Consider the following 144,132-nt stretch of genomic DNA (forward strand, 5'->3'; position numbering starts at 1 on the left):
GGTCTTTGGTTCTGTTTGTGTGGTCAATTACGTTTATAGACTTGAGTACGTTCAACAAACCTTGCATCCCTGGGATGAAGTCTATTGGATCATGGTGGATAAGCTTTTTGATGTGCTGTTGCGATCGGTTTGCCAGTATTTTATTGAAAGTTTTTGCATCTATGATCATCGTGGATATTGGCCTGAAGTTTTCTTTTCTTATTGAGTCTCTGCCCGGTTTTGGTATCAGGATCATGTTGGTTTCATAAAATGTTTTGGGAAGAATTCTCTTTTCGGATTGTTTGGAAAAGTTTCAGAAGGAATGGTACCAGCTCTTCTTTGTATGTCTGGGAGAATTCGGCTGTGAACCCTTCTGGACCTGGGTTCTTTTTGGTTGGTAGGCTATCAACTGCTGCCTCTACTTCAGCCCTTGTTATTGGTCTGTTCAGGGTTGTGACTTCTTCCTGGTTTACGCTTGGGAGGATGCAAGTGTCTAGGAATTTATCAATTTCTTCCAGATTTACTAGTTTATGTACATAGACTTGTTTGTAATAATCTCTGATGATGGTTTGTATTTCTGTGGAATCTGTGGTGATATCCCCTTTGTTTTTTAATTGCATCTATTTGATTTTTCTCTCTTTTCTTTTTTATTAATCTGGCTAGTCATTGTCTATTTTGTTGATCTTTTTGAAAAATCAGCTCCTGGATTTATTGATTTTTTTCAAGGCTTTTTTTGTGTCTCTATGTCCTTCAGTTCGTCTCTGATCTTAGTTATTTCTTGTCTTCTGCTAGCTTTTGAGTTTTTTTGATCTTGCTCCTCTAGGTCTTTCAATTTTGACAATAGACTGTCAATTTTAGATCTATTCTTGCTTCTCATCTGGTTATTTATTTCTATAAATTTTCCTCTAGACACTGCTTTAAATGTGTCCCAGAGATTCTGGTATGTTGTGTCTTTGTTCTCGCTGGTTTTGAAGAACATATTTATTTCTGCCTTCATGTCATTGTTTATCCAGTCAACATTCAAGAGCCAGTTGTTCAGTTTCCATGAAGCTGTGCGTTTCTGAGTTAGTTTCTGAATCCTGAGTTCTAATTTGATTGCACTGTGGTCTGATGAACTGTTTGCTATGATTTCCATTCTTTTGCATTTTCTGAGGAGTGATTTAACTTCCAATTATGTGGTCAGTTTTAGAGTAGGCGTGATGTGGTGCTGAGAACAATGTATATTCTGCGGATTTGGGATGGAGAGTTCTGTGAATGTCTATTAGGTTTGCTTGGTCCAGATCTGAGTTTGAGTCCTGGATACCTTTATTAATTTTCTTTCTCGTTGATCTGTCTAATGTTGACAGTGGAGTGTTAAAGTCTCCCACTATTATTGTATGGGAGTCTTAAGTCTCCTTGTAAATCATTAAGAACTTGCTTTATGTATCTGGATGCTCCTGTTTTGGGTGCATGTATATTTAGGATTGTTAGCTCTTCTTGTTGCATTGATCGTTTTACCATTATGTAATGTTCTTCTTTGACTCTTTTGATCTTTGTTGGTTTAAAGTATATTTTATCAGAGAGTAGAATTGCAACTTCTGCTTTTTTTTTTTTGCTCTCCATTTGCTTGGTAAATCTTTCTCCATCCCTTTATTTTGAGCCTTTATGTATCCTTGCATGTTAGATTGGTTTCCCGGATACAGCACGCTGATGGGTTTTGGCTTTTTATTCAATTTGCCAGTCTATGTCTTTCAATTGGGACATTTAGGCCATTTACATTTAGGGTTCATATTGTTATGTGTGAATTTGATCCTGCCATTTTGATGCTAGCTGGCTGTTCTGCCCGATAGTTGATGCAGTTTCTTCATTGTGTCGATGCTTTGCACCATTTGGTATGTTTTTGGAGTGGCTGTTACTGATTGTTCCTTTCTATGTTTAGTGCGTCTTTCAGGAGCTCCTGTAAAGCACAGGCCTGGTGGTGATGAAATCTCTGACTAATTGCTGGTTCGCAAGGGATTTTATTTCTCCTTTGTTTATGGAGCTTAGTTTGGCTGGATATGAAATTCTGGGTTGATAGTTCTTTTTTTTTTTTAAGGATGTTGAATATTGACCTCCACTATCTTCTGGTTTGTAGGGTTTCTGCTGAGAGATCTGCTGTGAGTCTGATGGGCTTCCCTTTGTGGGTAACCCAACGTTTCTCTGACTGCCCTTAGCATTTTCTCCTTCATTTCAACCCTGGTGAATCTGACGATTATGTGCCTTGGGGTTGCCTTCCTTGAGGAATATCTTTGTGGTGTTCTCTGTATTTCTTGGACTTCAATATTGGCCTGACTTTCTAGGTTGGGGAAGTTTCCCTGGATAATATCCTGAAGAGTATTTTTCAGCTTGGATTCATTCTCTCTGTCACATTTAGGTACACCTATCAAATGTAGATTAGGTCTTTTCACATTGTCCCATATTTCTTGGAAACGTTGTTCTTTCTTTTTACCCTTTTTTCTCTAATATTGCCTTCTCATTTTATTTTATTGAGTTGATCTTCGACTTCTGATATCCTTTCTTCTGCTTAGCCAATTTGGCTATAGAAACTTGTGTATGATTCACGAAGCTCTTGTTTGTTTTTCAGCTCCATCAATTCATTGATATTCCTCTCTAAAGTTGTTTATTCTCATTAGCATTTCATCAGACATTTTTTCAGCATTCTTAGTCTCTTTGCATTGGGTTAGAACGTGTTCTTTTAGCTCAGGGAAATGTCTTATTACTCACCTTCTGAAGCCAGTTTCTGTCAATTCATCAGACTCATTTTCCATCCCGCCTTGTTCCCTTGCTGGTGAGGAGTTGTGATCTCTTGGAAGAGGAGAGGCATTCCAGTTTTGGGTGTTGTCATCCTTTTTGCACTGGTTTCTTCCCATCTTTGTGGATTTATCTACCTGTGTTCTTTGAAGTTGTTGACTTTCAGATAGGGTCTCTGAGTGGATGTCCAGTTTGTTGATGATCAAGTTATTTCTTTCTGTTTCTTAGTTTTCCTTCTAATAGTCAGGCCCCTCTGCTGTAGGACTGCTGAGGTCCACTCCAGGCCCTGCTTGCCTGGGTATCCTGCAGTGGCTACAGAACAGTAAGGGTTGCTGCCAGTTTCTTCTTCTGCTATCTTTGTCCCAGAAGGATACCAGCCAGATGTCAGTCTGAGCTCTCCTTTATGAGGTAACTTTTTGGATATATGGGGGTCAGGGAGCTGCTTGAGGAGACAGTCTGTCCTTTATAGGAGCTCAAGTGCTGAGCTGTGAGGTCCATTGTTCCATTCAGAGCTGCTGGGCAGGTACGTTTAAGTCTGCTGCAGCAGAACTCATACATGCCTTTTTTCCCCCTGCCAGGTGCTCTGTTCCAGGGAGGTAGGGCTTTATTTATAAGTTTCTGTTGTGCTGTTGCCTTTTTTCAGGGCTGCCCTGCCCAGTGAGGAGGTAGCCTAGTCACAGTGTGCCAGCAGAGGCTTTGCTGACCTGCTGTGGGCTCCACCCAGGTGCCACATGAACTTCCCTGTAGTCCTGTTTATAGGGGTATAGTTATAACTGCTTTGGCATTGGTGGCCCACCTCTGTAATGGCAGACTTTCTCTGTAATGGTGGACTGCCTTGGCAATGGTGGGCTGCCTCAGGAAGGGCAGACTTCCTTGGTAGTGGTGGACTGCCTCTGTAAGGCAGACTCCCCTCCCACATAGCCAGACCATCCCAGGTTCAGCTGTGCTTGCTGTGAAACTCTCAATCCAGAGCATTTCAGATTGCTGTTTTTTGTCAGGTTGGGACTGGCCGAGCTTGATCACCTGACTCCCTGCCTCAGAGCCCCTCCTGCCTTTTTTTTTTTCCTTCAGTTGAATGAGTGACTCTGTCTCTGAGGCTTCCCAGTCACCAGTTTAAATGGCACCCATATATGTGTGATTTCTTGTGCGTAGACCCACTGCACCAGCTGAAACAGCTGCTGGAGACACGTCGTGCTTTTTTGCCCGTGAATCTCCTGGCCTCACTCCCTGTTTCAGTCCCATTTTATTCAGTTGAATGGGCAATTCTGTCTCCCAGGCATTCCAGTCCCCATTTGAAAAGGCACCCAGATTTGTGTGAGACTCGCTGCGCCAGCTGAAACAGCCACACTGGTGGCTCATGGTGCTTTTTTGCCCAGGAATCTCCTTGCCTGGCTCCCTGTTTCAGTCTCCTTTTTTTTCCGGTTGAACGGGAGATTCTGTCTCCCAGGTGTTCCAATTGCCCGCTAAAATGATGCCCAGACCCATCTATTTTGTGTGGAGACCCGCCACGCAGGCCACAACGGCTGCACTGGTGACCCATAGGGCTCCTCTGCCTGGGAATTTCCTGGTCTGTGGGCAATAAAAAATGCAATGTCCACTTACCCTCTGCACTCTCATTGGGAGCTGTAATCCAGAGCTGCTCCTATTCGGCCATCTTGGATCTCATTATCTTTTTTTTTTTTTTTAATTGCCCAATAATTTGCCAACTAAAGACCTAGCAGCAAAATTCATGCAAATTTTTTTTTCAGTAATGTGGTAATGAAATATTAACCACATTGTTGGACTGATTTTATTTAACTTAACTGTGGTAACTGATATTTATGTATATTGGAACTGTGCAAAGCAAGGACTGCCTATTTTTAAAAAAGAAAAAAACTCCTTATTAGTTCACAAAACAGTTAACTTTTAATACAATTTCGCTAACTACTATCTAAGCCTAATCCTGAATCAAACAAAAACTGTACTTCTCACTGGGGTTAGAATAATGTTTGGAGAGAATTTCATGCAGAATTCTTCAAATTAGGATTTGCATAGCACAAAGACATTCTAGTTTTTTTTAGAGACAGGATTTTGCTCTGTTGCTCAGGCTGTAAGTGTGGTGGCAATGATCACAGCTCACTGCAGCTTCAATATCTGGGGTGCATGTGATCCTCCCACCTCAGCCTCCCAAGAAGCTAGGGCCACAAGCACACATCACCATGCCCAGTTAATTATTTTATTTTTTGTAGAGACAGGATCTCATTTTGTTACCCAGACTGGTCTGGAACTCCTGCCCTCAAGGGATCCTTCTGCTTTGGCCACTCAAAGTGCAAGGATCACAGGCATGAGCCTCCATGCCCAATTGACACTCTTTTGGGAATTTAGATCCCCTCTCCTCATTTCAGTAGTATTGAGGTCTACAAAGAGTAAAGTTGTAGACAAAACAATCATCACAAGGCACATGACTGTTTATGTAACTTTTTCCGTAGCAGCCAGAACAATGTTTACACCTCAGTAAAATGGTAGCATCTATTCCACTAAGGTTGTTTTAGTTTATTTCCTAATGCATTTATTTCACAAATTTGTTTGGTAAGGGCTATAAACAAAATTTCTATCAGCTTTTATGTTTGTTTGTATTTATAAAATAAAAGATTAGGTCAGCATTAATTTAAGTTAACATGAATAGTCACACAAATTTTTCCCCTCTATAAAGGGTGCGTATTCAAGGAGACTTCAAAAAGTTTGTGGGAAATGGAATTAAAAGATAAAAATATAAACTATATTTCTGAACAGTAGCTTTATCAAGTTCGAGACACTTTTGTAAGTGATGATACCAGCTCTCCATCCCTACAGAACAGAGAGTTCTGGGCATTTAACCATGGCAATGTAGTTTTTTTGTTTGTTTGTTTGTTTGTTTTAGCATTGTTAACTGAATAAAAATGTACTGCTTTAATTTTTTTTTTTTTTTTTTTTTAGATTAGGAAACAAAAAGTCAGAAAGTACCAAACTAGGACTGTAGGTTGGTTGCCTAGTGATTTCCATCAAAACTCTTGCAAAATTGCCCTTGTTTGTTGAGAGGGATGAGCAGGAACATGGTTGTGGTAAATAATTCTCTTGTGAAGCTGTCTCAGGCATTGTTCAGCTAACGCTTTGGCTAAGTTTTTCAAAACATTCTCATAATAAGCAGATATTACCATTCTCTGGCCCTACAGAAAGTCAACAAGGAAAATGCTTTGAGCATCCAAAAGCTGTTGTCGTGGCTTCTGCTCTCAACTAGTCCACTTGTGCTTTGACTGAACTGCTTCTGTATCTTGGTAACTGTTGCTTTAATTGTGCATCATCATCTTCAGGATTGCACTGAAAAAGCCATGTTTCATCTCCTGTTACAGTTTTTTCGATCAAGTGCTTCAAGATCATGATCCCACTTATTTAACATTTCCATTGAAAGCTCAGCTCTTGTCTGTAGCTAATCTGGGTGCAATGGTTTTGGTACCTATCAGGTGTAAAGTTTGCTGAACTTTTCCGGTCGGATTGTGTAAGGTGAACCAACTGAGATGTCTATGGTGTTTGCTGTCATTTCTGCTGTTAATTTTTGGTTTTCTTCATGTTAGGCCATGGACTAAATTAATTTTTTTCTCACAAACTGATGTGGATGATCTGCCACTGTGGGCTTCTTATTCAACATTACCTTATCCCTTCTTAAAACAAGTTATCCATTTGCAAACTGATTTCTTGGAGCATTGTCCCCATAAACTTTTCATAAAGCATCAATTATTTCACCATTCTTCCACCTCAGCATCAACATAAATTTGATATTTTTTCTTGCTTCCATTTTAGCAGAATTCATGTTGCTCTGAGAGCCTCTTTTCAGACTGGTGACTTACTCTTCTTAGTGCTTCAAACTAGATCCTTATTATACAAATCTTGAACTTCTTGATCAAATAAGTATGCCAAATGATATTCTCTAAGAAAAATGCCCTTCAATTTAATTCCTTCCCTGCATATTGTGAGTAATTATCTTCCAAGATCCATGTATCTTTTCCCAACATCTCTGAGAGTACAATTCCTTATTTCCTTCATTGTGGCAAAGTGTTTCAGAAATGAGTAGCTTGAATTAAAAGTCAGCATATCCTATTTGACTCCCACTCCTCTGGTATCACATACCTACAGCCAACCATGCAAAGAGCTGCTCCATTATCTCCACATGGAAGAGCCCTTCCTCCTGATATCCTCCAGTTTCAGAGATGGCACCTGGAGACCCATTGGCAGGCTCCCGGATTCACCTCAGTTTTGGTCCTGCCTCTCTGCTTTGCATTTTTAGGCTCGGCGTCACAACAAGGACAGTGGTGCTAGACTGTGCCAGAATAGGTGAAAACAGGAGGAAAATAAACCAGTTGCAGCAAAACCCACCATCCTACTACTTTTTTTTTTAATTGAGCTAGTTTCTCATTGTTCCTGAACCAGAAGATTTCATTAAAGTTTATTTATTAACCTTTTATTGTAAGATTGCTAAAGAAACTAATCTCTGATTTATAATGTGTACAAAACTGCTATAAATATTTCAGTAGTAGGCTGGGCGCGGTGGCTTAAGCCTGTAATCCCAGCACTTTGGGAGGCCAAGGCGGGTGGATCACGAGGTCAAGAGATCGAGACCATCCTGGTCAACATGGTGAAACCCCGTCTCTACTAAAAATACAAAAAATTAGCTGGGCATGGTGGTGTGTGCCTGTAATCCCAGCTACTCAGGAGGCTGAGGCAGGAGAATTGCCTGAACCCGGGAGGCGGAGGTTACGGTCAGCCGAGATGGCACCATTGCACTCCAGTCTGGGTAACAAGAGGGAAACTCCGTCTCAAAAAAAAAAAAAAAAAAAAAAAATTTCAGTAGCAACCCAAGAGCCAATAACTGCTAGCAATGTTTATTAAGTTTCTAAGGAGGTGAGAATGAGATACATCATAGGAGAGGTAAGACAGCAACCCAGTAGATTAACAATTACACTGATTCTGTGTGCTAATAAGTGTGAGGAAGGATTTTAAAACTCATGGAAAGAGAAAATAAGTAGTGAAACAATAGGTCATTGTTCTCAATTTTAAGAAATCATATCACATTAAAGTTCTATAAATGAGATATTTTGTTGCCTTCAGTAACAACATATTTTTTACAGCATTTTTGAACCTGCACTTGAAAGATTTTCCAATTCCTCTGTCTGTGATATTATTTTTACTTGGATGCAGTTTTGAAGTACTAAGCTTTACATCTTATGAGGTGTGTATTGTAAATGAGTATTTTACACTATTTATTTGAGAATTATATAAATTCAGGGATGCCATTTAAAATTTGCAAAACTATTCATTCCTTCACTATTCTGCCAGTGGATAGATGATTGTGATGTGGATAGCATTAGATCAGATGTAGAAAAAGGAGCCAGGCCTGTGAAAGCTGAGACCCAGTTAAACATAGTGAAGACAAAGCCTAGGTCTAAAACTACATAGCCAATTCAGAATGAGTACACACACAGCTACTGAAAGTATTAGTAGCCAATGAATGTTAAACAGATTTTTAAAACTTGGAAAAAATAGGCTAATGACATAGTAGCTCAGGGAGACTTTGTATTGCTGGTACAGGACTTGAGTAGCAAAAGAATTATAATATTGAACTAATCTATTTCCTCAATTAAGACTGTCTTATAGGTTCCTGTTAGAAGAGAAACTAATCTAAGTGTGCAGATTTGGCCCAGGGACCATAATTTGCCAATGTCTGCCCTAGTGGATCAGAATGGATGTGAGAACTTGTCTGAAATTATTGATTTTCCCAACCAAATTTAGCCGATCATGTTAAAAATTTTTATCCAAAACCTGTATTCATGTAAGAACCAGAAGCAGTTTACTACTTTACATGTCATAAACAGATTTTATCATCATATGATTTTGACACAAATGCAATTTGAGGTACTGCTGTAAGTTTTATTATTTGTCAGCAACTCCTTCAAAGGAAGATACCAATGTTAAGACCCATGAAGTTTCTAGGATTTTTCTCTGCTTGCCAGCTAATAAGCTAGCCTGCCAGTTTCATGATCCCAGCAAAAGATACGGGACTCTTGGACCAGAGGAAAAAGGTTTTATTATCCGCAGCAATAGCAGTAACCAGAGTATGAGCATTTTTTTTGTGCCTGTTTCCTGAACCCTGATCCCAAAGAGAGAAGCAAAGAGGGCTAGGTGAAATCTGCACCTTCAGTGGGTTATGTATCCAACTACAGGAGAAGAAATCTAAGCTTAGAGAACCTGAATCCTCTATAATGGGTAGTAAGCTCATTTGCATTCTTGTCTGTTCTTCCACGCACATCTTCTATATAAGCCATTGCCAATTATTTGTAGTTTTTACAATTTGATACAATCACTTATTCCTTTGTGAATGTTGTGCATGATTATCCACCTACTTGAAATCTCTTTCTTCATCTTATATGCCTGAAAATCTGCTGCATATTCTCCCCCATGTCCGTGTACTTACTATACCTGTTCTTTAAATAAAATAAATGTCTCCAAGGGAGATATTATCTGTATTCCACTGGACAGTAAAGTAAACCTGCCCTTTTCTCTTGAGGAAGACACTTGCTCTGCCTTCTAAGCCATACCAACATTCATGAAAAGATAGTCTGGAAGAAAAACAATGCCTGCATTCATAAACCATGGAGAAACACAAGAGACACATGGAGAATTATCTCCCAAATGCAAACTATCACTAACACAGTAGGTACTCATTGTTTCCATAATAAATGAATGTTCAATGGATACCTGCAATAGGATTTACGCATTTCAACTAAATATCTCATGTTAAACATTGTTAATTAGTTATTGCATGAATTGCATTAACTTTCCAGTCTATCCCTTCTATTCTGCCACGTCTTCTGTATAATACATGGCCAATCATTTGTAGTTTCTAGAATTTGATATCACTTACTCCTTTGTGTGATGCATCATTTAAAAATTGTCTTTTTCTGCTGTTAGATTTAGGAGTGCCTAGCATGTATCTATTCTAATAGATGAATAAATAAAGATGATATATTTGTATAATATTAGGTCCAAAGATATGCAAAAGACATACAGTGGATGAGTCCAGACTTATTTTTTCGTCTATTTGTACCAGTAATTTTCTTTACTGCTGCATTTAACATGGATATATACACATTTCAAAAGTTACTTTGGCAGGTAAGCATTCTTTTTTGGTAATGTCATTCATTCATGAACCACATATTATCTATGTTCAAATTAAATTTTTTTTCCAAAATAGGAAACAAAGGATAAAGGGTATAGAATTAATAAATTCAGCTTCATAATTTAGTGAATAAATCATATTTTGAAAATTATCTAGCATATCAGAGACCCAGGGGGAAAATGAAAGAAAACAGTAATTCTGAAAATCTGACTCACATAATTTCATACCAGATGTAATTTTAACCCTGAAATGCTACAGGAGTGCTATGAGAAAGTGTTTTAGCTCCAGTAAGAGGAAATTGTTAAGAAAAGTCTTGTTTCAAATACCTATGTTTGAAAGCTTCCTACATTCATATCTAAGAGAATAAAAGAGAAGAAAACAGAGAAGCAGCTAAACTCTAATTCAAAAACTATAACAAATTTTTTAATATGTGAGATTTGAACTATATCAGGGAAAGGCCTTAAGAAAAAATACTCCAAATCATAAGTAGGTGTACATTTCTTTCAAAGTAATCAAAATAGTTTTGTAAATACAGGCCATTACCTAAACTGCATTAGAAGCAAATAATTTATTAGAAAAATTCATACTTTTAAACCAAATCCAGACACATGGAGTTCAGACAAATGACAAAATGAAGGAATCACAAAGAATAGACTTAAAAGTGGTTTGGGTTGCCTCAGCTAAGCTCTGCCAAGCCATCTGCTGCATCTTTGGTCAAGTGGAAGTCAGCTGACACAGAATGAGCTAGATGGTCTCACTCCTGTGTCTGCTGGTGGGTACTGTTGGTGCTGGCTAATTCTCTGTTTCCAATAATCCTGAGTATCTTTTTCTTAAAATGGACTACAAAAGCAGTCTGATTTTTCTAATTGTAAAATTTCTTTGCAGGTACTTTTAATTACAGTTCCTGGCTTTTTGGTTAATTATATCCTAGTTCTTTGGTATCTGGCATCTGTAAATAAATTATTTTTGGAGCCCACTCCAAGGTTACTATTTTCAGCTATCCTTGTGAGTTCAGATCCCATGCTAACTGCAGCTTCTATAAGAGACCTTGGTAGGTATATTCTCTTTTTCTATATTTATAATATATTTCATAATGAATTTGTATTTTTTTTAATTAGCAGAAATTTATTTTAAATTGAAATTCTTTTTAATTTTAATTTTTTTTAATTGCATTTTAGGTTTTGGGGTACATGTGATGAACGTGCAAGATTGTTGCATAGGTACACACATGGCAGTGTGGTTTGCTGCCTTCCGTCCCCTCACCTGTATCTGTCATTTCTCCCCATGCTATCTCTTCCCACCTCCCCACCCACCCGTCCCTCCCCCATTTCCCCCTAACGGACCCCAGTGTGTAGTGCTCCCCTCCCTGTGTCCATGTGTTCTCATTGTTCAACACCCGCCTATGAGTGAGAATATACGGTGTTTGATTTTCTGCTCTTGTGTCAGTTTGCTGAGAATGATGGTTTCCAGGTTCATCCATGTCCCTACAAAGGACGTACACATCTTTTGTTTTCAGTAGCTTTTCACTATGAGAAGTCAGGTAATGAGGGATTGGGGATTGAGGATTAAGCAGTGATTCTGGAGGTGATGTTTAGGGCAGAAGAAATGCCAGTAATGTGCTTACTTAGTGTCCAAAAAAGTATTATACCCGACTGTGGAATAGGGGAGGGGATTAGTTAACTTTTGACTGTATACATGCTTCTGCCTTGACCCAATAGAACAGTTCTTAGACATTGCAATATTGCATATACACTATGGTGGCATATCTGTTACCCAGTATTTCTTTTCCTTTGAAAAGAATCATTAGGACAATGCCATTTTAAAAATATTTTGCCTTTGGAGTCATTGTCATCTTTACATCTGAAAGTCTAAAAAGTCAAAAAATGGTAAAATCACCAATCATATAGTGTTCTGATTGTATACTACTTTAAGAAAAATAAGTCTGTATTTAAAAGTAAAATACCACTTCCATTTAGCCCAGAAAAGCAAAAGAATGCAACAGTCTCATATAAGAAAAACAATAACTTAGTTGTCCCCCTCCATCGTTTTTTAATGAGAACTAGAAAAATTGCTTTAAAATAGAATATTAATATGGAACACCCATATTTGCACATATTTGCACACACACAACACACATACCCTTTTCCATTTTAATTTCACTTTGTAGCCAGCTAAAGGGGAAATAGCTATCTGGGGCAAGTAGAAATGGAGTCAGAGAGACACATCAAGTGTAAATATGTTGATAAATGAGAGCTGAGCCTTCAAGACAAAGGACATTAAGAGAGTGAGATGACACTTTAGAAGAAGATGCCAACATCTGCCACCCAACCCTGGGTTCTTGTCTTCCTCCCCATACTCTCAGCCCATATCCCTGCCTCCTTGTGACTGTCAGTGCCAGCCTTTTCTCTATATTTGAGAGACTCTTATGATACCTGAGAGCTGATTTCACTCTTGTTTACAAGAGTGCTATGAGAAAGTATTTTAGCTCCAATAAGAGGAAATTGTTAAGAAAAGTGATGTTTTAAATACCTATGTTCTAAAGCATAGGTTTTTAACTTGTCTAACTTTGTTATCTTGTAATCTAGTATACCACTGATTTTCTACCTTGGGATTGTTGAACTTAATTTATGCAGAGTATCTTGCAAGTCTATTTTCTTTTTTTTTTAATTGTATTTTTCTTTTTGGGATACATGTGAAGAACATGAAAGATTGTTGTATAGGTACACACATGGCAGTGTGATTTGCTCCCTTCCTCCCCATCACCTATATCTGGCATTTCTCCCCATGTTATCCCTCCCCAAACCCCCACCCTCCCCTCTCCCTCTCCTGTTTCCCCCTGACAGACCCCAGTGTGTGATGCTCCCCTCCCTGTGTCCATGTGTTCTCATTGTTCAACACCTGTCTATGAGTGAGAACATACAGTGTTTGATTTTCTGTTCTTGTGTCAGTTTGCAGAGAATCATGTTTTCCAGGTTCATCCATGTTCTTAAAAAGGGCACAAACTCATCATTTTTTATGGCTGCATAGTATTCCATGGTGTATATGTGCCACATTTTCCCTGTCCAGTCTATCTTTGATGGGCATTTGGCTTAGTTCCAGGTCTTTGCTATTGTAAACTGTGCTGCAATGAACATTCATGTGCATGTGTCCTTATAGTAGAACGATTTATAATCCTTTGGATATATACCCAGTAACGGGATTGCTGGATCAAATGGAATTTCTATTTCTAGGTCCTTGAGGAATTGCCACCCTGTCTTCCACAATGGTTGAATGACTCCCACCAACAGTGTAAAAGTGTTCCTATTTCTCCACATCCTCTCCAGCATCTGTTGTTTCCAGATTTTTTAATGATCGCCATTCTAACTGATGTGAGACAGTCTCTCAGTGTAGTCTTGATTTGCATTTCTCTAATGGCCGATAATGATGAGCATTTTTTCATGTGTTTCTTGGCCTCATATATGTCTTCTTTCATAAAGCATCTGTCCATATCCTTCGCCCACTTTTGAATAGGCTTGTTTTTTTCTTGTAAATCTGTTTTAGTTCTCTGTAGATTCTGGATATTAGCCCTTTGTCAGATGGGTAGACTGCAAAAATTTTTCCCATTCTGTTGGTCGCCAATTCACTCTAATGACTGTTTCTTTTGCGGTGCAGAAGCTGTGGAGTTTGATTAGGTCTCATTTGTCTATTTTGGCTTTTGTTGCTAATGCTTTTGGTGTTTTGGTCATGAAGTCCTTGCCTATGCCTATGTCCTGAATGGTTTTGCCTAGATTTTCTTCTAGGGTTTTTATGGTGTTTGGTCTTATGTTTAAGTCTTTATTCCATCTGAAGTTAATTTTAGTGTAAGGTGTCAGGAAGGGGTCCTGTTTCTGCTTTCTGCACATGGCTAGCCAGTTTTCCCAACACCATTTACTAAACAGGGAATCCTTTCCCCATTGCTTATTTTTGTGAGGTTTGTGAAAGATCAGATGGTTGTAGATGTGTGGTGTTGGCTCTGAGGCCTCTGTTCTGTTTCATGGTTCTGTATCTCTGTTTTGGTACCAATATCATGCGGTTTTGATTAATGTAGTGTTGTAGTATAGTTTGAAGTCAGGTAGCATGATGCATCGAGCTTTGTTCTTTTTGCTTAGAATTGACTTAGCTATGGGGGCTGTCTTTTGGTTTCATATGAAGTTTAAGGTGTTTTTTTCCAGTTCTGTGAAGAAGGTCATTGGTAGCTTGATGGGGATAGCGTTGAATCTGTAAATTACTTTGGGCAGCATGACCATTTTCACAATGTTGATTCTTCCTAACCATGAGCATGGAATATTTCTCGATCTGTTAGTGTCGTCTCTTATTTCATAGAGCAGTGGTTTGTAGTTCTCCTTGAAGAGGTCTTTCACATTCTTAGTTGTATTCCTAAGTATTTTATTCTCTGTAGCAACTGTGAATGGCAGTTCATTCTTGATTTGGCTCTCTTTAAGTCTGTTATTGGTATATAGGAATGCCTGTGATTTTTGCACATTGATTTTGTATCCTGAGACTTTGCTGAAGTTGCTTATCAGGTTCAGGAGATTTTGGGCTGAGACAATGGGGTCTTCTAAATATACAATCATGTCATCTGCAAATAGAGACAATTTGACTTTCTCCTTTCCTAATTGAATACCCTTCCTGTCTTTTTCTTGCCTGATTGCTCTGGCTAGAACTTCTAATACTATATTGAATAGGAGTGGTGAGAGAGGGCATCCTTGTCTAGTGCCAGATTTCAAAGGGAATGTTTCCAGTTTTTGCCCACTCAGTATGCTATTGGCTGTGGGTTTGTCATAAATAGCTTTTATTATTTTGAGATACATTCCATCAATACATAGTTCATTGAGGGTTTTTAGCATAAAGGCTGTTGAATTTTGTCAAAGACCTTCTCTGTGTCTATTGAGATAATCATGTGGTTTTGGTCTTTGGTTCTGTTTATGTGGTGAATTACGTTTATAGACTTGCGTATGTTGAACCAGCCTTGCATCCCTGGGATGAAGACTACTTGATCATGGTGGATAAGCTTTTTGATGTACTGATGCACTCGGTTTGCCAGTATTTTATTGAAGATTTTTGCATCTATGTTCATCATGGATATTGGCCTGAAGTTTTCTTTTCTTGTTGAGTCTCTGCCCGGTTTTGGTATCAGGATGATGTTGGTCTCATAAAATGATTTGGGAAGGAGTCTCTCTTTTTGGATTGTTTGGAATAGTTTCAGAAGGAATGGTACCAGCTCCTCTTTGTGTGTCTAGGAGAATTCGGCTGTGAACCCCTCTGGACCTGGGTTCTTTTTGGTTGGTAGGCTATGAATTGCTGCCTCAACTTCAGACCTTGTTATTGGTCTATTCAGGGTTTCAACTTCTTCCTGATTTAGGCTTGGGAGGATGTAAGTGTCCGGGAGTTTATCCATTTCTTCCAGATTGACTAGTTTATGTGCATAGACTTGTTTGTAATAATCTCTGATGATGGTTTGTATTTCTGTGGAATCTGTGGTGATATCCCCTTTATCGTTTTTTATTGCATCTGTTTGATTTTTCTCTCTCTTCTTTTTTATTAATCTGGATAGTGGTCTGTGTATTTTGTTGATATTTTGAAAAACCAGCTCCTTGATTTACTAATTTTTTGAAGAGTTTTTTATGTCTCTATCTCCTTGATTTCTGCTCTGATCTTAGTTATTTCTTGTCTTCTACTAGCTTTTGAGTTTTTTTGATCTTGCTTCTCCAGCTCTTTCAATTTTGATGATAGGGTGTCAATTTTAGATCTTTTCTTGTTTCTCATGTGGGTATTTATTGCTATAAATTTTCCTCTAGACACTGCTTTAAATGTGTCCCAGAGATTCTGGTATGTTGTGTCTTCATTCTCATTGGTTTCTAAGAACATGTTTATTTCTGCCTTCATTTTATTGTTTTCTCAGTCAACATTCAAGAGCCAGTTGTTCAGTTTCCATGAAGCCATGTGGTTCTGAGTTAGTTTCTGAATCCCGAGTTCTAACTTGATTGCACTGTGGTCTTAGAGACTGTTTGTTATGATTTCTGTTCTTTTGCATTTGCTGAGGAGTGATTTACTTCCAATTATGTGGTTAGTTTTAGAGTAGGTGTGATGTGGTGCTGAGATAAATACATATTCTGTGTATTTGGGGTGGAGAGTTTTGTAAATGTCTGTTAGGTATGCTTGGTCCAGGTCTGAGTTCAAGTGCTGGCTATCCTTGTTAATTTTCTTTTTCATTGATCTGTCTAGTATTGACAGTGGGGTGTTAAAGTCTCCCACTCTTATTGTATGGGAGTCTAAGTCTCCTTGTAAATCCTTAAGAACTTGCTTTATGTATCTGGATGCTCCTGTATTGGGTGCATATATATTTAGGATCCTTAGCTCTTTTTGTTTCATTGATCCTTTACCATTATGTAATGTCCTTCTTTGTCTCTTTTGATCTTTGTTGATTTAAAGTCTATTTTATCAGAGACTAGAATTGCAACTCCTGCTTCTTTTTGCTCTCAATTTGTTTGGTAAATCTTTCTCCATCCCTTTATTTTGAGCCTTTGTGTATCCTTGCATGTAAGATGGGTTTCCTGGATACAGCACACTGATGAATTTTGGTTTTTTGTCCAATTTGCCAGTCTGTGTCTTTTGATTGGAGCATTTAGCCCACTTACCTTTAGAGTTCATATTGTTATGTGTGAATTTGATCCTGCCATTTTGATGCTAGCTGGCTGTTCTGCCCATTAGTTGATGCAGTTTCTTCATTGTGTCAATGCTCTTGACCATTTGGTATGTTTTTGGAGTGGCTGTTACTGGTTGTTCCTTTCTATGTTTAGTGCTTCTTTCAGGAGCTCTTGTAAAGCAGGCCTGGTGGTGATGAAATCTCTGAGTAATTTCTTGTTTGCAAAGGATTTTATTTCTCCTTCACTTATGAAGTTTACTTTGGCTGGATATAAAATTCTGGGTTGAATGTTCTTTGTTTTAAGGATATTGAATATTGACCCTCACTCTCTTCTGGCTTGTAGGGTTTCTTCTGAGTGATCCACTGTCAGTCTGATGGGCTTCCCTTTGTGGGTAACCCAACCTTTCTCTCTGGCTGCCCTTAGCATTTTCTCCTTCATTTTAACCCTGGTGAATCTGACGATTATGTGCCTTGGGGTTACCCTCCTTGAGGAATATCTTTGTGGTGTTCTCTGTATTCCTGCACTTGATTATTGGCCTACCTTGGTAGGTTGGCAAAGTTTCCCTGGATAGTATCCTGAAGAGTATTTTCCGGCTTGGATTCATTCTCTCCATCACATTCAGGTACACCTATCAAACATAGATTCGGTCTTTTCACATAGTCCCATATTTCTTGGACACTTTGTTCATTTCTTTTTACCCTTTTTTTCTCTAATATTACCTTCTCATTTTATTTCATTGAGTTGATCTTCAATCTCTGATATCCTTTCTTCTGCTTGGTCAATTCGGTTGTTATATATGCTTCATGAAGTTCTTGTGCTGTGTTTTTCAGCTCCATCAATTCACTGATATTCCTCTCCAAGCTGTTTATTCTTGTTAGCATTTCATCAAACCTTTTTTCAAGGTTCTTAGTTTCTTTGCATTGGGTTAGAACATGTTCTTTTAGCTCTTAGAAGTTTCTTATTACCCAACTTATGAAGCCTGTTTCTGTCAATTCATCAGACTCATTCTCCATCCAGCCTTGTTCCCTTGCTGGTGAGGAGTTGTGATCCCTTGGAGGAGGAGAGGCATTTCAGTTTTGGGTATTGTCATTCTTTATGCACTGGTTTCTTCCCGTCTTTGTGGATTTATCTTCCTGTGTTCTTTGTAGTTGTTGACTTTCAGATGGGGTCTCTGAGTGGATGTTCTGTTATTTCTTTCTCTTTCCTAGTTTTCCTTCTAACAGTCATGCCCCTCTGCTATAGGACTGCTGAGGTCCACTCCAGGCCCTGCTTGCCTGGCTATCACCTGCAGTCACCGCAGAACAGTAAGGGTTACTGCCAGTTTCTTCCTCTGCTATCTTTTTTCCAGAAGGATACCTGTCAGATGTCAGTCTGAGCTCTCCTTTATGAGGTAACTCTTTGGATATATGGGGGTTGGGGAGCTGCTTGAGGAGACAGTCTGTCCTTTATAGGAGCTCAAGTGCTGAGCTGTGAAGTCCGTTGTTCCATTCAGAGCTGCTGGGCAGGTACATTTATTCTGCTGCAGCAGAACTCATACACTTTTTCCCCCCCAGGTGCTCTGTTCCAGGGAGGTAGGGCTTTATTTATAAGTTTCTGTTGTGCTGTTGCCTTTTTTCAGAGCTGCCCTGCCCTGTGAGGAGGCAGCCTAGTCACAGTCTGCCTGCAGAGGCTTTGCTCAGCTGCTGTGGGCTTTGCCCAGCTGCCTTATAAACTTCCCTGCAGTCCTGTTTATCGGGGTATTGTTAGAACTGCCTCAGCAATGTTGGCCCACCTCTGTAATGGCAGACTCTCTGTGTAATGGAGGACTACCTCAGTAGTGGTGGACTGCCTCAGTAATGGCGGATGCCCCTCTCCCACAAGCTGGACCATCCCAAGTTCAGCTGTGCTTGCTGTGAAACTCTCAATCCAGAGCATTTAAGATTGCTGTTTTTTGTGGGGGTGGGACTGGCCAAGCCTCATCACCTGGCTCCCTGCCTCAGACCCCCTTTTTATTCAGTTGAATAGGTGACTCTTGTCTCCCAGGTGTCCCAGTCTCCAGTTGAAATAGCACCCGGATTTGTTTGATTTCTTATGCATAGACCTGCTGCACCAGTTGAAACAGCCAGTGGAGGCTCATGGCGCTTTTTTGCTGGGGAATTTCCTGGTCTAGCTCCCTGTTTCAGTCCCCTTTTTTTCAGTTGAATGGGCAACTCTGTCTCCCAGGCGTTCCAGTCCCCAGTTGAAAAGGTGCCCGGATTTGTGTGATATTTGTGCAGAGACCCACTGAGCTGGCTAAAACAGCTGCACTGGGGGCTCGTCGTGCTTTTTCACCGGGGATTTTCCTGGCCTGCCTCCCTGTTTCAGTCCCCTTTTTGTCAGTTGAATGGGTGACTCTGTCTCCCAAGTATTCCAGTTACCTGTTCAAAAGGCACCAGGATCTGTGTTAATTCCCATGCCGCAACCCACTACACCAGCTGAAACAGCCGCATGGAGATTCGTGGCACTTTTTTGCTCGGGAATCTCCTGGCCTGGCTCCCTGTTTCATTCCCCTTTTTATCAGCTGAATGGCTAAAATGGTGCCTGGACCCTTGTATTTTGTGAAGAGACCCACCGTGCCAGCCAAAATAGCCGTGCTGGTGACCCATGGTGCTCCTCTGCCTGGGAATCTCCTGGTCTGTGGGCAGTAAAAGTCCATCTGGAAATGCGGCATCCACTCACCCTCCATTCTTTTGCTGGGAGCTGCAATTCTGGGCTGCTCCTAATTGTTCATCTTGAATCCTCTGCAAGTGTGTTTTCATAAAATTTGTCCATCTTGCCATTACTTTGAGAATTTTGTTTCTCTCCTCACTTGGTATCTTTCAAAAAGACTTTTTAAAAAGTAATTTCTTTTTGACAGCATTGATCCTGAGTTTACAAAGCATTATTTATAAGATTTAGAAATGTGTGTGCGTGCACGTGTATATATATATATATATTTGTTTGTTTGTTTGTTTCAATAAAAATTTTCTTGGGATTATCAGTAGAATCCATAAGTACATTCACATTGTCTTGAGCTTTTTGTGGTCCTTTGACTCCTCCTATGCCATGTATTTCTGAATATTTACATTTTGCCATAATTCTATTTTCTAAAATGAAATAATTATACAATATCAGTTAGGTTTTGCTGAGTAATAACTCCAAATGTGGTGGCTTAAAACAACAATTATTTATTATTTCTCATGAATCCAGCAGTTCTGATGATATGGGCTGGGTTCTGCTGATGTTGCTAGATTCACTAGTGAATCTGTAATCAGCTGGTGGACATCTGGGGACTAAGTGATCCAGAATGGCCTTAGTTTGGAAGATGTACCTTTCCTTCATGTATCTCTTACATTCCTACAGAGGAGTGCTGTCATGGTGATGACAGGAGTCAGGGAAGAGGCAGAAATCTTTCTGCTCTCATCAAATTTCATAACAAAACAAAGTGGATCTTTTTGGTGAATTTTACAGCACAGGGCGTAAATACAGGAAGAGGTGAAGAATGGGATGACCCAGGCAATTGAGCCACACAGGAACAGCCTTGGTGTTTCTTCTCTTCTGTTGGCATACTAATTGTAGTTAGGTTGTGATTACAGTTATAGAGTGCTTGATTCACACAAAGCATTTTAATCTATGATAACATTTCCTCCTATGGCTTTTAGAAAATCACTATAGATGCTCAAAGTTGTAGTTTTATCACTACATGCACATTTAATGGCAGAGGAAAAGGACAACTGATAGATACTTAAACTTAGAATATCATTATAAATAGAGGAAAATTTGAATGGAAGTGAGTAATGTCAGAAACTCTCCATTCATGGTGATTGATTTCTAAAGCCATTGGACAGAATGAATGAGAAAGTCCGATAATTTCTAAGTCTAGCTAGATTATGTGAACAATTGCCTTAATACTTTGTTTGGTTGTAATGTTATAAAGCTTTGGTTTGTAAATTTACTTTATCCCTCAATCGCTTTTTGTCTTGCCTTAAATATATCTGATTTATTATGCAGTATTTATACAGAAAAACTCACTGAATTTAAAAAAAAAAAAGAAATTTCATGTTTTCCTTTGTGCTTTGAAGCAAGGAATGAGAACTTTATCTCACTTACATAAACATAATGGGCCATAATTAATGTAGTGCCAATTATAATGGTCTAAACTTACAGTAAATCCATAGGACCATACTTAAAGTTGCTAAGAAAATTTTATTCTTTAATATGTAATATTTAATGTTTTTCTCACTTTAAAAAACATCTTTCCCCCCTCAACATACATAGGGCTTTCTAGAAGCCTCACCAATTTAATTAATGGAGAAAGTCTGATGACCTCTGTTCTATCATCAATTACATTTACTAGCATTATGGATTTTAATAAAGGACTATACAGTGAAAGGAACCAAACCTTAGGTAAGGATCTTTTTTTTTTTAGCTAAATTTTTTAACATCAGAATCCTGTATTTTCTGAAAGCTGGCATGTATTTTGTAATATCCTACCGTAAGTTATATTTGTAGGAATATAATGGTGAGTATTGGTTTAATGACTTACTCTTTACAAAGCACTATTACACATTACTTATTTAATGTTAGTTACATATTTGTCGTGAGGCTGGGTTGAGACTCTTCATGAAGTTGCTTATGGGAGCACCATTCCACATTCCTGGAATTCTGGCTGAACCAGAATGCCAGACAACCAGGATGAGAAATTTCTTATGTGATGAAGATGAGCTTAGAAGATAAGCCAAGTAGTGCATCTACTAGTAGTGAGAGGAGGCATCTTCTCTTCCCTTTGCTCTGGGACTGTATCATCTCATGCAGGCAACGTAGAAAGCTGTCAGTAAGGGAGGAAGTGTGAGTTACTAGCCATCTACAGTGGCAAAGAATACTGCTTGTAAGCAGAGGAATTGCAGAGTGCCAGCTATTATGGAAAACAATGTGGAAGTTACTCAAAAACCTAAAAGTAGAACTCTACTGTATGATCTAATAATCCCACTTTTGGGTATATATCCAAAGGAATTGAAATCAATATGTCGCCCCTGGGATATCTGCACTCTCATGTTCATTGTGGCAATTAAAGATAATGACCAAAAGAAAAATTAACCCAGAATATCAATTAAAATTAAGGGCATATTCTATTAACTATTTCTTATTTACTCCTCTTTCTTGTAGCTCAAAGCATTGTGAGTGCAGTTTGTTCATATATTATAGCAAGTTTCTGGTTCGGAATTCTAAGTTCAAAGCTGATTCAATGGTGGATGTCAACTGTTTTTGGTGATGATATCAGTCATATGAGTCTCATCTTTTCAACTCTGTATCTCATCTTTTATATTTGTAAGTGAGGGGCCTATGCCTAAAGTAAAATGACATAGAAAACTTTAAAATAAATATATGTGAATATACATACCAGGCAAAAGTTAGTAAAAATATTCAATTGATCTGTAAAGAATATTTTTATTAAAATCTATCCAGAGAAAAATATGAATATACAACAGAAAATAATGTACCAGTATTAGCAAATACCATTATAAAAGAAAGGATTTGACAACACTGTCATTACAGAAAGATAATTTACTGTGCCTTTCCCAGAGAATTTCATGACTAATTGAACAAAAAATTATGGCTATAAAAATATTTAAATATCTTATAAGTTTGGGTTATAAGACATATAGAGTTTTACCCCTCAAAACAGAATGTGTATCCTTTACATATACCTCTAGACAATTTGTAGAAATTAAGTTGAAGAACATTTCAATAAGATTTCAAACATTGTTCAACTATGATACAATTAAATTAAATATGAACTACAAAAAGAGGGCTCTTGCCAGGTGGCATGGCTCATGCCTGTAATCCTAGCACCTTGGGAGGCTGAGGCAGGAAGATCACTTGAGCCCAAGATTTCACGAGTCTGGGCAAGATAGTGAGACCCCCATCTCTACAAAAAATTTTAAAACTAGCTATATGTGGTGGTACATGTCCGTAGTCCCAGCTACTCAGGAGGGTGAGGTGGGAGGATTACTTGAGCCCAGGAATTTGAAGTTGCAGTGACCTATGATCACAATCCAGCCTGGGCAACAAAGAGAGAAGCCATCTGTCTAACAAAAAGGCAGAGGTGGGCAGTTTCAACCTGTAAATTAGATATTTTGTCTTGGTAATTCTTGGATCAAAAAGGCAATCAAAATAAAAGTTACATATCAAGTAAAGCTAAATGTTAGAAAATCTGTCATTATTATTAATCCATGTCCCACAATCACCTCCTCACAGGAGTATGGTAGATATTAATAATTAACCATACCACTGTTTCCTGATACAGCCTCAGAATCACATTTAATTAAGCTCTTCTGACAGCCCTTCATATGATTTGGAGTTGACATACCAGATAATACCTACTTACCACACCTGTACTATGTCTTTCTGTTAAATTTAGGGATAAGACAATGGTGCATAGTCTCACATTCATGATAAAAATAATTATGAAAGCTCTAGCTAATGCAGTAAGGAGGGAAATTTATACATATTTTAAAAGAAAAAAAAAATGGTTACATTAAAGCAAAAGTGGCTGGAAACAAACCTCTTGAACACCGAACTGAGGAAGGAAATGGCTTTTTATTCAGCCAGGAGCTGTGGGACCTAAAGCCTTACTCACCGAGCTCCCCTAGAAGCAGCTTCTTTCCTCTTTTATAGGCTTACAACACTAAAGGGAAAACTGAGGCAAAACTGTGCCATTGTCCATTGGCTGGACTTTGACCTTACAATCTTTTGGCTTCATTGATTTGCTAGTTCATATGCAGCAAGAGCAGGGGCAGACAGGGGAGGGGCTTACAGAGACAAGACAAAGGCAGTAAATTATTAGTCAGCAGAGGTGTTTCCAGGAGGGAGCCTGGGTCGTACAAATGTGGGGGACGTGACCCAGTGTCTGGCCAGTAGTGATAACATTCATTTGCAACTCTTTCAAGGCTTATAGATAGTAGAGACACTAGGAACCAAAAAGGGAGTCTTCTTCTCAGTCCTTGGGCCTCTTTATGGCCTGATCAGTGGCATCAGCAAGTCACCTGACCACAGATTCAAGCTCTTTGGTATTTTACTTCTTTTTTTTTTCACCCTTCTCATCCAGAGGGGAGGAGTGGGAGGAGGTGGAGACGGGAAGTAGAAGGAGGCAGGGGCATCTCCCTTCTCACCATTAATCACAGTATTTTATATCGTATAGAAAATTCAACAAAATTAATTGGTAAACAAAGTCAGCAAGACCCTTTAATAGTTTAATATGAGATAAAGTTATCCAAAACCATTGATGGTATCTTCATCAGCCAGCAGTAACTAGCTAGAAAATAGGAAAATTTGATTTTTTTATATTGATATAAAGTTATAAAATATCAATAAATTTAACAAGTAGTTTTGAACTATACACAGAAAATTATAAAAGTCACTAAGAAATACATAATTTGAATAAATTGAAGCACAGAAAAACTTCTCTTCAGAAATGCTAGAGTAATGGGAATGTATTATTTTCCCTCTGAGGAGGAAAAGGCAGAACAGAGGATCTCGAGGGTTCCTAATGAATTAATCAGTTGATTAAATCCAATTATAATATACTGAGGGTTACAGAATCAAGCTAATGAATTAACAGGCAGTGAGAGAATGATCAGTTAATTCAGGTAGGTTCCTCATATACTAGTATTCATGTGTATACTTAAATTCCTAAATAATATTCCAACAAATATAATTTCCTCTAACATTGTTTTTTTTTTCTGTTTCGTTGATATGTCTAATATTGACAAAGGGGTATTAAAGTCTCCCACTATTATTGTGTGGGAGTCTAAGTCTCTTTGTAAGTCATTACTCTAACATTGTTTTTAATAAGTAACCCTAGTTTCACAATTAAAGATTACACCCAAGGAAATAATTTTAAACTTTTAGAGTCAAGATGTCTCAATAAACATTTTAGGAAGAAACCTGCCAGGACATAATTCCATGAAATCAAGATAAAGAATAAATATAAATTTAATGTAAAAAGATTTTCCTGTGACCTGGCTTCATGTTTGTATAATTAGTATCTTCAAGATACTCATTGTAAATATTTCACCATCACCTAACAAGATATAATACCTCATCCGGGGCTTGATCATTTCAAAGAATCTATGTCTATGATTTCTTCTTTGTTCATGATTCAATAATGATTCTGCTTTTGTTACCATTTTTAGCCAGGACTATAATAAAAAATAGAAAACTTGTAATTTTCCGCCTCTAGAAGGGAAAACTCAAAAATATAATAATAGTATTAATTTCACTAAATTAAAATGTATTACAGTCCAAATCAAACAATCATATAATTTTGGGGGGTTTTAAAATTTCTTTCTCTCTTCCTCTTTCCTCTCTCCTCTCTCTCTCTTTTTCTCTCTCAGAAACAGACTCTTGCTCCGTTGCCCAGGCTCTGGAATACCATGGTATGATCATGGCTTACTGCAGCCTCAACCTACCAGGTTTAAGCAATTTTCCCACCTCAGCCTCCAGAGTAGCTGGTACTATAGGCAAGTGCTACCAAACCCAGCCAATATTTTAAATATTTTGTAGACACAGGGTCACACTAAGTTGCCTAAGCCAGTCTTGAACTCCTGGGCTCAAGCAATGGTCCCACCTACTGTCCAAAGTGCTGGAATTATAGGTATGAGCCACTGTGCCCATCTACAATTTCACGAAAACAGTTTCAAAAGTTCATCTAGAAAAATTAATGTGTGAAAATAGACAAGACAATTTTTTTTTAAAGTAGAGAACTTTCCCTACCAGAAAGGTATTAAAACATTTAATGGGCCTATAGTAATTAAAATAAAACTATTGTTAACTTAGAAATACAAAGTAAGTCAAAGAAACACAGTTAGTCAAAGTATGGATGACAATTTCATGATAAAAGTAGCATGTCTACAATATTCTTTAGTATTAAGAACAAATATTTCAATATTTACTTAATAGCTAGAACTACGTCTGCTAAGAAAGAGACGTAAGTTGTAGGCAAGTTCATAAAGATATCATCAGCTGATTTTTACTTCAATCCTCCAGAACCCATCTGAAACAATCAGACCTCTAAAGGGTGCTCTAACTTCAGTGAGGTATGTGAAGCAGTGCAAAGGTGTCCATTGTAGACTTTATAATACAATTGGGTATAAGTTGGAGGAAGAAAAAGGACATGGAGTGGTGGTAATAATTTGCAATATTTTTCAGCTGAAATCAAGTGAAGTTGCCTCTCTCTAAAGTCATGGTACTGTCACAACATCTGATACTTGTAACTCTGGTAAAATTTGTGCTGCTGTTGATGTTAAATTAATACTTTATTTCTTTTTAAAAAAATAGGTGAGTTAGTTGGAATGTCAGGAATATTTACTCTGGCCATTGTGGGACTTCTTCTAAATTCTACAAGTTTTAAAGCAGGAGCTGAAGCATTTCTTCTTGAGTAAGTGGCTAGTACTTTTTCATTTTATTTCATACACTGGAAGCAATAATATTATAATAGTAACCATATCTACATCTACATGGTCAAAGTAAGATTTTCAAAGACTTAAAAACTACCCAACTAAAAACCTTTCCTAGATTTTATTTTTTCTCACCAGTTCCTTTGAATCTTCCAGTTGAAAGCAAATCCATAACCTTACCTTGAGTGCATGCTGATTCTGTTTCCCTGCTAATTCCTTAAGTCTCTGATTATCTGCTCAATAATTTCCTATATAAAATCTTGTACCCACTACTAAGAGGGTATCAAAAGTACAGTAATTGAGGAATAATATTTTAATATTTTAATGCAATATTTTAAAATTACGTTTAATTCAGCTGAACTTAATGCAAAAAAAAAAAAAAAAGAAAAAACTTAAGTATTTTAAGGACAATAAGATGCTGTGTAAAGCAAATCCAAAGAGTTAGCCAGGGCATTTGAAGAGGATTAGCAGTGTTCTAAAAGAAAATATGGCCAATCTAAATGTAAGCAAGACTATGGGTGGAAAAGTGCAAATTGTGCCTTGCTCAAGGGAACTCAGCTGAGGGGTGAGTAGTTATCAGCCTAGAGGAAGAGCACTCCGTAATGCTTCAGTACCTAGGGTGGGAACTGGACCTGAACCAGATAATGACAAAATATGTGTTAACAAACATTCTAAAAGTAAACCATGGTTTTTGGAGTTATGGGACAACGTTATAGAAGATAGAATTAATTCTGAAGTAATAAGCTTAAAAGATAAAGGGTCTTGTAGGATTCTGGAGCACTTCTGTGAAATTCCATGCCAATTACAATGGAAGTCAATTGTACTTGTACTTAGGCAAGATTAAATGGACCACAGTTGTGGGAAGAATTTAAAATGTATTAATTATATATATGGGCAGTGATTCTGAAGGCTTTCCTCATCTTCTTGCTCCAACTGTAAGCTGGATCTTCAAATATATTACTTCTCTTCATTCTTCATTCCTTATAAGTTGTGATGTCTCTCTCACTTGCATTCCTAGTACAGAAACTACAATTGAAGTAGGTGATCTCTCTGAACCTCAGAGTGATTTCTAAATCATTCTAGTTCCTACCTTCTTAGGAGAATCCGATTTTGAAGCTCGTGCCGTCAGAATATATCATCTACCTGTTGGTTGTGGTTATTTATAGAACTCTAAGTCACACTCCATTTTGTGAAGATTTTAGTTCCTGTCTTACTCTCCATTATTACTCTATCACCATTCTTTGTGATGTCAATATTCATACAGTTAATCCTTCTACTCCCTCATCTTTGAATTCCTGGATCTTCTCTCCTTGTTTAAGTATGTCCACCACCCCTCTTCAGCCACCCACTCCTATAGTTGTACAAATAACTACTTGTACAAATAAACTCAATTGCAAGAATCTTACTAAAATATGGTATATACCAACTTCTACTCTTGAAGAAAGTGGAAATCTAAGATAATAATGTTAAATCCTAACATCTCAAAACAACCACTAACAGGTCCATGTTAACTCTTTAATAGAGAAGGTGTACTATTTCCTATCTTTTCACTGTATGCCCTCTAGTGCCTAAATTCTAACAATTCTTCAGCCACGGAGACTAAAATTCATTAATTCTATGATCTTTTACTGACCCTCACCCATCTCATATTTGCAGTTCCTCTTTACCCAGGTCATTTCTTTTGTATAAAATCATTTAATAACTTTTCATCTTTTTCAGCTATAAGTCAAAGTTGTTTGTAAATGTTTTATTCATTTTTTGAAAATGATTAGCACAATGATTCACATAGATAAGCCTTGTAATAAGTATGTCTAATTATAAATATTTTTATTTTTTCTGAAAAATGCAGATTCTGGAATTGTCTGTCATTTGTTGCTTTTCTTATGGTGTTTACTTTCTCTGGACTTCTAATTCCTGCACATGTATATTTGTATATAAAATTTTCTGATATATACTATACATTAAATATCTACTTCACACTGATTGTTTTAAGGTAAGAACACCACTAACATTTTTCCATTTATAGATAATTAAGTTTGAAGATCATCTTTTAGATTGAAAAATTGACTAAAATTTTCCAAGGGTCATCAGAAAATAAATGCTTAGTATTTTTTTTTTTTTTTTTTGGCTTTTAACTAAATTTCAAAGCAATGCAAACGCTGTATATTTTTTAATTAGAAAAAAACACAATTAACATTTTACTATTTTGTCCAGTGTTTTTGTATGGCATTTCATGGTTAAGTAACTATTATAAATAAAAATACTGTTTTTGTTCAATATTATATAATTTTCTATTAAAAATTATAGTTAGAAATTGCTTTTTAAAAATCATAGGGAAGCCCGCTTTGCAAAAATCTTTTTTTTCTCAAGTAACTTTTGTAGTTTATTTTTCCACTGTTAAGAGGTAGAAAAAGTCTGTCCATGTACCTGAAAAGGAGAGATAGCATAGAGTGGGAAAAACCACCATAACTAGAGTCTCATAGTTCTTTAATCTCCATCAGTCAAATGGTTGACATTCTACTTCCATCTAGTTGAATTCTTGAAGGCAAGGCAGCTAGTGTCAAGTAAAAGGAAATTATTTCCCAAATTATCAGATAAAATTAGTATAAAACATAGGAACATAGGAAGGTGAAGGAAAAAACAATTTTAAAAGACCTGGCCAATATTGGACCAATTCATCAAGATTAAAATCTATAAAGAAAAAGAAACAGAGAAGATTTTCTCATTTCTTATTTATTAGATTCATTTTTATTTGGGGAGGGGATTCAGAATTCATGCACAACACATCTCGAACTTTTTTTTTTCCTCCCGAAGGAGCACTGCTCAAAGATGATGTAGAGTTACTCTGCTACTCACCTAGTAGAAAGAAGCAAAGAATAATGCCATTCTCTTGGCATGTCTCTCTATGGAATACCTGCTGCCTTTCTTTGGTGCCATGTCAACAGTGTGTGAAAGATGTCTCATTTGCTTGAGAGTTAGAAATTTTACAGGGAGTAGATTAGAATAGAGTGAAATGGAAAGAAATTCCTATGAAAGTATAACATTCTAAAAATTGTTTTGTCTTATAGACTTGTGATCCTTCTGTTAATGAGCCCTGTTTTTTCTCGGGTTGGTCATGAGTTCAGCTGGCGCTGGGTATTCATCATGGTCTGGAGTGAAATGAAAGGGACGCCTAATATAAGCATGGCCCTTCTGCTTGCCTACTCTGATCTTTATTTTGCATCTGACAGAGAAAAATCTCAAGTAAAGAAAGCTGTATTTTTTTATTTGAATATTGTATAAAACTGTTGCTGTATATTCAAATTATATTTTTTGTAGTGAGATAGCTTAACTCCACTTGGGATGTAGGAGTGATTTAGCTATTATGGCAAGATTGAGGAGAGGAGGAACAACTGGCAACTTTCCTTCTCCCCATTCTAGCTTAGGAATTCCTAACTAAGTTCTTTTATACTCTAAAAATAAGTTTATTACAAAGATCAAAGTGATTAAAATATCAATCATTTAAAATATTACCAGATACAAAATGTACACTCAATAATGTTTTAATTATTTATTGCACTCAAGAGAAGTAGAATTCTTTTATGACTGGTCCTATTGCCTTCTATAACTTTATGAGGCCTCATTTAGTAATGCTGTAAGTCGAAACATTTTAATTGTTAGGTAAAGTACTCTAAACAGTGCCCCCAAACTCTGCTTAGCAGAAAATACTGGGCATAATTCTCCTTCTGCAATGTGTCTGGGCAAGATAATTACAAGGATCTCTATAAGAAATTTTCTATGCAGATATCACAGAGCACAGAGCATCTGATGCTTTTATCATCAGGTTTTTTTTTTTTTTTTTTTTTTTTTTTTAACGTAAATCCCAAGCATAAAACAAGGAGTGGCAAGGTAATTATTATGTGTCTACTTAAATAACACTCAGTCCAGGTATTTAAAATCTAATCCTTAAACTGCCTTTAAAAACCAAAATTATCCAATATTGCATGACCTCTCTCTTCTTTTTAATCTATTTCTACATGCCCAAATAATCAAGATCAGTGTAATCACCATATACCAGATCAATGTGGTGGCTAACCTTGCACACATATCTAGGTGCTGAAATTCTTAGCTTAGCTACCATTTACTGTGTGGACCTCAGCAGGTTTTTAATTCCAACCTCACCTCAAGTATCCGTTTCTTTACTCCAAGACAGAGTTAATAGTATCAGTGGTTTATGGTAAATATTTAACAAGTAACTTATGTGTTGAGGTGGGAGGAAGCCCTAATTAATAATATTTGCCCATTTCTGTTGTGTAATCACTTCCACCAACAGAACATCAATCAGGTCATAAACTCCTGATTGAATTGAATTGAAATTGAATGATGAGCTCTCATGAGCTGGTAAGAGCAAGTCTAGTATACAACTCTCACAAAGCATTATTATTATTATTTTTACTATTTTTTTAAATTGCATTTTAGGTTTTGGGGTACATGTGAAGAACATGTAAGATTGTTGCATAGGTACACACATAGCAGTGTGGTTTGCTGCCTTCCTCCCCATCACCTATATCTGGCATTTCTCCCTGTGTTATCCCTCCCCAACTCCTCAGGCCCCACTGTCCCTCCCTTAGTTCCCCCACATAGACCCCAGTGTGTGATGCTCTCCTCCCTGTGTCCATGTGTTCTCATTGTTCAACACCTGCCTATGAGTGAGAACATGTGGGGCTTGATTTTCTGTTTTTGTGTCAGTTGGCTGAGAATGATGGTTTCCAGGTTCATCCAAGTCCCTAAAAAGGACATGAACTCTTTTTTTATGACTGCATAGTATTCCATGGTATATATGTGCCACATTTTCCCTGTCCAGTCTATCATCGATGGGCATTTGGGTTGGTTCCAAGTCTTTGCTATTGTAAACAGTGCTGAACATTTGTGTGCATGTGTCCTTATAATAGAAAAATTTATAATCCTTTGGATATATACCCAGTAATGGGATTGCTGGGTCAAATGGAATTTCTATTTCTAGGTCCTTGAGGAATCGCCACACTGTCTTCCACAATGGTTGAACTAATTTACTCCCACCAACAGTGTAAAAGTGTTCCTATTTCTCCACATCCTCTCCAGCATCTGTTGTCTCCAGAATTTTTAATGATTGCCATTCTAACTGGCGTGAGATGGTATCTCAGTGTAGTTTTGATTTGCATTTCTCTAATAAGCAGTGATGATGAGTTTTTTTTCATGTGTTTGTTGGCCTCATATATGTCTTCTTTCATAAAGCGTCTGTTCATATCCTTCACCCACTTTTGAATGGCCTTGTTTGTTTGTTTTTTTTCTTGTAAATTTGTTTTAGTTCTCTGTAGATTCTGGATATTAGCCCTTTGTCAGATGGGTAGATTGCAAAAATTTTAATTAATTAATTAATTATTATTATTTTTTTTTTGAGACGGAGTTTTGCTCTTGTTACCCAGGCTGGAGTACAATGGTGCGATCTCGGCTCACTGCAACGTCCGCCTCCTGGGTTCAGGCAATTCTCCTGCCTCAGCCTCCTGAGTAGCTGGGATTATAGGCACGCGCCACTATGCCCAGCCAATTTTTTGTATTTTTAGTAGAGACGGGGTTTCACCATGTTGACCAGGTTGGTCTCTCTCTGTCGACCTTGTCCACCCGCTTCAGCCTCCCAAAGTGCTGGGATTACAGGCTTGAGCCACCGCGCCCGGCCAATTGCAAAAATTTTTTCCCATTCTGTTGGTTGCCAATTCACTCTAATGAATGTTTCTTTACCTGTGCAGAAGCTCTGGAGTTTAATTAGGTCCCATTTGTCTATTTTCTGATTACTGTAGCCTTGTAGTATAGTTTGAAGTCAGGTAGTGTGATGCCTCCAGCTTCATTCTTTTTGCTTAGAATTGACTTGGCTATGTAGACTCCCTTTTGGTTCCATATAAAGTTTAAGGTGGTTTTTTCCAGTTCTGTGAAGAAGGTCATTTGTAGATTGATGGGGATAGCATTGAATCTATAAATTACTTTGGGCAGTATGGCCATTTCCACAATATTGATTCTTCCTAACCATGAGCATGGAATGTTTCTCCATCTGTTTCCTTTTTTAATTCATTGAGCAGTGGTATGTATTTCTCCTTGAAGAGATCCTTTATATTCTTTGTTAGTTGCTTTCTTAGGTATTTTATTCTCTTTGTAGCAATTGTGAATGGCAGTTCATTCTTGATTTGGCTCTCTTTAGATCTGTTATTGGTATATAGGAATGCTTGTGATTTTAATACATTGATTTTGTATCCTGAGACTTTGCTGAAGTTGCTTATCAGGTTCAGGAGATTTTGGGCTGAGACAATGGGATCTTCTAAATACACAATCACGTCCTCTGCAAATAGAGACAATTTGACTTCCTCCTTTCCTAATCAAATACCCTTTCTTTCTTTTTCTTACCTGATTGCTCTGGCTAGAACTTCCAATACTATATTGAATAGGAGTGGTGAGAGAGGGCATCTGAAGCCAGACTTCAAAGGGAATACTTCCAGTTTTTGCCCATTCAGTATGATTATAGGCTGTGGGTTTGTCGTAAATAGCTTTTATTATTTTGAGATACATTCCATCAATACCTAGTTTATTGAGGTTTTTTAGCATAAAGGGCTGTTGAATTTTGTCAAAGACCTTCTCTGTGTCTATTGAGATAATCATGTGGTTTTTGTCTTCGGTTCTGTTTATGTGGTCAATTACGTTTATAAACTTGCGTATGTTGAACCAGCCTTGCATCCCGGGGATGAATCCTACTTGATCATGGTGGATAAGCTTTTTGATGTACTGATGCAATCGGTTTGCCAGTATTTTATTGAAGATTTTTGCATCTATATTCATCATGGATATTGGCCTGAAGTTTTCTTTTCTTATTGAGTCTCTGCTAGGTTTTGGTATCAGGATGATGTTGGTCTTATAAAATGATTTGGGAAGGATTCCCTTTTTTTGGATTGTTTGGAATAGTTTCAGAAGGAATGGTACCAGTTCCTCTTTGTATGTCTGGGAGAATTTGGCTGTAAACCCATCTGGACCTGGGCTTTTTTTGGTTGGTAGGCTATGAATTGCTGCCTCAACTTTAGCCCTTGTTATTGGTCTATTCAGGGTTTCGACTTCTTCCTGTTTTAGGCTTGGGAGGAAGCAAGTGTCCAGGAGTTTATCCATTTTTTCCAGGTTTACTGGTTTATGTGCATAGAGCTGTTTGTTTAATCTCTGGTGGTGGTTTGTATTTCTGTGGAATCTGTGGTGATATCTCTTTTATCATTTTTTTTATTGCATCTATTTGATTCTTCTCTCTTTTCTTTTTTACTAATCTGGATAGTGGTCTATTTTGTTGATCTTTTTAAAAACAAGCTCCTAGATTTACTGATTTTTTTGTAGGTTTTTTTGTGTCTCTATCTTCTTCAGTTCTGCTCTGATCTTAGTTATTTCTTGTCTTCTGCTAGCTTTTGAGTTTTTTTGATCTTGCTCCTCTGGCTCTTTCAATTTTGATGATAGGGTGTAGATTTTAGATCTTTCCTTGCTTCTCATATGGGCATTTGTTGCTATATATTTTCCTCTAGACACTGCTTTAAATGTGTCCCACAGATCTGGTACATTGTGTCTTCGTTCTTGTTGATTTAAAAGAACATCTTAATTTCTGCCTTCATTTCATTGTTCTTTCAGTCAACATTCAAGAGCCAGTTGTTCAGTTTTCATGAAGGTGTGCATTTCTGAGTTACTTTCTGAATACTGAGTTCTAATTGATTATACTGTGGTCTGAGCGACTATTTGTTATGATTTCCATTCTTCTGCATTTGCTGAGGAGTGATTTACTTCCAATTCTGTGGTCAATTTGAGTAGGTGTGATGTGGTGCTGAGAAGAATGTATATTCTGCAGATTTGGGATGGAGAGTTCTGTAAATGTCTATTAGGTTTGCTTGGTCCAGGTCTGAGTTCAAGTCCTGGATATCCTTGTTAATTTTCTGTCTGGTTGATCTGTCTAATATTGACAGTGGAGTGTTAACATTCTCCCACTATTATTGTAGGGGAGTCTAAGTCTCTGTGTAAGTCATTAAGAACTTGCTTTATGTATCTGGGTGCTCCTGTACTGGGTGCATATATATTTAGGATCATTAGCTCTTCTTGTTGCATTGTTTTTTACTCTCCATTTGCTTGGTAAATCTTCCTTCATCCCTTTATGTTGAGCCTTTATGTATCTTTGCATGTGAGATGTGTTTCCTAGATACAGCACACATAAGGGTTTTGGCTTTTTATCCAATTTGCCAGTCTGTGTCTTTTGATTGGGGCATTTAGTCCATTTACATTTAGGGTTCATATTGTTATGTGTGAATTTGATACTGCCATTTTGATGCTAGCTGGTTGTTTTGCTGGTTAGTTGATGCAGTTTCTTCATTATGTTGATGCTCTTTACCATTTGGTATGTTTTTGGAGTGGCTGTTACTGGTTGTTCCTTTCTATGTTTAGTGCTTCTTTCAGGAGCTCTTGTAAAGCAGGCCTGGTGGTGATGAAATCTCTGACTAATTTCTTGTTCGCAAGGGATTTTATTTCTCCTTTGTTTATGAAGCTTAGTTTTGCTGGATATGAAATTCTGGGTTGATAGTTCTTTTATTTAAGGATGTTGAATATTGACCCCCACTCTCTTCTGGCTTGTAGGGTTTCTGCTGAGAGATCTGCTGTGAGTCTGATTGGCTTCACTTTGTGGGTGTCTCAACCTTTCTCTCTGGCTGCCTTTAGCATTTTCTCCTTCATTTCAACCCTGGTCAATCTGTGGATTATGTTCCTTGGAGTTGCTCTTCTTGAGGAATATCTTTGTGGTGTTCTCTGTATTCCTGTACTTGAATATTGACCTGCCTTTCTAGGTTGGGGAAGTTTTCCTGGATAATATCCTGAAGAGTGTTTTCTAGATTGGATTCATTCTCGCTGTCACATTCAGGTTCACCTATCAAATGCAGATTAAGTCTTTTCACAGAATTCCATATTTCTTGGAGGCTTTGTTAGTTACTTTTTACTCTTTTTTCTCTAATCTTGCCTTCTCATTTTATTTCATTGAGTTGATCTTCAGCCTCTAATATCCTTTCTTCTGCTTGGTTAATTTGGTTATTGAAACTTGTATTGTATGCTTCATGAAGTTCTTGTGTTGTGTTTTTCAGCTCCATCAATTCATTGATATTCCTCTCTAAACTGTTTATTCTCATTAGCATTTCATCAAGCCTTTTTTCAAGGTTCTTAGTTTCCTTGCATTGGGTTATAACATGTTCTTTTAGCTCTTAGAAGTTTCCTGTTACCCAACTTCTGAAGCCTGATTCTGTCTATTCATCAGACTCATTCTCCATACAGCCTTGTTCCCTTGCTGGTGAGGAGTTGTGATCCCTTGGAGGAGGAGAGACATTTTGGTTTTGGGTGTTTTCATCTTTTTTGGCCTGGTTTTTTCCCATCTTTGTGGATTTATCTACCTGTGTTCTTTGTAGTTGTTGACTTTCAGATTGTGCCTCTGAGTGGATGTCCAGTTTGTTGATGATGAAGTTATTTCTTTCTATTTCTTAGTTTTCCTTCTAACAGTCAGGCTCCTCTGCTGTAGGACTGCTGGAGGTTCATTCCTGGCCCTGCTTGCCTGGGGATCATCTGCAGTGGCTGCAGAACAATAAGGGTTGTTGCCAGTTTCTTCTGCTATCTTTGTCCCAGAAGAATACCTGCCATATGTCAGTCTGAGCTCTCCTTTATGAGGTGATTCTTTGGATATATGGGAGTCAGGGAGTGGCTTGAGGAGACAGTCTGTCCTTTATAGGAGCTCAAGTGCTGAGCTGTGAGCTCCGTTGTTCCATTCAGAGTGGCTGGGCAGGTACGTTTAAGTCTGCTGCAGCAGAACTCGTAAACACCTTTTTTCCCCCCAGGTGCTCTGTCCCAGGAAGGTAGGGTTTTATTTATAAGTTTCTGTCATGCTGCTGCCTTTTTTCACGGCTGCCTGGCCCAGCGAGGAGGCAGCCTAGTCATAGTCTGCCAGCAGAGTCATTGCTGATTTGCTATGGGCTCCACCCAGCTGCCATGTGAACTTCACTGCAGTCCTGTTTATAGGGGTATAGTTAGAACTGCCTTGGCAATGACAGCCTACCCCTGTAATGGCAGACTCTCTCTATAATGGTGGACTGCCTCAGCAATGGCAGACAGCCTCGGTAATGACTGACTTTCTCGGCAATGGCGGACAGCCTCAGCAATAGCGGACTACCTCAGTGGTGGACTGTCTCAGTAATGGCAGACGCGCCTCCCCCACACAGCCAGACTGTCCCAGGTTCAGCTGTGTTTGCTATGGAACTCTTAGTTCAGAGGGTTTTAGATTGCTGGTCTTTTGTGGGGGTGGGATGGGCTGTGCCTGATCACCTGGCTTCCTGCTTCAGACCCCTTTTTTTTTCAGTTGAATATGTGACTCTGTCTCCCAGGCATTCCCATCACCAGTTCAAATGGCACCCAGATTTGTGTGAGTTCTTGTGCCAAGACCCACTGTGCCAGCTGAAACAGCCACGCTGGGGGCTTGTGGCCCTTTTTCCCCTGGGAATCTCCTGGCCTGGCTCCCTGTTTCAGTCCACTTTTTTTTCAGTTGAACAGGCAACTCTATCTCCCAGGCATTCCAGTTGCCAGTTGAAAAGGTGCCCAGATTAGTGTGAGATTCTATGCGGAAACCCACCGTGCTGGCTGTACTGGAGGTGCTTTTCCCCCCAGGAATCTCCTGGCCTGGCTGTCTTTTCAGTCCCCTTTTTATCAGTCAGTCAGGTGACTCTGTCTCCCAGGCACTCCAGTTGCCAGCTGTAATGGTGCCCATGTGAGTTTTTTGAGCAGAGAGCCGCCGTGCTAGCCAAAACAGCCATGCTGGAGACCCATGGTGCTCCTCCACCTGTGAATCTCCTGGTCTGTGGGCAATAAAAATCTGTCCAGAACTGCAGCAACCACTCACCCTCCATGTGCTCACTGAGAGCTGCAATCCAGAGCTGCTCCTAATTGGCCATCTTGGATCCCCCTCCCAGGATTTGTTTATTTTCTAAAATTAGCTTCATTCAATATTTATTATCCTCCTTTCCCTCTCTGAGAATGAATTGTATATAAAATAAGCTTCTGTCTATTTGCATTTATCTTCCAAACCCAATCTAGTGGGATGTTTTCATTTTAAAAACGAGGGGAAAAAAGAGTTTCTCAGGAGAAAACTGGAGGAAAATGAGCATGAAACTTCAGAAAGCAGCTATTCCCAGCAGCTTCCTAGTTAACAACTTCGATGCCACCTCTTGACTCTGTATTTCTTCTGTTTTTAACTTTCAGATTGTAAGCCTTCTCTGGCAAGCTGTTCTTCTTTTAAAAGCTCTTTTCCTGAAACTTTCTATGAATGGTTATGGCCCCAATAATGCTGCTGAGTATCTTTAAACTCTTTGCACAGGCAAGTGTGTAGTTTAAGACCACTACCTAAGGAAGTGGTAAGGAAACCAAGTGTCCTCTGTGCCTTTTTTCTTTCTGTGAAATAATTCAAGGATGTCTTAAAAAATTAGATTTTAAAAAGTTATCATCTTGATAAAACACTGTGTGTATATACACTGGGAAGCTTAAAAAGGTGTTCCATCTGGAACTTAGAAGCAGCTCTAAATCTAGTAGAGCAAACTTTGTAACATACCAATTTTATTTCTTGGCTTTGCTGGAGTATGATAGGAAAATGAAGGCTCTTTACTCAGCTCTGATATTGCTCATAACTTACTAAGAGGGTAATACCAAACTTGGAAGTTGTTTATGCTTTATCAAGCAGCCTGGGTTTTGTTTTTTGATAAAGTTTTTAATGGATATGTGAAAACTGAAGGAAACTTGAAAGGTTTTGTTTTGTTTTGTTTTGTTTTGTTTTCTTTTGAGACGGAGTTTCGCTCTTGTTACCCAGGCTGGAGTGCAATGGTGCCATCTCGGCTCACCGCAACCTCTGCCTCCTGGGTTCAGGCAATTCTCCTGCCTCAGCCTCCTGAGTAGCTAGGATTACAGGCACGCGCCACCATGCCCAGCTAATTTTTTGTATTTTTAGTAGAGATGGGGTTTCACCAAGTTGACCAGGATGGTCTCGATCTCTTGACCTTGTGATCCACCCGCCTCGGCCTCCCAAAGTGCTGGGATTACAGGCTTGAGCCACCGCGCCCGGCCTTGAAAGGTTTTTTAATGGTGCAGGTTAAGGTGCCAGTTGCTATTTGGTATCACACTCTTCAAAAGCTTCATTACTTTACTTGATGCTGGTTGCTAAGCAGCCATTGCAGAGAGCAAAGGTCTACTAGATGCTACACTCTTAATGTCATGGGAGGAAATAATGCACATACTCTAATTGCTTAACAGGAAATTAACCTAGAAACAGAAAATGAAGAAAAACAAGGTTGATCACAACAAAAGTCGATCAATATTACTCTATTTTGAAACATTCCAGGAAGGTTGCTTCTTGTCAAACTTGCCTGTCAGTGTTTGTTCAAAACTTGTATTCAGTACATGAACACCTGACTTAAACAAAAAAAAGATGACTAAGTATCAAGAGATGGATATATTTGAGCGCAAACCTAGAGGCTTGTTTCCAAAATATGCAAGACTCGTGCACTGAAAACAACATGGCATTGTTGAGAGGAATTTTTAAAAATTTGCATAAAGAGAGATATATTCCAATCATGAATTTGAAGGCCTGGGATGATGATGATGATGATGATGATGATGATGATGATTTATTTATTTATTTTTTTGAGACGAAGTTTCACTCTTGCTACCCAGGCTGGAGTGCAATGGTGCGATCTCGGCTCACCGCAACCTCCGCCTCCTGGGTTCAGGCAATTCTCCTGCCTCAGCCTCCTGAGTAGCTGGGATTATAGGCATGCGCCACCACGCCCAGCTAATTTTTGTATTTTTAGTAGAGACGGGGTTTCACCATGTTGACCAGGATGGTCTCGATCTCTTGACCTCGTGATCCACCCACCTCAGCCTCCCAAAGTGCTGGGATTACAGGCTTGAGCCACCGTGCCCGGCCATTATTATTTTTTAAATTTATTTGTTTAACTTTAGGTGCATACTGTATCTGGCATTTCTCCCCATGTTATCCCTCCCACCCTCTGCTCCCTCCCCACCCTGCGCTGTCTCTCGCCTACCCCCCAGCTGCCCTCAGTATGTGATGCTCCTCTTCCTGAGTCCATGTGTTCTCATTGTTCAACGCCCACCTATAAGTGAGAACATGCAGTGTTTGGTTGTCTGTTCTTGTGTCAGTTTGCTGAGAATGATGCCTTCCAGATTCATCTAAGTCCCTATAAAGGACACGAACTCATTGGTTTTCATGGCTGCATAGCATTCCATGGTGTGTATGTACCACATTTTCTTTGTCCATTCTATCATTGATGGGCATTTGGGTTAGTTGCAGGTCTTTGCTATTGTACAGAGGGCTGCAATGAATATACGTGTGCATGAGACTTTAAAGTAGAATGAGTTATAGTTCTTTGGGTATATGCCCAGTAATGGGATTGTTGGGTCAAATGGAATTTCTATTTCAAGATCCTTGAGAGAAAACTACACTGTCTTCCACAGTGGTTGAACTAATTTACACTCCCACCAACTGTATAAGAGTGTTCCTATTTTCTCCACATCCTCTCTAGTTTCTGTTGTCTCCAGATTTTTTAATGATTGTGATTCTAACTGGCGTGAGATGATATCTCAATGTAGTTCTGATTTGCATTTCTCTAATGACTGGTGATGATGAGCGTTTTTTCATTTGTTTGTTTGCCTCATGTATGTCCTCTTTTGAAAAGTGTCTGTTCATACCTTTTGCCCACTTTTGAATGGGGTTGTTGTTGTTGTCATTGTTTTCTAGTATATCTGTTTTAGTTCTTTGTAGATTCTGGTTATTAGCCCTTTGTCAGATGGGTAGATTGCGAAAAATTTTTTCCCATTCTGTTGGTTGCCAATTCACTCTAATAATGGTTTCCTTTGCTGTACAGAAGCTCTGAATTTTAATTAGATCCCATTTGTCTATCTTGACTTTTATTGCCATTGTTTTGGTGTTTTAGTCATGAAGTCCTTGTCTATGCCTATGTTCTGGATGGTTTTGCCTACGTTTCTTCTAGTGTTTTTATGGTGTTAGGTTTTATGTTTAAATATTTAATCCATCTGGAGTTAATTTTAGTGTAAACTGACAGGGGTCCAGTTTCTGCTTTCTGCACATGGCTAGCCAGTTTTCCCAACACCATTTATTAAACATGGAGTCCTTTCCCCATTGCTTGCTTTTGTGAGGTTTGTCAAAGATCAGATGGTTGTAGATGTGTGGTGTTTCTTCTGGGGCCTCTGTTCTTTTCCATTGGTGTATGTCTCTGTTTTGGTACCAGTACCATTCTGTTTTGATTAATGTAGCCTTGCAGTATAGTTTGAAGTCTGGCAGTGTGATGCGTCTGGCTTTGTTCTTTTTGCTTAGGATTTTCTTGGCTATGTGGGCTCTCTTGTGATTCTATATGAAGTTTTAAGTGTTTTTTTCCAGTTCAGTGAAGAAAGTCATTGGTAGCTTGATGGGGATACTGTTGAATCTGTAGATTACTTTGGGCAGTATGGCCATTTTCACGATATTAATTCTTCCTAGCCATGAGCATGGAATGTTTTTCCATCTGTTTGTGTCCTCTCTTATTTCACTGAGCAGTGATTTGTAGTTCTCCTTGAAGAGGTCCTTTACATCCTTTGTTAGTTGTATTCCTATGTATTTTATTTTCTTTGTAGCAATTGTGAATGGTAGTTCGCTTTTGATTTGGCTCTCTGTTTGTCTCTTATTGGTGTATAGGAATTCTTGTGATTTCTGCACATTGATTTTGTATCCTGAGACTTTGCTGAAGTTGCTTATCAGTTTGAGAAGTTTTTGGGATAAGACGATCGGGTCTTGTAGATATACAATCATGTCATCTGCATATAGAGACATTTTGACTTCCTCCTTTCCTAATTGAATACCTTTTCTCTCTTTTACTTGCCTGATTGCTCTGGCTAGAACTTCCAATACTATATTGAATAGGAGTGGTGAGAGAGGGCATCCTTGTCTAATACCAGATTTCAAAGGGAATTCTTCCAGCTTTTGCCCATTCAGTATGGTTTTGGCTGTGGGTTTGTCATATACAGCTTTTATCATTTTATGATACATTCCATCAATACCTAGTTTATTGAGTTTTTGGCATGAAGGGCTGTTGAATTTTGTCAAAGGTCTTCTCTGCATCTATTGAGATAATCATGTGGTTTTTTTCTTTGGTTCCATTTATGTGATGGATTTCATTTATGGATTTGCGTATGTTGCACCAGCATCCCCAGGATGAAGCCTACGTAGTTGCGATGGTTAAGCTGCTTGATGTGCTGTTGCAGTCTATTTGCCAGTATTTTATTGAAGATTTTTGCATCGATGTTCATCGTGGATATTGGCCTGAAGTTTCCTTTTTTAGTTGAGTCTCTGCCTGATTTTGGTATCAGGATGATGTTGGTCTTATAAAATGAGTTAGTGAGCATTCCCTCCTTTGGTATTGTTTGATACAGTTTCAGAAGTAGTGGAACCAGCTCCTCTTTCTATATCTGATAGAATTCAGCTGTAAACCCGTCTGGACCTGGACTTTTTTTTGGTTGGTAGGCTATTGATTGCTGCCTCTACTTCAGCCCTTGTTATTGGTCTATTCAGACTTTCAACTTCCTCCTGGTTTAGTCTAGGTAGAGTACAAGTGTCTAGGAATTTATCCATTTCTTCCTGGCTTATTGGTTTATGTGCATAGAGGTGTTTGTAGTAATCTCTGATGGTAGTTTGTATTTCTATGGGATCACTGGTGATATCCTCTTTATCATTTTTTATTGCATCTATTTGATTCTTCTCTCTTTTTTATTAATCTGGCTAGCGGTCTGTTTTGTTAATCTTTTCAAAAAACCAGCTCCTGTATTTATTGATGTTTTGAAGTGTTTTGTTTGTGTCTCTGTCTCCTTCAGTTATGTTCTGATCTTAGTTATTTCTTGTCTTCTGCTAGCTTTTTGAGTTTTTTTGATCTTCTGCCTCTAGCTCTTTCAATTTTGATGATATGGTGTCAATTTTAGATCTTTCCTTGTTTCTCATATGGGCATTCATTGCTATAAATTTCTCTCTCAACACTGCTTTAAAGGTGTCCCAGAGATTGTGGTAAGTTGTATCTTCATTTTGATTGGTTTCTAAGAATGTTTTTATTCTTGCCTTCATTTCATTGTTTATCCAGTTGACACTCAGAAGCAAGTTATTCAGTTTCCAAGTAGTTGTGTGGGTTTGAGTGTGTTTCTTAATCCTGAGTTCTAGTCTGATTGTGCTGTCGTCTGATAGACTGTTTGAGGAGTGATTTGCTTCCAATGATGTGGTCAATTTTAGAGTAAGTGCAATATAGTGCTGAGAAAAATGTATATTCTGTGGATTTGGGGTAGAGCATTCTGTATGTCTATTTGATCCACTTGGTGCAGCTCTGCATTCAAGTCCTGGATATCCTTGTTAATTTTGTGTCTCGTTGATCTGTCTAATATTGACAGTGGAGTATTGAAGTCTCCCACTATTATTGTGTGGGAGTCTAAAAATCTCATTTTAGGTCTTTAAGAAGTTGCTTTATGTATGTGGGTGCTCCTATGTTGGGTGCGTACATATTTAGGATAGTTAGCTCTTTTTGTTGGATTGATCCTTTTACCGTGATGTAACATCCTTCTTTGTCTCTTTTTATCTTTGTTGGTTTGAAGTCCATTTTATCAGAGACTAGGATTGCAGGCCCTGCTTTTTTTTGTTCTCCATTTGCTTCGTAAATCTTCTTCCATTTCTTTATTTTTAGTCTATGTGTGTCTTGGTATGTGAGATGAGTTTCCTGAATACATCACACCAATGGGTTCTGACTTTTTATCCAGTTTGTCAGTCTTTTTATCCAGTTTGTCAGTCTGAGTTTCCTGAATACATCACACCAATGGGTTCTGACTTTTTATCCAGTTTGTCAGTCTGTGTCTTTTGATTGGGGCGTTTAGGCCGTTTACATTCAATGTTACTATTGTTATGTGTGAATTCAATCTTGCCGTTTTGTTACTGGCTGGTTTTCTTTCCCATTAGTTGACTCATTTTCTTCATTGCATTTTTGATCTTTGCCCATTGGTTTGCTTTTGCAGTAACTGGTACTTGTTCCTTTCCATGCTTAGTGTTTCTTTCAGGAGCTCTTGTGGGGCAGGTCGTCTGGTGACAAAATCTCTCAGTAATTCCTTGTCAGTAAAGGATTTTATTTCTCCTTCACTTACGAAGCTTAGTTTGCTGGATATGAGATTCTGGGTTGAAAGTTCTTTTCTTTAAGGATGTTGAATATTGGCCCCCACTCTCTTCTGGCTTATAGGGTTTCTGCCAAGAGATCTGCTGTGAGTCTGATTGGCTTCCCGCTGTGGGTGACCTGACCTTTCTCTCTGGCTGCCCTTAGCATTTTTTCCTTCATTTCAACACTGGTAAATCTGATGATTATGTGCCTTGGGATTTCTCTTCTTGAGATATCTTTGTGGAGTTCTCTGTATTTCTTGAATTTGAAACTTAGACTGCCTTGCTAGGCTTGGGAAGTTCTGGATAATACCCTGGAGCATGTTTTCCAGCTTGGATTCATTCTCCCCATCATATTTAGGTACACCAATCAAACGTAGGTTAAGTCTTTTCACAGAATCCCATATTTCTTGGAGGCTTTGTTCATTTCTTTTCACTCTTTTTTCTCTTGTCTTGCCATCTCTTTTTATTTCATTGAGTTGATCTTCAATCTCTGATATCCTTTCTTCTGCTTAATCAGTTCAGCTATGAAAACTTGTGTTTGCTTCACATAGTTCTTGTGCTGTGTTTTTCTTTTTCTTTTTTAATTGCATTTTAGGTTTTGGGGTACATGTGAAGAACATGCAAGATTTTTGCATAGGTACACACATAGCAGTGTGGTTTGCTGCCTTCCGTCCCCTCACCTGTGTCTGTCATTTCTCCCCATGCTATCTCTTCCCACCTCCCCACCCCCCATTCCTCCCCCATTTTCCCCCAGTGGACCCCAGTGTGTAGTGCTCCCCTCTCTGTGTCCATGTGTTCTCATTGTTCAACACCCGCCTATGAGTGAGAACATGCGGTGTTTGATTTTCTGCTCTTGTGTCAGTTTGCTGAGAATGATGGTTTCCAGGTTCATCCATGTCCCTACAAAGGACGCGAACTCATCATTTTTGATGGCTGTGTAATATTCCTTGGTGTATATGTACCACATTTTCCCTATCCAGTCTATCATTGATGGGCATTTGGGTTGGTTCCAAGTCTTTGCTATTGTAAACAGTGCTGCAGTGAACATTCGAGTGCATGTGTCCTTATAGTAGAATGATTTATAATCCTTTAGATATATACCCAATAATGGGAGTGCTGGGTCAAATGGGATTTCTGTTTTTAGGTCCTTGAGGAATCGCCACACTATCTTCCACAATGGTTGAATTAATTTACACTCCCACCAACAGTGTAAAAGTCTTCCTATTTCTCCACATCCTCTCCAGCATCTGTTGTCTCCAGATTTTTTAATGATCGCCATTCTAACTGGTGTGAGATGGTATCTCAATGTGGTTTTGATTTGCATTTCTCTAATGACCAGTGATGATAAGCATTTTTTCATATGTTTGTTGGCCTCCTGTATGTCTTCTTTTGTAAAGTGTCTGTTCATATCCTTCACCCATTTTTGAACGGCTTGTTTGTTTTTTTCTTGTAGATCTATTTTAGTTCTTTGTAAATTCTGGATATCAGTCCCTAGTCAGATGGGTAGACTGCAAAAATTTTTTCCCATTCTGTTGGTTGCCGATTCACTCTACTGACTGTTTCTTTTGCTTTACAGAAGCTGTGGAGTTTGATTAGGTCCCATTTGTCTATTTTGGCTTTTGTTGCCATTGCTTTTGGCGTTTTGGTCATGAAGTCCTTGCCTATGCCTATGTCCTGAATGGTTTTGCCTAGATTTTCTTCTAGGGTTTTTATGGTGTTAGGTCTTATGTTTAAGTCTTTAATCCATCTGGAGTTAATTTTGGTGTAAGGTGTCAGGAAGGGGTCCTGTTTCTGCTTTCTGCACATGGCTAGCCAGTTTTCCCAACACCATTTATTAAACAGGGAATCCTTTTCCCATTGCTTGTTTTTGTCAGGTTTGTCGAAGATCGGGTGGTTGTTGATATGTTGTATTTCCTCTGAGGCCTCTGTGATGACTTCTGCTTTGTTCTTTTTGCTTAGAATTGACTTGGCTATGTGGGCTCTCTTTGGTTCCATATGAAGTTTAAGGTTTCTTTTTTCCAGTTCTGTGAAGAAGGTCATTGGTAGCTTGATGGGAATAGCGTTGAATGTGTAAATTACTTTGGCAGTATGGCCATTTTCACGATGTTGATTCTTCCTAACCATGAACATGGAATGTTTCTCCATCTGTTTGTGTCCTCTCTTATTTCGTTGAGCAATGGCTTGTAGTTCTCCTCGAAGAGGTCCTTTACGTTCCTTGTTAGTTGTATTCCTAGGTATTTTATTCTCTTTGTAGCAATTGTCAATGGCAGTTTGTTCTTGATTTGGCTCTCTTTAAGTCTGTTACTGGTGTATAGGAATGCTTGTGATTTTTCCACGTTGATTTTATATGCTGAGACTTTGCTGAAGTTGTTTATCAGTTTCAGGAGATTTTGGGCTGAGACGATGGGGTCTTCTAGATATACAATCATGTCATCTGCAAATAGAGACAATTTGATTTCCTCCTTTCCAATTTGGATACCCTTTATTTCTTTTTCTTGCCTGATTGCTCTGGCTAGAACTTCCAGTACTATATTGAATAGGAGTGGTGAGAGAGGGCATCCTTGTCTAGTGCCAGATTTCAAAGGGAATGCTTCCAGTTTTTGCCCGTTGAGTATGATATTGGCTGTTGGTTTGTCGTAAATAGCTTTTATTATTTTGAGATACATTCCATCAATACCTAGTTTATTGAGGGTTTTTAGCATAAAGGCTGTTGAATTTTGTCAAAGGCCTTCTCTGTGTCTATTGAGATAATCGTGTGGTTATGGTCTTTGGTTCTGTGTATGTGGTGAATTACGTTTATGGACTTGTGTATGTTGAACCAGCCTTGCTTCCCTGGGATGAATCCAACTTGATCATGGTGAATGAGCTTTTTGATATGCTGTTGCAATCGCCTTGCCAGTATTTTATTGAAGATTTTTGCATCTATGTTCATCATGGATATTGGCCTGAAGTTTTCTTTTCTTGTTGAGTCTCTTCCCGGTTTTAGTATCAGGATGATGTTTGTCTCATAAAAAGATTTGGGAAGGATTCCCTGTTTTTGGATTGTCTGGAATAGTTTCAGAAGGAATGGTACCAGCTCCTCTTTGTATGTCTGGTAGAATTTGGCAGTGGACCCATCTGTACCTGGGCTTTTTTTGGGTGGTAGGCTCTTAATTGCTGCCTCAACTTCAGACCTTGTTATTGGTCTACTCAGGGTTTCGGCTTCTTTCGCGTTTAGGCTTGGGAGGATGCAGGTGTCCAGGAATTTATCCATTTCTTCCAGTTTTACTAGTTTATGTGCATAGAGTTGTTTGTAATAATCTCTGATGATGTTTTGTATTTCTGTGAAATCTGTGGTGATATCCCCTTTATTGTTTTTTATTGCATCAATTTGGTTATTCTCCCTTTTCTTTTTTATTAATCTGGCTAGTGGTCTGTCTATTTTGTTGATCTTTTAGAAAAACCAGCTCCTGGATTTATTGAATTTTTGAAGAGTTGTGTCTCTATTTCCTTCAGTTCTGCTCTGATCTTAGTTATTTCCTGTCTTCTGCTAGGTTTCGAGTTTTTTTGATCTTGCTCCTCTAGCTCTTTCAATTTTGATGATAGGGTGTCAATTTTAGATCTCTCCTTTCTTCTCATGTGGGCACTCATTGCTATATATTTTCCTCTAGAGACTGCTTTAAATATGTCCCAGAGATTCTGGTATGTTGTGTCTTCGTTCTTGTTGGTTTCGAAGAACATCTTTATTTCTGCCTTGATTTCATTGTTTATCCAGTCAACATTCAAGAGCAAGTTTTGGTTTTCATTGTTGTTGTTGCTTGGGGTGGGGGTTGGGACCAACCGAGCCTGATCACCTGGCTCCCTGACTCAGAGTCTTTTTTTTTTATTTTTTAAGTTGAATGACCCAGCGTTCCAGTAGCTTGTTGAAAAGGCGCCAGGATCTCCTGTGCTGCGACTCACTGAGTCGGCTCAAACAGCGGCGCCGGCTCCTGACGGGTTTTTTGCCTAGGAATCTCCTGGCCTGGCTCACTATTTCAGATGAATGGGCAACTCTGCCATCTCAGGGCTCCAATCGCCAGCTAAGAGGGCTCCCAGACCAGTGGCTTTTGTATGGAGAACTGCCACAACAAGGAGTGGTCACAGCAGCCACGTGGGCCAAATCAGCCCCACAGAGGCCAAAACAGCCGCACCGGCCGGAACAGCGGCACTGACGACCCCTCTGCCTGGATATCTCCTGGTCTGTGGGCAATAAAAATTCGTCTGGAAATGCGGCGTCCACTCACCCTCTGCACTTTCACTGGGAGCTGAAGTCCCGAGCTGTGCTTAGTCTGTCATCTTCCCAGCATCCCCATGCTGTCTTTTTCAACTCCATCAAGTGGTTTATGTTCTTCTCTAAGCTGGTTATTCTAGTTAGCATTTTGTTTAACCTTTTTTCAAGGTTTTTTGCTTCTTTGCATTGAGTTAGAACTTTAAATAAAGTTTTCATTTAGCTGAGAAAAGTTTATTATCTGCCTTCTGAAGCCTGTTTTTGTTAATTAATCGCACTCCTTCTCAGTAATGATGTGATCTTGTGTTGTTGAAGAGCTGTGATCCTTTGAAGAAGAGGTGTTCTGGTCTTTGATGATTTCATCTTTTTTGTACTGGTTTTTTTCTCATCTTTGTGGGTTTACCTGGCTAGGTTGTCAGGGAGCTGCTCAGTGAGGTTGCTTGTCTGCCTGTGGAGGCGCTACTGAGTTTCTAGGGACTCCTTCAGGTTACTAGGGAAGCTTCCTATATCTTTTTGTTTAATTAGGCCCACCTCTTCTGCTGACCTGTAGGTGCTGCTGGGTTGTCAAGAATGCCATCCCTTTTCTACATAGGCTTCCTATGGTTTTTTTTTTTTTTTTAAACATGTAGCCCAATCCGACCCCTCCTATGATGGGTTGTGCCTTTCCTCCACGAGGCTGGATCAGTCAGGGTTCAGCTCAGACTTTGGCACTGGCTGCGTAACACACTAGAGTCAGCTTCAGCCCTCTGGAGTTTGTGGGGGAGGTTAGGGACCTGCCCAGCAGCACCTGGCCATCTCCGCCTTTCAGCCTCCTCTCTCTCTGGGTGGCAGGGAGGGGACAATAGCTCTGTCTGCAGGTTTTCCTGGCCACCTTTTGGGCTTATGCATCTGTTTAGGTCTGTGAACCAATCTGGGACACCATCCTGGATTATTATTCAGCTCTGCACTTGTAATTCCTGGTGCTTGACTGGCAAGATCCCCTGTTCTGTTTATTGCTGAGGTTGTGGGGGAAGCGCTGTATCTGGACCGGAGTGCCAGAGGGGGAGCCTCCAACTCACAGGTCAGATGTACTTGCTGGGTGAAGCAGCACCCCTCTCTGGCTGGGTCTGCCCTGATTGGACTTTGCTCACTCTTGGACCAGACCTGTTGAAATGGACCTGGTACCTTGCTGGGAGCTAGGAGATCTCTCAATTTCTGTGTGTCTCTTGCTGGGTGTTGTGTGCTGGAGTTGTATCTATTCAGCCATCTTGGATCGACTCCATCTTTGTTGGCCTGGAATTATTAAGATGTCACTATACTCAATGCAATTCCAATCCCAGAAGATTTTAGAAACAGATACACAAAATCTAAACTCTATATAGAAATACAGAAGACTGAGATTAGCCCTAATAATTTTGAAAAGGAAGAACCAAATTGAAGGACTTATACTATCTTATATCAGGACATAATATAAAACACAGTATAATTAGTATTATCAGTGTCATGCTGGCATAAGAATAAAAAAGATGAATGAAGTATAACAAAGAATTGAAAAAAGACACATTTATATGATGAATTGGTTTTTGACACAGATTCTCAAACAGTTCAATGAAAGAAAAAATATCTTTTTTCAATAAATGATGCTGACCTACTGGATTCGCTTAGAAAAAAAAAAAGAAAACCTCTATTTTTACCGTACAACATACCTAAAACTGATTTGAGATGGACCATAGACTTACATATAAAATTTAAAACTCTAATAATTTTTTGAAGAAAAATACAATGGTAACCCAACTTTTTAAAAAAATTTACAAAATATTTGAACAGACACTGCTTCAGTAAGAAAATGTGTACTAATATGCATGTTAAAAATAAAAATATTCAGCATTATTACTGTAAGGAAATGCAAATTAAAATCATGAGACACATCATATGTATTTAATTTATATGAAGATTTTAGAATTGGCAATTGTTATCTACAGAAGTAGAAATCAAAATACTAGTTGCCTCGTTGGTGGAGGACTGATTAGGAAGGAACATTACAGAAATGTTGGTGATGTGAGACTATTTTGCATCTTGATAGGATTGAGAGTTATCTGAGTATGTATACACTATCAAAATTGATTAAATGATACATGAGTACATTTCAGTGTATGTACATTAAGTTCCTTATTACCAATACTTGGGCTGCACCCTTGAAGAATTAGATCAGAATATTCAGTGGGGACCTCCTGGGCACCAATATTTTAAAGTTTCCTTAGTGATTCTAATGTGCAACTTTCGGAGCCTCTAGTGTAGTTTATGCTCTGTCCCTAATTCCACCTGTGGCTATAGAACAGGGGCTAGCTAGGGTTAAACATAAATTCTGGAAGTTAGAATTCCATAAATCTCCTAAAATGTATAGCCTCAGATTGAAATGTCTTAGTTCACTTGTCTGTCAAGACCGATTTGGGAAACAAGTCAATAAAGATATCAGGTGGCATCAAAGACATTTTTTGCCCCTTCTTCCTGACAATGAAAGGGTAGCAATGAGGCAAAATGTGAGGTGGAGAAAACACATCAAGGGCCTTGAGTTGTTCTCTTTTCCCAGGTGAGGAGAATTGTTTGATGCAGATATGCTGGTAATGTTGAACAGAGAACGGTGTGGCTATGCACAGCAAGGTGTGTGTAGTGGATAAGGATTGATAAAGTATAAGTGTATTTTCAGCTACTGGGAAGTGCAACAGTGGAAGTCAAGGGCAAATATTCCTTTGCAATGTCTGTATAAGTATTGATTTACTTGTCAAAACTCTTATCCTAATTTTGGTTTGGTAGCAAAACATGGATGAATTATGTGCAGGAAGATAAAGAATACCCAGAGTAATTTGATCGTGTCTTAGATTAATCCCTCCCTTGCCATAAGCATCTATTAACGTAGCACAATCTAGCTTCATTTGAATTGGTAAATATAGGCTATATTATATGAAATTGTCATGAATACTTACTTAGCATTTTTTTCAATTCTAGATATTATTTCATGGAGTGTTATTATGCCTAATAACCCTCGTTGTCAATAAATTTATTTTGCCAAAGGCAGTTACTATACTAGGTAAGTCCTAATGATTACTATTCCAGTGTAGAGAAAAACATTCTAAATATGGTAAAGAAGTGCTATTAATAAAGAAAGAATCCATATACATCCTAGGCAACATAGTCAGACCCCCATCTCTACAAAAAGTTTAAAAATTAGCCAGGTGTGGTGGTGTACACCTGTAGTCTTAGCTGTTTGGGAGACTGTTGGGGAAGGATCTCTGGAACCCAGGAGTTTGATGCTGCAGTGAGCCAAGATCACACCACTGCACTTCACTCTGGGCAACAAAGTCAGTGTCCATATAAATTATATAAATACAAGTCAGTGTTGCCTAATATTTTTTCAAATGTTATTTTAGATTAAGGGAATTACATGTGCAAGTTTGTTACATGGGTATATTGTGGGATGTTGAGGTTTGAGGTATGGATCTCATCACCAAGTGAGTGACCGAAAAAGTAGCTTTGCAACTCACACCCTGTTTCTCTTTCCCCACTCTAGTACTGCTTGGTGACCACTGTTCCCATCTCTATGTTCATGTGTATTCAATGTTTAGCTCCCACAAAAGGTATTTGATTGTTTGCTCCTGCATTAATTCACTTAGGATTGTGGCCTCTGGCTCCATCCATGTTGTTGCAAAGGGCATAATCTTTTTCTTTTTTTATGGCTGTGTAGTATTCAATGGTGTATCTGTACCACATTTTCTTTATCGATTCCACCACTGATAAACACCTAGGTTGATTCCATGTCTTTGCTATTGTGAATGGTGCTGTGATGAACATACAAGTGAATGTGTCTTTTTTGTAGAGTGATTTATTTTCCTTTGGCTATACTGGGGTGGCTAGCTTGAATGGTAGTTCTGTTTATAGTTATTTGAGAAATCTCCAAACTGCTTTCCACAGTGGCTGAACTAATTTACATTCTCCTTTCTCAACAACAGTATATAAGTGCTCTCTTTTCCTCACAACCTTGCCAGCTTCTGTTATTTTTCTGACTTTTTAATAATAACCATTCTATCTGGTGTGAGATGGTATCTCATTGTGATTTTGATTTGCATTTCTCTAATGAGTAGTGATGATGAGCATTTTTTCACGTGTTTGTTGGCCACTTGTATGCCACCTTTTGAGAAGTGTCTGTTCATGTTCTTTGCCTACTATTTTTCAGTTTTAGTTTTTGTGAGTACAGAGTAGTTGTATATATTTGTGGAGTACATGAGATATTTTGATACAGGTATAAAATGTGTAATAATCACATTAGGGTAAATGGAGTATCCATCACCTCAAGTCTTTATCCTTTGTGTTACAAACAGTCCAACTATACTCTTTTAGTTATTTTTAAATGCACAATTAAATATTCTTGACTATAGCCACTCTATCATGCTATCAAATGCCAGACCTTTTTCATTCTTTCTATTTTTTGTACACATTAATCATCCAAATTTCTCATCACCTCCCCACTACTCTTCACAGGCTCTGGTTAATAATCATAGTCTCTATCTCCATAAGTTCCATTGTCTTAATTTTTAGCTCCCACAAATAAGTGAGAACATGCAAAGTTTGTCTTTCTATGCCTGGCTTATTGCACTTAACATGCCCTCCAGTTCCACCCATGTTGTTGCAAATGACAAGATTTCATTCTTTTTAGTGGCTGAATGGTATGCCATTGTGTATATGTATATTTTCTTTATCCATTCATCTGTTGATGGACGCTTAACCTTTGCCAATTTTTAAATGGGGTTATTTGTTATTTGCCTGTTGCTTTAAGTTCCTTTTAGATTCTGGATATTAGACTTTTGTCAGATGCATAGTTTGCTAATATATTCTCTTATTTTATAGATTGTCTGTTCAATTGATTAATGGTTTATTTTGCTTTGTAGAAACTCTGTTTAATTAGGTCTCACTTGTCAATTTTCATTTTGTTACAGTTGTTTTGGGGACTTAGCCAGAAATTATTTCTCAAGGCTAATGTTGAAAAGGTTATTTCCCAGGTTTTCTTTTAGAACTTTTATAGTTTGAGGTCTTACATTTAAATCTTTAATCCATCGTGAGTTAATTTTTATATATGGTAAAAGGTAGGGGTCCAGTTTCATTCTTCTGCATACAGCTTGCCAAATATCCCAGGACCATTTATTGAACAGGGAATCCATCCCCCATTGTCTGTTTTTATCAGCTTTGTCAAACATTAGATGACTATATGCATGTAGCTTTACTTCCGGGTTAAAGCATAGATTTGTGGAGTACATGAGAGGTTTTGGTATAGGCACGTAATATGAAATAAGCACATCATAGGGAATAGGGTATGCATCCCCTCAGGCATTTATCTTTTGACTTATAAACCATTCAACTACTCTTTATTCTTAAAATGTAAAATTTTAAGAATGTTCAAAATTTAAAATGTAACTCTTTAAATTATTCTTAAAATGTAAAATTAATCTATTATTGACTATAGTCACCTTATTGTCTTGTCAAATAGTAAGTTGTATTTATTTGTTCTAAATTTTTGTGCCCATTAACCATCCCCACCTGCCCCCACTCTACCACCATCCTTCTAAGCCTCTGGTAACCATCATTCAACCCTCTATGTCCATGAGTTAAATTGTTATTATTTTTAGATCTCACAAATAAGTGAGAATATGTGATGTTTGTCTGTCTATGTGTGGCTTATTTCACTTAATGATCTTCAGAAAACAGAACAGGTGCTAAATTTCTTAGGGAACTAGAAACTGATGTGTTCTAGAACAACAAGATAGTTTGAGAGATCAGAATCTTAAAGGATAAGGCAGATAATTTATCATTTGTGTTTAATTGGCTCATGCAATTATGGAAGCTAACTCCCGAAGTGTGCATTCCAAAGGCCTAAAAACCAAAAGAGCCAATGGTGCGAGTTCTAGCTCAAGTATGAAGGAAGGAGAAGACTGAAGTCCCAGCTCAAAGACCATCAGGCAGAGACAACAAATTCTGTCTTGTTCAGACTTTTGTTTTATTGAGGCCTCTAACAGATTGGATGAGGCCCACTCACATTGGGAAAGGCAATGGACTTTACTCAGACTACCAATTTAAATGTCACTCTCATCCAAATACAGTCTCACAGACACACCCAGAATGCTTAACTTATATATATGAGCACCCTGTGGCCCAGACAAGTTGACACATAAAACTAACCATTATACCTCTGTTTCTTTGTTTCCTCATGTGTCAAAGTGGGAAAAAGGACTCACCTCAAAAGGTGGCCAGATAACCAAAAGACGTAATGCATTCAAAGTGCTGAGATGTGATTTGCAGAATATAGTAAGCACTTAATAAACATTAGCTATTACTATTATATGCCTCACCTTTTGTGAGAAGAAATATGAAAGCAGAAAATGTTTAACTCTTTAGTATTCCCATTATTAAACAATTTATGTTTAAATTTTATTTAAAGATTACTGACAATAAGTTAAAAACAAAGGAAGCTTTCTAACCCTTATCAAAATAGTGTTTCTACTGTTTATCAAATGTATCTTTGTATCAAAGGTCTTCGTGATGTCACATCAACAAAATATAAATCATTTTGTTACACATTTCAACACTTTCAAGAGCTAACCAAGTCTGCAGCCTCTGCACTTAAATTTGACAAAGATCTTGCTAATGCTGATTGGAACGTGGTTGAGAAAGCAATTGTACTCAAAAACCCCTATGTGGTAAGCAAGTAATATCTCTTTTATTGCTTCAATGCAGATTTGATTATACTGAAGTATAAACTAGGTCATAAATATTAATTCACAATTTTTAATATTTGTAATTGACAGAGAAGTAGTGTTGATAACTCAATAAAGTTGTAAAGGGGAATCTTAAGGAATTTCATGATCACTATGGGACAAAGTAGAAGCCATAACCCCTTTGAGTATATATGCTTAAAATACATGTTTTATGTTTATGTTTAAAATATATATGTTTAAATTCAAAAGATGAAGCTGTGTATTGGAGCTCCCTCTGAAAGAGATCATAGGTCAGCACAGTGGCTTCTGCCTGTAATCCCAGCACTTTGCAAGGCCAAGGGAGGTGGATTGCTTGAGCCAATGAATTTGAGACTAGCCTGGCAACATGCCAAAACCATCTCTCTATGAAATATACAAAAATTAGCCAGGTGGTGGTATGCATCTGCAGTCCCAGCTACTCGGCAGACTGAGGTGGGAGGATTGCTTGAGCCTGACAGGTGGAGGCTGTGGTGAGCTGCGATTGTACCACTGTACTCCAGCCTGGGCAGTAAAGAGAAACCCTTTCTTTAAAAAATTGTGTGTGTGTGTGTGGGTGGGTGGGTGGGTGTGTGGGTGTGTGGGTGTGGGTGTGTGTCTGAAAATGAGCTTTAGAAAATGGCTAGTTTTTGACCAAATTGGGAGGGGTCAAGGGCTTTTGTTTATTTATTTGGGCTATTGTATCTCTAAGCATTTGCTAGACCTTAATTTATGGTTAATAGTATTTTTAATATAAAATAGAATTCAAAGCCAATATCATAAGTTTAGCTGTGGGAGATGTCACCTTCTGCTTCTGAGATAGGCTTTCAGATATCTGCAGTCAGACTTTTCTTTGAAGAGCACTCAGCTAATCAGTCATGGTTTCCCTAAAGGGAAATAGTAAAATTGTCCTGGGGTCTTCACAGCTACTGCACTTTTCCGTGTCCTACGTCATGTCCAGTTTTCAGTGTTTTTTTTTACAATGTTTTTGTTTCTCTTTTTTGCATCACACAGTATGAGGGGCCAACTTCTAGGAGTGCTTAGGTGAGATAATTAGTCTCTATGAAATAGAATTCTGAAAAATCCATTTCATATACATTGGATCAGTGCTTAAAGCGCCAGATAGGAATTTAGAACTAAGCTTTGTGCCTACAGGAATACTGCCAGTATTTTTGGATGGAATGAGTACCAAGTAATATCCAAAGATTTCTCTAGTAGCCTTCAATATCTGGTTGTAAACTTTGCTGACTTGTCTGCATCAGAAATTATCTAGAAAGCTTATTAAAAATATTGATGGGTTTTCACCTACTCTCTGAAGATTTTGATGCAGGTGGTCTGAGCAGGGTCCCAGGAATATTTTAAATCCACTACCCAGCTAATTCTAATGTAGCAGCCAGTGTTGGGGCCACCACTCTCGTACCTGATCTGTTTCAGAAGGCAGAGGATCAAACAACTACATTCTCCTTTTCATGATGCAAACATGAGGGATATTATAGTTTCAGGTAGGACACTGACCTTGGAATCAGAAAGTCTGGCTTTACAGCATAGCTTTCTCACTTAACAAATAGCCTTGTAATTTTGAGATTATTATTAATTTTCTCTAAGCCTCAGTTTCTCATCTGTATAAATTATTCATACTCCCATTTCCTTCATGTATGTTCACTTTCTATTTTATATTAAGTGATCATTTTAAAGTGGTGGTTGTCAAGCTTTGGCTGCAGCAAAATTTTCAAATGAGTTTTTAGAAACTGCCCACTCCTCCAATTCTGATTCAGTAGGTCTAAAGTGGGACCTGAGAATGCACATTTCTAACAATTCCCTGGTGATTCTGATGCTGCTGGGAGACCACACTTTGAAAACTGCTAGTGTAAAGTATGATCATATATGTGATAGCTTTTTAAAATGTTAATAATGCCATGTAAAAGTAAAGATATGACATTACTCCTCCTAGCAAAACTTAGAACTATTTTACCTTCTAGAACTGAGCAAATGATTAGGACATTTGAGCAAATGATGAGAATCTGAACATTTTTCTATATTTACAAGATTTGCTACCATTTTTCAACCCAAACTGGTATAAAAATTGCTTGTGGGTTATGCTAAACAATATGTTAATATTAGTGTATTTTTCGTTCTTTTATTTATGTTTTATTTAGTTGAGCCAAGAAGAAGCAACAGAACATCAGAAGGTGAAATGTCCACACTGTAAAAAGGAAATAGATGAGACCTTTAACATTGAAGCAATGGAGCTGGCCAACAGGCGTCTCTTGTCGGCACAAATAGTACTGTATTATCCTCTTTTGTAACTATTTTTTGGCCTAAAATTATGCTGAAAAAAATCCGCATTTATAAAGGCATCTTGATCATGCTCATTTAATAGATTATTTACCAAGGCAAAGGGAAGTTTGACATTGTCTTAGGAATTTGCATGATTGAAAAAAAAAGAAAGAAATCCACTCAAACTAGCTTAAGTAAAGAGTGTTTTATTATGAAAAATTGGGAATTTCAAAGATCCCAATGGCAGAAATTACAACTGGACTTAAACTTCAGATGTGTTAGGCAATCAATTCTGTGACACTGTTCATCTCTGGATCTAAGCCAGTTTTCCATGAAAAGATACAGCCAAATCCTCTAATAACTGACTGAAAGAGGGTATTATGTTTCATTCAAATCTTGGCTAAAAATTAGAGAAATTCTGTAGCACAGCAGCATACAAACTGTTGAAGATTACCAATAGGCTAGTTTTTGTTTTCTTTTCTTTTTTTTTTTTTTTTTTTGAGACGGAGTTTCGCTCTTGTTACCCAGGCTGGAGCGCAATGGCGCGATCTCGGCTCACCACAACCTCCGCCTCCTGGGTTCAGGCAATTCTCCTGCCTCAGCCTCCTGAGTAGCTGGGATTACAGGCACGTGCCACCATGCCCAGCTAATTTTTTGTATTTTTAGTAGAGACGGGGTTTCACCATGTTGACCAGGATGGTCTCGATCTCTCGACCTCGTGATCCATCCGCCTCGGCCTCCCAAAGTGCTGGGATTACAGGCTTGAGCCACCGCGCCCGGCCAGTTTTTGTTTTCTATCCAGGATGAAATAATCAAGATCTATTTGTCATGAGTTGTCTCTTGAGGTGTTCATATTGGGCCTTCCTCACTGCCTATAGAGCTATTGAGCACTTAGCTATTCCAACCCCATAGGATTCCAATCACTCTACCTGCTCAGTCTCACTAGGGAAAATGAGAGATCTGCAGAATATGATTATTCTCTCTTGAACAGCAGTCTTGGCAGACAAGCCAAGAGGCAACTATTTTAAGGACATACATGACTTCTTTAAGCAATTGAGGCAGTGCCATCAGGATGAAGCTAATGCCCACATGGTACTTTATTCCACCAGCAGATTTTCCACTTGTCCTACCAAATTTGGTATTGCCATCAACAGAGTAATGACTTCCTTCCACCTGACTAAGTTAACACAGAGGGAACAAATATTCTTGCTAGCTCTTCCTTCTTTTCTAAATCTGATGCTCCAAGGCCATGATTCTGTGATGTAAATGGACAAGCTAGTCAGCCTGGTTTCCCTTGAGAACTGCCTATGAACAGCTTCTGAAGTTAAAACAAAGGGAGGTTGTCTGAATATACCAAGCCAGCAGGAATGAGAGGAAAAAAGTGTCAGTCAACAGAAAACAATGGAACAGAATAGAGAAACATCTAGACCAGGATTTCAGAGTAAATTATAAATGTTTTATTTTTTTAAAAAAACTTACCATGAGCAATAAATTCAGTAACCGAATTGTATTAAAAAAAATGATCTAGAAACAATGAAATTGGGCTAGTCCTGAGATAACCATGGGTGAATCTGAAGAGCCAACCATGGTTTCTTTAAGACACAACAATTGCTTCTTTAGAAAGCACAAAGGAGTAGTTTATAAAAATGTGTAACTATCAAAATCGTGATAGACTAGCAAAAAGCACTTATAATCTGCTATATAATTTAGGAAACATAAATTGCAATTTTAATTTTTCTGCAGAAATACCCCAAATCAAAAATTTTTCAATGAGATAGAAAATGGAAACAAGGGCCGGGCGCGGTGGCTCAAGCCTGTAATCCCAGCACTTTGGGAGGCTGAGGCGGGTGGATCACGAGGTCGAGAGATCGAGACCATCCTGGTCAACATGGTGAAACCCCGTCTCTACTAAAAATACAAAAAACTAGCTGGGCATGGTGGCGTGTGCCTGTAATCCCAGCTACTTAGGAGGCTGAGGTAGGAGAATTGCCTGAGCCCGGGAGGCGGAGGTTGCGATGAGCCGAGATCGCGCCATTGCACTCCAGCCTGGGCAACAAGAGCGAAACTCCATCTCAAAAAAAAAAAAAAAAAAAAAAAAGAAAGAAAATGAAAACAATACAAACACCAAATTGTGGAAATATCTACCAATAGCACGTTTTGATCCTTCTCATTGCTCACTCATCTTTTCCAGATAGTTTTGTTTCTGTAAGAAGTGTACTTGCTCATCAGTTTTTGTAATGTCCCTTCTAGCTGGACTCATGATCAAAGAATCTCCCACTCCCACCACCACCACCTTATTCCCACCCTATTGCCACTAATTCTTTTTTTTTTTTTTTTTTTTTTTTTTTTTTGAGACACAGTTTCACTCTTGTTACCCAGACTGGAGTGCAATGGCGCGATCTCGGCTCACCGCAACCTCCGCCTCCTGGGTTCAGGCAATTCTCCTGCCTCAGCCTCCTGAGTAGCTCGGATTACAGGCATGTGCCACCATGCCCAGCTACTTTTTTGTATTTTCAGTAGAGACGGGGTTTCACCATGTTGACCAGGATGGTCTCGATCTCTTGACCTCGTGATCCACCCGCCTCGGCCTCCCAAAGTGCTGGGATTACAGGCTTGAGCTACCGTGCCCGGCCTTGCCACTAATTCTTTACACACACACACACACACACACACACACACACACACGCTTTCTCAGCCTTAAAAAAACTATACATCCTTTTGCTAGATGATCTCTTTTTGTACATTGTGTTATTACAGTTTACCTTTTCAAACTAATATTTAATCCAATATGAAATGTAAATTTAGGTTTGAGAAGGTAATTTTTATTGTCGTTTTTTAAATTGACATACAATTGTACATATTTATGGGGCACAATGTAATATGCCAATACATGTATACATGTGTCATGATCAACTAAGGGTAATAAGCATATTGATCACTTCAAACCTTTATCATTTCTTTAGGTTGAGAACGTTCAAAATCTTGTTTTCTAACTATTTGAAAAAACAAACGATTATTATTTACTATAGTCACCCTACAGTGCTATAGAACACTGGAATTTATTCCTTCTATCTATCTAACTGCAACTTTGTATCTGTTAACCACCCTATTCCTGCTAGCTTCCCTGTCCCCCTACCCTTCCCAGCCTCTTGGAACCACTCACAGAAGTATTCTACTCTCCTTCTATGAGGTTAACTTTTATAGCTTCCATATATGAGTAAGAATAGCAGTATTTATTTTTCTGTGCTTGACTTCTTTTACTTAGCATAATGTCCTCCAGGCTAATCCATGTTGCCACAAATGAAAGCATTTTAATCATTTTTATGGGTCAATAGTATTCTGTTTTGTAAATATTTGACATTTTCCGTATACATTCATCTGTTGATGGACACTTAGGTTGATTGTATATCTTGGCTATTGTGAATTGTGCTGCAGTAAACATTCCCCATATATAAACATTGTATTTTAGCCGAGGAAACTTAATATCTGATTATAGTCTTGATTTTCATTTCCCTAGTTTGACTAGGGATGTTGAATTTTTTTAATATGCTTGTTCACCCTTTGCATGTCTTTGAGAAATGTCTATTCAGACTCTTTGCTCATTTTTAAATCATACTATTGGTGTGTTTGTTTTTTGTTTTTGTTGTTGAGTTCCTTGTCTATTTTGGATATTAATGCCTTAGCAGATAATAAGTTTGCAAATATTTCCTTTCATTTTGCAGGTTGTCTAATTATTCTATTGATCGCTTCCTTTGCTGTGAAGTAGTATTTTAGTTTGATATAATCTCATGTATCTATTTTTTCTTTTGTTTCCTGTGCTTTTGGGATTGTAACCATGAAATCTTTGCCCAGTCCAATGACCTAAAGTGTTTCTCCTGTTTTCTTCTAGTGGTTTCATAATAACAGGTCTTACATTTAAGTCTTTAATCCATTTTGAGTTTATTTTCATATAGAAGAGAGATAGGGGTTTAGTTTCATTCTTCTGCACGTGACTATTTATCCAGACACTATTTATTGAAGAGACTGTTATTTCCCCAGTGTATGTTCCTATGACATTGTTGAAAATCAGTTGGCTATAAATAGTATAAATAGGTAATATATTTCTAGGTTTTCTCTTCTGTTCTGTTGGTCTGTTGCCTGTTTTTTTTTTTTTTTTTTTTTGAGACAGAGTTTCACTCTTGTTACCCAGGCTGGAGTGCAATGGCGTGATCTCGGCTCACCACAGCCTCTGCCTCCCGGGTTCAAGCAATTCTCCTGCCTCAGTCTCCTGAGTAGCTGGGATTACAGGCATGCGCCACCATGCCCAGCTAATTTTTGTATTTTAGTAGAGATGAGGTTTCACCATGTTGACCAGGATGGTCTCGATCTATTGACCTCGTGATCCACCCACCTCGGCCTCCCAAAGTGCTGGGATTACAGGCTTGAGCCACCGCGCCTGGCCTTGTTGCCTGTTTTTATGCAAGTACCATACTGTGTTGGTTGCTATAGCTTATTGGTTGTAGTTATGTTTTGAAGTCAGGTATTATGATGTCTCCAGCTTTGTTCCTTGCACTCAAAACTGCTTTGGCTACTCGAGGTGTTTTGAGCTTCCATACAAATTTTAAGAATGTTTTCTCTATCATTGGTATTTTGCTAGGGATTGCATTGAATCAGTAGGATTCTTAAGCAGTATGGTCATTTAAAGAAGATTTTTTTTCTTCCGATCTATGAACATGGGACGTCTTTCCATTTTTTGTGTTCTCTTCAATTCCTTCATCAGTCTTTTATAGTTTTCATTGTAGAGGTCTTTCACTTTCGTGGCTAAATGTATTCCTAGGTATTTTTGGTAGCGATTGTAAATGGGATTTATGCTTTGATTTCTTTTCACATAGCTGTTAGTCTATAGAACTGCTACTAATTGTGTTTGTTTGTTAATATCATATTCTGCAACTTCACTAAATTTGTGGATTGGTTCTAGGAGTTCTATTGAGGAGTCTTTAGCTTTCCTAAATATAAGATTACATCATCTGCAAACAGTGATAATTTGAATTCCTCTTTCCATCCAATTTGTATGCCTTTTATTTATTTCCCTTGACTAAATGCTCTTTGTAGGACTTCCAGTACTATGCTAAATAAGAGTAGTAAAGATAAACATTCTTATTTTTTTCTGTTTCTTAGAGGGAAAGGTTTTAATTTATCCTCATTCAGTATGATGTTGACTGGGGAATTGTCACATTTGGTCTTTATTGTAGTTAAGTACATTCCTTGTATACCTACTTTGTTGAGAGTTTTTATCATGAAATAATGCTGAATTTTATCCAATTTCTTTTAATGTCTATTGAGATGATCAAATGGTTTTGGTCTTCCTATTAATGTGATGTATCATGTATATTGATTTGTGGATGTTGAAATCTCATTGCATTCCTAGGATAAATCCCGCTTGATCATAGTGTATACTTTTTTTGATGTGCTGTTAGATTTGGTTTGCTAGTATTTTGTTGAGAATTTTTGCATCTGTGTTCATCAGGGATGTTAGTCTGTAGTTTCCTTTTTTGTTGTTGTGCTCTTTGCTTTTGGTACTAGGGTAATGCTAGTCTCATAAAATGAGTTCTGAAGAATTCCTTCCCTTTCAAAAATATTTTTTTCTTAGGAGACTTTATGTTACTGCTATTGTTCTACTCAGACTTCTACATCTTTCAGTCTCAATCTCAGTAGGTTTATGTGTCCAGGAATTTATCCATTTCCTCTAGGTTTTCCAATTTGCTGGAGTATAGAGATAGTCTGTAATAATAGTAATAGAGATAGTCTGTAATAATAGTCTAATAATAGTTTATAATAATAGTCTGTAATAATCCTTTGACTATTTGTGGTCTCAGTTGTGTCTCATTTTTCTCTGCTGATTTAATATATTTGTATCTTCTCTCCTTATTTTCTTAGTCTATCTAATAGTTTATTAGTTTTTTCTTATTTAAGGAACAACATTTTGTTTTTATCTTTCATATTATTTTTGGTGTCAGTTTCACTTATTTTAGTTCTGATTTTTATTTCTTGTACTAATTTTGGGTTTGGTTTGTTCTTGCTTTTTTAGTTCCTTGAGGTGCATAATTAAGCTGCTTTTTGAACTTTTGAGATGGAGTTTCACTCTGTTGCCCAGGCTGGTTTGCAGTGGTGCAATTTCAGTTCACTGCAACCTCCACCTCTTGGATTCAAGCAATTCTCCTGCCTCAGCCTCCCAAGTAGCTGTGATTATAGGTGCTTGCACCACACCTGGCTGATTTTTGTGATTTTAGTAGAGATGGGTTTCGCCATGTTGGTCAGGCTGGTCTCAAACTCCTGACCTCAAGTGATCTGCATACCTCAGCCTGCCAAAGTGCTGGGATTACAGGCATGAGTCACCATACTCAGCCCCCTTTCTACTTTTTGTGTTTTTTTTTGTAAAAATTTATTACTATAAATTTCCCTCTTGGTACAAATTTTGCTATATCACATATATATTTTGATATGTTGCCTTTCTATTTTTGCTTCAAAATAAAGAATTACCCTTTCAATTTTTTCCTTGATCTATCAGTGGTTGACAAAACATGATTAATGTCCATATTGTTGTACAATTTCCAGTGTTCCCTCTTGTTACCGATTTCCAGTTTTATTCCATTGTGGTCAGAAAAGATATTTTATATAATTTTAATGTTTAAAAAATTTTCCAGGCTTGTTTTGTGGCCTACCATATGCTCTATCCTAGAGTATGATCTATGTGCTGATGAGAGAAATATGTATTTAGCTGCTCTTGAATGAAATGTTCTATAAATGTCTGCTATACTGATTTGGTCTGTAATGCAGTTTAAATCCAGTGTTTCTTTGTTCATTTTCTCTCTACATAATCTTTCCAATGCTATGAGTAGGATTTTAAAGACCCATCTATTATTGTATTGGAGTCTTTCTCTTTCTTTAGATCTAATAATTTTTGCCTTACGTGTCAGAGTGCTCTGTTTTTTAGTATTTATATGTCGTCTTGCTGATTTGATCCCTTTATCATTATATGGTAAACTTCTTGGTCTCTCTTACAGTGTTTTACTCAGTCTATTTTATCAGTTATAAGTATAGCTATGTAACTACTCCTGATCATTTTGGGTTCCGTTTGCCAACTCCTGATCATTTTGGGTTCTGTTTGCCAAAAGTCTCTTTTTTTTAACCCCTTCGCTTTCAGTCTGTGGGTGTCTTAACAAGTGAAGTGAGCTTTTTATAGGCATAGGTAGTGTGCAGTTGGGTCTTTTTTTTTTTTTAATTTTACTTTAGGTGCATACTATATTGGGCATTTCTCCCCATGTTCTCCCTCCCTACCATACCTTCCCTCCCCACCCCCCATTGTCTCTCCCCTACCACCCCTAACTGTCTCCTATGTGTGATGCTCCTCTCCCTGAGTCCATGTGTTTTTGTTCAACACTCACCTATGAGTAAGAACATGCAGTACTTGGCTTTCTGTTCTTGGGTCAGTTTGCTGAGAATGATGGTTTCCAGATTCATCCAAGTCCCTACAAAGGACACGAACTCATCGTTTTTTATGGCTGTATAGTATTCCATGGTGTATATATACCACATTTTCTTTGTCCAGTCTATCATTGATGGGCATTTGGGTTGATTCCAGGTCTTTGCTATTGTACATAGGGCTGCAAGGAACATACATGTGTATGTGTCTTTATAATAGAATGATTTATAGTTCTTTGGGTATATACCCAGTAATGGGATTGCTGGGTCAAATGGAATTTCTATTTCTAGATCCTTGAGAAATCGCCACACTGTCTTCCACAATGGTTGAACTAATTTACACTCCCACCAACTGTGTAAGAGTGCTCCAATTTCTCCACATCCTCTCCAGCATCTGTTGTCTCCAGATTTTTTAATGATCGCCATTCTAACTGGCATGAGATGATATCTCAGTGTGGTTTTGATTTGCATTTCTCTAATGACCAGTGATGAAGAGCATTTTTTCATGTTTTTTGGCCTCATATATGTCCTCTTTTGAAAAGTGTTTGTTCATATCCTTTGTCCACTTTTGAATGGGGTTGTTTTTTTCTTGTATATCTGTTTTAGTTCTTTGTAGATTCTTATTAGCTCTTTGTCAGATGGGTAGATTGCAAAATTTTTTTTCCATTCTGTTGGTTGTCAGTTCACTCTATTGATGGTTTGTTTTGCTGTACAGAAGCTCTGGAGTTTAATTAGCAATGGGGTAAGGACTCCATGTTTAATAAATGGTGTTGGGAAAACTGGCTAGCAATGTGCGGAAAGCAGAAACTGGACCCCTACCTGTCACCTTACACTAAAGTTAACTCCAGATGGATCAAAGATTTAAACATAAAACCTAACACCATAAAAACACTAGAAGAAAACACAGGCAAAACCATCCAGGACATAGGCATAGGCAAGGACTTCATGACTAAAACACCAAAAGCAATGGCAATAAAAACCAGGATAGACAAATGGGTCTTGTTTTTTAATCAGTTCAGCCAGTCTATATCTTTTAAATGGAAATTGAAATTAGTTTACATTCTGGGTTATTATTGAAAGGTGAAGACTTATTCTTGTCATTTTATTAGTTGTTGTTTTGGTTAGTGTGTATACTCTTTGTGTCTTTTTGTTTGTTTATCTTTGAAGTTTGGTGTTTTTCTGTAGTAACAAGGTTTGATTCCTTTTTCATTAAGATTTGTGTATCTGCTCTACCAGTGGGTTTTATATGTTTTCACAATGCTAGTTATTGTCCTTTTGCTTCCAGATATTGGACTTAAAAGCATTTCTTGAGTGTCAAGTCTAGTGATGGTGAATTCTCTCAGGTTTCACTTGTCAGGGAAACACTTGATTTCTGAAGGATAGTTTCTCTGGATATAGTATTATTGGTCAAAAGTTTTATTTTTTTTTTCTTTCAGCTCTTTGAATATATCAACATATTCTCTTCTGGCCGTTAAGGTTTCTGCTGAGAAATATGCTGATTTCTAATGGAGATTCCCTTATATGTGACTTGACACTTTTCTCTATTTTTAAAAATTCTATCTTTGTCTTTGACTTTTGACAGTTTGACTATAATGTACCTCAGAGAAGAACTTCCTAGGTTGAAACTGTTTGGGGGACATTCGACCATCCTGGATCTGGATGTCTCTTCAAAAACTTAGAAGTTTTCTGTTATTATTTTATTAAATATGTTTTCTGTGCCTTTTTCCATCTCTTCTCCTTCTTAAATTCCCATAATTACAACATTTGTATGTGTAATGAGCTTTCCTGGATTCTTTGGTTTCTTTCTTTCTTTTTCTTTCTCCTTCCTTCCTTTCTTCTTATCTATGTATCTTTATCTTTCTCTCTTTTATCTTTCTCTTTTGTCTGACATGGTTATTTGAAAACACTGGCTTCAGGTTTAGAGATTCTTTTTTTCTGTTAAATCTAGTTTGTTATCAATGCTCTGAATTGCATTTTTTTTCCATTCATTGAATTATTCAGCTCCAAGGTTTCTGTTTGGTTCTTTTTTTTTTTTTATGAGATCTATCTTTTTGTTGAATTTCTCATTCAGATAATGAATTGCTTTTCTGATCTTATTGTGTCTTGCTGAGTTTCCTTAATAACATTATTGTGAATTGCTTTTCAGGCAATTTCTACATTTCTATTTCTTTGGGACCAGTTGCTGGAGAACTGTTGTGTTCCTTTAACAGTGAGATATTTTCTTGCTTGTGTTCCTTTAACAGTGAGATATTTTCTTGCTTTTTCATGTTTTTTGAATCCCTACATTGATATATTCAGATCTTATGAAACAATTGCCTCTTCCAGTTTTGTAAAGTGACTTTCACGGGGAAAGACTCACCTGCAGATATGTCCCAGGGTGTCAGTTGGGTAGGATGCATTAGCCTTGTACTAAATAGGTACAAAGCATAGTCTCAAAAATTTCTTCAGCTACAGTCAATGTCATTGCTGCCTGAGAGTGTCTCAGTTGCTTAGGCTGCAGAAGTTTGTATGGTAGGTCTACATATGTGGGGTCTGCTCCCTTGAGAATGAGGGAACTGGCTATGCTATTATGGGTAGGGAACCAGGATCATCTGTAATCTGGGGAAAGTGCAGGGCTGGTTGGTCAGCCAGCATCACTTCTCAGGTTCTGCCCCCTTGAGGACAGGATTCCAGGCTTGTCTTGACTCTGGGGAAGCAAGGGGCTGGTCAGCCAGCAGCTCAGCTTATATGCTGGTTGCTTCCCTTGAAATTTTGCTTTTTAGTGTAGTTAATTTTCTTTGCAGCAAATATAGTAAACCTAGGTAATATTTTTGAGGCTAAAAGCTGTGATTTATTAATCTGGGTATCTTCAGTGAATAGCACAATGTGTAGTACATAGTAGATGCTCAATTAATATTTACTCAATCTGAATCTCTTAGGAGTATTTGAGGTTTATTACAGGATCTAATAGCTGTTCTATTTTGGTATTTCAGTTATTTTCTTTCACTTCTCTCTTGCTGTTTAATTTCCTTTTTTTCTTTTTCTTTTTAATTTTCCTTTGCCTTCCTGCTTTCTTTATTGAGATATATATCACTCTTTCTTTGTCTGATCAGCTAACTTTAAAAGTATATCTAATTTTACCTTACAAGATGTTATAAACATCAATAATACTCTTTCTAACTAAACTGTTAACTGTAGATGTACATTTAGAGTAGAGACAAGTTTTCATTTCCCTTTTCTCAATCTACCTGTACATTGATTTTCTAAAAAATTGATTACTAGACCTTGTACCCATGGCTGGAATATGAATTTAGTTCAATGTTCTGAAACCTCTTTGTGCTCCTCTTCTATTTTTTGAGACAAGGTTTCTCTATGTTGCTCAGACTGGTCTCCAACTCCTGAGCTCAAACAGTCCTCCTGCCTTAGTCTCCCAGAATAGCTGGAACTACAGGGGGACACCATCGTTCTCTCTTCCCTTCTTTTAACTTTTATAATTTAAGTTTTAACAATTATGCTTATTATTCTTATAAACAAGAAGCCTTTTATAGATATGTTTTCTTACATATTTTATTTTTTAACATATTATTATGTTATGATTTTCACTAATTATTTCCAATAATATTCCCAGTTGAGAATGTCTTTGAAATGTATCTTTCAATGGTTTGGCTAGTGTATCTAGTATAATTTTGTAGAGAAAAAATAATTGATTAGTAAATGTTTAAAGATGTTTCAGACCTGAAAATAGGAGTTTTATCCAAGTAATGATATATGAATACAAAGAAATGATTTTTATGCAATTAATAAATTAATATTTATGAAGCTGCAGCTTTCTTTCTTGTTTGGGTATCTGGAATTATTTGTTTCCTTGTAATTTAAAAATGTTTTGAGGTCATGTGTTTCAGTCACTTCCCAGTATTTCAGGAAAATGTGTTCAAGAACCCACAAAATAAATGAAGGAGACTTCATTTTGAGTCTTGTTTTCATTATTGATATGTGACTAAGGATGTATCTATTTAATTTTTATTCTCCCTATCTATAAGAGTAAACTTATGGTGACTGACCTCTTCTTTTTCACTTGTGATATTCTATGTTTTCTGCAATGTACACCCCATGTACCTTTTTGATTTATGGCTTCAAATTTTTGGGTTCTACTATTGTATTTTGATGATTGATTTTGTGCTTTTGTGCTATTGTTGTGTCTTAAGAAATTCCCTTTTTCAAAGTAGATTGGATTTCTCTGCTCTGTTCTCTAGATCCTCATTTTACTTAATACCTTCTTAGTTCTTCATAATTTTAGATATATTTTCATGTTAATCTTGAGTTGTTTTGGTTTCTGCATTCTCGTTGGGAAAGATAATTTAACAATTAACATTTTCTAGTATCTCATTACTTTGGTATTTGTGTTGCTAAGTTTTCATGAGACACATATCATCTTCAGCTTCCTCATTTTTCCACAAACTACAATTTTTATATTGACACTAAAAAATTTTAATGATATTTAAGGAGAAGAGTGCTACTCTGTTGAATTCCTGTAATCATGGGAAAATTTTTTCCTCTCACATTCTTAAATGTGGTTGCTATCCCTTTCTAGTATACCCCCAAAACAAAACAGTGTTTAATATTCAAAACTGATCATGCAGAGAGAATGCCTGCTACAGAACCTAGAAATCTTTGATCATATATTTCAGTTAAGGTAGTTAGTGATTCTCAGTAGTGTTCAGTACATGGATGCTGGGAACAGTGTCAGATACTGATTTGCGCATCATCAGACATAGTCCCTGAAACTCAGTAGACTCTGTATATATGTACTGAATGAAGAAGTGACTGCATTCTGCAAAATATTAGCAATCTCTTATATAATATTCCTTATAAATTATAAAATTCCCTATAAGTAATTATATGTTGCAAAGATATAATAATCATTTTAATCCTTATAACAGATAAGAAAGCAGGGCCCTGTTGTGGAAATATTTTAGAAAATTTAATTTGTGTAGTAGGATTTTATTTTTATTGTAGCATTTCTCAGAGCCGTTAATATTCATTATTAACTTCTGAGATGTGGATATCGCTTGCAGCCGTTCCCAAACTTATTTGCCAATGAGTTCCATTTATTTTTTGAAAGCCTAATTCCATGTCTAGAAGAACTCTAGTTTCCTTCAGAACAAGTGTGGCTCCACTCAACCTCCAGACTTAACTTACCGAATAATCTTTTAATTTAAACTCCATAGAAAGATTCTTTTTACAAACATACTAGAGATTATTTTGACTTCTCACAATTTTTTCCCATCAAGATGGTAATAAGTTGTCATTGTTGTTCATGCTGTATAATGATTTGGATTAATATTTCTTTTAGGCAAGCTACCAGAGACAATACAGGGATGAGACTCTGTCCCAGAGTGCTGTGCAGGTGTTGGTAGGTGCAGCAGGAAGTGTTGGTGAGAAGAAGGGAGAGTAAGTATATTGTCAAGAGATGGCTTCTATTCTAAGCCACTGCATTTAGGAAATTACCCAAGTGAGTTTTCTTGTTTTTGTCTGGTAACTTGGCTTCCTCTCGTATTACATGGGCAAGTTGCTGCCTTCCCTGCACCCCACCCTCAAGGCAAACCACCGATTTTCGATTTTCGGTATCCCAAACTTGCTGCATTCATTCATTCCTCTGTGATTTTGAACAAGCTGTTTCTTCTGACTGATACTTTCTTTTGTTCTTATCCTCCTCCTGCCAAAAGTTAAGCTGTTGTAAACAACTCTTCCTTTTAGACAAGTTGAATGCCAGACTAAGTCAGGGTGAAGTCTTCCTTAATCCCTCCAGGCACATCTTCCCCAATGCATGGGAAACACTTCATCATTCTCTCTTAATATTCAGCATACATTTGTAATCTTGTAGTGATTTCTTTAGATAAAGGGCTCCAAAATAAGCAGTGAGTTCCTCAAAGTCAGTGTTTTGGGGAATACACTCAGATCATCCCCTATGGAGGAATGCCAGATCTATGATTGGGCAAAGAGAGGGGTTAAATTGCGATGCAATTGCAACAATGTCCACCCAAAACCCAGGCATACCTTCTAGTTCCAGACAACGTCCTGAAGACACCAAAATTCCCTGTTTAAATTGTCCTAAGCTTATTTCCAGAGTCTACTTGGCCCTCTACTCCTGGTCCATCATCCCATGAGCAAACTGGGCCTTTGGTGTGCATACCCCTAAACCTGAAGGATATGCCAGCCTTGTGTTAAGTCACGCATACAACCTTGTGGTATACTGAAGGATAAAGTTAGACATTAGAAAAGGAGCAGCCAGAAATCAGGGCATACAGTATTTGCATTTCAAGTACAGACTTTCAAAGTAACAAAGAGTTTCATTTTAAGCGAAGTTGTACAAATCATGATGACATTATATGTATCATGATAGGAAGATGAAATATATCTTACTTAAAATTTTGTTTCCTTTGTTTATAATGCTTGAATATTTTCCTCTATGGTACCAGGGTCTCTGTCCTTTTGATCCAGGCCTTCCAATGCTTTAGGTGACCTAGAAATTCAGGGGAGTTGAAAGAGAGGGCTGGGAAAATGTGATCAATTCAAAAAAATACTATGCATATTTTAAAGAAGGTGCACATTGTACAATGGAAGTTTTAATAAATGACACAATGAAAAGCAACATTAATATATTGTCCAGGAGATGTTAATATAAAAATCAAGCAATAGGTGGGGAGTGGTGGCTCATGCCTGTAATCTCATCACTTTGGGAGGCTGAGTCAGGTGGATCACCTGAAGTCAGGAGTTTGAGACCAGCCTGACCAATATGGTGAAACCTTGTCTCTACTAAAAATACAAAAAAATTAGCCAGGCGTGGTGCATGAGCCTGTGGTTTCAGCTACTCAGGAGGCTGAGACAGGAGAATTGCTTGAACCCCATAGGTGGAGGTTGCAGTGAGCTGAGATCACACCACTGCATTCCAGCCTGGGTGACAGGGCAAGACTTTGTCTCAAAAAATAAAAATAAAACGACATAGAGCAATTCAGCCCACTGCCTTAATTTTTTTTTCTCTTTAAATGTTTCACAAACGCTGAAGCAACATATTGCCTATGAAGACCTAGAGCAAATGGACACAAAGAGAAGGTTAACAGTGGGCAGAGGGGCAAAGGGTTCAAAGGACTCTTAGTGGACAATGCAGGCAACTCTGGAAAATATTACATTTTTATTCACACATGTAAGAAATATAGATTAAATACCAGTATGTGCAATGCTGTATATTACCAATATATGCCAAGCACTGTGGGAAATATTATTAATATTAGCAAAATGGTATTCCTGCTCCTAGAGAACTTTCTATTGGTTATACTTATATTCAGTTCTTGCTTCTTTGCTGAGCTGCCTTGGAGTTGATTTTGTCACTTGCTAGTTATTCTTATCAATGCCTCATGTGTCGGGGTGACCCATGGCAAGAAAAACAAGTCTAAGAAAAGTACCAGGACCTATGCTAAGTGCTTATATAATTGCCTAAAAAATAATACTTTGAGCACATAGTTTATTTGTATTGAGTGTTATAGCAGGTACAGTTTTAAATACCTTACATGTATTAACCTATTTTACCTTAGAAAAATTCTATGAGATAGATGCTGTTATTATCTTTACGATGCAGGTTAGGAAAGTAAGTCAAAGAGAAATTAAATAATTTACACAAGGTCATTTGACCAATAAATTACAGGTTGGGATTCAAAGCCAACTTGCCTCATTATCCAGTTAAGTAGATTATACTGTTTTCTTAAATCAGGTCTAAACAGTAAACATGTTGATGTGAAATAGGAATTTGAGAGCCTGAATTACTTACAGTTTGTGCTGTTAAATGTCACACATGATAGATATCACAATAAGACTATATTAAATGCCCATTTCTGTGGGTCCAGGGGGCCTCTTATTTATTATCTCTGTGGTAACACCTACCACATTTTACTGCAATTGGTATTTACATGTTTTATCCCACTAGTCTGCTGGAGCCTTGAGGGCAAACCAGTATTTCTTTATGGTTTATCTGCAGCATTTTATAGCCATAGATGTTCAATAAATATTTTTCAATTATGAATGAATCAAGTCATATAAACATTCAACAATTTCCATTTATCATGTATTATACTGAATTATAGATAATTGAATGACTATTTTCAATTACATTGGTATCCCTGTAGTTAAAAAAAAAAAAAAGTACAAGTTTTAAATTAAGAACATTATACTTCATAGAAAGGGCAAGGTTTACCTTTGAACTTAGATGTCCAATGCCCTTCCACTAAGCAACATTATAAGGTAGGGACTCAGACCCAAGGGCAGAACCTTATTCACTTTCTGATCATGATGATCAAAGTATCTGGTCAGCAGCAGGTAAATTCCTTGAAAATCCAAGGAGATTGGCTAAACAAGACACAATCATATACACAGATAAAAGCTGTCTCAATAAAAAAAAGCCAGCAGAAATCTACAGAAAAATTGAGACAAGTACTACCAAAATGACATTGAACTTTTGTGACCAGTGACTTCTCTAAGTTACCATTTTAACTTATTTTTAGTTATTCTAAACCTTACTATCTGCTTTGAAAGTCAAAACAAAGAGATAGGAAGATGTGTGATAGGCACTGGATGCTTTTTACTTGCTTTCCCATTTAATTGTCTCAGCCTACCATTGATATTTTATCCTGAGATTTTGTAGATAAGCAAGCAAGTTAATTAGGTAATTTGTTCATTGCCACACCAGGCAATGGGAAATCTAACATGAAAACCCAGATGTCTGAATTCCAAATACTTGAAACATAGTATGTTTTCTCTCCCTGGACCTTGAAATCTCTATTATTTTCAACCGTTTTTCTCCAATTTTTAATACTCTCTGTTCAGAAAGTGAGCACTACAATCTAACTTCATGAACTATGCCTGTGAAAATGTCTTAATCCAGTCATTATGGCACAAAATAGTCTTTCTGCTTTCTGACATTACTACATTAAACTTATCTCAAAATGTTTAAAGCATGTATAAAGATTTCTCTCTTTTTTTTTAGATATATGAGTCTTGAGACAATAAGGAATTATTCTGAAAGCAAAAAAACACTTACCTTTACTAGAAAACTACTGCTCAATTGGGTGTATAATACTAGAAAGGAACAAGGGATCCCATCAAGGTAAGTGCTTTGAACTGTGTAAGAAATGCTATTATATTCACTTGAAATTCCCTATTTCTGTTAAAATTGTATCCTGAATATTTAGGAAAATATTTCGAGGAATTTTACAGCTCAATTTTTAAAAATTTTGCATATTTTGCTGGGCACGGTGGCTCAAGCCTGTAATCCCAGCACTTTGGGAGGCCGAGGCGGGTGGATCACAAAATCAAGAGATCGAGACCATCCTGGTCAACATGGTGAAACCCTGTCTCTACTAAAAATACAAAAAATTAGCTGGGCCTGGTGGTGCGTGCCTGTAATCCCAGCTACTCAGGAGGCTGAGGCAGGAGAATTGACTGAACCCAGGAGGCAGAGGTTGCGGTGAGCCGAGATTGCGCCATTGCACTCCAGCCTGGGTAACAAGAGCGAAACTCCGTCTCAAAAAAAAAAAAAAAAAAAAAAAAATTTGCATATTTTATTATTTGAGAAACGGCCTTAGAAAATGCTCATAAACATAAAGAAAACAAACATTCTGTGTTAACAAATGCTATTATATTCACTTGAAATTCCCTATTTCTGTTAAAATGGTATCCTGAATATTTCGCAAAATATTTTGAGAAATTTTACAACTCGATTTTTTAAAACAAAATTTGCGTATTTTATTATTTCAGAAACGGCCTTAGAAAATGCTGATAAACATACTTAAAGTGAGAAAACAAACATAATCTGTGTGAACAAACTGACTTTTTATACATGTTACTAAATCAGCCATCACACTCACCACAAGTTTTGGAATCACCATATGTTGTTAGAGTTTTCTTAAAAATCAAAGGAGATTATGGCATAATCTAAGGAGAAAATGATCTGGCCAATATCCACTGTAAACCTTAGCTACATCTTTTTAATTTTTTATTGTTTAGAAAAAAAAGTTTTTTCCTATCGTTACAGTTGATTTAAAGCCTTGAAGTGGGTGGTACCCACCTCAGAGCAGACTGATGAGTGTAATAGGGTATAAACTGCTGCAGAATGTTTATTAGAAATGTGAGGGTCAGCCACCACCCTAAGTTTCTTATGTACATGCATGAAGTTATTTAAAGAATAAAAAAGATAGGAATAATATCCTGTTTTTGAGGTAAATTTCACATACATAAATTAACCATTAACCATTTTAAAGTATGTAATTCAGTGTTATTTACTAGTCCAAAAGTAAACTGGGTATTCATTAAGCAGTCATTCCCCATTTTCCCTTTCTGCCCTTTCCTGGAAAGCACCAGTCTGTTTCCTGTCCCTGTGAATTTACTTAATTCAAATGTTTGACATAAATAAAAACATCACCATGTAGCCTTATGTTTCTGGCTTCTTTCACTTAGCATAATGTTTTCATCTACATAGTAGAATGTATTAGTAGCATAAGGGTCATCCTCTTTATAGCATGTATCAGTATGTGATTCCTATTTAAGGTTGAATAATATTCCATGGTAAATATGCCACTTTTTTTTTTTTTTTGAGACGGAGTTTCGCTCTTGTTACCCAGGCTGGAGTGCAATGGCGCGATCTCGGCTCACCGCAACCTCCGCCTCCTGGGTTCAGGCAATTCTCCTGCCTCAGCCTCCTGAGTAGCTGGGATTACAAGCACACGCCACCATGCCCAGCTAATTTTTTGTATTTTTAGTAGAGACGGGGTTTCACCAAGTTGACCAGGATGGTCTCGATCTCTCGACCTTGTGATCCATCTGCCTCGGCCTCCCAAAGTGCTGGGATTACAAGCTTGAGCCACGGCGCCCGGCCTTTTTTTTTTTTTTTTTTTGAGACACAGTTTCACTCTTGTTACCCAGGCTGGAGTGCAATGGCGCGATCTCGGCTCACTGCAACCTCTGCCTCCTGGGTTCAGGCAATTCTCCTGCCTCAGCCTCCTGAGTAGCTGAGATTACAGGCACGTGCCACCATGCCCAGCTAATTTTTTGTATTTTTAGTAGAGACGAGGTTTCACCATGTTGACCAGGATGGTCTCGATCTCTCGACCTCGTGATCCACCCGCCTCGGCCTCCCAAAGTGCTGGGATTACAAGCTTGAGCCATCGCGCCCGGCCTAATATGCCACATTTTATTTATCCATTCAGATGATGGACATTTGAGTTGTTTCTACCTTTTGGCTATTATATATAGTGCTGCCATGAACATTCATGTGCAAGTTTTTATTTGAATACCTGCTTCCTATTCTTTTAGGCATATCCCAGGGGTAAAATTACAGGACTGTATGGTAATTCTATATTTAGTTTCTTGAGTAACCACCAAGTTGTTTTCCACAGCTGGTATATAATTTTGATACCAGGAAGTATAAGTCCTTCAACTTTTTCAAGATTGTTGTAACTAGTTCTGGTCCCTTAAAATTCCATCATCTAAATTTTAGATTATCTTGTCTCTGTCTGCAAAATAAAAAGGTCATTGAGATTCTTATAGGATTGAATTTAATCTGGAGATTTCTTTGGGTAGCATTGTCATATTATCAATATTAAGCCTTCCAAACTATGAACATGGAATGTCTTCCTATTTATTTGAACCTTTAACTTATTTTGATAATGTCTTGTTTTCATCATGCTATCCACAAATAGACATCATTTTACGTCTTCCTTTTCAATTTGAATTTCTTTTTTTTTCTTAGATTCAATAGAAAGGAATATAGCTAGTGACAAAATAAATGAGATCAGTGACTGCAAATTTAACCATAAACTTAAGCCAAGTTAACCCCCAGTGCCATGGTGTGCCAAACATGGTTTTGCTGCTGTAAGAAAAGGGCAGAAGGGTTGCCACAAAGTTAACAAAGCTTACACACGCTGCAGCTCCTATCACAGGGGAGCTGCCAGAGGCCTTGGAGGGTCCTGACAATGTGAGCACAGATTATATATTACTGCATTCATAATTTCATCATCTTTTTTTCTAATGGGACCCAAAATTGTAAAAGCTTCTGGGCTGTGGCATAGATCTACCTCTGAGAATGAGAAAATGATCTGCTATATACCCAGTCTTCAATCAGCAATTAATTAATCATTGCAATTTGAATTTTAACAAAAATAGTGTATTATTATACTACTTTAATAATTAAAAATAGAATCAAAATTTAAAAAATTAAAAGTAAATTCTCTTATCTACATTTCTACTCTCCATCATACTGAGTTTGGAAGCTATTTTTCAAAGCATATACATTAATTTAAATTTTGTGATAAAATTTGGATTCATGCATTCCACTATCATGCATCCTAGTCTTTGATCCCAGTTTTATACCTTAAAAAGAGATGAATCTCATGATACATTGTTAAAAGAGAAAAAAGCAGGTGACATAAAAATGTGTGTCATATGATTTCTTTTATATTTAAGGACAATTATTTTATAAACATAAGAAGTTGGAATAAAATATTCAAACTGATAGTAGTATTCATCTCTGAAAATTGGACTTATCAAAAGGTGGAAAGGATTCTCTTTATTTTAAAAAATATATTTCCAGTTTGAATTTTCCTTCTGTTATACCAAAAGTATTTATATTAAAAGTGAAAAGAAAAAGTGAATGAGATTTAAGGAAGGAAAGAAAGAAAAAGGAGAAACTAGACTCAAGACAGAGGAGGATCAGTGGAGGAAATTCAAAGGACAGTATCTGAAGCAGGATGCCAGAATGTGTTAGCTTAGTGGTGGCTGCTTTCAGAATTAAGGAGGGCTCTGCAGCTGTTGATAATTAAAACAGAAGTGAGTATATACGAAAATCATTTAATGTAAACCTTTTATCAGATAAAATTGTCTTTTTGTTTTACAGATACTTCTTTTTTCATATATGCCATAAAATAGTATTTACTGAGGAATTTGAGTATATTGGATACCTTGTGGTACTAACGAATATATTTCCTATTGTAATCTCTTGGATATCCTGGTTAAATGAAATCTACAGCAGAGAATTAAAACTCAGTAACTACTCTTTTCTTACATATTATATTCTAGAGGCACTACTTAAGGTAATCTAAAATTTATGTGTGTGTGAAAGTGTTTTATGTCTGACAGGATTTCCAAGCCTTGTTTTTCAACATTAGCAACAGTTTTCTGAAAGAGTGTATGAATTTTTTCCTCAATTCTCCAAACTTTAATTTTTGAAAGGAATTTTTAGGGCAACTCAACAGATAATATGTATACTTGAAGTACTGATTTGTGTTTCCACAAATAAATTTTAAAATTGTCTGTGTTCAAGGGACACAAAGTGAGTTTAAAAGGTATTGGCAATGTTCTTAGTCTTAGCAAGGTGGTAAGTACTTGAATGTTCATTTTATTATTTTTATACTGGATAGATATTTTTATATCTATCTAGCATAATAGAGTACAATGGGGACAGAAGGAGTTTCTTATGCAGAATAGTAGGGTCAGAAAAAGAAGGTTTTCAAGGGAAAGAGATCCTTGGGTTGAATTTTGAATAATGTGTAGGAGCCAAAAAAGAGAATGAGTTCATAGCATAATAAACAACAGGAGGAAGGGAAAACATAGAAGCAACACCATGACACATGTAAGGAACACCACTCCCAGTGACTGAAGCTCAGGAATGGGTTGGTCAGAGTGGAGATTGGTGAGATGGTAAATATGTTTTCAGAATATGGAAAATGAGGGAGGAGACAAAGATATGAATTAAATAATAAAGGGCAGGCCATGCTGTCTCATCGACTTTCCTGACATCAACTGTTATTCATAGTCTAATGACTCCCAAATTCACGTCCATAGCTCAAATTTTATCCAGAGCCTTAGATCACATAGGCAGCTGCTGACTGGATCCCTCTGGCAAAATACCGTGCAAACATCCCAAGCAGCATAGTGAAAGGAAATGTGTCTTCTGTAATCCTACTCTCCCTTCAGAATTTCACTGGAAACCCAGCTTCCCAAGTTGAAATCTACAGTCATCTTTGAAACCTCCCACTCTCTTAGCTTTAATAGGTTTCAAGAAACCATTTTGAAGTATACAGAAGGACTGACTGTATGAACTATCACAAAATAGTAGGTATTTTGAATATTTTTTCCCTTGGAATAGATGCTTCACTATTTTAGCCATTGCACTTCAAATTAGTATGATCATTTATTCATATAAATATATATTTTAACATATCTAAATTCAAATAATTATTTTAACAAGAAAGATGTTATGACATTAAACACTATAGACACCACAATTGTGACTATTCGTCACAATTCTGGAAAGTTTAAAAAGTATTTGTTCCAGTTTTATAAATTTAGCAGATCAGTTAATTGTTAGATAGTAGTTAAGTGAGATAAAATATGTGGGTACAAATACTGGATCTAAAATATTCACATGTATTTCACTTTAACTAATAAAATGAACTCCTTCTATATTTGTATTCTACTAGAAATGTCATATTTAACTAGAAACCTGCCTCAACTGTCTTCAGTTGGCATTCAGCTAGCCCTGAACAAAATTGCCAGAAAACCTTTTCCAATTGTTGATTCAAGGCAATGAAATCTGTTTTCAGAATTCAGACTAAGTTATGGTATTAATGCCTTCAAATTAATGTAGTGAACATAAAGAAACAGAAGGAACTATGTATTCTACCTGGTTTTATGCCTAGCAGTAGGAGAATTGTAAGTGCTTCAATTTTATTATTTTCTTTTGAGTTGCTTCTAAAAAACTACCCTTTTTAGGGATTCTAAAAGGATGTTGTCTGAATCAACAAACATTCTAGTTGTCCTTACTGGATCTCTAGATATATGAGGCAGAAAATAGGGGGGAAATGTAATATACCTTTTATAAAAATGGCAAAAGCAATTTCTCAGCTGGCAACTATCTGATTTAAAAGACTGTCAAATTAGTGGACCTGTGTAGAATCATCCTAAAAAGCTATTCTACCTCTAATGTAGGAATATATGATTATGAAATAAAACATACATAGAGAACTTCTGATATGAATTTATTTCAGTCTTTATGTGTTGATAAAGCCTTGTTAGCTCTACAAATATATTCACTGAGATAAAGAAAACGGTTGGTGCAATTGCACAGGTAATTCTGACAAAAAAATTTACTTCTACTTAGATTTTCGTAAAAATTTTTTTCTTATAAATATAAGAAAAAATAACTTATTCTGCGTTATCCCAGAATAAAATTATACAAGTAAATTTAGTGAAGAAAGCATAATCTTTGATAAATTTTAAATCTTTAACTACTTTAATAAAAACTTTGCCTACATGTGTCACAACAAACATAAACTAATTTTGTCTTGATTACTCAGAATCATCATTTTGGATATAAATTATAAAATACTAAAAAATAGAATACAACCTCTAGGATTTTTATGGCATTTAAGGCTATTTGTTTTCAATTAGAAGACTCTGCCATACTTTATTTTTTTTGAATTTGCCTTTCTATTGTTGCTACTTTTTACCGGTGTTATTATGTATATCTGTTTCTTTTCATCTATACCTGTGCTTTAAACCCATTCCTAAATTAATAGTCCTAATCCTTTACTACAGGATAAATCTGATGGACTTGTTTGTTTGATTTTGGTTTCCTGAGGATATTTCATACACGTGGAGTAGTTAAGAGAAAAACGTAACATGATGTTTAAATTATTGTGGAAAATGGTGTAGTAAAAGCAGAAACAAACATGATAATGTAATTTCCTTTTAAATCAACAGATAGCAGCAATGAGGAAGGATTTTTTTTCACATGCCTGGAACCTGTTTGAATCAGCATTTACATTAATTGGCATCTTAGATATAATACTTGATGAAATAGACACCACTAAGTATATTTCTGATGTGACTCGAGCAAAGGTCTTTATAAAAGTTGTTCTGTTTCTTCGTATACTACGCATTTTCAAGGTAAAGAACAAGTCAGTCGTTCAATTTCCAATTCCTACTGCTTGTTTCATAAAACATAGACTAAAATCAGTTTACTAGTTTTATGGCTGCCATTTTCTGTTGGGCTAGTGTTTATATTTTAAATTTTAGCTCCCTTGACAAATTAAGTTTTATAACATTTTATATTATAAGCATCCAAATTATATTAGGAATTTGTTTAGCATATGAAAGTATGGGAATACTTATTACAACTTTTCCTTTAAATAGAAAAGGAAATTCTATATTCATGTAAGTATAAGTTATACTTAATTACATAATTCTATATTAATGTAAGTATAAGTTAACCTCCATGAGAAATTCTATATTAATGTAAGTATAAGTTAACCTCCAAGTAATGTTTATGTTTATATTTATTTGGGAAATAAAAGATGGAAGTTAATAAAACAACCATGCAAACTATAGGGACAAAGAAAATAGCCTACATTTATACAAATCAAGGAAAAATACAATTAGTATTATAGAAATATCGTTTCAAAAATAACCTTTGGGCCGGGCGCGGTGGCTAAAGCCTGTAATCCCAGCACTTTGGGAGGCCGAGGCGGGTGGATCACGAGGTCAAGAGATCGAGACCATCCTGGTCAACATGGTGAAACCCCGTCTCTACTAAAAATACAAAAAATTAGCTGGGCATGGTGGCACATGCCTGTAATCCCAGCTACTCAGGAGGCTGAGGCAGGAGAATTGCCTGAACCCGGGAGGCGGAGGTTGCGGTGAGCCGAGATCGCGCCATTGCACTCCATCCTGGGTAACAAGAGTGAAACTCCGTCTCAAAAAAACAAACAAACAAACAAACAAAAAATAACCTTTGATTGTCTAATAACACTTTTCTATAATAAATATTATGGGTGATTTTTTCTTTTTCTTTTTCTTTTTTTTTTTCTGAGACGGAGTTTCGCTCTTGTTACCCAGGCTGGAGTGCAATGGTGTGATCTTGGCTCACCGCAACCTCGGCCTCCCGGGTTCAGGCAATTCTCCTGCCTCAGCCTCCTGAGTAGCTGGGATTACAGGCACGCGCCACGATGCCCAGCTAATTTTTTGTATTTTTAGTAGAGACGGGGTTTCACCATGTTGACCAGGATGGTCTCGATCTCTTGACCTTGTGATCCACCCACCTCGGCCTCCCAAAGTGCTGGGATTACAGGCTTGAGCCACCTCGCCGGGCTGGTAGAGATACAGTTAAATAAAACATAATTCATATGAGATAAAACTCATAGAATCTTTACATTTAGATCTTTCTTACACATGTAAGGAATAATTTAAAATATTTTTGCTACTGAGAAGTGTAAATCAACTAAGTCAAAGAGTACATAACTAATAGCCTGCTCTTTCAGTATTCTAAGGGACCGTAAGTAGTGCTAGAGTGTAATATGACCTGAGGAAGGCAAGTCTAATGTATTCCACTGATTAATTCTTTCTAATAGGAAGGTATACAGAGCCTAACGAATAGTTTAGATAAAGAAACCATAAGCCACGTAAGAAAAGTTTGTTGATATATTCAGGAAACTCTGAACTATGGTCTTATGTTAAATCACAGGTCCTTGGAATATGAAGATGAATTAGATATTGTCTGTTCCCTTGGAAAGCTTATTGTAGAAGAGAAATCACAAGCAATCTAGAGATTCCAATGTTATATGGTAGGATAAGTGCAAAACAGGAGTATACACAGAATGCTGGTGAGATAGAAAGGACTTCCTGTATTACATGATACTTGAGCTGAATCTTGAAAGATGAGTGTAAACCCTTTGGAATTAGTGGCAGGTAGTTGGCAGGTAGAGTATGGAGGTTGTAGAACATAGATTCAAAAAACAAAGGGGTTGGTAAACTCTGCAGAAGCTAGGGGACCGTACAATGGTAGCCAGTAACCTGGAGACTTCAACCCTCAGCAAAGAAACATGGAGAAGAGAGTTAATTTTGGAGTTTAAAAGGCAGTATGGTTTTGGTGGTTTCTCACCTGACCAGACCGTCTAGTAGGAAGTGTTATAGGAGATTTAGCATGCAAAAATGACAGTAATTTAGTCATTGTATGACCTAAGCACAGAAGATTAAATGTGTTGTTTTTTAAGAATTTAAACTAGCTGGAAATAGCATCCAATTCTCTATAAAGAAAATAAGTGAAGAATAAAGTAACAAATTTCACATAGGTGCCCCCAGATTATTAGTTACAGGGAAATAGCTGCAGTCATGAAGTTATAAAAACACCACTAATAAAATAACCAAGAGTTTTCACAGGTCATTGTAGTTATCTTTGAGTGTACTTAATTTTTTATTACTAAATATTTTGATTAAACTAATCAACATATCATAAAATATTTGTAAAATGTATATTAATGGTAGTTCTGCTTAATTCAGCTCATAGCACCAAGGTTGCTGCAGATAATAGATAAAAGAATGAGTCATCAGCTGACCTTTTGGTATGCAATACTAAAAGGGTATGTCCAAGGCGAAGCAGACATAATGACTATAATTGATCAGATTACAAGTTCTAAACAGATTAAACAGGTAAGAAAACCTTAAATACTAAGAAAAGAGTTTATTCATCGCTTCTCGGCCTTTTGGCTAAGATCAAGTGTAAAGGGTTTCCTCAGTCCTCAGTTGCCCTCATCCATAGTGTTCTCTGTTCATATATGCAAATGTCTTTGACTCTTGGTTTGCTAATTAATATTTTTAAAAACTTAAACTAAGCTACATTGAAATTACTCAAATGCCTTCTTCTGAAATGACCTGTGCCATATTAGTGAGTTACAAGGCACCTTTCTGTCTTTGTGGAGGCTATCAGGAAACCCATGTGCAGTAGTCAGCTTTCTCCCAGTGTAAGCTCTAAGATCTGTCAGGCTATAGATGTGTAAAATAGGAAGTATTGGAAGGTGAGAAGTGAAGGCAGGGTGGAGAAAACAGGGCTTCCTCGTAATGCCCACAAGATTCTTTCATCTCTATCCTTGTTTTCTACACATTAAACAGTAAAGGAAATAAAAACAAGTGATTTGGCAAATAGAAGTAAAGAAAACAATAATTAAAATAGAGAGGAAACCTTGATTGATTTTGTCATTATGCAAATGAGAAAAATGAGGCCAAGAGAGGTTAAATGGTTGTGCCCAAAGTTCCATAGCTAGTAAGCAGCAAAGACAATTCTAAGGCCTAAATTCTATATATTATTTTAACTTTTTAGATTGAGACAGATTAATACTTATATGTGCCCACGAGTTTGTCAGCTATGTGGAATTCAATATTTACTTTTCAAAACAATTTAAAACATTTCAATGCTATATTTTATGTGCCCAAAACTTTGTCATTGAGAAAATTGAACATTCAATATGTTACAGAACACAAAATGTGCTATCTTCCTCTCTTCACCTCCTGGAACTTTAAAACTATTTTCTTATATTTCATTACCTTTTCTAACCACTGATATTTAGCACTTAAATTTGGAGATACACAGGAGATAATACGAAAGGACTTGAGTCCCTAAAATACTGTCTTATTAGCCCTAATTTCCTCTTTCATTCATATTGGCCAAAACTTCCACTCTCTTAAGGTTGAAAGCCATCCTGGCATCCCAAATTTGGGGGTTCTCATAAAGGAGAATGGGAAAGTATGCACTGTGCTTGCACTTTTCAGAATCATGACTCACCTTCAGACTTCTCAAAATTGGCCTAGCTTATACCTCTTGTCTTCTCTATCACTCTAGCTGAAGCAAAAAGTGCTGCAGCACAAAATTCAATTCGAACCCATGAAAACCTCTCCATCATATATTTTTTAAAACTGTTAACTTAGGTTAAAAAATCCATCCATTGCGGCCGGGTGCGGTGGCTCAAGCCTGTAATCCCAGCACTTTGGGAGGCCGAGGCGGGTGGATCACAAGGTCAAGAGATCGAGACCATCCTGGTGAACATGGTGAAACCCCGTCTCTACTAAAATACAAAAAAAAACTAGCTGGGCATGGTGGCATGTGCCTGTAATCCCAGCTACTCAGGAGGCTGAGGCAGGAGAATTGCCTGAACCCGGAAGGCGGAGGTTGCAGTGAGCCAAGATGGCGCCATTGCACTCCAGCCTGGGTTAACAAGAGCGAAACTTCATCTCAGGAAAAAAAAAAAAAAAAAAAAAAATCCATCCGTTGCAAATGTGAGGACATTTTATAACAGTCTGTTTTTCCAATGGGGATAACATTTCTTTTGTTCCTTAGATGTTACTAAAGCGAGTGATAAGGAATATGGAAGATGCCATGAAGGAGCTAGGTAAGTAGCTCTCATCCTATTTATCATGACCATCTGTTATCATCACCACTTCAGAAAGGCAGAGGTTTTCATAACTCAAGCTAATCTTTGAGGAAACCTACTCACTAATAATACTGAAGTGAGCAACTTCAATACTCAATACAATCTTATTTTCTAGTAGAGATGGAAATAGTGTAATAGCTCTTCACACTTTCTCTCCGTGCTTTATACAACAATGAAGGGCTTTTGATTTCTCTTTAGACAAGTTGGCATGCCATGATTATGTATGTCATTATAGTCTTGTAAATTCCTTTTTTTTTTTTTCCAAATGAGAAATCCATGACTTTCTTGAGTGACAAAAGGAAAGAAATGACTTTTTTTCCTCTGCTTGCCACAGAGCTGCCATTTAAGGATTTAGGTCTTAAATGAGTTGAAATCAGAATAAAATCTTGCAGAATTCTGTTATATCTGCTGGGAGGCTGAGTGCCAAACATGGCAGTTGCCTATTCTCTGAGTCATGCCAAGTCATGCTCCTGGCGCAGGACAAATCATGAGAGTGGTACAGTCACACCCCAACAGTATAATGTTCATGTGTAGGAGGAGAAGAAAATTTTATACCAGGTGATGGGCTACAAAAGGACACAGCAATGACCTGGAAATGAGGTCATTTGAGAGATGTTCTATGACAGATAGTTACCAAGCCAGATAAGAGGTTATGATCAAAGAAAAGCCCAAATGTAGACTCTAAGATGAAATTTCATGGACATCAGGAATCCAGATGAAACAGGTAGAAGAGCATAGATGTATAAGTCTTCTAGATGCACTGGCAAGTTGAGTGGACAGTGACCTAAGATGAGTGAGACGAATTAATCCCAAGCTGTGTTTAATCATACGATCTGTAGTTAAAAAGTCTGATTCACACAGAATAAGAAAGTGGGTCATGAACTCCAGACATATAGCCTTGAGCAGGCTCCCAGTGTCCAGTGCAGGTAGAAAAGTATACCTGTTAATCTGAGAAATGAGGCTACCTATCCTTCTCCATGGACATAGGCGCAAGTATGAAAGCTGTCAAGAAAACATCCAGCAGAACTCTGGCACTACTAGTGAATTATGATTGATCATAGTGGCCCCTTCAGGAAGAGATACATTTCTCTCTGCTGAGGGTGGTATTCCATGGGTTTAGAGCAGAAACATTAGCTTATTGTCCACATAAAACATTTCAAACAATGTTCTTATTTAATCTAAAAATATTTTTGTTTTTTTTAGGCTACTTAGAGTACGATCACCCAGAAATTGCTGTCACCATGAAAACAAAGGAGGAAATTAATGTTATGCTCAATATGGCTAGAGAAATTGTTAAGGTTTTCAGATTAAAAGGAATTATTCACAAAACTGAAGCTGCTGAAATTAATAAGGTAAGGCAAAATATTTTCAAAGCAGATGTGCTTACTTGATATATAATTATTCATGACCTTTAAGCCTACATTTGACTTATAATACAAGCCATTCCTGAGATAGGAAAATCTCACTTAAAATAATGGTCTAAAGACAAACTCCAATTATAGACAATTTCCTTCCTGCAGCCAAGATGGTCAGCTTCTCTTTTCATTTTTGCTACAGTAACCACCTCTTTCTCTGCTTTGCTGCCAAACCAAGAATCTGATGAATCTATTATTCATCCTAGATTACAGTGGGTATTACTATGTTTGGGGAATTACTTGTAACACTGAAATAATATTTTCCTTGTTTAAACATGATTTATGAGAACACTCAGTTATAGGGTTAGGGTTGACTATATTTCCTTGTTCTAATTTACATAAATGGTACTACGACATATAAAGGATAAAAAGAATCCCAATTTATTCCCTAAGTACAAACTTGACACCAAAATTGTAAATAGCATAAGGAAAAAAAAAAGCATAAAGCTGTTATACTTGTAAATACACATACAAAACTTCTTAGAATAATAGTAGTGAACTGAATTGGATAGTGTATTAAATGTGTAATACACTTTGTCTTAGTAGGTTTTATCTCCCCAAACAGCTAAGTAACTCATATATTAAGAGATGAAGAATAAAAACCATTTGATAAAATTTAACCCTCATTCAGAATGTTCAAAAAACTCTCAGAAGACTACTAAGAGTAGGAACTTCCTTAACCTGATAAATAGTATCTATTAAAAATTTGTAGCAAACTTTGTGTTAGATAGCAAAACATTAAGAGCATTCTTATTAAAGTTAGGAACAAAAGAAGAATGACAAGTGGCATTCCAACCATTGAATGACTATGCTGGAGGTCTCATCCAAGTCAAGAAAAAAAGAAAATTGAGAGATGAAAATTTTGAAAGAGGAGAAAACTGCTATTCGTTGATTGTTTAACTTAAAATCTTAGGGAGGTAACCTAAAAGCAGTAGGATTCATAAAATAATTCACTAGAGTGTCCAGAAATAAGAGTAATATATAACATTCTTCTCTAATGGAAACATTTAGAAAAATATTATTATATTTACAATTGCAATTAGAAGCTCTAAATTCTTATCTATGAACCCAACAAAATAACACCTATGTGGCAAGAAGTAAAAAATTCCTGCTGGATATGTGTTTCTGTAGAGTAGGGATTAATAATCATTTTCTATAAAGGAATACTTAGTAAATATTTTAGATTATGTGAGCCTTACGGTTCCTACTACTACTAATAAATTCTGCAATTGTAATACCAAAACAACTACAGACAACATGTAAATAAATAGAGATAGCTGAGTTCCCCACCCTAAAAAAAGGTACTATTTATAAAAGCAAGTATTAAGCAGGAGTTGGCCTGCAGGCAGTAGTTGCAGATCAAAAAAACATGATCCAACTATATGCTTTTTCTTTGAGAAATTGGATCTCTACATGCAAAATAATAAAATTGGACCCTTAACTAATATCATATACAAAACATACCTCAAAATAGATCCATGACCTTTATGTAAGATCTAAAACTATCAAACTTGTAGACGAAAACAGGGTTAAAACTCCAAAATACTGGATTTGACAATGATTTTTTGGAAATTATGCTTAAAGTACACACAACAAAAGAAAATATAAACAAAGTGCACTTCATGAAAATTTAGAGATTTGTGGATCAAAAACCACTAGTACAGAGTAAAACAATGACCCACAGAATGCGAGAAATATTTGCAAGCCATGTATCTTATATAAATTAATACCCATAATATATAGAGAACTCATAAAACTAAACAACCTGATTCAAAAATGGGCAAAACATTTGTATAGAAATTTCTCTAAAGAAGATACCCAAATGGCCAATATCATGTGAAAATATAATAGGTTTGACATCATTCTACATTAGAGAAATGCAAACCAAAACTACAGTGAGAACCTTAAATGTAAATGGGCTAAATGCCCCAGTCAAAAGACACAGACTGGCAAATTGGATAAAAAGTCAAAACCCATCAGTGTGCTGTATCCAGGAAACCCATCTCATGTGCAAGGATACACATAGACTCAAAATAAAGGGATGGAGGAAGATTTACCAAGCAAATGGAGAGCAAAAAAAAGTAGGAGTTGCAATTTTAGTCTCTGATAAAATAGACTTTAAACCAACAAAGATCAAAAGAGACAGAGAAGGGTATTGCATGATGGTAAAAGGATCCATGCAACAACAAGAGCTAACAATCCTAAATATATATGCACCCAATACAGGAGCATCCAGATACATAAAGCAAGTTCTTAATGACTTAAGAAGAGACTTAGACTCCTACACAATAATAGTGGGAGACTTTAACACTCCACTGTCAATATTAGACAGATCAATGAGAAAATTAATAAAGATATCCAGGACTCAAACTCAGATCTGGATGAAGCAAACCTAATAGACGTTTACAGAACTCTCCACCCCAAATCCGCAGAATATACATTCTTCTCAGCACCATATCACACCTACTCTAAAACTGACCACATAATTGGAAGTAAATCACTCCTCAGCAAATGCAAAAGAACAGAAATCATAACAAGCAGTCTTTTAGACCACAGTGCAATCAAATTAGAACTCAGGATTAAGAAACTAACTTAGAACTGCATAACTTCATGGAAACTGAACAACTGGTTCTTGAATGTTGACTGGAAAAACAATGAAATAAAGGCAGAAATAAAGATGTTCTTTGAAACCAATGAGAATGAAGACACTATGTACCAGAATGTCTGGGACACATTTAAAGCAGTGTCTAGAGGAAAATTCATAGCAAAAAATGCCCATATGAGAAGCAAGGAAAGATCTAAAATTGACACCTAGAGGAGCAAGATTAAAAAAAACTCAAAAGCTAGCAGAAGACAAGAAATAACTAAGATCAGAGCAAAATTGAAGGAGATAGAGACAGAAAAAAAAAAAAACCTTCAAAAAATTAATAAATCCAAGAGCTAGTTTTTTGAAAAGATCAACAAAATAGACCACTAGCCAGGTTAATAAAAGAGAAAAGAGAATAATCAAATAGATGCAATAAAAAACGATAAAGGGGATATCACCACAGATTCCACAGAAATACAAACTACCATCAGAGATTACTACAAACAACTCTGTGCACGTAAACCTGGAAGAAATTGATTAAGTCCTGGACACCAGCACCCTCCCAACCCTAAACCAGGAAGAAATTGAAACCCTGAATAGACCAATAACAAGGGCTGAAGTTGAGGCAGCAATTAATAGCCTACCAAACTAAAAAAGCCCAGGTCCAGATGGGTTCACAGCCGAATTCTACCATACATACAAAGAGGAGCTGGTACCACTCCTTCTGAAACTATTCCAAACAATCCAAAAAGAGGGAATCCTTCCCAAATCATTTTATGAGACCAACATCATCCTGATACCAAAACCCAGCAGAGACTCAACAAAAACAGAAAACTTCAGGCCAATATCCATGATGAACATAGATGCAAAAATCTTCAATAAAATACTGGCAAACCAATTGCAACAGCATATCAAAAAGCTTGTCCATCACGATCAGGTAGGCTTCATCCCAGGAATGGAAAGCTGGTTCAACATTCCCAAGTCTATAAATGTAATTCATATTTATTTACATATAATGTTCACTTGCATGGCTATACCACAATTTATGTAACCATCTCCAACATAGCTATTAAAGGTAAAGCAATAAACTTCTTGAAGGTGATAGAAGAATTTTCATGACATTGGCATAGGCAAAGATTTCTTAAATAGGATACAAAATTGGATTTAAACAACATTAAAATTAAGAATTTTTCTTCATTAAAAATTTTAAGAAAATTAAAAGATAGTCCACAAAAAATGGAGGATATTAGCAAGATAAATATTTCCAATGAATAACTCATATCCAGAATATACAAATCAATGAGAACAAGCCAGTAAGTTCATTTTTTTTTAATGAGAAAAGATTTGAAAGTGGACTGTGCAGGAGAAGGTATTTAAATGACTGATAAGCATAAGAAAAGGTGCTAAATATCACTGTCATAAGCTTGATACAAATTAAAACCAAAATGAAATACCAACACACAACTACTAGCATACCATTTTTCTTAAACTGGCAATACCAACTGTAGACAACAGTGTGGAACAAATGGAACATTGGAAGTGCAAATTAATGTGAAAAACTATTTAGCAATACCTATTAAAATTGAACATATGCATACCTTATGATCCAGCAATCAGATTAGATAACCATATACTCAACAGAAATATGTACACTTGTACACCATATCTGTAGCAGCATTACTCATGAAAACCCCAACTGAAGCAATCAACAGTAGATAAAGCTGTGGTATCCATGCAACCTAATACTATACAACAATGAAAATAAAGTGAAGAAATTTTTGCTTTCTGCAACACCATAGACGACTCTCAGAAACGTAATGTTGAGCAAATGAAATCAGACATAAGTACATTCTTTCATTTCATGCCAGTAAAGCTGAAAACCAGAGAAAGCTAAACTATGATAATAGAAGAATAGTAGTTATCTTTGGATAGAAGTATGATTAGAGGAGAACATAAAGGAGGATTCTAGGGTGAAACAAATGTTTTATTAATCTGGGTGTTGGTTACACAGATGTTTTTACTTTGTAAATATTCTTTAGTGAACATTTATGACTCGTACACTTTTTCCACATCTGCTATGCTTCAGTAAAATGTTTTACTTTAAGAAGCTTATCTATGACATCAGAATAATGATCACATGGAAAACTACCTAACAGATACTATACTTATTACCTGGGTAACAAAATAATCTGTACACCAAATCCCATGACATGCAATTTACCCATATAACAAGACTGCACATGTATCACCTGAACCTAAAATAAAAGTTGGAAAGAAAGAAAAATAATGATGATACAAAAAGATAGAATCATGATGTAAGAAGAGAGAGGTTGGAAGTTTTCATGGAAAAAGAAAAATTTCAAATGATCAAGAACAGGAAATAGTACAAAGACCTATCTTTCTTAAACCTTCTGGGAACAACTGCTTCATCCCTTTTCTGTAATTTTATGGTTTTAGTTAATCACGGCCAAAAAGAGAGAGGTGCTTGATTCTCAATATTTTATCAGGCCTCTTACCATTGAAGAAGTCCTATATCATATTCCATGGCTTGATAAAAACAAAGATCACATAAACTTCATTCAGGTAACACTTTTCTTTCCTATTAATATTTTTAATGTAGTAACAAATAGTCTTTTTAAAAGTAAGAATTTAACCATGATACTCTCTAATGTTCTCAAAATGTTCCTTATTGCCAATAGGATAAAATCAATATCCTTTGAATAATATGCAAAACCTTTCTACAGTCTGTCTCCTGCCTACTTCTCCACCTTCATATTCTGTTTTCTGTCACATACCCCCTATACTCTATTTATACTGAACCACTTATGGTGTCCAATGCACATTACATGTTTTTCTAATTCCATTTTCACCTGTGGGTGCTATTTACTTTTTTTGAAATGCCCTTGTTTTTCACTTTTGTTTTTCAAACTTTTCCCGCTTTTTTCTTCTCTGGAAACATCCCCACCAGAGTACTCAGAGAAGTAGGCTTCTTGCCAAATGCCCCACCAGAAGACTATCCTGTGAACTATCCTGATTTCAGAGGACCAATATTGCCGCCAATTTATCCAATATATACCTTCATTATAGCATTAAGTACATTACATTACAATTATCTTTAGGTCTGTCTCCTACTGTTTTTTTGTTTTTTTTGTTTGTTTGTTTGTTTTGTTTTGTTTTGTTTTTGAGGCGGAGTTTCACTCTTGTTACCCAGGCTGGAGTGCAATGGCGCGATCTCGGCTCACCACAACCTCCGCCTCCTGGGTTCAGGCAATTCTCCTGCCTCAGCCTCCTGAGTAGCTGGGATTACAGGCACGTGCCACCATGCCCAGCTAATTTTTAGTATTTTTAGTAGAGACGGGGTTTCACCATGTTGACCAGGATGGTCTCGATCTCTTGACCTCGTGATCCACCCGCCTCGGCCTCCCAAAGTGCTGGGATTACAGGCTTGAGCCACCGCGCCCGGCCCTCCTACTGTATTTTTTTTTTATCTAATCCATCTTTTGAATAAACAGCAGCTAGCTCTTTGCATAATGCATAGTGGATGCTCAGTTAAGTGCTTGTGGAATGAACAAATAAATGGATCTAACTTGTTCTAACAATATTCTTTTTTAATATCTATTTGGTGTCAAAAGACCAATTATATTTTTCTACTTGATTAAAACATTTTGAATAAATGAATATTTTATTTACTTGATCAGCTGTTTAGAGCAGGAGTATGTATGACATATGCATGCCATTAGTCAACACCTGTTCCCATTACCTTTCATCCAGATGAAATATTTTTATCCCCTAATTACATTCTCATTCCTAGATTATTTCTTTTCTAATCCATTTATAAATATCCCATTTAAAATTACATATATTCATAAACATTCAGCTTCCTCTTTACTATTCATAATTCCCATTTTCTCTTACAAACTTATCACTAATATATTTCAGATATTATCAAATGATAGTAATTTTTTAAATGTAAAATCTTTTTTTAAGAAATGCACATTTTAGGCTGGGCACAGTGGCTCACGCCTGTAATCCTAGCACTTTGGGAGGCCAAAGTGGGCAGATCACCTGAAGTCAGGGGTTCAAGACCAGCCTGGCCAACATGGTGAAATCCCATCTCTACTAAAAATGCAAGAATTAGCTGGGCATGGTGGCAGGCACCTATAATCCCAGCTACTTGAGATGCTGAGGTAGGAGAATGGCTTGAACCCAGGAGACAAAAGTTGCAGTGAGCTGAGATAGCACCACTGCACTCCATCCTGGGCGACAGAGCGAGACTCCATCTCAAAATAAATACATACATACATACATACATACATAAAAATGCAAATTTTAATATTCCCAACCACTCCTAAAATGTTGCTTATAGCTTGTGTATTTGGTGGTATCTTTTAGGAAAAAGCCAAAGTTGTAACATATGATTGTGGAAATGATATATTTAAAGAAGGTGATGAGCCCAAAGGAATCTATATCATTATTTCAGGCATGGTAAAGGTAAGGCAGAGTCTCATTTTGTTTGTTTGTATTTGATACGGAGTTTCTCTCTTGTTGCCTAAACTGTAGTGCAATGGCGTGATCCTGGCTCACTGCAACCTCTGCCTCCCAGGTTCAAGAGATTCTCCCACCTCAGCCTCCTGAGTAGCTGGGATTACAGGCATTCACCAACACACACAGCGAATTTTTGTATTTTTAGTAGAAATGGAGCCGGGCGCGGTGGCTCAAGCCTGTAATCCCAGCACTTTGGGAGGCTGAGGCGGGCGGATCCCGAGGTCAAGAGATCGAGACCATCCTGGTCAACATGGTGAAACCCCGTCTCTACTAAAAATACAAAAAATTAGGTGGGCATGGTGGCACGTGCCTGTAATCCCAGCTACTCAGGAGGCTGAGGCAGGAGAATTGCCTGAACCCAGGAGGCGGAGGTTGTGGTGAGCCGAGATCGCGCCATTGCACTCCAGCCTGGGTAACAAGAGCAAAACGCCGTGTCAAAAAAAAAAAAAAAAATGGAGTTTCACCAAGTTAGCCAGGCTGGTTTTGAACTCCTCACCTTAGGTGATCTGCCCACCTTAGCCTCCCTAAGTGCTGGGATTACAGTCATGAGCCACCATGCCCAGCCAGGCAGTTACTTATAAATGAACTTGTGATCATAAGTTTTTAAAGAAAACTTTATGAAATTGATAATTGTAGCTTTCTGTGTTAAGGACTGCATAGTTTCTTTTTTAGAACAGTGACTACCATCTAATGATAAATTTTCACGGTCAGACACAATGTATAACACTATCCATTATTTTTTAAGCCATACTTTCTCACAGATAATAGGAACCTATCAAAAGAATTATCTTTCACAATGGACAATTTTAATATAAATTGTTATTCATCTTATGCTGATCTAAGTTAGAGATTTAGCCATTCTAAAATGGGTATAGATTAACTGAGTAAGAGAAATCAGAAAGATCAGAGTATTTAAGAATGCTTGGTGCCTAAATCATTGCCAATTTAATAATTTTACTTAAAAAGAAATAAAATATTCAAGACAATAAGTATTAGAATTGTTAAAACCAAAGTGGAAAAAGTCATAATTAGATAGTTTTGGTAATACAAGTTAACTGACAAATGTATTTTTCTCTTTCTTTGCTCCTTAACAGCTTGAAAGATCAAAGCCAGGTTTGGGGATTGATGAAATGTTGGAGTCAGAGGAGAAAGATTATCTGATAATTGACTATGCGCTCAGTGGGGAAATATTAGGAGAGATAAGCTGCTTAACTAATGAACCTATGAAATATTCTGCCACCTGCAAAACTGTAGTGGAGGTCAGAAAAACTTCACTTGTGACTTTTCTTGTATTTGTTAACTATCTAATATCAGATTTAAGGTATTTTAGTATTTAGTATAAGTTTACAGTCTGGTTGACAATTTATTTTTAAAAACTAGGAATAATAAAGGAACAAAACTTGCTGAATGATACTCATCTAGTATAAAGACCTGGCAAAACAGCTTATAAATGTTAATCAACCATAAAGAAAGGAGGATTTATCCAGAAAAACTGGTTATATAATCTCTTTTCATGAAATTGGCTGGCATATGTTAACTGTCAGTACCATAATTTGAAAGATGAGAAAGGGGATAAAGACAGAGCTAGAATCTATTAATATAAAAGTTGGGCAAAGTGCATGGAAGTTTCTCTACACATGATTGAGAACAAAATCCTCACAGTACCAAGGGCTCCCACAGACTTAATTTGAACTCAGCTGAGAGACCAGAAAGAATAAACCTTAGGAGTAAGAATTATGACCTAGAAGAAAGCTTGCTCTTACTCTAAGCCTTGGAGCAAGCACTGACATCATCCATGGTGGAGACAGAGTTTGGAGGTTAGGAGCCACCAAGTTACATATATCTAAGGTTTCTACTGATTCACTCAAGCAGATCGCAAAACCCAGCCTATGCAAGCTCAGTGTGATCAGATAGTAAATGAACTGCCTACTATAACAAAAATTAACTATTTTCAGAGCAAGATAAAATTATCTAGACTCTCTGTAGTGCTATCACGAGCAACCATAAATTATAAAAAAGCAAACAAGCATGAAATTGTGATCTATAGTATAAAAGGTGAGAAGTAAAGCACTGAGTAAAAACCATCATGGAGATTGCCCAGACTATAGATTGGTCAGACTTTTTTTTTTTTTTTTTTTTTTTTGAGATGGAGTTTCACTCTTGTTACCCAGGCTAGAGTGCAATGGTGCGATCTTGGCTCACCGCAACCTCCGCCTCCTGGGTTCAGGCAATTCTCCTGCCTCAGCCTCCTGAGTAGCTGGGATTACAGGCATGCACCACCATGCCCAGCTAATTTTTTTGTATTTTTAGTAGAGACGAGGTTTCACCATGTTGACCAGGATGGTCTCGATCTCTTGACCTCGTGATCCACCCGCCTCGGCCTCCCAAAGTGCTGGGTTTACAGGCTTGAGCCACCGCGCCGGCTAGTCAAAGACTTTAAACCAGTTGTTAAAAATTGATTCTGGGTCGGGCGCGGTGGCTCAAGCCTGTAATCCCAGCACTTTGGGAGGCCAAGGCGGGTGGATCACGAGGTCGAGAGATCGAGACCATCCTGGTCAACATGGTGAAACCCCGTCTCTACTAAAAGTGCAAAAAATTAGCTGGGCATGGTGGCGCGTGCCTGTAATCCCAGCTACTCAGGAGGCTGAGGCAGGAGAATTGCCTGAGCCCAGGAGGCGGAGGTTGCGGTGAGCCGAGATCGCGCCATTGCACTCCAGCCTGGGTAACAAGAGTGAAACTCTGTCTCAAAAAAAAAAAAAAAAAAAAAAAATTGATTCTGGTGAAAGGTGGCCAAAATGCCTGACTAGAAGCAGCTGGTATGTGCCACTCACAGAGAAGAATGGAAGGGGCAAGTAAATACAGCACTTACGAATGAAACATCCAGGTACACACATTGGGACTAATCAAGGAAACAACTCAGAGAACAGAGAAAAGCAAGGCAGAATGACTACCCACCTGGGAGCGACACACAGTCAGGGGAGCCTCCCCTGCCCAGGGAAGTGGTGGGTGAATAGGCAAACCCGGGAACCCATGCTTCTCCCATGGATCTTTGCAACCCTCCAGTCAGGAGATCCCCTCATGGACCCACTCCACTAGGGCCTTTGGTCTGACATGCAGAGTTATGTGGAGTCTGGAAGAGCAGCCACTCAGTCACATGTGGAGCCCCAGGAGCCTTAAATACCCAGGCCTCCCGGCAAAAGCAGCTGCAACCCTGAGCAGGAGGTTAGATCCCCACACCTCCTCGGAAAGGGACTGAATCCAGGGGGCTCTTCCATGGTACCTCACAGGGTAAGACCCACTGGCTTGAAACTCCAGCCAGCCATGGGTAGCAGCATTGCATCTCCCTGAGGAAGAGCTCCCAGCAGGTGAGGCGGGCCACCATCTTTGCTGTTTCACAGCCTCAGCCACTGTTGCCTTAGGGCTCTAGTGAATTGGTGGCAACTAGGGACTAGAGCAGCCCCCCAGCACAGCCCAGCAGTTCTGTGGAGAAGCAGCCAGACTTCTTATTCATGGAGATCCTAAATCCCAGTTCTCCTGGTGAGGAAATACGGAAACAAGCCCCCAAGTAACAGTCTGGCCACTTTTCCGTATGGCTGAATCAGTGGCAACTAGAATCTCCCAACCGGGTCCTCCAATCATCCCTGCTGGTGTTGGCCGACTGAGTTTCAAACCTCCCTGGTACAGACCTCCCAGAGGGAGGGTAGATCGTCATCTTTACTATTTGGTTGACTTAGCTGTTCTTGCCTTTGGACTTTGAAGAATCCAAGGCAACTGGAGGCTAGAATGGGCCCCTAGCACAGCACAGCTGCTCTATGAAAACAGGGTCAGAGTGTTACTTTAAGTGCATCTCGGATCCCATTCCTTTACACTGGGTGAGACCTGACCAGGATCTCCAGCTACCTCCTACAGGTGTGTTCAGGTTGGTTTGTATCTCCCTGGGGCAGGGCTCCCATTTTTGCTGTTTCCCATCCTCCACTCACTGTTGTTACCTTCAGGCACTAGAAAATCCAAGGTGACTAGGGACTGGAGCGGACCCCCAGGATATCGCAACAGCCATACGGAAAAGTGGCTAGACTGTTACTTGGGGGCTTGTTTCCGTATCTCCTCACCAGGCAGGTCCTCCAGGCCTGGGCCTCCAGGCACCCACTGTCAAGGCCACAGAGCCAGTTGCAGCTCTGCAACTCCCTAAACAGAGCTCCCAGTGGGAGGGGGGTTGCCATCCTTGCTGTCTTGCAGCCCTTGCCCTTGCTGTCTGCAGGATCCAGAGAGTCTGTGGAGCCAGAGGCTGGTCTGTACCCCAGCAAAGGGCAACCACCTCACAGAAAAGTGGCCAGACTGTTCTCTATGCAGATCCTGATCCTCACTGTTCCTCACTGGGCAGGGCCACTGACCTGGGACTCTTCGCAATCAAAGACAGCCCAGCATTTCTTCAAGGAGGAAATCACAGAGTCAGCTCACAACCCCTCCACCACTACAGGTTCAGTGGCTCAGCCCTTAACAGCCCTGAGACTGGAAAGAAACAAAGGACCTAGTCATTATGCTGGCACCTCCAGCACAGCCACCATATGAAGAGGAGTTAACACCCTCTTCCCTAGGAACCACCACCCCTACTCTTCACCAGGCAGGGTCCTGGGCTCATGAAAGTAGAACAGTTGCTCCACTCACAACTGAGCATACCTACTGGTAGTGGCCCAGAGTTTCCCCAGGGAGCAGCTCCTAGAGGCATACGACAGCACCCCCCTGCTCTTGGCCCCGCCACTGCCACAGTAACAGTTGTATCCCTTCCCTTCATCTGGGGAAGAAAAAAAGAGCCTGAGGGCTACACCTAAGCTTACGCATGCCACAGCTACCAGACAGAGGAAAGACCAATCTCTCCTCCCTGTGAGCTTTTGACCCCGATTCCCACCAAGCAAAACCCCAAGGTCATGAAAAGAGTATACACAACTCACCCCTCCAGCTGAACACTACCAGTGACAGCAGCTCCACATTTCATGGAGGTAGAGCCTCCTAGGGGCAACAACTTATAGAATGGAAGAAAATGCTTGCAAACTACACATCTGACAAAGGTTTATAAGCCAGAATCTCTAAGAAACATAACAAGCAAAAAACAACCCCATTAAGAAGTGGGCAAACCATATGAACAGACACTTTTCAAAAGACATACATGTGGCCATCAGCATATGAAAAAATGCTAATGATTACTAACCATTTATATTTGAAATACAAATCAAAACCGCAGTGAGATACCTTCTCACACCAGTCAGAATGGCTATCATTAAAAAGCCCAAAATAACAGATGCTAGTGAGGTTGTGGAGAACAGAGAATGCTTATACACTGCTGATGGAAATATAAATTAGTTCATCCATTGAGGAAAGATTGTTGGCAGTTTCTAAAAGAACTTAAAACGGAATTACCTTTCAGTCTAGAAATCTAATTATTGAGTATATACAGAAAGGTATATAAATCATTCTACTATAAAAACACAGGTATGTGTATGTTCTTTCCAGCACTATTCACAATAGCAAACACATAGAATCAACCTAAATGCCCATCAACAGTAGACTAGATAAAGAAAAACAGTAGACTAGATAAACACCATGGGATAATATGCAACCGTAAAAAAATAAGATCATGTCCTTTACAGCAACACAGATGGAGGTAGAGACCATTATCCTTAGCAAACAAACACAGGAACAGAAAAGCAAATACTGAATGTTCTCACTGACAAATGGGAGCTAAACTTTTAGTACATATGGACACAAAAAAAAAGTAGCAAGAGACACAGTCTACTTGAGAATGGAGTATAGGAGGAGGGTGAGGATCATAAAACTACATATTATGTACTATTATGCTTATTACCTGGATGATGAAATAATCCATACACCAGATATCTGTGAAATGTAATTTACATATAATAAACCTGCACCCGTATCCCCAAACCTAAATGAAAAACATTTTTAAAAAGCACAAACATGTCAAAATTTACTTAAGGACTAGATTTTTTTAGTAGTACTATACATATTAAGATTTTGGAATTTGTATCCTTCCCACAAAAACAACTCCATGCCAGATGGTTTTACTGATTAGTTTTATCAAATGTTTCAGGAAGAAATAATATGAATCTTACACAAACAGAGGAGGAAAAAATGCTTTTCAGTGCATTTTATGGGGCCAATGTAAACAAATACTAAATCTCGAAAAAGCATTTCAGCAAAAGAAAATTACAGACCAATATCCCACATTAACATGGATACAAAAAATCATTAAGATAGCAAGTTAAATCCAGAAATATATTAAAAATATTAGACATCAAGACTATATAAATAGGCTTTATTTTAGGAATATAAGATTGATTTGACATTTGAAAATCAACCATTGTGATTCAACACATTATAAGAAAAAAGCAGAAAATTTGTATAAGATATTCAAGTAGATACAGAACAAAAAGAATGTTACATTAAAAATCTCCAAAAACTCAGAATAGAATGCAACCTCCTGAACTCAATAAAGGGCATTTATTATAAATTTACAGCTATCATCACATCTAGTGGTGAAAAACTAAGATTATAAGACTGAGAGCAAAACAGGAATGTCCACTCTCACCACTTCTGTTTAGTATTATGTTGGAGTTGTTAGCTAGTACAATGGGGCTAGAAAAAGAAAGAAACGGACATAAAAATTACAAAGAAAGCACTAAAATTGTCTCTGCAGGATGACATGATAGCTACATTTTCAAGATTCTATCAAAAGGAAAACAACCAAAAGGATTCTACCAAAAGGAATTTATAATGAATTTGGTAAGGTGGCAAGATACAAGTCCAAATTCCAAAAATTAATTATGTTTTCATATATTAGTAACAAGCAATTGTAAACAAAAAATTTCATTATTTTTACAAAATAATATGAAAGGGCTAGGCATAAAGTTAATGAAATATGTGGACTAACTCTACGATAAAAACTATACACTATTTCCTAGATAACTGAGAAAAAGATTAAATAAACCAAATACCATATTTGTGGATTAGAGGCTGTAATATTATTAAGATATCCATTCTTCCCAAATTGATCTATAGATTTAATACAATCTCAATCAAAATCTTAGACTTTTTTTGTAAAATTTATATAAAAATGCAGAGGAAGGCCAGGCGCGGTGGCTCAAGCCTGTAATCCCAGCACTTTCGGAGGCCGAGGTGGGTGGATCACGAGGTCAAGAGATCGAGACCATCCTGGTCCACGTGGTGAAACCCCGTCCCTACTAAAAATACAAAAAAAAAATTAGCTGGGCATGGTGGCGCGTGCCTGTAGTCCCAGCTACTCAGGAGGCTGAGGCAGGAGAATTGCCTGAACCCAGGAGGCGGAGGTTGCGGTGAGCCGAGATCGCGCCATTGCACTCCAGCCTGGGTAACAAGAGCGAAACTCCGTCTCAAAAAAAAAATAAATAAATAATAAAAATAAAAATGCAGAGGACCTACAATTGACAAAACAGATATAAAAAAGAATGTTAGACTATTTACACTACCTGATTTAAAGGCATATATCCAATGTAATTAAGGCCACATGGTGTTGGCTTTAGGTTAAGATGTAGAGATCAATGCAACAGAAAAGAGAATCTATAAAGAAATCCACACATACATAGTCAATTGATTTTTGACAAAGGATCGAATTATCTCAGTGGAAAAATTACAGTATTTTCAACGACTAACCCTGAAAATAAACCTGAAGATTTCAGGGTTATTCATTGAAAATATTGTAATTTTTCCATGAATACTGAATATTCGTGTAGAATCAATGAACCTTGATCCCCATGTACTAGGCCCAAAACATAATGTGGCATTATCATACACTTAAAATGAAAGGCAGAACTGTATAAATTACAGAAGAAAACATAGGAGATCTTAAGGTAGGCAAAGATTTCTTAGCCAGCATTTTTTAAAGTACTAACCATAAAAGGAAATATTGATAAATTGGATGTCACCAAAATTAAAAATCATCTGCTCTTTAAAAGACATCACAAAAAAAAAAATATGAACAACAGGCTCAGGGAAAAATATGAGCAACAGGCTGAGGGACTTTTCAAAAGTTCCCCAACAGAAGGACTTGGTAAAAGTATATATAAAAAACTCATACAACTCAAAAGTAAGAAGACAAACTACTGGCCGGGCGCAGTGGCTCACGCCTGTAATCCCAACACTTTGGGAGGCCGAGGCGGGTGGATCACGAGGTCAAGAGATCGAGGCCATCCTGGTCAACATAGTGAAACCCTGTCTCTACTAAAATACAAAAATTAGCTGGGCATGGTGGCGCGTGCCTGTAGTCCCAGCTACTCGGGAGGCTGAGGCAGGAGAATTGCCTGAACCCAGGAGGTAGAGGTTGCAGTGAGCCGAGATCGTGCCATTGCACTCCAGCCTGGGTAACAAGAGCGAAACTCCGTCTCAAAAAAAAAAAAAAAAAAAAAAAAAAAAAAAAAAAAAAAAGAAGACAAACTACTGAATTAAAAACTGGGCGAAGAATGTGAACAGACACTTTACAAAGAATATACAAATGGCCAATAAACACATGAAGATGTTCACCATCATTAGAAACCACTAGAAACATGCAAGTTAAACCAACAGTGGTATGTCAATACACACCTACCACATTGCCTAAAAATAAAAACAATGAATCCCAAGTATTGGCAAGGAAATGGAGCAACTGAAATTTTCTCTTTTTTCTTTCTTTCTTTTAGAGACAGGCTCACTCTGTTGCCCAGGCTGGAGTGCAGTGGCATGATTTCAGCTCACAGTAACTTCTGCAGGATTCAAGTGATTCTCCTGCCTCAGCCTCCCAAGTAGCTAGGTTTACAGGTGCACACTACCATGCCCAGCTAATTGTTGTGTTTTTAGTAGAGACAAGGTTTTACCATGTTGGCCAGGCTGGTCTCGAACTCCTACCTCAAGTGATCCACCCACCTCAGCCACCCAAAGTGCTGGGATTACAGGCGTGAGCCACTGCACCTAACTGAAATTTTCATACATGGCTGATGAGAGAGTAAAATGTTGAAACAACTTCTGAAACAGTTATTTTAATTTGAACAGTGGTTTTGGTCTGAAACAGTTTGTCAGTTGCTTACAAAAGTTAAATATAGTATGTCCTATATTACACAACTATCCCACTTGCAGATACTTACCCAAGAGAAATAAAATCCAATGTACAGAAAACTTGTTTTGACTGTTCATAGCTGTTTTTAGTAACAAATGTCTGTTCATTTTTAGCATAAGCATTTTATTTTTGCCTAAAAAGTTTGCTCCCCTCAAATAGCATATTTATGAAGGCATATATTTATCTATAAAATGCAAATAATTTTTAGTAATTTTTTATTTTATAAAAAAAAGTGTAAATCAAACATCTGATAATGGGTTTGTATCTAAAATATGTAAAGAACTCAACAGCAAGAAAATAAATAATGCAATTAAAAATAAGCAAAGGATCTGAATAGACGTTTCTCAAAAGAAGACCATAAAAATAGCCAACAGGCATATAAAAAATGTTCAAAATCATTAATCATCAGAAAAATGCACATTAAAACTACAATGAGATATCATCTTACACTAGTCAGAAAGGCTATTTGAGTTTCTTGTAAATTCTGGACATTAGGCCATTGTCAGATGCATAGTTTGCAAATATTTTCTCACATTCTGCAGGTTTTTTGTTTCTCCCAGTGAGCAAATTTCCTGTTCACTTGATTATTTTTGTGGTACAGAAGTTATTTAGTTCAATTATACTACATTTGTCTATTTTTGTTCTTGCTGTCTGTGCTTTTGAGGTTTTAGTCATGAATTCTTTGCCTACACCAATGTCCAGAAGAGTTTTCTCTAGGTTTTCTTCCACTATATTTATAGCTTGGGGTCTTAACATTTAAGTCTTTAAATGTTAGAATATTAATTCTAACATCTTAAGAATTAATATTGTTAAAATGACCACACTGCCCAAAGTAATCTATAGATTGAATGCAATATCTATCAAAATGCCATGATTATTCACAGAATTAGAAAAAAAAAAAAAAAACCTAAAATTCATATGGAACCAAAAAAGAGCTCAAACATCCTAAGCAAAAAGAACAAAACTGGGGGAATGACATCACCTAACTTCAAATTATACTATAAAGATAGAATAATCAAAACAGCATGATACTAGTTTAAAAATACATACATAGATCAATGGAACAGAATATTAAAACCCAGAAATAAAGCCACATTTTACAGCCGACTGATCTTTTACAAAGTCAACAAGAACACAGGGAAAGGACATACCAATTTTCATTGATAGACACAGTTTATTAAGTTTCTAGGCTATTATGTGAATCTTACCTAATTAAATTATTAGCTTTAATGGTGTACATAAACAAAAAAACCTTATTCCTTAAACCATAAGCGCACAAAATACCAAATTTTATCCTTCTTTTCCAGACATATTTTATTCCCAAAACTCACTTGTATGATGCTTTTGAGCAATGTTCTCCTCTCATTGAACATAAAATGTGGGTAAAAATTGGACTCATTATTACAGCCAGAAAAATCAGAGAACATTTGTCTTACGAGGTAGGAAGTGCTTGTATAAACTTGTCTTTCTTTGCATGGAATGGCATTAAAACATTATAATTGACCATTTATGAATATATATTAAACTTCATAAACTAATAGACTATGAAATTGTTTTTTAAAACAGGATTGGAACTACGAGATGCAACTTAAACTCTCTGATATTTATTTAGAAGATATACCAAAGAGCACCAAAACTGATATCTGTGATGAAAATTTAATCTATGTTATCCTCATACATGGAGCTGTAGAAGATTGTCAGTTAAGAAAAATTTATAGGGCACCTTTCTTAATTCCTACCACATGCCATCAGGTAAAGAAATATTGATTCTTGTCTTCAGGTCAATGTGCCATATGTCCAACAATATATTAACATTAGAAAAGCTGTCATGATGATCTTAAGCTTTTCACCTTCCAATCTTCTTCCTTCTCCCACCACTCCATAAACACTCACATGCACACTTGCACCCACATACACACACACACACCAAGTTCACTGATTGCTTTGGCACTTGCTAGCCCAATCACAAACTATTCCCATCCAAAGCCTATGAACAAGGCCAAGCTGGACATTTTGGCTACAATTAGATGTTGGTACAGTTATTCACTGCAAAAGATGGTGCATTTGTTTTACTCACATGTTGCAGAAAAACTGTATCAGCAATGCTCTAGAAAGGTCCTGCCAGACTGATGCTGAATTATTAGTAGTGTTTCCACAGCTACTTTGAAAGTGATTGTCTTCTCGTGTTTAAACTGTTGAGTGTCCCTGCCAATCAAAATGGGAACCTGAGCAATGTGAAGAAGGAAAGAAGACTTCGTGTGTGTGTGTGTGTGTGTGTGTGTGTGTGTGCGCGTGTGTGTGTGTGCGCGTGTGTGTGTGTGTGTATTGTGTGGGGGAGAATCAGAGAGGCACATGTCAAAAGGAATCGGGACACAAAAGATACAGCTACAAAAAGTAAATTCAAAGAGGACTCAGTTATGTAAAATATGCTTAGATATATTTAAGCAACTAATATATGGCAGAAATAGTGCTATATATTGAAATGATAAAGAAAAATGATACATACAACCTATCCTCAAGAGATCTCTCAACCAAGTGGAAAGAAACAAGTAATATATTAATAAAATGTTTTACAGCTAGGATGAAAGTACTTACAGGGTAGATTTTGGACACAAGAAAAAAGTGAAATGGAGATTTTTCCCAAGGTGAAAAATTATCACAAGAAAATTTTCTAAGTGGACATCGTCAGCACTGACATAATGCTTAATGACAGGAAGTGAAACATTCTCCACTATGCTGCTCCCTGCCTCTATCCTTGAACACATAACAGATTTGGTGTGAGTGCTTGTTGAGAATTTAGACAGCCAAGCGAGAGCCTGAAGGCTGATAAACTCTCTACTTCCCTAGACATAGAGCCCTACTCGTTGTGGATTTGGGTACCAACGTGATTCAAATTATGTTGAAAACAACCACAAGGTGGAAGAATATTTTGAAATATTTCTATACGGCAGAAAGAAAGTTTAATGAAAAGAACATTTTCAAACACTCTTTTCATTAAACTTTCTGCCATGTAGAAAAAAAAATTCTCTGGTTGATTTTTAAAGGACCATTGGTGATTTCCTTCCTGCCTTCCCTTCCTTCCCTTCCCTTCCTTCCCTTCCCTTCCTTCCCTTCCCTTCCCTTCCTTCCTTCCCTTCCCTTCCTTCCCTTCCCTTCCTTCCCTTCCCTTCCTGCCCTTCCCTTCCTTCTCTTCCCTTCCTTCCCTTCCCTTCCCTTCCTTCCCTTCCCTTCCTTCCTTCCCTTCCCTTCCTTTCCTTCCCTTCCTTCCCTTCCCTTCCTTCTCTTCCCTTCCTTCCCTTCCCTTCCTTCCCTTTCTTCCTTCCCTCCCTCTCTTCCTCCCTTCCTTCCTTCTTCCCTCCCTCCCTCCTTCCATCCTTCCCTCCTTACCTTTATCTTTCTTTCATGGAGTCTCACTCTGTTGCCAGGCTGGAGTGCAATGACACAATCACAGCTCACTGCAACCTCCACCTCCCGGGTTCAGGTGATTCTCCTGCCTCAGCCTCCTGAGTAGCTGGGACTACAGGCACGCACCACCATACTCAGCTAATTTTTGTATTTTTAGTAGAGACGGTTTCACCATGTTGGCCAGGATAGTCTCAATCTCTTGACCTCGTGATCCACCTGCCTCAGCCTCCTAAAGTGCTGGGATTATAGCCATGAGCCATCACGCCCAGCCTGGTGATTCATTCTTAATTATTTTATTCCATATGGAATAGAAATATTTAAAATGCAATGAATGTATATGGAATATTGACTCACAAAACCAACATATCCAGGTATTTTAAGATACCAATCATATTTTTGTTGATTTTTAATATTTCCCATTTCCCCCAGATAGAGAAAGCCAGAAATTTAGCTTACTAGAGAAATTTTTAATTGTAAAATATTTGCTCAGAAATTAATCTGCATTCTGTCAACTTTCAGATACAAGGTACAGAAGATTTCACAAAAGTCATGATTATTCAAAGTTCAATTAATATGAAACCAAGCAGTTGGACTACTACAAAGTTTATTCCTAAACATAAAACTTCTCTTCTACCAGAATTACGTGAGTTAGATTTCTTTGAGCAATTGTGAAAACTTACTTTCCCTTTATGAAATAGCCATATGTGTATTTGGAAACTGTTTTTTGCATTCTGCCTAATATATTGAGGAATCCTTTCATATTTGCTATTCAATGTATGAGGTCAGACACACAATACTGAAGTTATACTTTTAAATTATTATTATGTATTTCATCCATAAGAAAACTGCATAATTATCAAAACAATATTAAAAAAAGATTAATGAGGAAATTACTAGCTCTTCCCCAAAATTAAGATATGTTATATAGCAGTAATAATAAAAACAGCATTGTAGTGTCTGACCAACAAACATAAATCACTTAAACTAGATAAGTAACTTTGATATAAAGCCTATTTTTCATACAAATTTTAATAGATAAAACTTTAGTCACAACATACGATTATTTAATCACTACTATTAAGCCCTTGATTAAAATTTGATAAATACATTTAAGATAAATTTTAAAATTGAATAGTAAAGAATTATTGAATAAGTAATAATAGAATTTAATCGATTAATTCACTAAAGGAGAAATACTGTTCAAAATTTAGAAATACAGAAATTAATTTTAAAATCTTGAGTCTATAAAAATATCACCAATCAAGAGATAAACCAAAGACAATTGACAGATGAAAACTTGCATTGAAAATACAATGTGGAAAATGTTTAATGTTGGTAATATTTACAGAAACAAATTATATATTTGGTAGATTTAATTTGTGAAATTTTGTAAGATATAATACCTCTCAACCAAAAGAAATGTAGTGAATCTGATATATATTCTTATTTATTAATAGCAGTGTAAACTGAGAAAGTAAATTTATCAGATTTCAAAAGCCATAAAAGTGTTTATATCCTTTGATTAAATAATATATCTAAATATTTAGATAAATATGTCTAAATGTTTATCCTAAAGATATAAAGCAAAAAAAGAAAATTATAATTGAGCATTATTTATTAAAATAAAACATAAGAAATAATCAAAATGTAGGCCGGGCACAGTGGCTCCAGCCTGTAATCCCAGCACTTTGGGAGGCCAAGGCGGGTGGATCACGAGGTCAAGAGATCGAGACCATCCTGGTCAACATGGTGAAACCCCGTCTCTAGTAAAAATACAAAAAATTAGCTAGGCATGGTGGTGCGTGCCTGTAATCTCAGCTACTCAGGAGGTTGAGGCAGGAGAATTGCCTGAACCCAGGAGGCGGAGGTTGCGGTGAGCCGAGATCGCGCCATTGTACTCCAGCCTGGGCAACAAGAGCGAAACTCAGTCTCAAAAAAAAAAAAGAAAAGAAAAGAAAAAAAAGAAATAATCAAAATGTATAAAGATAAATGAATGGTTAATTAAATCAATATAATGTCAACATGATTGACTGTTATATAAGCATTAAAAATTTGACTTTCCATATCATAATTTTTGAAAAACCAGTGATACAAGGGAGTAAATAGCAGACACTGGGGTCTACTTGAGCGGGGAGGATGGGAGAAGGAGAGGAGCAGAAAAACTATTAGGTACTAGGCTGAATACTGGGGTGATGAAGTAATATATACAAAAACTTCTGTGAGAATGTGTTTACCTATGTAACAAACCCTTCACATGTACCCGCAAATCTAAACAAAAAGTTAAAGAAAAACTAGTGATATATGTCAAGTAAAAATACCCGGAATATAACATTATATCACTAGTTTAAATGAATTTAATCTTTATTATGTATAATCATATAATTTTGCATCTATGTAGACACAAATACTGTCATTGTATGGGTCTCCACTAACCTTAAGATTAAGCATATACAGAGTGGCATAACCAAGACAATGGAATAGAAGGTAATCTATTCATATATTCCACAAAAATAACAAAAAATTCTACACCTATACATGTTCCAAAGCCCCTCTGCAGGAGCCTCAAAATTTAGGTAGGAGTTTGTGAATTCTTCATGTAGCTCACGACCTAGGAGCATCATTCTAAGAATGCAGATTGACTCTAGGTAGCTGATACTACAAGCTTGCTCCCACATTCAAGTCCTGAAATTGTCCTGTCCTACAAGGGGTTTGTCTCCTTCTTCATTTGGTCTTGAGCCTGCAACCAAAACCATCTGCCAAGGGATCCAAGAGGTATCATGCATACTAGTGACTTGGCAGAGAAACTCATCTTCCTGCTGACATCTATCTCAGTGGCAAACCTGAATGTTTCCCTGTGGCTTGGCTTCAGCCACTCTCAGCTGAGATCCCAGCTCAGAGCTGCTCACACAATGATCCAGAGGGAGAATCACCCATATCACACAGCCTGGGAGTCTGAGCCTCCCTGACAGGATTGTCAACCTCCAACTCACAGCAGATCCTGATGGCACCAAGTCTCAGGTCTGGCTCCTCCTAGTGCAATCAGTAAACTATCCCATCTGTGCTGAGACCTGCAAGGCATGCCCCTCTGAAGCATTAAGACTCTCTAGCCTCTGTCCCACAGCAGATCCCAAATCAACCCAATCTTAGCTCCAGGCCTTCCTGCTGCAGTCAGGGAACTATCCCATCTGTGCAGGGACATACTAGGAGATACAGACCTATCTAAGCTGATGTGACAGGCATGCCAGCCTCCATCTCACAGCAGATCCTCAGAGGGCTCTGTCTCAACTTTGTCCCTTCCTGCTGCATCAGGGAGCTATCCTATCTTTGCTGGGTAATATGCACTCCTCTGAAGCAAGACTGAGCTCTTCTGCCTGTCCCACAGCAGATCCTGAGGGGACACTCTCAGCTCTGGCTTCTCCAGCTACGATCAAGGAACTGCTTACGCAGGGACCTGCTGGGTGATGTATGCCCATCTAGGCCAACAATACAGGCCCGTAAGCCTCTTTTCTCTGGCAGATCCCAAGGTGGCCCAGCCTCAACTTCAACCCCTCTCACTGCAGTCGGGGACCCAACATACCCATGTAGAGATGGGCAGGGACTCACACCCATCTAGTCCATTGGGACAGTCTTCTGGACTCAGATTCCAGACCAGCACTCCCTCACAACCTCAGGACCTTCCTGAGGTCTTCCCCAGGTCCATTTGGGCCTTAAAACCACATCAACTTTGAAGTCCTTTTGGGAATCATGTTAAGCCTGGACTTAGAGCATCCTCTAGTGCTGAGAGGGCTGCAGTGGTCACAGATTCAGGTAACTAAACAGGTCTGCCAGAATCCATGGAAGGCTCTCCAGAGACAGACAGGGACAGGCAAAGGCAACCTGTGGAGACTAACATAAATAATCCCTCAATGCACATGTTCACAATTATCAAGAATATTTAGAGAAATATGACCTCACCAAATGCACAAAATAAGGTGTCAGAGACCAACTCTAAAGTGAGAGACGTGATCTCTCAAAGAATTTTTTAAAAAATGTTTCAAGTTTCTGAACTTCAAGAAAACACAGAATGAATTCAGAAATTTATCCATGAAATTTAACAGACATCAAAATTGTAAAAAATCAAACAAATCCTAAGGCTGAAAAATAAATGTAATTAATGAAATTTAAAAAATGAAATCGCATCAACAGCAGAATTGATCAAACGGAAGAAGGAATCTGAACTCAAAGACAATCTAGTTGAAAATACAGTGAGAGGAGGAAAAGAATAAAAATGAATAAAGAAGTCTTACAATATGTAGGTGACAGTATCAACAGAGCAGCTATTTGGGTTATTGAAGTTAAAAAGGGAACTGAGAAAGAAAAAAATGTATAAAACTTGTTTTAATAAGTAATAACGGAAAAGTTTACAATCCTGGACAAGGAGATAAATATCTAGACACAAAAAGATTAAAAGTCCTCAATCAGATTTAACTCAAATAAGAATACACCAAGACATAATTACATACTCAAAAGTCAATGATAAAGGAAAAGGGATTTTTGAGCAAAAGCAATAAGAGAAAAAAGAAGGAAATAATATGTAAGGAACATCCAATAGGCCTGGTAGCAGACTTCTCAACAGAAACCTTACAGGCCAGGAGGAGTAGAAAGATATATTCAATGCTAGATTTCAGAAAGAAAGGATAAATAATGACTTTCTCAAACAAACAAACAAAAAAAGTTGAGGAGATTTGTCACTACCAGACTTGTTCTATAGGAAATGCTAAAGGGAATTCTTCAAATGGAAAGAAAATGATATCAATGTGATGGTTATACTAATATGGTAATCATGGTATGTGAATCACTTATATCCCTACTAAGAAGACTAAAAGACAAAATATTTAAAATAATACTAACTACAACAATTTTAAAGAGATAAGTAATATAAAAAAGCATATTGTGACATTAAAAATCAAAATATCGGGTAAGAAGGGAATTAATGTATACAGATGTTTTTGTGTGTTTGTTTCTTTTTTTTTTTTTTTCCCCAAAAGTTGGTATTGGTTTTAAATAACTTACTTAAAATATACAACCAGGAAAAAATACCACAATGGAAGATAGTAAGAAAGAAAGAATAGTTGTAAAACAACTAAACAACTAGAAAACAAGTAAGACAATGGCAGTAGTTAAGTCCTTACCTATTAGTAGTAACAATGAATGCAAATAAACTACATTCTCCAATTAAAAGACAAAGCATGGCTTAATAAATTAAAAAAACAAAACCCAACTATATGCTGCCTATGAGAAGAACTCTTTGCCTATGAAGATACATGTACACTGAAAATAAGGGGATAGAATAAAATATCCTATGCAAATGGAAACCAAAGAAGAAGAATAGCTATACTTATATAAAACGGACCTTAAATCAAAACCTTTAAAAAAAGAGCAAAAAAGGCCGGGCGCGGTGGCTCAAGCCTGTAATCCCAGCACTTTGGGAGGCCGAGGTGGGTGGATCACTAGGTCGAGAGATCGAGACCAACCTGGTCAACATGGTGAAACCCCGTCTCTACTAAAAATACAAAAAATTAGCTGGGCATGGTGGCGTGTGCCTATAATCCCAGCTACTCAGGAGGCTGAGGCAGGAGAATTGCCTGAACCCAGGAGGCGGAGGTTGTGGTGAGCCGAGATCGCGCCATTGCACTCCAGCCTGGGTAACAAGAGCGAAACTCCATCTCAAAAAAAAAAAAAAAAGAGCAAAAAAGATTATATAATTTAAAAGGTCAATTAAACAAGAGGATATAACAATTATCAATATACATATGTGCTAAACATCAGAGTCCCCAGATATGCAAAGCAAATATTAATAAAAGGGAGAGATGGATTGCAATACAATACTAGTAGGGGACTTCAATACCCCACTTACAGAAATGGGCAGATTATCAAGACAGAAAATTAACAAAAAAAAAAAATGGAGTTAAACTAGATTCCACACCAAATGAGCCTAACAGACATTTACAGAGTATTTCATTCAACTGCTGAAGAATATACATTTTTCTTATCAGCACATGGGACATTCTCTAGGATAAGCCATATGTTAAGCCACAAAACAAGCCTCAACAATTTGAAAAAAGTAAAACTATATTAAAATCTTTTCTTACCACAATGGAATAAAACTAGAACTCAATAGGAGGAGGAACTATGGAAACTGTATAACCACGTGAAATTTTAAAAACATGCACCTGTATGACCAATGGGTTGATTTGGAAATAAAATTGAAATTTTTTTTAAATTTATTGAAATAAATGAAAATGTAAACACAAAATTCCAGAACTTATGTGATATAGTAAAAGCAGTACTAAGTAGGATGTCTATAGTAATAAATACCCATATCCCCAAAATAAAAACACTTAAAAAAAAAATCTAATGACACACCTCAAGGAACTTGAAAGCAAGAACAAACTGAACCCAAAACTCGTAGAAGGAAAGAATTAATAAATCAGCATAAATAAAATTAGAAATAAAAAGGATTTTAAATTTTGGCCAAACGTTTGTTTTTTAAAAAAGATAATTAACAAACCTTTATCTAGACTAAGAAAAACAGGTTAAGTCCAGATAAATAAAACGAGAAATTGAAAAGTAAAGATTGCAACTGATACCACAGAAATATGAAGCCTCATCAATCATAGACTACTATGAAAAATTATGTGCCAACAAATTGGAAAACCTAGGAGAAATGGAAAAATTTCTGGACACATACAACCTATCAAAATTGAAAGATGAAGAAATAGAACACCTGTACAGACCAATAACATATAACAAGATCAAAGCCATAATAAAAAGTCTCCCATCAAAAGAAACCCCAGGATCTAATGGGTTTACTACTGAATTCTAATGAATGTTTAATACCCAATATCCAATTTTATTTAAACTGTATCAAAAAATTAGAGAAAGAAATATGTTTAAACTTATTTTACTAGGCCGGCATTATCCTGATACCAAAACCAGACAAGGAGAGAGTAAAAATAAAAACCACAGGCCAATATCCTTGGTCAACATAGATGCAACAATCCTCAGCAAAATACTAGTAAACCAAATTCAACAACACATTAAAAAGATCATTCATCATGATCAAGTAGGATTCATCTCAGGGATGCAAAGATGGTTCAACATATGCAAATATATATATGTAAAAATGTGATGTATTATATCAACAGAATCAAGTACAAAAACCCTATGATCATTTCAGTAAATGCAGAAAAAGTATTCAATAAAATTCAACATCTCTTCATAATAAAAATCATCTACAAATTGAATAAAGATATCTCAACACAATAAATGTGACATATATGACAAAACCCTCAGTTAATAACATACTAAACAGGGAAGAATTGAAAGCTTTTCCACTAAGATCTGGAACAAAACAAGGATGTCCACTTTTACCACTATTCAACATAGTACTGGTGGTCCAGGTCAGAGAAATTAGGCAAGAGAAAAAATAAAGACATCCAAGTTGGAAAGGAAGAAGTCAGAGTATACTTGTTTGTAGACAATATGATCACATGTCATTTCCTACTTAGAAAAACCTAAGGACTCCACACCAAAAACTTTTAAAACTGATAAATTCAGTAAAGTTGCAGGATGCAAAATCAACATACAAACAATTAGTAGCATTTATATAGGCTAACAGCGATGAGTTCTAAAAAGGAATGAAGAAAGCAATCTCATTTACTACACACACACACACACGCACACACACACACACTTAAGAATAAATTTAAGAAGTGAAAGATCTCTACAAGAAAAACTATAAAACACTGTTGAAAGGAATCAAAGGAGGCACACAAAAAATTAAAAAATATTCCAAGTTCATAGATTGGAATAATTAATGTTGTTAAATTGGTCTATACTACCCAAAGCAATCTATAAATTTAGTGCAAGCTCTATCAAAATACCAATGGCATTCTCCACAGACATAGAAAAAAAAACTTCTAAAATCCATAGGGAACCACAAAAGACCTTGAATAGCCACAGCAGTCCTGAGCAAAGAGAACAAAACCAGAGGCATCACATTACCTGATTTCAAATTATACTACAAAGCTACAATTACCAAAATAGCATGGTACTGGCATAAAATCAGACACATAGATCAATGGAGCAGAATAAAGAACTCAGAAATAAATCCATGCACTGATAGGCAGCTTATTTTCAACAAAGGCACCAAGAACATATATTGGGAAATGACAGTCTCTTTAATCATTGGTGCTAGAAAAACTGGACATATGCAGAAGAATGAAACAAGGTTCCCATAGATTACTATGTAGAAAAAAAAACCTCAAAATGGATTAGAGCTTTAAATTTAAGACCTAAAACTTTAAAACTACAAAAAACTACAAAAAACATGGGAAAATGCTATAGGACATTGGTCTGGAGAAAGATTTGTTTGCATAAGGCCACAAAAGAATAGGCAACCAAAGCTAAAATAAACAAATGGGATTACATGAAGCTAAAAAGTGTCTGCACAGCAAAGGAAACAGCCTACAAATTGAAGAGACAGCCTACAGTGTAAGAGAAAATATTTGCAAACTAGTAATCTGACAAGGGATTAATAACCAGAATATGTAAGGAACATAACTCAATAACTAAAACATAAGCACTTTGATTTTTATATGGGCAAAAGATCTGAAGAGACATTTATCAAAAGAAGATATGCAAATGACCAATAGATATATGAAAAAATGCTCAACATCACTAAAAATAGAGAACTGCAAATCAAAACCACAAAAAGATATCATTTCATCTTAGAATGACTACTGTCAAAAAGATGAAAAATTTGAAATACTGGGAAATATACCAAAAAAGGTGAACACTTGTACACTGTTAGTGGAAATGTAAAGCAGTGCAGCCATTGTGGAAAACTGTACAGAGTTTCTTTAAAAAAGAAACTAAAATTAGAATCATCATATGATCTAACAATTCCACTGATGGGTATATATTTAAAAGAAATAAAATCAATATGTTGGGGAGATGTCTTAACTCCCATGTTTATTGCAGCACTGTTCACAACACCCAAGATACAGAATTACCATAAGTGTTCATCAACAAATGGATGAAGAAAATGCAGTGTGTGTGTATGTGTGTGTACATACACAATGGAATACTATTTAGCCATTAAAAAATACAATTATCTCATTTGCAGCAGTATGTTTGAAACTGGAGGTCATTAAGTTAAATAAGCCAGGCACAGAAGAAAAATGTGACATGTTCTCACTCACATGTGGGCACTAAAAAAGTGGATCTCTTGGAAGTATAGAGTAGCATGATAGTTATCAAAGACTGGGAAGGAAGGAGGAAGGAGATGATGAAGAGAAGTTGGTTACAAAAATACAGTTAGAAGGGATAAGTTCTAGTATTCAATAGTACAGTAATTATAGTTAAAAAATAATACATTGTATATTTCCAAATAGCCAGAAGAGAAGAATCGTAATGTTCCCAAAACAAAGAAAAGATAAATGCTTGAGGTGACGGGTATCCCGATTATTCTGATTTGATCATTACACAGTATACAGGCATCAAAATATTATAGGTAACCCCAAAACATGTATGACTAATATATATCAATAAAATGTTGAAATTGTCAAAAAAATAAAATACTTTGATTCTCTGCATTTAAAATGATTCAGCATATAAAGGGCATAGTTTTGGGCCCTCTACCATCTGCTCTTTCACCTGCTACCTCCTCTCCTCATTCTTTAAAACCTAGCCATACTGAACTACAAATGGTTCACCTGGTGCCTCCCATTCCTGAGCCTTTCCCCATATTGTTCGTTTTTTGCTGGAATTCTCTAAACATCCTCATCCCCACATCTCCTCATTTCATGGAGCTAACTCCATATCCTTTAAATCTCAGCTTTTTCTCCAAGCAGCCATCATTGATACATCCCAAATTGACAAAACTGTACTATGTGACTCTCCTGTGTGCTCCCATAGCCCAATATACACACAGTCCTGTTTTTACCATGTCACGTTTCTATGTTTGCTAGTCTGTCTATTTTACTAACTAAAACTCCAAGAAGACACGGATCTTAACTCTTTTGCTTTCTTATGTATCCTCATTGCTAGCAATGTGCTTGGCCCTCAATATATATTAATATAAAAGTAGCCGGGCGCGGTGGCTCAAGCCTGTAATCCCAGCACTTTGGGAGGCTTAGGCGGGTGGATCACGAGGTTGAGAGATCGAGACCATCCTGGTCAACACGGTGAAACCCCGTCTCTACTAAAGATACAAAAAATTAGCTGGGCATGGTGGCACGTGCCTGTAATCCCAGCTACTCGGGAGGCTGAGGCAGGAGAATTGCCTGAGCCCAGGAGGCGGAGGTTGCGGTGAGCCGAGATTGCGCCATTGCACTCCAGCCTGGGTAACAAGAGCGAAACTCCATCTCAAAAAAAAATAATAATAAAAATAAAAAATAAAAAATAAAAATAAAAGTATTTTGGAATATTGGAATGATAAATGATTTTGTCTCTCTACTTTCCAAACTTTTTGCGCATTTATTATATAATGTTCACAATAGAAGACTTACAATCACTTTTTTAAAAGTGATTTTTTTTAAACAAATGAGATTACCACCAATTTCAGATCACAGATCCTGAGTGTGAGTGATTTGAATCTGATCTAATCTGATAGTTGAACTAATAGAAAGTTACTTGCTTCAGTGGTTGAATTAACACTGTCTTTCTCAAATCAGATTCAACTGGAATATTGGAAGAAGGCATTCAAGAAGAAACGAATATTAAGGAGGTAAATTTAAAGAGCCTTTTAAAAAGTTTTATTTTGGGTAAAAGAGAGTCTGGAATTTATGGAAACTACCAATGTGTTTATCTTATTCCAAACAAGTTCATCTGCTAGTCACATTGTAGATTTTGGTGTAAAACACTTATTTTAGCACTGGGTACAATGGAAATTATACTTATTTTTAGGGACATATTAGAGAAATTACTTTTAAAAAAAAAGTTCAAGGGATGCCAGAAGATCTCTCTTGAATCACATTAGCAACAAGCACTACCAGGATGGCTACAGTTGTTGCATACTGGAGCCCTTTCCACTCCTTGTGCCAAAATGTGGACTGACCTTAAGTCTTTCAGTGCTACCTCAGCTATGCATTTGGGATCCTTAAGCCTGAAAGCAGTTTGCCCTGTGTTCACAGTGCATGACAGAAAGAAAGAGCTCAATAATAAATGCTCTAATAAGATAGATCCCAGCTAACCTAAATTATTCAGAAAGTCCCACAAATATTGATCAATTTCATGTTCCTCTATGACCGTGGGGATCTTGAGATCCTCAAAAATCCTGAGTCAACTTCACAATAGGATTCCAAGCTATGAAACACTATGGAACTGAAATTGAGCAGAGAGAAATATAATGAAAATACCTCACCAAATCTACATCACCCTACCTGTGTCTGGGCTCGGGATGCAATGGAGAGTTCATTTTTAGTTTTAGTTTCTGCCAGGTTGGTTGTGTTGCTCCAGAAGATATAATACTCATAATCTGATAAATGTCTGCTATGAATACATGAGCCATAAAATTATGGATTTAGTTGTTAAATACATATTTTACATCAATTAAGTCTATTTGTTCTGTTAGCACTAGACAGAAACTTCTGAGAACAGACACTCCTTTTGTCCTCAACATCTCCTCACAAATATATGTTGAATGAAAGACGATCATAGGCTCTGTGGCAAGCTGAAGATGTTCTGCATCCAAGTGCCCTGACCTCTAAGAGGTTAGCACTCCTCTCCGGTAGCCAGGTTTCCATCGCTCATGAAAGAAGGATGTTCACTGTCTCCCAAAAGTATTTTGGAGACTTCTTGGGAAAAAATTTCCTCACACCTTCCCTATTTATTGCCTGTTGAATGGAATTCATGGCAAAATAGCATAAGGGCTAAGCGCTTGGGCTCTGGTATGAGACTTTCTGGATTTGACTCCAGATTCTACCACTTAACAGCAATGTGACCTTGGGAAAATTTTTTAACCTATATAGTATCAATTTTTTGTCTATGAAAGAGTGATAATAGCAATACCCACTTCTTTAGAGATCAAAGAAATGAAAAGTACACTGCACAGTCCTTGGTACAAACAAGCAATTCCTACACACAGTTACCATTATTCTTGGCTCTCCCCTTCTTAATACGGGAAACTGCTTCTCCAAACATCTTTGGCTCTTCCCATGTTAATTGTCTAAAAAACATGGATACACGCACCTATTCTAATTCTTCTAAACACAGCTGCTCCTGAAGGCTAAGGAACAACAAAGGGAAATAACAGAAAAACAGACGAGAAGGACATTTAAAATAAAATATTACATGACTTCTAGAGTCCACTGACTAGGCCCTCTTTTTTTGTTGTTGTTGGTTTTTTGTTTTTGTTTTTGTTTTTGTTTTTCTTTTACAATGCTGCCAAATTTGTAGGATTTAGCTTAATAGCACATTTGGAGGAATCAGAGGAGGAAAGCTAACGTTTTGTATGAACCTAGTCTCGGGGCCGGGTGCGGTGGCTCAAGCCTGTAATCCCAGCACTTTGGGAGGCCGAGACGGGTGGATCACAAGGTCAAGAGATCGAGACCATCCTGGTCAACATGGTGAAACTCCGTCTCTACTAAAACTACAAAAAATTAGCTGGGCATGGTGGCGCGTGCCTGTAATCCCATCTACTCAGGAGACTGAGGCAGGAGAATTGCCTGAACCCAGGAGGCGGAGGTTGCGGTGAGCCGAGATCGCGCCATTGCACTCCAGCCTGGGTAACAAGAGCGAAACTCCGTCTCAAAAAAAAAAAAAAAAAAATGATGGCATGGTGGTTGTTAATGAAGCAGGAGTGTGAAAATGAAAGTTTGTTAAATGGCAGGAACATCAGCTATTCAGACGTATAAAGAAAATCATCAAATTCTGTTGTTCTGTTGTTTAGTAGATGCTTTTTTCCCCTGAAGTTAGATCCTGGCTGTGTTAGAGTCAGCTCTCTTCCTGGGATCCCAAACCCTTTCCTCCTCGTGACCATCCAGGACTGTGGCATTCCCTTTACATAATAAAACGCCCATCAAAGGCCTATCATCAAATCAAGTAACAAAGTGTTTTGAATCCCGGGATGGAGCACACAGTGCTGTCACTGCCAGGAGTCCCCAGCCTCACTCCCCACTCTGTAGACTGAATTCTACCAGCCCTGCTTTATAAATCTCACCCTTAATAACAGTCTCAGAATTTGAGTCCTGTCTCCTGCCTCAATTTCTAGATTCAAGAACGTACAGATTTTCTTGGTGATGTCAATGAGGAAGTTAAACCGTAAGGAGTCCCCTAGAATAAACCTAAGGAAAGTCAGGTAAGCCACTCCCGTTTCCTAAACAGGATCAGGAGCACATCTATCCCTGGAGATACAGACTGAAGCCAAAGTTCGCTTGCCCTTTGTGTGATAGTGAGAATTATAGTTCGGGCCAGGCGCAGTGGCTCACGCCTGTAGTCCTAGCACTTTGGGAGGCCAAGGTGGGTGGATCACCTGAGGTCAGGAGTTCAAAACCAGCCTGGCCATCATGGTGAAACCCCATCTTTATAAAAATAAAAATAATAATAATAGTAAATAATAATAAAAAATAAAGAGGCCGGGCGCGGTGGCTCAAGCCTGTAATCCCAGCACTTTGGGAGGCCAAGGCGGGTGGATCACAAGGTTAAGAGATCGAGACCATCCTGGTCAACATGGTGAAACCCCGTCTCTACTAAAAATACAAAAAATTAGCTGGGCATGGTGGCGCGTGCCTGTAATCCCAGCTACTCAGGAGGTTGAGGCAGGAGAATTGCCTGAACCCAGGAGGCGGAGGTTGCGGTAAGCCGAGATGGCGCCATTGCACTCCAGCCTGGGTAACGAAAGCGAAACTCCATCTCAAAAAAAAAAAAAATTAAATTAAATTAAAAAATAAAAAATAGGCCGGGCGCAGTGGCTCAAGCCTGTAATCCCAGCACTTTGGGAGGCCGAGGCGGGTGGATCACGAGGTCAAGAGATCGAGACCATCCTGGTCAACATGGTGAAACCCCGTCGCTACTAAAAGTGCAAAAAATTAGCTGGGCATGGTGGCACGTGCCTGTAATCCCAGCTACTCAGGAGGCTGAGGCAGGAGAATTGCCTGAGCCCAGGAGGCGGAGGTTGCGGTGAGCCGAGATCGCGCCATTGCACTCCAGCCTGGGTAACAAGGGCGAAACTCCGTCTCAAAAAAAATAAAATAAAATAAAAAATAAAAAAATAAAAAATAAAAAATAAAGAGAATTATAGTTCTTTCCTCTAGCCAGATGGTTCTTCTAATGACAGTGTTTCTAAATTGTAATTTGGAGAATTAACTTTAAAATAAGACTCCTTTATCTAGATTTCTGAAAACTTTATATCCTGGTTTTTACTATATATTCTGCTATTTAATCTCACATGCAATACTGGCTGCTCTCAGTTTAGCAGGTTATTTTTCAGGCTAACATGTACTGTTGGAAGATATAAGAAATAAGTTATGACTTCACTTCTCAAGTGTTTATGTTCTAGTTAAGAAGATAAAACCTACCAGGAGGCAATTAAATGACCATAAAAGATACACTGTGTATAATGCCAGCTGAAGTTGAATTCAAGAGAGAAATGTCTGGCCGTGAGAATGGGCAGAGTCTTTGTAAAGAAAGGAAGAGGATGTTCACAAAATAGGAGAGCAGCATGGCTATGCAGGCACTTTAGTCTCTGGCCAGAGACTGAATACCCTGTTTGGAGCAGGGTAGTAGCCTCCACCACCAGAATTATGGCAAGTCCCTCAACAGTAGGTGCTAGAATTGTGCTTTTCACCCATTGCAAGCCCAGGGTAGGAGGAGAACTGCTACAGCTGTAGTTTCTCATGGGTGGTGAGACTTGCAGCCAGGCTTGGCAACCTGGAACTTATCTGTATGTGCCATTGCTGTGTGCCTCATCCTGCTCCCCTAGGATTGTGGTGCAGTGGGGCCCTCTCTACTTAACCCCCAGGTAGAAATCCAGGCATTTGGAGCAGTCATTCACCTTGTTGTTCAGCACCCTGAGCCATCCCACCCTTCCTGGACACAGATCATGGTGAAGTGAGGCTCTTTCTGCTCCCTACCCAGGCAGATCTTCAGGTGTTGAGAGCACCCATTTGCCTTGTTCAGCAGCCTGAGCCACCCAACCCTTCCCTTCTATAGCTCAATGTGCATTAGAGCTCTCTGCTTTACACCCAGGCAGACCTCCAGGCATTTGGAAAACCCATTCACCTGGTTGAGCAGCCTAAGCTGTGCCATCATCCCTAGACATAGACTGTGGTGCAGTAGTTCTCTCTCTGCTCCATAAGAAGTCAAAACCTACCAGAAGGTAATGAAGTAACCATAAAAGATACACTGTGTATAATGCCAGCTGAAGTTAAAAAAATTCAAGAGAGAAATGGCTGGCTGTGAGAATGGTCAAAGTCTTTGTAAAGAAAGGAAGAGGATGTTCATAAGAGAGTATACAAGATTTCCAGACATTTGGGGCACCTGTTTGCCTGGTTCAAGAGCCTGAGCCACCCCATCTTTTCTGCACATAGATCACAGCAGGACTTTCTCTACTCCACACTTAGGCACATCTCCAGGCATTTGGATTGCCCACTCATTGGATCAGCAGCCTAACCCACCCCATCCTTTCTGTGCAGAGATCCTGGGGCTTCATGCTGAGGCAGATTAGGCAGTCAGGGCACCCACTGACCTGGTTCAACAGCCTGAGCCATCCCACCCTTCCCGAATCATGATGCAGTGGGACTCTGCTCTAAGCCCAGTCAGATCTCCAGGCATTCAGATTATGCACTCACTGGACCAGCAGCCTTACCCAACCCCCCATTCCTGTTCAGAGATCTTGGTGCAGGGGGACCTTGCCTGCTGCATGCTCACACAGATCTCCAGGCAGATCTCCAGGTTCAGAAAACCTGCTTCCTTGGACCAGCAGCCTAAGTCATCCTACCCCCTGTGCAGAGATCTTAGTGCAGGGTGGGGGGCATCTCTGCCCCCCACACAAGCAGATCTCAGGCATCTGAAGTACCCACTCTCCTAGATTAGGAGCTTATGCTGCCTCCCATCCCTGTGCAGAGAACTGAGAACCAAGGTTTCCCAACTCCATGCCTAGACACACCGGTGGATACCTGGTGGACACCCACTGGATTCTCTGTTGGCACTGGTGCTTGTGCCTGCTATCAGAAGACCTGCAGGCAGACCTGCACAGTCAAAACACACCTACTCCCAACCCCCTCAAGGTTGAGCAGGGAGCTCAGACCACTGTGCATATTATGAATTAGCTCATTGCCTAAGGCAATAGTTTCTTCCAATAAATACTGATCAAGTATATACCCAACCACATTGGCCACAGCCAGTCCTTACTGTAAGTGCCATCTACAGGCTTTTAGGACAAACTACACAGCCCAATATAAAACCTACCAAAAGTTTTGTCCAGACATAAAGCTATAGTAGCAAAGCCAAAACAGCATTATCTATTTTAGTCACACCCTTTAGGGAGTAGGGGAAAATGGAAAAAAATATTAAAAATAAACAAATCGTAATATTATTAAAGGGAAAAAAGGAAAATTCTACTCACATGAAATAATTACAAAAATTAGCAGTGCCAGTGTCTGTAGATGAGAAGGAACACGTGCAAGAATTCTGGCAACATGAAAAATCTGAATGTAGCTACACCACCAAAGGATTGCACTAGATCTCCAGCAATGGTTCCTAACCAAAATGTAAACTCGGAGATAACAGATAAGGAAGTCAAAGCACAGATTGTAAGGAAGCTTAATGAGATACAAGACAAAGTTGGAAATCACCACAAAGAAACCTTTAAAACAATTCAGGAAATGAAAGAAGAGATAAACACCTTAAAAAGAAATCAATCAGAGCTTCTGGAATAGGAAAACTCACCTAAACAGTTTCAAAATACAATTGAAAGCTTTATCAATAGACTAAACCAAGCAAAACAATTAACGTCTGAGCTTGAAGACCACTCTTTTGAACTAACACAGTCTGCCTGAAATAAAGGATATAAGAAGTTAAAAAATAAGCAAAGTTTTTGAAAAATATGGGATTATATAAAGAGATCAAACCTATGAATTGTTGGCATTCCCTAGAGAAGAAGAAAAGGCAAACAACGTTTTCAAGAAATATATTTCAGGAAATAATTCAAGAAAACTTCTTTAATCTTGCTACAGATGTAGACATTCAGATACAAAAATCTAGAGATAATGTACAAAATGAACATCTCCAACACATATAGTCACCAGGCTGTTCAAGGCTAATGTCAAAGAAAAAAAATTTAAGTCAGAGAAATAGGGTAGGTAACATACAAAGGGAACTTAATCAGGCTAACAGCAGACTTCTCAGAAGAAACCTTTCAAGCCAGGAGAGATTGGGGGCCTATATTCATCATTCTAGAAGAAAGAAAATTCCAAGCAAGAATTTTATATTCTGCCAAGCTAAGCTTTATAAGCAAAGGAAAAATAAAATATTTCCCAGACAAGTAAGTGCTAAAGGAATTCATTACCATGAGATCACCCTTATATGAGATTGTTAGGAGAGTTCTGAACAAGGAAACAAAAGAATGGCATCTGCTATCACAAAAACTCACCCATGTACATACCTCGCAAGCCATATAGCTAACAACTTCACAATAGGATCACAATTTCATATAACAATATGAATTTTGAATGTAACTGGTCTAAACACCCTCACTTAAAAGGCATAGAGTGGCAAATTGAATTTAAAAAGCAAGACCTATCCTTCAAGAAACCCATCTCACACGTAATGATGCCAATAGCTCAAAGTAAAGGGCTAGAGAAAGATCTACCATGCAAATGGAAGACAAAATTGAGCAGGGAACTATTTTTATATCAGATAAAACAGACTAAACCAGAAACAGTAAAAAAGGATAAAGAAGTGCATTATGTAATGATAAAGGTTCAATTTAATAAGAAGACTTAACCATCCCAAATTTATATGCACCCAATATTGGAGCACCTAGGTTCATAAAATACATACTGCTCAATGTATGAAAAGACTTAGTCACACAATTATAGTGAAGGACTTTCACTCCCCACTGACAGTATTAGACAGATTGAGGCAGAAAGTAAAAAAGAAATTCTGGACTTTAACTCAACACTTGGACCTAATAGATATCTACAGAATACTCCGTCCATCAACCACAATATATATTCTTCTTATCTGTGCACAGAAAATACTCAAGAGTGACCACATGCTCAGCCACAAAGCAAGTCTCCGGGCCGGGCGTGGTGGCTCACACCTGTAATCTCAGCAATTTGGGAGGCTGAGGTGGGTGGATTAGCTGAGGTCAGGAGTTCAAGACCAGTCTGACCAACATGGTGAAACCCTGTCTCAAAAAAAAAAAAAAAAAAAGCAAGTCTCAATTCAAGAGAATCAAAATCATACCAGCCATACTCTTGGACAACAGTGGAATAAAAATCGAAATCAATGCTGAGAAGATCTCTGAAAACCTCACAATTACATGGAAATTAAACTGACCTCTGATGATGTTTAAGTAAACAATTAGCCGGGCGCGGTGGCTCAAGCCTGTAATCCCAGCACTTTGGGAGGCCGAGGCGGGTGGATCACGAGGTCAAGAGATCGAGACCATCCTGGTCAACATGGTGAAACCCCGTCTCTACTAATGGTGCAAAAAATTAGCTGAGCATGGTGGCGCGTGCCTGTAATCCCAGCTACTCAGGAGGCTGAGGCAGGAGAATTGCCTGAACCCAGGAGGCGGAGGTTGCGGTGAGCCGAGATCGCGCCATTGCACTCCAGCCTGGGTAACAAGAGCGAAACTCCGTCTCAAAAAAAAAAAAAAAAAGTAAACAATTAAATCAAAGCAAAAATTAAAAAATACTTTGAAATAAATGAAAACAGAGACACAACATAGCCAAATCTCTGAGATAGAGCAAAACCAGTGTTAAGCATAAAGTTTATAACACTAAATGCCTACCTCAAAACCTAGAAAGGTTTCAAATTAACAATCTAATTTCACACCTAGAGGAACTAGAAAAACAAGAGCAAATGAGCCACAAAGCTAGTAGAAGAAAAGAAATAACTAAAATCAGAGAAGAACTGAAGAAAATTAAGACACAAAAATCCAAACAAAGAATCAATGGAAATAAAGTTGGTTTTTAGAAAAGATAAATAAAATCAATAGACCACTCGCTAAATTAAAGAAAAAAGAGAGATCTAAATAGGCACAATCAGAAATGACAAAGGTGATATTATAACCAATCCCACAGAAACACAAAAGATCATCAGAGACTATTATGAGCACCTCTACTCACACAAACTAGAAAATCTAGAAGAAATGCTGTATTAGTCCATTTTTGTGCTGCTGATAAGACATACCTGAGACTGGGCAATTTATGAAAGAAAGAGGTTGATTGGATTTACAGTTCCATGTGGTTGGGAGGCCTTACAATCATGGTAGAAGGTGAAAGGCACATCTCATATGATGGCACACTAGAGAAGAGAGCTCGTGCAGAGAAACTCCCCCTTACATAATTATCAGATCTCATGAGAATTAGTATCATGAGAACAACACAGGAAAGGCTTGTCCCCGTGATTCAGTTACCTCCCTTTGGGTCCCTCCCAAAACTTGGGGGAATTTAAGATGAGATTTGGGTGGGAACACAGTCAAACCATATCAAAAAAAATAAATTCCTGGGACCACAGAATCTCCCAAGATTGAATCAGTAAGAAATTGAAAAACTGAACAGACCAATATCAGGTTCCAAAATTTAATCCATTAAAAAAAAAAAAAAAAAAAAAAAGGCCAGGCGCAGTGGCTCAAGCCTGTAATCCCAGCACTTTGGGAGGCCAAGGCGGGTGGATCACGAGGTCAAGAGATCGAGACCATCCTGGTCAACATGGTGAAACCCCGTCTCTACTAAAGGTGCAAAAAGCCGGGCGCGGTGGCTCAAGCCTGCAATCCCAGCACTTTGGGAGGCCGAGGCGGGTGGATCACGATGTCAAGAGATCGAGACCATCCTGGTCAACATGGTGAAATCTCGTCTCTACTAAAAATACAAAAAATTAGCTGGGCATGGTGGCGCGTGCCTGTAATCCCAGCTACTCAGGAGGCTGAGGCAGGAGAATTGCCTGAACCCAGGAGGCGGAGGTTGCGGTGAGCCGAGATCGCCCCATTGCACTCCAGCCTGGGTAACGAGCGAAACTCCGTCTCAAAAAAAAAAAAAAAAAAAAGAAAAGGTGTAAAAAATTAGCTGGGCATAGTGGCGCGTGCCTGTAATCCCAGCTACTCCGGAGGCTGAGGCAGGAGAATTGCCTGAACCCAGGAGGCGGAGGTTGTGGTGAGCCGAGATCGTGCCATTGCACTCCATCCTGGGTAACAAGAGCGAAACTCCGTCTCCAAAAAAAAAAAAAAAAAAAAAAACTTACCCACCAAAACAAAAACCCAGGGCAGATGGATTCACAGCCAAATTCTACCAGATAACACAAAGAAGAGCTGGTACCAATTTTATTGAAACTATTTCAAAAATTCAAAGAGAAGGAACTCCTCCCTAACTCATTCTACAAAGTCAGCATCACCCTGATACCAAAATCTTGCAAAACACAATGAAAAAAGAAAACTGCAGGCCAATATTCCTTATTTACATATCTGTGAAAATCCTCAACAAAACTTTAACAAATTAAATCCAGCAGCACATAAAAAAGTTAATATACCACAATCAAGCAGGCTTTGCTTCTGGGATGCAAGTCTGGTTCAGCATCCAGCAAATCAATAAATGTGCTTCGTCACATAAACAGAATCAAAAACAAAAAAAATATGATCATCTCAATAGACATAGAGAAAGCTTATGATAAGACCCAACATTCCTTCATTATAAAAAGCCTTAACAGACTAGGCATTGAAGGAACACACCTCAAAATAATAGGAGACATCTATGACAAGCCCACAGCCAACATCGTACTGAATGGACAAAAGCTAGAACCATTCATTTTGAGAACTGGAACAAGAAAAGGATGCTCACTCTCACTACTCCTATTCAACATAGTACTAGAAATGCTAACCAAAAAAATTAGACAAGAGAAAGAAATAAAAGTCATTCAAATAAGAAAAAGAAGTCAAACTATATCTCTTTGCAGATGATAATATATTTAGAAAACCCTAAGGATTCTACCAAAAGGCTCCTGGAGGTGACAACTTCAGCAAAGTTTCAGAGTGCAGAATCAATGTACAAAAATCAGTACTATTTCTCTACACCAACGTTCAAGCCAAGAGCCAAATCATTGACAATACACACACACACACACACACACACACACACACACACACACACCCCATTAGGAATACCAAGGAGATAAAAGATTTCTACAAGAAGAACTACAAAATGCTGCCAAAAGAAATCATAGATGGCACAAACAAATGGAGAAACATTCCATGCTTGTGGATTGGAAGAACCAATATTGTTAAAATGGCCATACTGCCCAAAACAATCTACAGATTTAATACTATTCCTATTGAATTAACAATATAATTTTTCACATAATTAAAGAAAAGCTATTCTAAAATTCATGTGGAACCAAAAAAGAGCCCAAATAGCCAAAGCAATCCTAAGGACACACACACACACACACACACACACACAAGCCAGGTTATCACAATACTATATGGCATAGTGACCAAAGCAGCTTGGTACTGCTACAAAAACAGATGCATAGACCAATGGAACAAAATAAAGAACCTACAAATAAAGCCTCACACTTACAACCATCTAATCTTCAACAAAGTTGCCAAAACAACTCCCTATTCAACAAATGGTACAAGATAACTGGCTAGCCATATGCAGAAGAATGAAACTGAAACTATTCATTCTTTCCCCTACCTTTCACCATATACAAAAATTAACTCAAGATGGATTAAAGATTTAAATGTAATACCTCAACCTATAAGAATCCTAGAAGAAAACCTAGGAAACACTATTCTGGACACTGGCCTTGGCAAATAATTTAGAACCAAGTCTTCATAAGCAATTGCAACAAAACAGAAATTGACAAGTAGGACCTAATTGAACTAAAGAGCTTCAGCACAGCAAAATGAACTATCAACAGAATAAGCAGACAACCTACAGAATGTAGAAACATTCCCAAACTGTGCATCCAACAAAGGCCTGATATCCAGAATCTGCAAGGAACTTAAACAACTGAACAAACAAAAAACAATCCCATTAAAAATGCATGAAAGATATTGACAGACGCTTCTCAAATGAAGATGTACAAGGAGCCAACAAACATGAAAAAGTGCTCATCATCATTAATCATTAAAGAAATGCAAATCAAAACCACAATGGATACTATCTCACACTATTCAAAATGACTCTTATTAAAAGTCAAAAGCAGCAGATATGATGAGGCTGCACAGGAAAGGAAACATGTATACACTGTTGGTGGGAATGTAAACTAGTTCAGCCACTATAGACAGTAATTTGGGGATTTCTCAAAGAACATAAAACAGAACTACCATTCAATGCAACAATTGTATTACTGGATATAAATATAAATATATACTGGATATATGTACATATGTATATATATGTACATATATACACATATGTGTGTATATATACTGTGTATATGTGTATATGTGTGTGTGTATATATACACACACACAAAAAAAAATTAGTCTACCAAAAAGACACATGAACTTGCATGTTCATCACAGCACTACTTACAATAAATAGCAAAGACATGGACTCAACCTAGGTACTCATCAGTGGTGGACTAGATAAAGAAAATGTGGTACATATATACCATGAAATACTATAAACCTATAAAAAAGACTCAAATCATGTCCTTTGTAGCAGCATGGATGCAGCTAAAAGTCATTATCCTAAGCAAATTTTTTTTTTTTTTTTTTGAGACAGAGTTTCGCTCTTGTTACCCAGGCTGGAGTGCAATGGCGCGATCTCGGCTCACCGCAACCTCCGCCTCCTGGGTTCAGGCAATTCTCCTGCCTCAGCCTCCTGAGTAGCTCAGATTACAGGCATGTGCCACCATGCCCAGCTACTTTTTTGTATTTTTAGTAGAGACGGGGTTTCATCATGTTGGCCAGCATGGTCTCGATCTCTTGACCTCGTGATCCACCCGCCTCGGCCTCCCAAAGTGCTCGGATTACAGGCTTGAGCCACCGCGCCCAGCCTATCCTAAGCAAATTAATACAAGAAAAGAAAACCAAATATTGCATGTTCTTACTTAAAAGTGGGAGCTAAACACTGGGTGCTCATGGATGTAAAGATGGCAACATTCAACACTGGGGGATTACTACAGAGTGGGGAGGCAAGGGTTGAAAAACTAACTGTTGGGTACTATGCTCAGTACCTGGGTGTTGGGATCATTTGTATTCCAAACTCCAGCATCACGCAATATACCCAGGTAACAAACTTGCACATGTATCCCTGGAATCTAAAAATAAAATTGTAAAAAAAAAAAAAAAAAAGATTTTTGTATTATTCCCCAAAGAATGCTTTCATATATTTTCAGGAGATATTATCTTTTTGTATACTGAATCTAAGTCAGAATATTTAATCCATTAATCTCTTTTACCTCAAAAAAAGTAATACTGTCAAAGAAAGCAGAAGAAAATATAAGGAGGTAATGGAGACTGATAATCTTCTTGGCAAGAGGACACCCAAGTCAGCAGTTTCTTATACAATCCTATAATAATAAAAGCAGTTCAAGAGTGGTCCAAAAAAAGAATTGCTTACAATAAGATCAATATCTGTACCTTGGAATAATATGTACAACATAAGTAGGAAAACACTAATTTCTACAGATGAACTTGTGAACAACCAATTCAAGTAAAAGACAGCATCTAACAATGGAGAAAATAGTAATCTAAGAAATGCAAAATTAAAAAACAGTAAGGCATTAACATTTGCTTTTTTTTTTTTTTTGTCTTTCTGTTTTTTTCCTTTTTGTGGAGAATGGGGTCTCGCTATATTGCCCAGGCAGGTCTCGAACTCCTGGGCTCAAGCTATCCTCCCGGCTCTGCCTCCCTAAGAGCTGGGATTACAGGCATGAGCCACAGCGCCCGCCCGGCCAACATTTGCTTTTTTTAATTGACCAATTTTTATTTATTGGTAACATCTGTTTCCTTTTAAATAGAAGAGGAAATAGATGAAAACTGAGGGATATTGGTTTTCTCATATTCTGCTGGTAGAGTAAAAACAACTTGTAACAAAGTTATAAGAATGTTCATGGCTGGGCGTGGTGGCTCACGCCTATAATCCCAGCACTTTGGGAGGCCAAGGCGGGTGGATCACGAGGTCAAGAGATCAAGACCATCCTGGTCAACGTGGTGAAACCCCATCTCTACTATAAATACAAAAATTAGCTGGGCATGGTGGCGCATGCCTGTAATCCCAGCTACTCAGGAGGCTGAGGCAGGAGAATTGCCTGAACCCAGGAGGTGGAGGTTGTGGTGAGTCGAGATCGCGCCATTGCACTCCAGCCTGGGTAACAAGAAGAGAAACTCCATCTCAAAAAAAAAAAAAAAAAAAAAGTAAATTATTCTTATAGTGGACAAAATGTCCAGGGCACTACTCTTTCTAATGGCAAAAGAAAGAGCCTGGGTGTCTAGCAATGAGATTGTCTATAGAACATCCATATGAGGAAATATCCTGCAACCATTAAAAGGGTTGGCTATATAGATCAATATAAAATAAGAAGAGGAAGGCAAAATATGCAACATACAATATATACATTTTTAACATGAAAAAAGTCTAGAAAAAAATCAATCCAAATGATTTAATTATGGAATTAGAAGGATGAGAGTAGGAGTGGTCTTGTTCACCTCTCTTATTTTATGTGGTTCTATTAATTTTATAATAAAGCATGATTATGAAGCTATTAAACATTATTGAAATATGAATTATTTCAAAAGTATTTATTTATTCTTAACACCCTTTATATTCAGCAATACTGGTATGATGAAAGGGGTTTTTTATAGTCTGACTTGAAGCTCAATGAGTGGTAATGGTTTAAGTCAATACTTCTCACAATGTCAGTCCTCCTGACAATCCATAAACTATACCTGTTTAGTTTAACAGGCTTCAGTGGCTTCTCAGACTCTGACTTTTAGTTTAAATCATTCTGCCACCACTTTATGAATGACAAGGGATTCACACTCACTTGCTCAATTTCCTTCCTTTCCCTTAACAAAAATGACCAGGTGTTTCTGGGAGTAAAACTGACCCTCTAGTACATCGTATTCTGGGTTGTAAGTCAGTGTTGAAAGATTCCAAAGCCCTCTGTGCTTTTGTTTTTTTCTTCCCACTTCTTTTAAGAAAGAGTAAGACTGTTATGAAAACTGAAGCTCTATGAGAAGCCTCCTGCTGCTGAAACACACTTCCCTACATCAAGAAGGAGCAAGTTCAAGTTGGATCCTGTGTGGACGATCTTGGTGCTAAGAAGAAAAGAAATTTGGACCTTGAAACCAGCCAGTTCGAAATATATATTTTTTGCAAAATTTTCTTGTTTTAAAATGTTTGTTATTTTAAATATACAAAATATCTTAGAAAACCTTAGAGTAAATTTTAGTCTTAGAGCCAGAAAATAAGCTTATGGACATCTAGATATTTTGCATATTGCTCTTGCAGCAATAATGATTTGTTTCATTTTATGAAAAATAACATGGATGAAAATATAGTTTCAATGTTGTTCTTGATCCAAGTATTGATTTGTGTCACTCATTATACTTCACTCATCTCGGTAGCTCTTAGAGAATTATAATAGTGAGGAATGAAAACAGATTGACTGAATTAGGCAACTTAGCCCTAAATGAAACTTCCAGTAATCAGTTTATTCATGATTACACTCACAGCAATGAGCACATTGCCTGGCATATAATTTTTGAAAACAGTCTTAACAGTGAAGAGTTAGTGTATGCTTTCTGCATGTTAGGTGTACAACAATTGCAATACAGTTATGATGAACTTGTTTAGTAACAATCATATAAGTACAATTATTCCCAATTTATGAATGAGTAAACTGAAAATCTTATGACTAGGAAGAGGCAGAGCAGAGATTTGAAAACAAGTTATAATGTATATTCCTCTAATATGATAAGGCTTAAATCAAGATCTGAAGAATTAATAAAAATTTAGGCCGGGCGCGGTGGCTCAAGCCTGTAATCCCAGCACTTTGGGAGACCGAGGCGGGTGGATCACGAGGTCAAGAGATCGAGACCATCCTGGTCAACATGGTGAAACCCCGTCTCTACTAAAAATACAAAAAATTAGCTGGGCATGGTGGCACGTGCCTGTAATCCCAGCTACTCAGGAGGCTGAGGCAGGAGATTGCCTGAACCCAGGAGGCGGAGGTTGCGGTGAGCTGAGATCGCGCCATTGCACTCCAGCCTGGGTAACAAGAGCGAAACTCCATCTCAAAAAAAAAAAAAAAAAAAAAAATTTAATATGTCTTCAGAATCAGACTTCTACCTGGGGCTTTGGAAATCTGAATGCTATGCAGAAATAACTGGTTGTGGGCACAGTTTTAGAAGCCAAGTATGGTGACTCCTGTCACAAAAATGTCCTTGTGGAAAATACAACTTGGTTTGTTTCTGTTGACAAAGTCAAACTGCTACCACTTCTCTCTAAAATTAACCCTAACCAGTTTTTTCCCTGTGATAATTCCATGACAGCTGTTAGGTGTTTAAGAGATCCCATTAATGAGTATCCCTCCTCTCCTGAGTTCAGAACCAACTGAAAATTATGACAAAGGGTTAAGGCAGATAGAGATTAAAACACTAGGCTGGGAGCAGTGGCTCATGCCTGTAATCCCAGCACTTTGGGAGGCTGAGGCGGATAGATCACGAGGTCAGGAGTTCAAGACCAGCCTAGCCAAGATGGTAAAACCCCATCTCTACTAAAAGTACAAAAATCAACTGGGCATAATGGCAGGCACCTGTAATCCCAGCTACTTGGGAGGCTGAGGCAGAGAATTGCTTGAACCTGGAGGTGGAGGTTACAGTGAGCCGACATCACCCCACTGCACTCCAGCCTGGGTGACAGAGTGAGACTCCATCTCAAAAAAACAAACAAACAAACAAAAAAAACCCATTCACTAGCTCACCATTATTACTGATGGAGCTGACATTAGATAATGTGGTTGCCTTCTTTTTCCTAGAATTGGAAAGATTGACTACTGTAGGCACTTGTCATTAAGCTTAGTACATAGCTGAGAACAGTAGAAAATACAAGATTTCTAAGAGTAAGTTCACTTCCAAAAATACCAGGAAGAAGGAAATTAACAAAGAATGTCCAGATTCTACTTCCAAATTCATCAACACAAATAAACTTCAGTAGCGCAAATGACAAAGTGAAGACGGGCAGCAACATAAAGGCAATGGAGAGTTCAGCCTTCAGTCCAGAGCAAGCACCAGGAGAGGGAAGAAGTGTTCTCCATCAACAGTAGCTGTTACTTACAGAGAGCCTAGTGTGTATTCTGATACGCTATTCTGAGTGCTTTTCCCTCATTAGCTTATGCAATCATCATGTGAATTTTGGGGGGTACATACCATCATTAGTCTCATTTTGCCGGGGAAGTAATGGGGCTTAGAGCATGAAAATAAATTGCTCAAAGTCACACAGCTAGGTATGGGTGACACTGGGATTTAAATCCTCCAAGCACAATCAGTATAATTTGTAATGCTTTTTAAGTTACTTAGATTTTGTTACAGCAATTTAAGCCACTGAAGAAGTATTACATACACTCCATTATATTAGTCACTGTCAATGTCATGGACTAGGTTTGTGTGCTGGATTGTAAACATCCCCATGACAGAAAAGGCCACTACACAAGACACTGGAATATAAAATCCTGGTACCGTGCATGGCGTATATAGTCAGCCTCATCTGCAGGGCAAGGTGGGTGTCTGGGGCTCTGCTTTCACCTGAAAGAATGTACAGACTTTGGCTGAGGAAGGTGCTTAGAGCTTAGAGCTCACTTCCATTTGACTCTTCAGAGGAAACCCACCTATTTGCTTACAATCCCCAGAACATTGTCTGCTTTTAAAAATTTTTATATAAAAGGCTTTCCTTGATCTGTTGACACTTGAATATGTTTGTAATTTAGCCTTATTTTTTAACTTTTAACTTTTACAAGGCTTAAACCTGGTTTGTACTTTTCCTGAAGATATTTAACTTAACTTCTATATTCTATTAGTTTTAACTAATGAAAATCAGGCAACTTTGCAAATGAAGAAACATTCTTTCCAAGAGTCATTCATTCTCAGAGAAGTGCTGTGCCCCCTTCCTGCTGGTTACAGCAATGAGAGCACTCCCAATGAACTGAAAAAGTTCCCATTTTGTTTCCAGACAGTCCTCTCTGGATTACCATGGCTACTGGAAAGTCAATAGAGCTATATGCTGAAATCTCTTCACCAGAAAGCATAAACCCAACCCCAACGTTCACCTGGAGAGTTACTGAAACTCTGTTAGCTCCCTTTTAAAACAAAATACTTTTTTGTAAGTAATAGCAGCAATTAATACTTACAGTTTTTAAACACATAACTCCCTGAAATTAGCTGGGACCATGAATCAGCTCGTATTCTGTACCACAAAGTATATAGGTAGAAAGTTCTATTCAGGAAAATTCCTCAATACTCTCACCATGCAGCCTTTATCCTCTTTTAAAGGGAAGCAGTGTAGCAGGAGTGGCCTTGGGAAACAGAGCTCTCCAACACCGAATGGGGAAGGGAGGAATTTATTACAGCTGGGAGCTGAGGAATAATTTATCAAAATTCAGCTCATTTAACGAAGGAAGATTCTGCCTTTATATAGGCTTATACTTTATATATTACACGTGGAAGAATCTTAGGTTTACAGCCTTAGAAATCACGTATGAAAGAGTTTCAGGTTTAGAGTTTTAGAAATTATGGTAACAAGAGCGAAACTCCGTCTCCAAAAAAAAAAAAAAAAAAAAAAAAAAAAATTACATGTGAAAAGGTTTCTGGTGTGATCTCGTTTTACCTAAAAGCAGTGTCTTCCAGAGAGTTTCCCCAAGACCAAGCCTGCTGCCACCTACAGGAAGGTGAATCAGGAGGTGCCAGTTGGTCAGCCTTTACTTCTATTGAAATGCAGAGTGGCAGTCAAAGGGGAAGTTGATTCCAGATGCCTGGATCTCCTTCCTCATCCCCGACTTTGCGACTCTCATCCCCCACTTTGAAACCCACTCTATAATAGTAGTGGGAGGTCTCACTCTTATTCGCACTTTCCAGATCCTCTGAAGAAACAGATCAATGATTAATATACCTGTGAGGTTATTTTTCTGGTCTATTACAGCAGTAAAGGATTTCTTAGCCATTTAGAGGAACAAGAAGGGGAGCGGGGGAATAGTAAACAAACACCCACTATTGTTATTACACTGATGATTTTTTTTATTTTTTTTTTTTATTTATTTTATTTTATTTTATTTTTATTTTTATTTTTAGACGGGGTTTCGCTCTTGTTACCCAGGCTGGAGTGCAATGGCGCCATCTCGGCTCACCGCAACCTCCGCCTCCTGGGTTCAGGCAATTCTCCTGCCTCAGCCTCCTGAGTAGCTCGGATTACAGGCATGTGCCACCATGCCCAGCTAATTTTTTGTATTTTTAGTAGAGATGGGGTTTCACCATGTTGACCAGGATGGTCTCGATCTCTTGACCTTGTGATCCACCCACCTCGGCCTCCCAAAGTGCTGGGATTACAGGCTTGAGCCACCGCGCCCGGCCGATGATGAGGGTTTTTAATCCTCCCAAGGCTGAGGACCAACCTTTAAACAAGGACTTAGGGTTGAATTTACGCCATACCTGCACAGGCATGTGTGCTAGTTTGGCTATATTCTTTTTTTTTTTTTTTTTTTTTTTTTTTTTTTTTTTTTGAGACGGAGTTTCACTCTTGTTACCCAGGCTGGAGTGCAATGGCGCGATCTCGGCTCACCACAACCTCCGCCTCCTGGGTTCAGGCAATTCTCCTGCCTCAGCCTCCTGAGTAGCTGGGATTACAGGCACGCGCCACTATGCCCAGCTAATTTTTTTGTATTTTTAGTAGAGACGGGGTTTCACCATGTTGACCAGGATGGTCTCAATCTTCTGACCTCATGATCCACCCGCCTCGGCCTCCCAAAGTGCTGGGATTAGAGGCTTGAGCCACCGCGCCCGGCTGGTTATATTCTTAACTGCATGACCCTGGCTGATTATGTGCCGGCAGCAGTTGGTTAGTTTGAATTTTCCACAGACTCCTTCAGCTGCTAGCAAATAACCTAGGGCCAGCTGGTTCTCATAAATCGCATTCCTCATTTGAGTTTCTGGTCTGGTCAAAATGGACAGAGCTTTGCCCGTTTCATTAGTGAATTTCCAAAAAAGCCCGTAACCGGATGATCCAGTTGCACATGTAAATAGGAGTCCAGTGTCCCCACGAGCCATCCTCCACCCATGTGGATACTCAATAATTCTTTCTGGTGGCCACTCATTATCTCTCCATTCTCCTATTTTTAGGTTTCTTTTCTCCCTAGCAGAGTAGACTGGATACCCTAACAGCTCACCTGTCTTAACAGATAATAGGAAAAATGATGCCTATAACACAGCTACCTGTCCATCTCCCAGATTACACACCTTATACTGAGTACCATTATATAAACGGTTCCCTTCTGTGTCCCTGTGCATTTATAAGAACTGTAGGACAAAAGAATGGCAGTAACTTTTACGTCCTACCTGGTGTACGTACTGAGGGCATTCTTTAAAATTAGTTAATGTTCTTACCGTACAAGTCCAAATATTAAGAAGAACAAGTCCCACGATGAATTTCCTCATGCTTCGGCTGTGCGTGGACCAGCCAGCTTCTGGGATGTGGCTGGAGCAAGCTTGTAGTCCTTCTTAAGGTGATTCTGCAATCCTTGCCTTGGTCCAAGTTTCAGCTGCTGCTGGTTTTTACACAGCTGTGGTGGATTCAGGCTGGGATTCCCTCCACCTTTACGGCTGTGGGAGTGGTTGGGATCAGGTCTGAGGTCCTTTAGAAGGGCTGTACTCCCATTCATTATCCACACATGATCACCTAGTGATCATGTGTGGATAAAGGGTGAACTGGGGAGGAAAAAGCTTACAGGACATCTGTCATTTGCCCAGGTTGAAATATCCTGAGCGATTCTCCCTAGAGCTGGTAACTAGCATCCTAACTCAATCTCTTCCCACTCCTGAGGAGTTCCCGGCAGTGCCCAGAGTACAGGAGGGAGCCTATGATATAAGATTTATAGGGGAATATCCTGTTTGTTTAAAGGGGGTACATTTAATTTTGAATAACACCAAGGGAAGTGCCTGCACCCACTTTGATCCTGTTTCCTGATACACTTTACCTAAGCTATTTTTAATGGTCTGGTTCATTCTCTTTTACTTTCCCTGAACTCCAAGGGCAATGGGCAGCGTGCAGTTTCCAAAGTAATACTCCAAGGCCATCACTGTCTTCTGGGCCAAGTTCACCGCAAATGCTGGTCCGTTGCTTGGTGTGATGCACAGTGGCAGTCCAAACCTAGGAATGAGATCTTGAAGCAGCACATGGGTTATTTCATGGACTTTCTGGCACCAGGGGCAAAGTGGCAGGGTTTAGGGTGTTGCACAGACTCCAGTGGTGATGCAGAGATTTTCATTTCAGCAGGCTCAGGTATTTGGCAGGCCTAGAATTTGTTAACCAAAGATATCCTTTGGGATTGATTAGGATCACCACTCTGTGGGATGCTTTGATATTTAAATTCTTCCCAGAGTTGAGGTAGAATCTTCAATTGCCATTCCTCTGCTTCCTTTTTTTTTTTTTTTTTTTTTGACACATACAGCCTGAGAGGCATTGTTAAATTGGGTAGCCCAAAGCCAGGGCTGACAGAAGTTTTGCTTTTAGTTTTTGCCACATTCAAAGGATTTCCTGTCTTTTCCCTTCCCCGCTTTGTCACTTTGTGTAAGGGTTTGGCCAGTAATGTGAAGTTTGGAAATCCACAATTTACAAAACCCATGGCTCCCAGAAGCTCTCTCACCTGCCTTTTAGTCTCGGCTTGTGGCATGTTGCAAATTATTCACTTCCTTTCTGCTCCTAGGCTGCGTTTTCCCTTATGGATGTTAAACCCCAGATACCTCATTTGCTGTCGGCAAATCTGGGCTTTCTTTTTAGACACTTTATACCCACAGTCCTCTAGGTATCAAAGTAAGACATCTGTTCCTTTGGCGCACCCAACTGCCATGGGGTGTCCTAATAAAAGGTCATCAGCGTACGGGGGCAGCATGCAAGCAAGAAACTTCAGGGGCAGGGGGTGGCAGTCACATCCTAGTGCCTCCCCAAGGATGATGAGAGAGTTCCTGAGCCCCTGGGAACCTGGGTCCAGGTGTGCTGGGTGGTCACACCTGCTTCTGGATTCTCCCATTGAAATGCAAATAGTTTGTGACCTTCAAAAGCCAGCCTGATGCTAAAGAAGTATTCTTTAAGTCCAATTAAGTGAATCAACTATCCTCTGCTGGCAATAATCCCAACTGCATGCACAAATTGGGTGCGAATGGGTGCAAAGTCAGGCAAGCCCTGCACTGGCCTGGGCTGAAATACCAGTCCTCAGTGCCTGGCTAGGAAGGTCTCCACCCTTGTTTCTGAGGGACAGTGAGAGCCTGGATGACCTCTGCCTTGGGCAGAGTATCTTTCTTATTGAATGGGATAGCTGGGAGCCCTTAATTTGCACAAGTTTTGCCAGAGGAGGGAGGACAGGGGCGGTCCATTAAGTACAAGAAAGTCTGTTCTCTTAACACCTTAATAGCTCTAACGACATTGGTTTTGTTTCTTTTGATGGGGGGATTACAGGGCTGTTGTCATATGAGTTAGGCACCCCTCTCCTTTAGTCCAGTGGCCCTTTCATTAGATTGAACAGAGCCCCTTCACTTTCATCTGGATCCTCATGCTTAGGATTGCCCTGTTCTCCTGTTAACTGTGGACATTTTTTTCTTCCAATGTCCTACTTCTTTACAATGGCACACTGGTCGCATTGCAGGCATGGGTGGGCAGACTCTGGGGCTTTCCAGGAGTCCCCCTTTTCCCACACTCTTGGGGGCATTCCTCTCATAGCAGCAGCTATCAACTCGGCCTTCCATTGAGCCTGATGCTAGTTTTCCCTACGATTTTCTCTCCAGCTTACCGCCTCTCGGTTTACAAACACCTGGTTAGCTACTTCCAATAACTGTGAAGTATTCATGCATGCAAATCCTGCCTGTTTCTGCGATTTTCATCTAACGTCTTCTGCACACTGACTGACTAATGTATTTATCATGCGCTGGTTTTCAGGACTCTCAGGATCAAAAGGAGTGTACATGCAGTAAGCTTCACGCAGTCTTTCATAAAATTGGGTGGGACTTTCCTCTTTTCCTTGAATAACCTCAGACACTTTATTAGTGTGTGTACGTTTCTGTGCCCCCTTTTTTAATCTTTCCAGCAAGGCTTCTCTATACCAGATTAGCCTCTGCATGCCCTCCAGAGTGTTCGGCTCCCACTGGGGGTCAGTTCCCAGTAACTGGACCCTGACATACTCTTGGGGGTTCTGGTAATCTGCAGGAACATGCTCCTCCAGTCATTTAGACGTGGCTTGGAGTACTCTCTGCCTTTTGTCCGTGTTAAAAAGATGAATAGGCTGGGCATGGTGGCTCACAGCTGTAATCCCAGCACTTTCGGAGGCCAAGGTGGATGGATCACGAGGTCAAGAGATTGAGACCATCCTGGCCAACACAGTGAAACCCCATCTCTACTAAAAACACAGAAAGTATCTGGGAGTGGTGGCGTGCACCTGTAGACCCAGCTACTTGGGAGGCTGAGGCAGAAGAATTGCTTGAACCCAGGAGGTGGAGGTTGTGGTGAGCCAAGATCACGCCATTGCACTCCAGCCTGGCACCTTCAGAGGGTTCAAAACTAACTACAACCACGAATCTGTGTATGGAAATTAATTGAGGTGTTCCAGCTTCACGCCTTACTTTGGAGATAAGAGTCCTGTCTAGGGTCCCCTCTGCGGGCCAACCTACCCCAAATGCTGGCCAATCTACCTCACATAAAGTCCTTAATTTCTTTGATGTCATAGTTACTTTATAATTCCCACTGAATCCCTTCATGAAAATTTTCAGCATGGTCTCTAAAGGGGTGGGCTTGCTATGGGAGTGACCCATAATAACACTCCAAAAAAACAATTCCCACAGTTAGGAGAGTGTTAGTTCACTCACAGCAGTTACCGCCCAGCAAGACGCAGCATGGACTCTCCGATTTACATTCACTTCAGTCCTTTCACAATGCCCAGATGGCAGAGGCTTCTCCACTCAGCCTTATGCAGCTGTCTCTAATTCTTGCAAATTGCTCGACACATGAGGCCCCTCCTAATGGGCCTGATATCTTTCATGACTGATGAGTCGGATCCATCTACACACACACACACACACACACACACACACACACATAAAATTGCTCTCCTTCCAATTCAAAACCATAAGCAAAAAGCTTCCAAGATTAGTTGCAGAGACAGAGAGAGAGAGCCATCTTCAAAAGTGCCAAATCTGGCACCTATGGGTGATCAGGCCACATTTCCACCCAAAATGGGGTGGGCTATTTTCTCCGGGATCAATCCCACCATATTCAGTTGTCCGGATGTTCCAAGCACCTGTTCCTTATCAGTGCTCAGCCACTGGGTGGATCCACACTGCTGGGTCCTCCCTAGTCTGCTCTGGCAAGGCTTTTCCACCAGGCAAATACCTGCCCAGGAGCGTTCTCAGGATTTGCATCACTTCAGCGGGCAGGAACCCCCAGCAGGGATGCTCCACAGGGCTAGGCAAACGTCTGAGAGACTTTTTCCTGCCGTCTGCTATTTGAGACTCACTTTCCGGCCAACACACCAAAAATGCAGCAGGAGCAGCCATGGGAAACAGAGCCCTCCAACACTGAATGGGGAAGGAAGGGGTTTATTACAGCCAGGAGCTGAGGAATAATTTGTCGAAATTCAGCTCATTTAACAAAGGAAGGTTCTGCCTTTACATAGGCTTATACTTTAGATATTGCACTTGGAAGAATCTTAGGTTTACAGCCTTAGAAATCACATATGAGCTGGGCGCGGTGGCTCAAGCCTGTAATCCCAGCACTTTGGGAGGCTGAGGCGGGTGGATCATGAGGTCAAGAGATCGAGACCATCCTGGTCAACATGGTGAAACCCCGTCTCTACTAAAAATACAACAAATTAGCTGGGCATGGTGGCGCGTGCCTGTAATCCCAGCTATTGAGGAGGCTGAGGCAGGAGAATTGCCTGAACCCAGGAGGCGGAGGTTGCGGTGAGCCGAGATCGCGCCATTGCACTCCAGCCTGGGTTACAAGGGCGAAACTCCGTCTCAAAAAAAAAAGAAAAAGAAATCACATATGAAAGAGTTTCAGGTTTAGAGTTTTAGGAATCACATGTGAAAAGGTTTCTGGTTTGATTTCATTTTAAGTAAAAACAGGGTCTTCCAGAGTTTCCCAAGACCAAGCCTGCCGCCACCTACGGGAAGGTGAATCAGGAGGCACCAGTCAGTCAACCTTTTCTTCTGTTGAAATGCAGAGTGACAGTCAAAGGGGAAGTTGATCCCAGATGCCTGGGTCTCCTTCCTCAGCAGAATAGGGAAGTCTTAACTACACGATTTGACTCCTGGTTCTGTAAGAAATATTAAATAAACCATTTCTCTTCCCATGATAAAATGCCCCAAAAGAATGTTCTTTCTGCATAAATAGTTCTCCTAATTCCCTTTCCTCATTTCACCATTGTCAGAAAGTGACTGAGCTAGGCCTAGAATCATCCCATCTAGGCCTTTGTTTACCCCAGTTAGGCACTGGGGTAAACACTGAGAAGAATAAAGAGTGAATCTATGATTCAAAGATTTGTTATATGGGCTTCTTTGTGTGTGTGTGTGTGTTGCTATACTCATTTATGGAAAAGAGATTTATAGTCCAGACACAGTTTCACAGCAGTAAATCTGTATGTTATAAATATCTACTCTTTCATGCTACTTTACACAAGGGATTGATCGCTAACTCACCCACAGCTCAGCTTTTCCATCTAGTGGCCTGAGTAAAATAGAAGCTTGAAAGCAAGTCCTAAGCTTTCCCTAAATTACAGTGGACGGATTGATTTCCAGCTCACCCTACCATGATTCTCTGTATTCAAAGACTCCTTTAGGCAATATTGGAACTAATTAAGCCACCCATGGAGCAGTATCCAGGCTGTTTCTGCTCAGGCTGCCCCAACCAGGATCTGGATCTGTTCGTTCACACCAGTGAGAAGTCAACACTAGCCCTGCTCGCTGGCTAAGCACCCTGTCCACTCTGTCTCTCCTTCACAATGCTGAGACATTCTGAACCTCTGTTACTAGCCTCTAGATAGTGCCAAAGGTACCGAGGCCACTGAGGAGGGGACACTTTTAGGTTTGATTGATTGTTTTTCTTTTTTTCTGAAGGTAATAGGGAAGAGAAAGGTTAGTATATCCAAGATTCCTTCAGACTCTCACACATAACATACCTGTTTTTTTACACGCAAAATGGTAGACCATTGTTTGTCATCCCAGATTTTCCATATATAAGGAAGAAGCATTTGATAACTTGGAACACATACTCTATTATTTATTGTAACTATCCAGCCTGGGAGGGGGAATGGTTTTGAAAGAGGAGAACAGGAGAAACAGACTAGGGTAGCCCTAGGTTTCTTAGATCTATATGCAGTGAAAACCTCTAATTTTTAATATAACCTTTGTTTAAGAATGTTCTTTTTTATTTCAATGCTTCATTTAATTTGCTGATGGGAGGGTTTTCCTGGATTTCAAATATTTACAAAATAAGAAAATCTGCTACCGTAACATTCTTTCTAGAGTTAATTATCTGAGGGATTAATGAAAAAAATTAGTCGAGCTACTGCTTTTTTGGGAAAGAGAATCAAAAGCAAAATCTCCTGCTATTTCAGAAAACTTCTCCACAAAAATAGAAGAGAAAAAAAACACTTTTACTTCTGAATAAATATTCAACCAGAATGTCATGCACACCACAGGTAATGCCCTAAAGAGATTACAAAAACAGAAAGAAATCTTACCCTTTTATATCCCAAGAAGATGTACTCGTTGTACATTTTCTCAAGACAAACAATGACCACTATTCAAATAAGAGAACTTGACAGCACCATTTGTCACACAGAGTTTATCCGAAATTATTTGGGGAATATATTTGCTAATTGCCCTTTCAAAATTAATTTCTCCCTTCTTTTCGATTGGAGATAGATTTGCAATTTGGAGTTAGGTGTCAACTAAAGTTAGGCTCTAGAGCAGGCATCCCCAAACTTTTTACACAGGGGGCCAGTTCACTGTCCCTCAGACCATTGGAGGGCCGCCACATACTGTGCTCCTCTCACTGACCACCAATGAAAGAGGTGCCCCTTCCTGAAGTGCGGCGGGGGTGGGGAGGGGGTCTATAAATGGCCTCAGGGGGCCGCATGCACCCGCGGGCCTAGTGTGGGGACGCCTGCTCTACAGGATTGTATTCTACACATGGAGACTGCACATGGACGTTAGGGTTTGTGCTCTGAGCTAAACGAAAGCTACAGTGAGAGAACATAATCAATCCCAAAGATCATTTCAAAGAACAACAACAGCAAAGATTAGGCGGGAGTAGTATTTGACAGTGCTTATTTGATATTGTATCTCAGAGCTGCAAACTAGATTGTACAAGTCATTAGCATCAGATAGCTTTAAGGTTGTGACCTTCTTGTACTTGAATCTTCTAGCCAGTTTCCTTTTCTTTATCAGAGGTAACAAAACGTGAAAGCCTAAAATGTGGAGAAATTCAGATATTAGGTATAAGCAGGCTCTCTTTCCAGTGCTGATTTCTATCCTGCAGGGGATAGGGAGTCTTGGGTGTGTTTATTTTATTCTCACATTTGTGTTTTTTTTTTTTTTTAGAAAAGTGAATGGTCAATAATGGCTTACCTTTTATGATAGAATCATTTGATACTCTTTTTTAAAAAGTATTCTGTATTCCAGAATACAATTCCTAGGCAGGGATTGTCTACCTTTCTTCTTTTTTTTTTTTTTTTTTTTTTCTTGAGACAGAGTTTCGCTCTTGTTACCCAGGCTGGAGTGCAATGGCGCGATCTCGGCTCACCTCAACCTCCACCTCCTGGGTTCAGGCAATTCTCCTGCCTCAACCTCCTGAGTAGCTGGGATTACAGACACGCGCCACCATGCCCAGCTAATTTTTTGTATTTATTTTTAGTAGAGACGGGGTTTCACTATGTTGACTGGGATGGTCTCGATCTCTTTTTTTTTTTTTTTTTTTTTTTTTTGAGACGGAGTTTCGCTCTTGTTACCCAGGCTGGAGTGCAATGGCGCGATCTCGGCTCACCGCAACCTCCGCCTCCTGGGTTCAGGCAATTCTCCTGCCTCAGCCTCCTGAGTAGCTGGGATTACAGGCATGAGCCACCATGCCCAGCTAATTTTTTGTATTTTTAAGTAGAGACGGGGTTTCACCATGTTGACCAGGATGGTCTCGATCTCTTGACCTTGTGATCCACCCGCCTCGGCCTCCCAAAGTGCTGGGATTACAGGCTTGA

The 144,132-nt window shown here is 38.2% G+C and overlaps 1 protein-coding gene across 1 annotated transcript; it reads left to right on the top strand.

Annotated features, from left to right (window-relative positions):
• The first annotated feature begins 7,832 nt into the window (after positions 1-7,832).
• SLC9C1 (solute carrier family 9 member C1) lies at positions 7,833-104,061 on the top strand. The gene is made up of 23 exons (XM_039477172.2): positions 7,833-7,990; positions 9,802-9,930; positions 10,823-10,988; positions 20,878-21,006; positions 21,766-21,927; positions 25,939-26,038; positions 27,907-28,050; positions 29,126-29,300; positions 50,579-50,660; positions 54,152-54,318; positions 56,508-56,633; positions 69,422-69,519; positions 73,106-73,225; positions 77,009-77,204; positions 79,876-80,061; positions 82,450-82,599; positions 84,281-84,332; positions 85,578-85,726; positions 90,834-90,959; positions 92,769-92,867; positions 94,016-94,180; positions 103,368-103,499; positions 103,627-104,061. The coding sequence occupies exons 1-23, from the start codon at positions 7,847-7,849 to the stop codon at positions 103,825-103,827; spliced, it is 3,198 nt and encodes a 1,065-aa protein (XP_039333106.2). The 5' UTR covers positions 7,833-7,846; the 3' UTR covers positions 103,828-104,061.
• The last annotated feature ends 40,071 nt before the right edge of the window (positions 104,062-144,132 follow it).

The sequence above is a fragment of the Saimiri boliviensis genome, chromosome 8, assembly GCF_048565385.1.
Source record: "Saimiri boliviensis isolate mSaiBol1 chromosome 8, mSaiBol1.pri, whole genome shotgun sequence".
NCBI lineage: Eukaryota > Metazoa > Chordata > Mammalia > Primates > Cebidae > Saimiri > Saimiri boliviensis.

Excerpts from the sequence above, each read along its gene's own strand:
- SLC9C1 (XM_039477172.2), top strand. The coding sequence starts at position 7,847 with ATGAGATATTTTGTTGCCTTCAGTAACAACATATTTTTTACAGCATTT. Across the intron at positions 21,928-25,938 it reads GTATCTCATCTTTTATATTT|GTGAGTTAGTTGGAATGTCA; the intron begins GTAAGTGAGGGG and ends TTAAAAAAATAG. Across the intron at positions 92,868-94,015 it reads TTATTTCAGGCATGGTAAAG|CTTGAAAGATCAAAGCCAGG; the intron begins GTAAGGCAGAGT and ends GCTCCTTAACAG.